The sequence below is a fragment of the Rhea pennata genome, chromosome Z, assembly GCF_028389875.1.
Source record: "Rhea pennata isolate bPtePen1 chromosome Z, bPtePen1.pri, whole genome shotgun sequence".
Lineage (NCBI taxonomy): Eukaryota > Metazoa > Chordata > Aves > Rheiformes > Rheidae > Rhea > Rhea pennata.
In genome coordinates this window covers 9,908,422-10,038,947 of record NC_084702.1, presented here as the reverse complement: position 1 = coordinate 10,038,947, position 130,526 = coordinate 9,908,422, and the positions used below count along the sequence as shown (strand labels likewise).

At 41.3% G+C, this 130,526-nt stretch overlaps 1 protein-coding gene across 5 annotated transcripts; it reads left to right on the top strand.

Moving 5' to 3' along the window:
* The first annotated feature begins 29,525 nt into the window (after positions 1-29,525).
* Positions 29,526-127,242, top strand: PIGG (phosphatidylinositol glycan anchor biosynthesis class G (EMM blood group)). 5 transcript variants are annotated; one of them, XM_062600120.1, is made up of 13 exons: positions 29,526-29,701; positions 32,487-32,692; positions 33,877-34,086; positions 35,453-35,641; positions 37,193-37,334; positions 39,499-39,711; positions 48,304-48,521; positions 51,933-52,214; positions 65,239-65,696; positions 73,589-73,780; positions 80,846-81,155; positions 92,072-92,235; positions 124,955-127,242. In XM_062600120.1, exons 1-13 carry the CDS (start codon positions 29,542-29,544, stop codon positions 125,178-125,180), a joined length of 2,970 nt encoding a protein of 989 aa, XP_062456104.1. In that variant the 5' UTR covers positions 29,526-29,541; the 3' UTR covers positions 125,181-127,242. The 5 variants fall into 5 exon arrangements, 4 of the variants coding, with proteins under 4 accessions (XP_062456104.1, XP_062456106.1, XP_062456107.1 ...); XM_062600122.1 differs by lacking the exons at positions 80,846-81,155; positions 124,955-127,242 and having other exon boundaries at positions 92,072-92,220; XM_062600123.1 differs by lacking the exons at positions 80,846-81,155; positions 92,072-92,235; positions 124,955-127,242 and adding an exon at positions 74,248-74,367.
* The last annotated feature ends 3,284 nt before the right edge of the window (positions 127,243-130,526 follow it).

Here is a 130,526-nt window from a genome sequence, read left to right as displayed (position 1 = left end):
TGTGGTGCACAAGAGGCAAATAAAGTGCCAGATTTATTGTAGGGATGTATCAGCTGCAAGAACTGGACTCCTGCAAGTGTTTTGATGGACTGGATTGGGATGCGTTTTCTAAGCAGTGAATGTTCTGCATAATTTCATTCTGGTGAAATAATTTTTTTGTATGTCATATCACAAAAATCTCATAGCTATACTTATCCTTCCTACCCTCACTGGCTCACTGTCAAACTACGGATCTATGCAAACTACTGGGAAAAGTCGCAGTTTTGCTTTATCACCAGCGTTTTTCATAACTGTCTTTATGGCAAAAGCCACCCTCTCACCTCCCCCTCCGACTGCCTTTCTCCTAGCTTTTCTGCAGCTCCTACCCCATGACACCTATCTGAGTAGGAAAATCCCCACCTGCTGCTGTATCCTCCTAGGGCAGCTGCTTCCCCCCAGGATAAGGGGCATGGACTGTCCTTGGACCTCTGCATCTCTCCTCTTCCTGTTTGAGGGAGGATGGTGAGGGGCACACATCCCACATGCCAGGAGGGTCATCAGGAGCTGTGGGTCCCTGGCACCTTGTTTTGCATTGAGTGGTGATGGTTTGCCATTTCCAGACAGATCATCCTAGGGCCCACTTGGAACCATAGATGGGTTGAGCACTGCCTGAAGGAGGTGCTCAGGAGCAGCTAGGAGAAGGTGGATGCTTGTGTGCTCTGCTTGCTCCATGCCTTGGGAGATATGCCACGTGGAGAACTGCCCGCAGCTCTCCTTGGCCTGCTTGGAGCTGGCCACAGCTGGGCTGCTCCCTCTGCTGTGATGCACCTGCCTGCAAGAGGAATTAATTATCAGGAGTAATCATGTTTCTTGGTTTCGATTGCCATCTGCTGGCAGAAGGGCACTCATAGCCATATCAGGATCCTGCACTTTGTTTTTCACCTGAACCTCTGTGTTGCACCATGCTGTGTTTGGTGAGTGACTGCTGCAGAAATCAGGCTGCTGCTGGATACCCAAATTGACAGACCTGGAGATGCTGGAGGCAAAGCTCACTGCTGTCCATGGGGCTGGAGCAAGGGCAGGTTGCCTAGTGCAGCTCCCAGCAGATGCACGGCCCCGCCACTTGCCTTTGCCACCTCACCCACAGCTTGAAACGGGAGCCACCTACCCTTCTGTTGTCCTACTCACGTTGGAGAAATCTGAGAAAAGTGGAGTCGAGAACTAATGATGCCTCTGGCCCAGGAGAAAAGCGAGGAGCCGTGAGGCTGTGCCGACAAGATGCCATCTTCGTGAAAGCCACAGTATCCATGTGTACACGCGCAGCTGGGAGGGCACAGGGACACAGCTGCCAGCCGTGGGGGAGCAGACTGTGCAGCTCAAGCTTTCTGCTGGTGCAAGCTATTAAATTTCTGGAGTGTTTTTTGGGGGGTCTCTGCTGGGAAGAGCAGGAGCTGGCATAGCTTTCCTGACCATCTGATTTCCCCGTGATCCTGCACAGAGCTGCTGCAGGCAGCTAGAGCCCGCTGGGAGCAGTGGACCGATCCTTCACCCCTGTCCCGTGCCCTACTGTGAGTGCAAGAAAAACACCTCATTGGCATGCTAAATACTTGTGCTTGGTGCCAGGTGAAGCTCTGCCCTGGGAAATGTGTCTTGCCAAAAGAGCAAGGTGCATCAGCAGCTTGAAAGGAGAATTCACTCTGCATTCACCCTTGTGCAAGGAAGTATAAAATTTAACCTAAGTGACAGCAGCTCACAAAGAGTTGATACCAATAAAAAAGCCTTAAAACCCACGCTTGAGTTTTACCCACTGGGAGTGTTGGAAACTGCATTGTTAAAATGATCAAACATGTTGTGTACAGTAAATAAAATTAGATGAGCTTTAACTTCTAATTCTGTTGTTGTCAAATGTAACGTAGCTGCTTGAGCTGATAGATGATGAATGCAGTTCTTTAATTTCAGCACTATGCAAATAGTATTACAAGATTACTCTTGATAGTATGCCACGTTAGCATAGGCTGGAAAATCTGCTGCTGTGATCCATAATGGCATTTAATATTTATTCGCTCCTACATCCAACAAGAAAGGACCAAAATGCAAATGTATTCCCCAAAGGCCCTTTTCTAGCACAATTATTTATTAGCTGTGCAGAAACATACAAAGAAGTACATGACAAAAAAAGCAAGAGAGAGGGAAAGCCAAATCTTATTTGGGAATATGAAAATAAACTCCATGTCTGCAGAAAACTATCCCTTAACTGGACAAAGGCTGCACCAGTTTTAATGATCTCCACAGGGATCACAGGGAAAGGAATGTGTCCACCTGCTGCCCCTGCCCATGTCCATGCCGCAGACTCCTCCCTGCACCTTGTCAAAGGAACTTACTAAAATTTAACATGAGCAAAACCAAGTATTTTTCCATACCCTTCTCTCAGAAGCGGCTGTAGGCTCTTAGATGAATTTTTACTGAAGCCTGGGCAGGAGAGCTTGGGAAAGGTGTGTGTGGCTGAGAAGAAAGGGGAGTGCAGGGAGCAGAGCCCTGGTACAGCACGGTGCTGCTGCCACCCCGCCATGGGCATCGCAGGGATGCCCCAGGCCTGGGATCGTTCCTGCACTCCTGAGCTTCTGCCTGCGTTGTGCCAAAAGGAAGAAAGGAGATAAGAAAGGTTAGGAGCAAGAAGTTTGCCTTAAGAAGTGTGATGCTTTACTTCTAGTGCTGGAGACTTCAGTGGCACCTCGCCCGATTTTTACTTTTTTCCCAGATAACAGGTTACGTGCTCGCAGCGGGTGCTGGTGCTCAGCTTTGGCAGCACCAGCAGAGCTAGAGGACTCACAGTGGTGGCTGGTGAGACTCGGGCCATGTTGTGCCCTTATTCACGCAGTTCAGTCACGAGCTACCGAAGAGCACATGATCCACGAGCAGTATAATTAGTCTTAATAGCATTTTAGCAGTCTCCTCAAGATACAGCAACCACTCAGTCATCTGATTACAGTGCTAGTCACGCTTCATCCAAACCCCCCTATTGCAGACAGGGACCTTTAAACGTACAGCGAGGTGAGCAGCCACAGGCATCTGCCCCGGCCCCTTCCCGCACACTGCTCAGGTGAGCTGGCATGATCCCGTATCCTTCACCATGTCAGTGGTGGAGATTTCTTCCCTCTGGTTCTTAGATAGGTTTGGGATTATTTTATGTTTTAACACTGTTCTTGCTCGTGGGCTACATTCTTGTCTCCTGTCTCCTGCTGGTCCATGGGGTAAGTTACAGCATGATTACTTAAGTTCGCTGTTCCTCTGTATATGTCATGTATTTTTTAGCAAGGGAGAAACATCCAACTGTACAAAGTGAACAAAACTTAAGCTAAAGAAGTTAGGCAATAATACAACAAAAAAGCAGCTCAAAAACATGGACAAACCACAGCTATCTGCCCACCAGATAATTTTGCTGTTACAGCTAGGACAAGTTACGCAACAGGTATCTGATCCTAGGCTGCACCTTAAGTTGCAGGTGCAGCTGACGTGTCCTAAGTAATTTTGCAGATACAACTGCAATCAAGACAAGACAGGTTCAAGGCCAGAAAAAGCCTTGGGCCTGGTGTACTTAATTGCTGTTATAAATCTTGAGGCCTATTACAAGCACATGGCAGCACAAAAGCTGAGCCACAGGGCTACAATATCTAGGTGACAAAAGACAAGCCCAAGGCCTGCTAGCACCCAAAATTTCAGAAATTCCCTAGGTAACCAGTGATAGGTTTGTGGCTGGTGAACACCTGTTTTGCCCTGTAATGAGTTTCCAGGAGTCGAGATGTATGAAGTCCTTCAACTAACACATAATCCACCAGACTTTGCAATGGGTGGGCAATACACCTGATGATTCTGGTAATTTCTTAAGAAAAGACTATCTCAGATCTGGCGTCTGTAGCATGGGGCCCATGATTCTCCTGTGCTCCTCATGCTTGAGAGCATTCTTCTGGGTGAGACAATTTTGTTCTCATGTTGGAAGTCTAGTTGGTGACGCTGAAGTGCTTTGGTTCAGCAATGGTGAACGCGAGCAGGAACGCAGCTGGCTTTCTTCACCCACAAGTGCCTAGGAAGAATCGTGTTTTCAATACACTATTTTTATGGAATTACCTGCCTATCGACCTGTTTGCAGGACCAAGGTTGGAGCCATGTGAAATATTGGTGATTTTTTGCTCTTCTGGGCTATGGTGTTTTTGGACTTGAAGTTAAGCACAACAGCAGAACATAGATTATTTTTAGTCAAAGCTGCCGTTTCAGCAGCACATATTTATGTTTGGTTCTATAAATCTTCAGCTGGATTTAGCTTAATCTGATGCTGCTTTTTTTTTTTTTTTTTTTTTTTTTTTTTTCTCCTTAGACTTCCATGGCTGCTGTTACTGGCTAAATTCTTCCATGCAATTTCAAGCCAGGTAGTGATTTCTACCCTCTCCTTGGCTGCTGGCTTTTCAGTGGGTGGACTAGGTCAGCGGGAAGGCCGTACTTGCTCCTGTAAGTGGAGATCTTTGGTGAGGCTGAGCAAGGGCTATGCAACAGCTGAGGCTGCACAACAGCAGGGCAAACGGCCTGCCAGCAGTTGCTTCCCTGGCTGAAGGCTTCTCGTGGTGGTCTGGAGAGGAGCGAGGGTCTCTGTGGTGGTTAGCAGGAAGATTAGCAGGTCTCTGTGCTCCCAGCAGGAAGGTTTCATCGGAAACGCAGGCTTTGCACTGCTTCTTCTTGCTGCAGGGCTGAATGAATACTGCAGCTGAGCTGCCTGGAAAATCTGCTAATAAACTGCATAATAAAGAAATGAATTTGGTAGGGTAGCAGCTGTTTATCCAGGGTGGTAATTGATCATCAGCAAGCAACACATCAGTTCAGCATCTTTCTTACTTTCCCATATGCCGATATGTCCCTCCAGCCCTGGGGACATGGAGGACAGGGTGGCACAGGTGGTTACCTACCTCGCTATTTGCAACTTTATGGCTTCTGGATGCCCTCAGGGTTGTGTGCAGCAACAGTCGCTGCTGGCCAGCTAAGCCTTGGGACTTCGCATGAGCCTGTCAAGTTGCAGCTACGGAGGCTGACTGTTCTGGAGCACCAGCTGGCAGAAATGCCTTGCTAGCAGGACTGACTCTGTTGCTGCTGCTGCCACAGGCTCAGCACTGAAATACAGTTTGTGGGAGCTAGCTCTAGGGCTTGCTGGAGGGAGTGGGGTGGCCCTGGCATGCTGGATACCAGCTGTGGTCCTGAGCTGCTGGCTTGGGGGCTGACACTGCCAAAATGTGGCGCGCGGCCCCCTGGAAATCCGCTTGCTGCTTCCCCAGGCTCAGCCCTTCATCCACCGGCCTCGCAGTGCTCAGGACCCCGGCACGGCTCCAGGTGCCTGCAGCTCTCATGGGGCAGAAGTGGACCAAACGATTCCCCTACTGTCACAGGTCCCCTCCCCTGGCTCTGCTTGGGCTTCCTGCCCTTCTTCAGAGACTGTGTGGAGGTTCCTCATGGCATCCCAAAGCCCCAGCACCCACTGTTTGGCCCCAGAATGGGCTAAATGTGCATCTTTTGGGGTATTGCTGCATATACCAGGGCAATGCTTGCACCTGTGCATACCTCTGGGCAATGTATCGCCCTGGGGTGTTGCACCTGGTCAGCTAGCAGGGTCTGGTGGTGGAGTGGCATCGCCTCCTCTCCATCAGTAAGACGCAACATGACCACTCTCCCCCACCTTCTTATCCTGCCCATAAATATTTACTGCCATCAAGGGGCCCAGAGACTAATTTGCTAAGAGCAAAGCAGCTGGAATATGCAGAGCACGTCGCCAGACGCATTGCTAGTGCAACCGCTAGGAAGGCTTCAGCCGCTGCGAAATGAGATAAGCTGCACAGTTGGCATCTGTGGACAAAAAAAATCAAAAGTAAAGGGGGTTTTGTTGTTCTGCATAACAAAACAACAACAAAAAGAGATGTATTAAGTCTGATGTTAGACTGTTCATGAAATAATTAGCGTTTCCAAGTGTGTCCTAATTTCAGACAAAAGTGAAAAATACAACAAGATGAGCAGAAAATGATGGGTTATGCTTTTGGAACAAGGCACTTTAATTGAGCCAGATGGGCCCAGATGTTTCCTCCCACTCTTTGACTGAAATGATCACCTATTCAGGGAGAAATGTTGTGGAAGAAATGGTAACAAAGATGCAAGAGGAAATTTTCCTCAAGCAATGATTACATTAAGGGGACTTCAGGCAGCTCTTACTGCTCTTTTGAGGCTAATAAAGTAAGAAAATAGGAGCATTTGAAGGCTGACTTAGAGGTGCTTACACTTCAGTTTGCATTTTGATCTAAGAAAGTCTTTGTAATCAGTCTCCTCTCTCATCAGCTGGCTTTGACTTCAGGTTTGCTTTCGGTCATCTGCTTTTTTCGGTTTGCAGGCAAACCTCTTCTTTTGGTGTTTCAGCTTTCCTGATAAGCTGGATATTTAGCTGTGGATGTTTTTCACCCTAATCCTTTTTTTTGAGCTTCAGTTCAAAATTTCACTTGAGAAGAATGGCTTTTTATCATGGTAGCATTTGATGTGTTTAACCTACACAGAGGTCTTTGAACACTGGTGAAGGGCTCCCTGCTCCCCATGCACGGACCTGCAGCTCCCAGGAGATTTTGCATGCTCAGGGTACATGGACACACATTGCAGATATATTCCCAGAAAAAAAATCATAGCGATTTAAGGCAACAATGTGAGGAGTACATTAGATGTTAGGAAGACACTGTGGCCAGGAGGCCTGGATGGGTCTGGATGAGGGCATGCCTGACCTGTCTGTCGTGGGTGCTCCCTTGCTAGTCAGAAGATACTCCCTACACTCCTCCTCATCCTCCTGGCTGCAGAAATGAGCCGAGAGGAGAAGAAACAAAAAAAAGCTCAGGCAAACGCATGTGATTCAGTTGTCCTGAGTCTGGCTGCTTTTAATCAAAGCTTCCTGATATCCCAGATTCATTGTGGGGGCTTTTCCAGTGACTGCACACTGTGAGGGTTTTTTTCTTTTTGCAGCAAGGTTTCAACTGGTCTAGAGCTGTATTAATGGCAAAATAGTCCTTGAGATTGTAGCCTGGAGACTTTTATTTCCTGTTCATCATGTAAGAAAATCTTGAAGCTGCTTGAAAAGTCCTTAACTCTGCTCTGGGTCCTAGTATGTGGATTAACAGTAAGAAGCTCTAGGGAGTAAAACCCATACTTGCATTTAGTTGTTCCAAGCAGGTGCTACAGCTGTTAAAAAAAATCTTATGAACGCCTTAACTCCTCACCGCCCCCTCACACCTGTTACCTAGTAGCTTGCAAAATATCTCTCCTGCTGATGAGAATAAAAAGGCTTTTTTTATCCCTCAGTTTAAGTATGTTTCTAAGTGGGAATCAGTTGCAGAAAAATAATAATCACAGAAGTTCCTGGCCTGATCATGATGTAGGAAGATAGTACCTTACATGGCACACTTCCATCCCAGGTATATCTGCAACAGAGAGCTCATCAGCAAACTGCTCTGGAAGAACAAAATGTTCCCTGGGCTTCTCTCTCTCAGGATGACTATGCAAAAAAAAAAAAAAAAAAAAAAAAAAGCCCTGAAATACACTGTGGTAGCTAGCTCCCTGCAGCTCTCTCTGCCATCAAATTTCAGAAGCATTAGGTATTTATTTAGAAAACTGATATCAAGGGTAACCAGCCCTCAGGAGAGGAGAAGTGCCCAGCCTATGGTGCCAGGACGCAGGGTACTTCCTGGAGCATGCTTGGGCCACGGGAACCCGGCTCCCTCCGCTTGGGCAACTCTCCCGCAGTGACGCTGATGATCTGGACAATTTCCCAAGGTTATTTCCCCCTTGACACTCCCACTGTCTCTCTTTGCTTTTTTCTTTGAAATGCAGGGAGGTGGAAAGACAGGATAAAGACAAACTACAGAGCTGCGAGATTCAGAAGTTTCTCAGCAGATTCACAGAAACCCCAAGAGTTCAAAAACTACTCTCATGTCTCTAGTTTGTACTGATGTTTGAGTGCTTAGCGTACAAGATATTGAAAGAGCCATTGAACACTAATCAAAGTAACTTTGAAATACAGAAAGAACTGCCTGACAATGAATTTTGACACAATATGTTTATTGCCTGATTGAAGGGCTCAGACGTTTTGGCTCTTGGCATCCGGCGTTTTTCATCTATAGGGACCCTTCTGAGGGACACTGCACGTACTGTGAAGGACTTATGGTCAAAACCGAGTTAGTCACTACGCCAGACGCCTGGGAGCTGGCATTACTCAACCTCAGTTCTACCACTTTGGATGTGACTCCAAGAAAAGAAGCTTCCCTCCTCATTTCTTTGTGGACAGGTTAGCAAGATTTCAAGGGCTGTGGCTAGGACTGGTGCTCATGGAAACCCTGAAAACAAGCTTCTCTTACACTGGAAAAGCTGTGCCACTTTTAGAGGAGTTTAGAAATGGGCATAAGTGTGACCAGGATCTGAACTTTCTTATTTCCTTCACGGAGGAATGTCCTCTCATTGCTGGTAAGAGGTTTGATTATCTCAGTGGGAAGAATGCAGGTTTTATTTCTTTGCAAGAAGAAACTAAAATTACTTAGTAGACTATTTCCAACATAGTTCTGGTTTTTCATAAACTGTGTGATGGTCAAATCTTCCTGTGAAAATAGCTACACTTTTTGTTTCTGTTCTAGCCTGTCCAGAACATGGCTTCTCACATGGGATAGGTGACAGGTAAAGGTAGAAAGAAACTTTATTTTTTGAAGAATAGAAAAGGTCAGGTCACTTTAATAAATGTGATCTGGTTACCAGCTGAGCAAACAAAAATCACCTATAAATAAAAGATGACTAGCTCTTGGCTTATGTAAAGAAATTCCTGACTTACCATTGCAGTTGGGATGGCTCCCCAAAACTGCTAGAGCTCAGTCCTGGGAGGACTGTGGGATTCTCTCAAAATGGAAATGTCTCTAGCCCTCACCTCTGGGAGATGCTGCACTCTGGCTTGGCAGGGTTGTGCTCTGCAGACACCTCCAACTGCAGTTTTTTTGCTTTAGCAGAGTGCTGCTCAACATGCCACCTAAGCAAATAAACATGGCTAAAAACTGGAAAAATATGTTTGTGCTGCCACACCCTATATGAAACTCAGTATGCAGATAGTGTGCAGCTCAGCAGCGTCTGCTTGATTTTCAGCTATATGCTGAAACTCAGTGACTGTTGCACAGAGCTACTGGGCGGATCATGCTGCTATCTTAGCAAAAAGCTCCCAGAATGCTGTCTTCTCCCTGTATTTCTCTCCCCTTTCCTTTTTCTGCTAAAGCTGGCTTCTGTGTTTCTTGCTCACCATCCCATGCGGATGCCATGAGCAGCTAGCTGCTGCTGGCTCACGATACCTGCAGGCCCTCTGGAATCACAGATGACTGAGGTTGGAAAGGACCTCTGAAGATCATCTAGTCCACCCCCCCCATGCAAGCAGGTTCACCTAAAAAGAGCATTGCACAGGATTGCATCCAAGCACATTTTTATTATCTTCAGAGAAGACTCCACAGCCTCTCTGGGCAACCTGTTCCAGTGCTCTGTCACCCTCACAGGAAATAGGTTCTTCCTTATGTTCAGGTGGAACTGATTTGTGTTTCAGTTTGTGCCCCTTGCCTCTTGTCCTGTCACTGGGAACCACTGCTGAGAAGAGTCCAGCCCCATCCCCTTGACACCCTCCCTGAAGGTATTTGTAGACATTGATAAGATCCCCTCTCAGTCTTCTCTTCTCCAGGCCAAACAGGCATAGCTGTCACAGCCTTTCCTCATAAGAGAGATGCTCCAGTCTTCTCATCACCCTCATAACCCTCCGCTGGACTCTCTCCAGTAGCTCCATGTCTCTATAGTACCAGGGAGATCAGAATTTGACACAGTACTGCATATGAGGCCTCCCCAGGACTGATAACCTCCCTTGACCTGCAGGCAACACTCTTCCTAATTAGGCCCCAGGATACCATTGCCCTTTTTTGACACAAGAGCACATTGCTGGCTCAGGGTCAACTTGTTGTCTACCAGTCATCCCCTAGCCTGTAGTGGTACATAGGGTTATTCCTCCCTACATGCAAGACCATGCACTTGACCTTGTTGAACTTCATGAGGTCCATCTCTGCCCAACTCTCCAGCCTGTCCAGATATCTCTGAATGGTAGCACAGCCCTCAGGTGTTTCAGCAGCTACTCCTAGTTTTACCTCATCAGCAAGCTTGCTGATAGTGCACTCTGTCCCTTCATCCAGGGCAGTGATGAAGAAGTGGAACAAGACTGGACCCAGTTCTGACCCTTGGAGGACACCACTAGCTACAGGTATTGAACTAGACTCTGTGCTGCAGATCATAACCTCCTGAGCTCTGCCTTTCAGCCAATTCTCAAGCCACCTCACCGTCCACTCATCTAGCCTACACTTCCTGAGCTTGCCTAGGAGGATGTTATGGGAGACAGCGTTGATAATATTTATGCCTACGAGGATGATCAGGGGGCTGGAGCACCTGCCCTATGAGGAATGGCTGCGGGAGCTGGGCCAGTTTAGCCTGAAGAAGAGAAGACTGAGGGGGGATCTTATCAGTGTGTACAAGTACCTGAAGGGAGGGTGTCAAGGGGACAGGGACAAACTCTTTTCAGTTGCCCCATGTGACAGGACAAGAGGCAACAGGCAGAAATTGAAGCACAGGCAGTTCCGCCTGACCGTGAGGGGGAATTTCTTCACTGTGAGAGCGACAGAGCACTGGAACAGGTTGCCCAGAGAGGCTGTGGAGTCTCCTCCTCTGGAGACAGTCAAAGCCTGCCTGGATGCAACCCTGTCTAACATGCTCTAGGTGACCCTGCTTGAGTAGGGGGGTTGGACTAGATGATCTCCAGAGGTCCCTTCCAACTTTACCGAGTCTATGATTCTATGAAACCTTGCTAGATCACAGGAGACAACACCCACTGCTTTCCTCTCATCCACCCAGTGAGTCATTCCATCATTAATGGCTATTTGATTGGTGAAGTTTGATTTCCCTTTGGTGAAAACATGTTGGCTACTCCCGATCACCTTCTTATCCTTCACATACTTAGGAATGGCATCCAGGATGTGCTGTTCCATCACCTTTCCAGGGTGGAGGTGAGGCTGACTGGCCTGTAGTTGCCTGGGTCTTCCTTCTTCCCTTTTTGAAGACTGGAGTGACATTAGCTTTTTTTCAGTCCTCAGGCACCTCTCCTCTCCATGACCTTTCAAAGCTGAAGAGCAATGGCCCAGCAATAACATTCTGCCGTCTCCTTCAGCACTTGTGAGTGCATCCCATCAGGACCCATGGATTTGCGGGTGTCAGGTTTGCCTAGATGATCTCTAACCAGATCCTCTTTGACCTGGGGAAAGTCTCCCTTTCTACAGTTTCTCGCTCTCTCTCATCTCCAGGTTGTGGGATGCCTGGGGGCTGCCCTTAGCAATGAAGACTGAAGCAAAGGCGGCATTCAGTAACTCTGCCTTCTCTATATCCTTCGTCACCAGGGTCCCCACCCCACTCAGTAGTGGATCCACTACTTTTCCTCCAGTCTTCCTCTTGCTACTGATGTATTTGAAGAAGCCCCTCTTGTTGTCCTTGACATTCGTTGCCAGATTTCATTCCAAATGGGCCTTAGCTTTCCTCATTACATCCCTGCATACTCTGACCTCAATCCTACTTATGCCTTGCTTCTTCCATGGAGGACCCTAAACTCCCCCAACTCATTGTCACTGCAGCCAAGGCTGCCCCCAAACTTCACATCTCCAACCGGTCCTTCTTTGTTCATTAGGACAAGGTCCAGCAGCACACCTTTCCTCATTGGCTCCTCCACCACCTGCATCAAAAAAGCTATCAGTGCTCTGCAGGAGCCTCCTGGACTGTTTGGGCCTACCTGTGTTGTCCTTCCAGCACACATCTTCCTGGTCAGGTGGCCTGTAGTAGACACCCACAACAGTGTCCCCCACATGTTACCCTGCCCTTTAATCCTTACCCATAAGCTCTCGATTGCCTCCTCCTCCCCGCCTAGGCAGAGCTAGATGCGTTCCAGTTGCTCTCTTACATAAAGAGCAACACCACCACCTCACCTTCCTGGCTTGAGCTTGCTATAAAGCCCATAGCCATCCATGACAGCATTCCAGTCACATGAACTATCCCAGCCTAGACCTCTATTTCTTCCTGTTTATTCCCCATGCAGCATGCATTGGTGTTCAGGCATTTCAGAGAGGTAGCTGTGCATGCAGGTTTCCCAGGAGGAGTACAAGGGGACCTCCATAGCCATGTCTCACATGCCCTGCCCCAGCTGCATGCACCCGCTGGAGGCATCCTGACTTGAGCCGTGTTTTGTTGACAACCCTGCCTTTATAGCTCTCCCCTTCCCCAATCCTTCCTTGCTTAAATCCCTCTTTACCAGACTGGTCAACCTGTTGGCAAAGACACGGGTGCCCCACTTAGGGAGGACCCCACTTAAGGTCATCTCTCCCTATCAGTTGCTGATCTTCAAACAGGCTCCTGTGATTACAGAAACCCAAACCTCATTGCCAGCACCAGTAGCGCAGCCACTTGTTGACTTGCAAAATCCCTCTACTTCTTCTCCCATCCTTCCCCCTCACTGGCAGGACTGAGGAGAAGATTGCCTGTGCTCCCGGGCCCTTGAGCACCATCCTCACAGCTCTGAAATCCTGTTTGATTATTTCCAGTTTGCCCTTGGTAGCATTAGTGCCCACGTGAAAGAGCAGAAGAAGGGAGTAGTCTGGTGTGTGGATAAGCCTTGGTAGTCTTTTGATGACATCTCATATACAAGACCCTGACAGGCAGCAAACCTCTCTAGACAAAAGGTCAGGTCAGCAGATATGTGCTTCTGTCCGCTGCAGCACAGAGTCACTGCCAACAATCACTTGCCGCTTCTTCTGAGTGTTCCTGCAAGGCACAGGCTCTGCCAACCCAGTTGCTTCCCTTGAAGCCATGCCCAGCTGCTCGTCATCCTAGAGGGCACTAAACCTGTTCTTCAACTGCAAGTCTTCATCAGGAGCCTTTCTTCTCCCATGAGAAGTGAACAGTTTTAAGCTTTCTCCTAAAGATGTACTGTTTCCCTAGGCATAGAGCCCTCCAGGAAATCCCCTACTGTGAGGACTGGGGCTCCTTGAGCAGTAGGACACCCAAGAAGGCCCTGTCTATCCTCTGCTCATTTTTGCAGGTGCTTCGCAGCCTGATGACTTCCTCATGTAACTCCTTTACCTGATGACACCAACTTGTCAGCACAGCACACTTCTGCAGGAGAGCTGTCAGTCCAGGCCTCCTGGAGAGGCCCCCAGCACTGCCTGCAGCTTGAGACCTGTAGAGCTGCATCTGCTGTCAGAGGGTCTGTCTGGGTTGAAGGCTCTGAAACAGCTGAGGCAGCAACTCCACAGCTGCAGGTGAAGGTGCATGTCATAACCATGTTTGTGGAAGCAGGCACAACTATGACTGGAAACAAAGATGCCTTCTTGCACCTTCTGCACTAACTACTGCACCTGTGCACTGTGCTCTAGGCCTGGCTCTTACATAGGCCTCTTCCTAGCACTGCCTCACAGGGTGCTTGACCCACCCTAAACAAAGGCCACCTGCATTACAGGCCCCAACTCCCTCTAATCAGAGGCAACAACAGAGCTCATTAGTGGGAGCTACACCTAGTTAGAAGTAGGTGCCAGAGCTTCTCCCAGGAGAAGTTAAGGTCTCCTACAGTTGCCCTTGCTTAGCTGCCCTTTTCTGTTAGCAAAATCACCCTCTTTTCAAGCTCCCTGAGAGCCCACTGAATGAGACCCCGCTTCCTCAGCTTGCCTAGCTGCCTCTTTGGGGAGATGCTGCTGTCCCAAGACAGGGTGGACAACACACACTGCTCTGCCTTCCTCCCCTATGCCCGGCACTACATGGCAGCAGGCTCTCCCTTGCGCCTCTGAGCCATGGAGTGCCCCTGCATCTCACTTGGTGTTTACATGGGATCATAAGCAATAGACATGTCAAGCCCTTCCTCAGAGCTACAAACATAAAGCCCACCATTTGCCACCAGATGATCTCAGCTGATCTCCGTTCTCCCCTTACAGAGTGCACCATCCATCATTATGGTGATGATAGTTTGAAAATGGGACCTGCTACAGTACTAGTACATGGGCAGCTCTCCTTGCCAGTACAGGCCTTAGAGGAGTGGGATTGGCTGTAAACCCTACAAAGGGCCTGGGACCAGACATTAGTGCACAATTCTTAGGGACAGTGTGGAGGGGACAGAAGAAAGCTCTCTCTGAGGAAGTGCACATTACTATTCAACAGGACCTTCTTCCCACTACTGTGAAACAACTATCACGTTTTTGGAGCCTTTGGGGCTTTTCACAGATGTTCATACTTCACTTAGGATACTTAATGTGTCCGCTACAACGTTTGTCCACAAAAAGCAGGCAGTGGCAGTGGACTGAAGAAGAGCAGCAAGCCTTTGACCTAAGCAAGGAGGTGGTGGTCCAAAATTCTGGTATATTCACTGTGTATGAGGGAAAACCTTTGGAGCTAGAGGGAATGGCTATGGGAGATTGAGTGTCTTGGGGGTTGTGGCAGCAATGTGCCCATGCACGGTGGGAATCTATAGGTTTCTGATGCTGTTCCCTGCAAGGAGCCACAGCAAATGATGCCCCTCTGGAAAAAAAAAAAAAAAAAAAAAAAAAAAAAAAAAAAAAAACAGCTTTTGGCTGTGGTGTTGGCTTTGCAGGACAGGGAACGAGTTAGGGGATGTGACCTGGTGACTGATAACACCGCCACCACCATTCAGGTATGAGTGATGAATAACAGAGGTAGGGCCCATGTGAGGGTAGCCCAAGCCGCAACTCCAGACATGGAAGCAGTATTTACAAGGCTGGGCTCATACTCCAGATTGTGGGAGACTACTTCCTCAGAGGCTTTCCTAGGACTGTAACCCCTACTGGATTGGACTGGGAGTTTCTGGCTTAGCACAGGGCTGACCTACTAGCACGTGCTTTCTCCTGAGGAGAAATGCTATACAGGCAGCAATCATTTTAAAGGAGCCCTCTAACAAGTCTGCCAGCTTGTGTATTCTTGGATTTGATTTCTGTGAAAGAGGCATCTGAGTTTAGCGATGTCATGCTGGGTGTGTGAGTTGCATTGGGCATGTGGAGTTCAGCCTGTGCACTGGCCATCCCCGACCTTGGCGATCCCAAAGGTGTAGGTCCTGTTGGAGCTGCTTGGCTCTTCTCCGTTTCCATTTGGCGCTCTGGCAGAGCATGCCCATGGCTGCTGCTGGTGCCCTGCAAAAGCCCTACAGCTATCAGTGGTGGAGGGAAGTTGAGCAGGACTGGCAGCACATAGCACAGGGCAGTTTGTGCTGGGCTCAGTGTGGGCAGTGGTCAGGGGCTGCTTCTGCTGGCAAGAGCAGGGCCTTGGTTGCAGAGAGCCTGTCCCTTGCAAATGGCACTCAGAGCAGTAGCATCACTGCTAAGCAAGAGCAGTTCTTGGTCGCTCCTTGCAGCTGTGGGGAGCTGTGTGCAGAAGAAGGCTGCCTTGTGGTGCTGGGAAGGAGAGTTGCGCTCAGACGCCTTCACCTGCCAGGCAAAGCCCAGGTTTGGCAGTCACAGAGCCGGCACAGCCCAATGTCCCATTGCTTCAGAAGCATTTGGCCTGCAGTGCCAGGTCAGGGCCCTTTAGTGCTCTTCCTTGCTGGCAGCTCCTGCTCCACTCACCCTTTGGCATGGCTGGGCAACCCTTGCTGGGGTCAGCTTGACGCCTCCCCTCCTGCTCCAGCCAGCATGGCCACAGGTCAGGGCCCTGCCTGGGCACAACCTCGGAGCTGGTAGTGCAGGAAAGAACACAGTGCCTGAGGCACACGTAGCCTCTGCAGCTTGTGCACCGTGCAGGCAAGGAAGCAGAGCTTCTGTGCACTTGTTCACTGCCTTTATTAAGCTCTTCTGCCCTGCCGGAGGGACCCGAAGGGCACTCCTGCTTCTGCCCCCCCCGGACGCTTCCAGCCACAGCCCATGCTGTCCTCCTGCGAGCGGCCGCCGCTGAGGAAAGCCTGGCTGCGCTGTGCCTCCACTGCGCCTTGCAGGTGTTCACATCCACCACGAAGCGCTCGCTGCTGCTTGTGGCTGCACCGGGGCTGGTCTCGGAGGCTCTCCTGGGACGCTGTGTGCCCCGGGTGCTTCGCAGTGGCACCGAGAGCGGTGGTCAGGAGGAAGAGGGGGGAGGCAGCAGGGCCTGGCGTGCCTCCAGCAGCAGCAGTCCGAGGGCAGCAGCAAGTGCAGAGGGTCTTGGGGGCGGTGAAGCAGCCCCTCGTGTGGCTCCTCTCCGGTTACGGGCAGCCGGTCCTGGGTGCTCTCCACTGCTCTGCCCAGGGCCGCTCGCCACTGGAGCTGCTCTGCCGGCCGAGCGGGGGAAAGCGGATGGCCTGGGAGCAGGGAGACTCCGCTGCGCCTGGGGGCCAAGAAGGCCGGGTCAAGGCGTTGAGCGAGGAGAAAGCCAGGGCAGGTCCGGGCAGCAGCTGGTGGCTGGAGCCGCTTGCCCGGAGCTGCTTGCCCAGAGCTGTAGCCAAAAGAACGAGAGGAGCCGCTGGCCCCAGGGCAGCGGCGAGCAGCACTCACGGGCCGTCCTCCTGAGATGCTCTGCCGCGTCTGCCTGCCATTCCCACCAGCGATGCTGCCGGGCACGGGGAGGAGCGGGTGATGGGCGAGAGGCTGCTCCGCTGCGGCCGCGGGGCGCCGCGTGCCAGGGCTGGGCACGGGACGCCGGCAGCGCCTACCTGCTGGTCCCTGGTGTCCCGGGTCTCCACTAGGAAGATGGGCTGCAGAAAGCCACCGCGGACGCTGCCCTCCAGGCGCCGGATGTGCCGCGGGTGGGGGGTGTTGAGCACCTCCAGGCTCTTCGCGGTTGACCACAGCCCGTGCTCGGGGGCTCTGGGGAAGGCGCTGGGAGGGGGCTCCTGGCTGACGACCCGCGCAAAGGTGTCGGGGCTGCAAGAGAAGAGAGTGTGGCCACGCGGGCCGTGCCATGCCGCACTGCACCGGGGAAGGCCATGACACTGGGGTCCGCCTGGGACCCCGGGGAGGCAGCCGGACGCCCACCCAGCAGCCCCCCGTGCAAGCGGTGCCAGGCGCGGTGGCACTTACGCGTGCTCAGGAGCCGCCTTCCTCCCGTGCCACGGGCCCTGCTCGAGGCCGCAGCTGCAGCGCGGCCGGGCCGGGCGTCCAGGGGGCGGCCCGGGGGGCGGCTGCGGCACGTGCCCGGCACGGCCATGCGGGGCGGTGGGCAGAGCTGGGGCGGCGGCGGGCGCCGTGGCACCTGGGATCCTGGCATGCGCCATGCTGGGTGGGTGCTGGCCAGGAGATGCCGAGCGTTATCTGGACGCGGGCGGGAGCAGGATGAGCAGCCCCAGCCCTTGTGAGGTGTCTGGGGCGGGGGGCTGCCGGGGGCGCAAAGGGGGGGGGTTGGCAGAGCCCATGGGACAGCGGAGGCTGGTGTCCGCGCCCGGCACGGGGCAGCTCTGGGGGTTGGCACAGCACTGTGGCAGCTCTGCTCTGCACAGAGAGGCCCCGGGGGCCGCTGGCTGCGGGTCCCATCCAGGGCCTTTGGGAGCTGCCTGTGGAGATGCGCCAAGCCCAGAAATGTTGCCAATGGATGTCTGGAGAAAACAGTTTCTGCAGAGATCCTCAGTCTTTTGATTTGGGCAATAAAACTGCTTCTGTCATAAGATGCAAGCCCTTCTCCTTGCACAGTAAAAGGGTGTTTTGAGAGGTTAATGCTGTGCATTGAGTTTGTGTAGGACCACTAGACTGCGAGGTCATGTCCCCAGCCATGGTAACCAGTGCAGGATGTGTGTTGTGCCTGTGCGTGTCTTCAACACTTTTGCAGGTAAAGGAGATGGTTTTATGCCATGGCAAACACAGGTGTTGGCTGAGCTCCCTTATTTCCAAAAGTCTTGCTGAGGGATTCAGTATTAAAGAGACTGACGAAATGCTGCTGAGCAGTTGGCACAAACTCTGTGGTCTCCAGCTACACCTTGTCCTCTCTTTCATGCCCAGGCATGCTGAAGTTGAGCTGTGTAGAAGTCTTGCCAGGACCAGCCCCTCTGGCAGCCCATATACCACTCAGCTGCCCTGGGATGTCCCACTGGCAGGAGGAGAACATGCTACCATGAGAACCTCTCCCAGAAGCATGTCTGAGGGTGCTCCCAAGGAGAAAATCTACTGACTTGATTTTGTGTGATACACAAACAACTCTCCTAAAGATGCCATTTGTTTTGAATGTCATACCAAAATAAGTCAAACGCCCCATGAAAAGGTAAGAAACCCTCACCAGCCTGGTTTCCTGCATGTGATCACACTTCACCCCTCCAAAGAGCTCTCGCCTTGGTACTAGCTCAAAAACCAGTAGTTTGTGTGCTGAGGCTGGCAGCATTTTGACAGCTGAAGGCAGTGAAGACTGCACATGGAGAGACTCTAATGTGCTGAAGAAAAGCCCAGTGAAGTAGAGTTAGCAGAGAACTACATGAAGGAAACCATGTCAGAGCCAGGGCAGCATCAGAGCTGGTTTAAAGCTGAGGTTGGATGACTTGTTATGCTTTTCTTCCCTACCTGAGAGGGAAGGAAGTCTGTGCCTACTATTCTGCGTCCAGACACACCAGCTCTGCGGTGAGTTTAAATGCCAGGCATTTCATGAAGCAGTGGAGCATGTGCTGTTAAGTTGATTTCTTGGCCCCCCCGATCTCTAGATGAGAACTGAGTTTCAAGAGTTTGCTTTGGAGAAGCCAAACATTTCAAAGAAAACTAAATTGTAAGTAATGTACTGAAAACATGAACTGTGTAATGCAGGAGGTGAATTGAATTGAGTGCAGTGTAAATATTACACTGAATAAATAATATGTCAGATAAATTCTATAAATAAAATAGAAGGCAATACTTATGCTGAAAGTTTTGTAAGCTTGAAGAGGTTACAATACCATAAATGTAGCCAGAGATTGTACAAGCTTTAGAGGCAGCCTAGTTTTGTTACCTTGCTTTTATGTGAACTGGCCTGACTTTCTAACTTGAGGTCAGTTTCAGCTACCAGAGAATAAAACAAAAAAAAAGCCTTCATTATTTCTACAGTTTCATATCAAAGACCACTTTCTCTGACTCCTCTTTTCTCTTTTATCTAGCTTAGGCTGAAAGCCTTAACTGAACATAAAGCTCATTATCTTTCAAAGAAATCTAAGGCCTTCTAAAAGAGATGCAAAAACTTGTCATTGTTACTTTCCTCTGCCTTTTTGTGTATGTTTCTTTGGGATAAGAGCGGTCTCTCTGAGCTGTGTTTTACAACACTCAGCACCATAGATCTGATCCATCCCTGGTATTTCTGGATTCTTCTGAAAAATTTGCAGACCTTCCCCAGTCAGTGATCAAGCTTGAGCTCTTGCAAGAGCAGCAAGCACTTTTCTCACTGACTGAAGGCACTTCCAGGCATTTTGTTCCAGCTCCATCCGTTGCCTTTTCCCGGTACTCACACAACACGACTGTCCTTCTATGAGATAGCTGCTCCCCTGCACATCAGCTGCACTGACCTGTAAAATAAATGTAAATTCACTACTTGCATAAGTAGCTGCATGGCAGTCTTCACCAAGTCCTGTCTCTATACTGGGTGAGACATGGATGCCTTGTGCAAGAAGTGCCCCCCCCCTTCATTATAGCTTCTCCTGGCAGTGATAAAACAGTGCAGGATTTCCAGTATGATCTAGCTCTCATCACATGTTTGGTTTTTTCCCTTAGCAAGTGCAAATACTTACCAGCTGCTGCCATTTGACTGCAGTCCTTGCGCAGAAACTTGGGGATTAATTTAAAAATATTTGGGATAAATGCAGGAACACTGTGCTGTAGAGGCTTTGTAAAATAAACTCCTGTTCAGCAGTACTAAGTAAAAGTGAAGCTTTGAAAGAGTTTCTGCCTTGGTGCTATTCTCTACTGTCCTCACTCATGTTCCACATAGTCTCCTGTTCCCTACCAATTTCAAATGAAAAATTCTTTGTACTGAAAAGTCGTAAGCTGCTGGTGGCTACGAAGTCTTGCATTTACAGGTGTGTTGGTGCTGCTCTCTGGGAGCACTTCTGTGAATTCAGCAGTCTACACTGATTTGTACCTGCCTTTGACAGTGGCCCAGTGCAAATCAGCTGAAACCTCCCAAAGAATAAACTTCAATTCATTCTGAATGGCAAAAGCTGGGCTGTGGTTAACTTTATTGCCTTTTTGTCATCCTATTCTTATGGCAGCAGTCCCCAGATGGCACTATTAGCCATTTTATTTGGCATATTTTTTATTTGCCTTTTTTTTTTTAGCAATTTTTTAAAGCAAGTTTATAGCAGTGTACAATCTCTGAAGAAATGCTATGTATTTTTCCATATAGAAGGAAGGGCTGCTTCCTAGGAACCAGCCTTGGTGACTTGGTTGCTTCTTTTATTTATTTATTTATTTATTGAGCTTCATGTGCAAGAATGGCTTCTTTCTTTTTGAACATCTGTATTTTGTGATTCTGCTCTCTCAAATCTTTCTCCCATGACGTAGTTTCCTCTCTCTCACCTTGATTATTCTTCCAGTATTGCAAGCAGTAGAAGGTTGATGGCAGGAGTCTGCTGTACCTGGATAGCTAGTATAACCTGAAGAGTCGTACTCACAACCTGGTATCTGTCTTTGAAGCTCTAAATTTCCATGGTTCTGCTGACAAGGGTGTTTGCATTTCTTCCACTTTCTTTACTTCCTTCCTACTGTTCCTATTGTTACTTCACACTTCAGCTACTCAAAAAAAAAAAAAAAAAAAAAAAAAAAAAAAGTCAAGAGGACTTCACTTGTTTTTTCTCAAAATAGACTTGCAAGCTAATAAGAAACTTGTAACCTGTTAATCATAACTGCTCTGTAAGGTTGCTATCACTAGAATTTGATGAAAAGCCAAATAATAACTTTTGTTGCTGCATTTTGTACCCAGGAAGGGGATATGGGAACAAATAAACATAGGGTAGTAGGATGGGAAGAGAAGTCCTCAGGTGGAGCAGGTTCAGGATTGATGGGTGATGTCCTTTGGCTCCTAACTCATTTACATATTTACTAATGATTTTGTCACAAGAAGTAAAATTGGATTATTTTAGGAGATAAGGGCGATGATGTTCCATGAGATTTAGTAACCAAAAGTGGTAAGATTTTGCTCTTGAGAACTAACAATAAGAATTTTTACTATCAACTGGAAGTAGATGATGTAGAAGAGACGATGTCGAAGAAGCAAGATGTGTGAGAGCATACCAACTACAAGATGTTCAGGCTACTGTTGGGGTACAGTCATGAAGAAGCATATCAGCTATATCAGAGCCATTTCAAGCAGACAGCAAAAAGAATCTTTCAGGCATAAATGCCATAATGACATGTCCTTTGAAATCCTGTGTGCAGCACCAGTCACTTGAACTATCAAAATGAGGCCTTGTATGACAACCTGGTGGGTCCTGGTGGTGGGTGCAGCCCAGCAAAATGGGGCTGAGAGGGGCTGTTTGTGTCTTCCAGAAAGATGCCAGCACAGAGAGGCAGAAAACCAGCTGGGAGGGGGATCTAAGATGTATGATGTTTGGTGCTGACACACGAACAAGGGATGGTAGAAATCAGATTTCCAGCAATTGCAGGTCCTCTTTTTGGAAGACACAGTGTGACAGGTTTATGGAAGACATCACATAACACAATCAGTGAGAATGGTTTCAGTGGCTGAAACCCTCCTTACCCACTTTCCTGTGCAATTTGCTTGAAAAAACATGTGACTTCTGATAGACAGTTCTTGGTTGAGATAAGCCTTAGAGTTGTATGAGCATGAATCAGACAGCTACTGGCATCTGAGTTTTTATCAGTGTCACTAGTGAAAAAACAAACAAGAAAAAATCACGTCCCTCCGCCCCAGCTGTAGCTATTACACTGTGCAGTTTCGATGTCCTAGATATGCTGGTAATTAATCTCACAGCTCAGTCTGTAGCAGTTTAAAATGGGGGTGGTAATGGAAGATTTCTGTTTCACCAGAAAAGACTACTCAGATGCCTCTTCTTTTAGCAGAGGTATTCATGGAATGAAATACTGATTTGATTAAGGTCTTTATAAAAATTCATCTTCTGTGACAGGTCTTGATTGTTAGAGTAATTCTTATGCTCACTGAAAGCTTTCAAAAAACTCATTAGAAAAGGACATAAAATAGTCCTCATTTCTGTTCTGACATGAGGCAAAATTGTGACCTTTGAAAATCTTAAAAAAGTTCAGCTCATTTCAGTGCTGCTGTTGTCCAGGCCCAATTCTCTTCCTGCACTTTGAGAAAATATGCACCTTGAATAACTAAAGTCAGAGGGAGATCTTGCTTAAGTTTTGTTTCACTTGATGGATGTGCCAGAAGCTGTTTTGGAAATAAGGAATAGCTCAGACAAGAAAACTATGTGTTTACTAAAGCAGAGTAGCTTAGCAGCCTGCAATCAGATATTAAGGCTCTCTGATTTCCTCTAGAAATAAGACTTACAGAGTCATATTGTCTGTATATATTGCTGTCACTTCTTCCTAATGTTTCAATGCTACTGCCAGATACATAGGAACCTGGAAGAGGAGCAGAGGTGCTACTTGACTTATAGAAACAGATGACTAGGAAAAATGGGAGAACCTCTAAAGCTGGAGGCAGTAAATTTCTGTCTCACTAGATGTTAGAAATCTAAATGACAGACTTCATAAAGGCATCAACAGCAGAGAAAGTGAGAGCTCCAGCCATCTTAGGAAGTAAAGCCATTGAAAACCTAAATGGTTTGAGTTTTCTGCTTGGTGATTTAGTGTTTTTACTGGCCATGCAGCAGTGGGCAGGTGAGAACACAGGGACAAAACGTCAGGTCTTTCCTTCCTTAGGCAAGGTGCTGAGGAATGTGCACACTGACAAATAACCTAACTGCCAGGTCTTGGTTGCAGATTGTCCATATTTACACATCTTTTGATTTGCTCCCATGTTATCTTTGGAAGTGAACCAGATAACTTGGATGGGGTGATGAAGACAGTTGGCTTCCCGGACCAACTTCCATCTGGTGCAGCTGCGCTGGCCTCGTCTCCCAGTGATCACTCAAGCAGGACGAGAAACTTCATGTCCTTTCCTGGCCCCGGCGACAGATGACCCCAACCCCATCCCACAAATACACATCCCTCCTACTACCATCAGTGCGAGTTGGGAAACCACATGGCAAGGGTCTAGTAGCCCATGGCACTGACTGGTGATGCTGCTATCAAGACAAGAAGTTCTAGATATTGGAAGAAATTCATCCTAAAAGTATAAGTGCTCAATATCTCCTCTGAGCATTTACAGATGCCTTTGACAAGGCTCTGTCTCATTAAGTACTTTAGGGAGCTACAGCACAGCTAAGTTACTGTTTTTCCCTCTGTCACAAATACTGTCACAGCTTGCCCCTCCAGGCATGCTCCCCTTTCCAGTGCCTGCCCAGTAACGAGCAGCATTTCCTGACTTAACTGCAGCCATGAATATGGGTTAGTAAGGACCCTTGTAGAGGCTCAGCTTCCCTCTTGGTACTGACTTAATTATTCTACGATAAATTTGATTAACAAAATGGCTAAACAGCCTGCATTCTTAATGTGTACTAGCTTTTCAATTTTTTTTTCTGTTTTAATACAAAAAGCTGAGGAGAGCCTGAGTGTTTAGATGAGCAGGAATCTGATATTGGCTAGGTAAAGCATTGTATTTGCCTACATTGCAAAGCAGCAGATAACAAGACCTCTCTGCTGGAAACAAGTATTTGTGATAAGTGGTGTCAGAGGAGAGAAGCTCTAAAACAAGAAATGCTTACATTACAAATTGGTATTTTTAATGTAAAGAATGTGATGTTTAGCTGTTAATAAATATCTGGACTTAGAGTAAATCAAAGATAGTTACTGCACATCTGGCACTTGCAGGTGAATTTCAGAGCTAATTCATTTTTAAATGAAGAGCTGTGCTTCAGAAGGGGGGGAGGAGTAATGGGAAGAAGGTTATGACAGAAAAAGGCTTGGCTAGGATTTCTTAGAAGTGGGGGTTTTTTGGTTAATTCATATTTCACGGATGAATGTGATTTTATTGCTAACTTCAGCATTGAAAATTTTTATCGCTTTTTTTCACAGAGACCCAGGCAGGGAGGATTTCTGCACTGTAATAGCTTCTCTCAGGAAGACAAGGACTGTATGACTGAGAAAAACCCCCTCACACTAGGCAAACTAGACAAACAAGGAGAGCTGGAGAGGGCTGAAATCAGACCCGGCATGCTGTGGATGAACTCACCAACGCCATAGAAAGGGTCTTGGGACACAGGGAAAGGGACAGCCCCATTCCTTGTGCTTGGAGGTGCAGACATTGAGTGCCCTGGTGCACTGTGATGTCCCTGCTGTGCAGAAGCTGCTACTGTGCTCAGTGAGACACTCGTAATCGCGTCCCATCCTCTTGCTGCACTGTGGTGGCACCTGCTAAGGGATCAGCTTACACCACATCAGGACTCTCTGGAGGGTTCACTGGCAAAGTTCAATGAGAAATACCAAGTTTCTCCTTAAAGCTGGAACAACTTGGTATCATTGGGATATCCACTCCTCTGCCTATCTAGAAATAGGCTAAGGTTGTCAGGAAAAACAGGGAGAGAGGGAAGGATATTTTTTTCTGTTGCTTTTTGTTAGGGAACAGAGGAGGAAAGGGAAGACTATGGGATTAAAGAAGGAGACAGTAAGATACAAAGGCAAATCAGAGGGAGGAGAGATTTCAGTCAGGGAACAGAGGAGGAAAGGGAAGACTATGGGATTAAAGAAGGAGACAGTAAGATACAAAGGCAAATCAGAGGGAGGAGAGATTTCAGTCAATTTTGATATATAAAGCAAAGCTGTTGCCTTTGCTGCTTTCTGAGGTGTCTTCTTCTGCCATTGCCTGCCCTGAGGGTTAGGTGTCTGATATTACCTTGGCTGGTGGGGTCTGATAGTGTTTCAGTCTAGGCCACTTCAGGGAGTTAAACCTGTCAAAACAGTCCATCCGCTTAAGTGACTTTGGAAATTTTCCTTGGGGACCTGTTCTTTTTTCACTTGTGTTTTATCTGAAGCCCATTTAAATTGAATAAAAACCTAACACAGACTCAGAGCATCCTTGGACCACTTCTAGCCAGCAGCACTTGCAGGGATCAGGCAGAATGATCCCAACCTGTGCTTCCAGCCTCCAGAGGGCCTGCCTGGGTGGGAGCATGAATGCCACTGTAAAGCCAAGGCTTTCTTCAGCCAGGATAACTTTATATTGCTGCACAACCCTGTGTAGATAAAGAGGGATAGAGATGTTGCTGCTAGGCAGCATAGCCTTTGAGTGCAAGGCTCCAAGAGCAACTAATGAGCAGCCAGCTTCTTAAACTTGTTCTTTCTCTCCAGCTTTGCTTCTCCTTTGAAAACAAATACATTTTGTTTTGCAGCAAGGAGTATGTCTGCAGCCTGCAGAAAGTAACTGGACTCCAACTTCCTCTAGCTCATCCTTAGGGGGTTACTTTTTTCAGTGATCCCTGGGTCCTCAAGCTGAAATCCCATGAGTTCTGCCAGGCTGGTCTCCAAAATACCCAAAACTGAAGGTAGACTGTGTGAATCTGTAGAAAGACAGACAATCATTTATTAGATGTGGATAAAGCTACTGAATAACTTTTTTTTGCTGTTTAATTCTATTGTATATGCAGAAATTCCCATTTCGTCTCAAGTTTGACTGCTACTGCTATTTCAGTAACAGAGTTTACAACAACAATCCTTTTGTACTGTCTCCTGCCTCAGTCACTACATACCTCTGGAGACTTTCCAGTGTGCCAGTATGAAGCAAAGAGACTCACACTTCAGGGGAAAGTCTTAGATGACTTTTTCTGATGTTCTGCCACAGCTTAAACCAGTAGAGACCTGACATACATTTAAACTGCCAGGTACTGAAGAATGGAAAGATGATAAGAGAAAAAGATTTCCAAGTGTCCTTCTGGATTTCTAACTACATAGTAGTGCTTTCAGAGTGACAGATCACACTGAAAAGTGTATTTTTTTTATAGCTTCAATTAAAACTTATGCTACATGCACCCTGTATGTAAAAAAGGGGGGCTCTTACTTATACGGTCATTTTTGTGACTATCCCCCCTCCTACTCTCCTTATTTATTCCCAAATAAAGTATTCAAAGTACTAGTGATGTATTTAAGAAGTATCACTCTAATTACAGAAAAGGAAACCACCTTCATGAGAAGGTGACATTTCTGCCCTTGTCAAGTTTGGAAGAAATTGTTAGGTTTCACTCTCCCTCCCCACGAAGTCCTGTTAAATCAGGACCAGAGAGGAACTCCTGAGGGAGTGCAAAGAGCAAGGTAGGTAGTAAGGGCAGATCCCTACAAGTTATTAACTTAGGAGAAGGTAAAGAGATCTAAGAGCAAAACTACATGGGAATCATTCAAAACAAGCCTTTGTTAGACTAGGGAAAAGAAGAACAAGACACCGAGAACAAGACAAGACTGGCTGCGTATCAGCTGTATTTGAAACTAGAAGAGAGGGGAAGTCTGGGCATGTTTTATAAATGAAATGTGAAATACAGGAGGGGGGGAAATCAGGGAAGAAAGGGGAGTGAGAAGCAGCCGGGGGGTATCAACAGACACATGCCGTGCTCCAGGGAAGTGCTGGCAAAAGACACAGAGATTGTTGGCAGATGGTGTGCTCCCTCCTGGGAAACAACAACTCTTCATCTTTTTTGCTGTTGTATTGTTGCCGTGGTAAAGGAAAAGCCTTGAGGGGTGCCAGAGAGATATACCAACATCACCTGTCTGCTGTAAGTATTGGCTGTAAGCAGTTTCACAAAAACATGCTTCTACTGGCCTAGCACAACCCATGGCAAGTCTATTGAAGAAAAAACTCAGTGGGCTTCCTGCATACACCTGCCAATTTCTCAGCAGGTTTGAGGTAACTGCTAGTGAGGGCTGGGCACCGAGCCTTAAGTTCCTTCCTCTTCCTCAAAACACAGTCTAAGCTTGACTAGCTTTCCGTGACAGTGGCAGGAGTAATCTCTTGCTCCCTCAAAAAATGCAGATCCATCTCCCAGGTGGACAAGTTGCAGCATGCCCTGAAATGCTTGCTTGCTTGCATGAAACAATGGCCTTCTGAGTGGGTTGAACCGTATTCTACTGAACAACCTTTTCTGACTTTCTGACACAAATGTTTAATCTTCTAATGGTCTTATTGATACATGTAGTAGCAGTGTTTACAACAGGCTTCCAAAGCACAGAAACATTGCCTTTGTATTTTTATGAATGACTGACTAGATACTTCATAGCAGTAAAATGCAGTAATAATGGACTTAAAAGTATGTTGCTGTAAGAACGTGCCAAATAGTGCTGGGGAAAAAAACAAAGATGCTGCCAGGTTAATGCTTAGAAGTAGGTACAAGGAGGCATGAACCACATGTCACCCAGTGTATTCATAGCTGTGGAGAAATCCTTCTGAATGATCATAAAGATGATGAATACTATGCAGGAATTGGAAAGTATCATGAAAAAAGTTGTAGCGTTTGGAGAATTTCCATTTTCCTCCTGAATAGGAAAGTGCTGTAAAATTTGCCCAAGAAATAATAAAAAGCCATGTCTCAGCCTGCTGCATTGTTACTAATAAATGCTGCCTATATTAGGGTTCTTTAGACAGGTTAGTTGAATTAACTTTTCTAATTTTCTGCTTGGAGACCCTCACTCTCTGGCTGAGGTTTTGTAGGTAGGCAGAACCCCCTCATCAAAAGTAACAAATACAAAAGTTTTCTAGAAATTGCTACATAGAAATTACGTAACTTTGAGGTGTGTTACCAAAGAGTTTTAGAAGTTGAATCACACTCAGAATGGTCTGGAGTGATAGCCAGTAGTACCTTTTTGCTCTTTCCTACTGATTTAAAAAGCCTTGCAGGATCTCTTTGAATTTCATTATACTGTCCACACTCAGCTGCACTTAATTACTGAATATTAATCCTCGCTGATTTTGAAATCTGTGTTTCTGGAAAGAAATAGACAACTGTGGAAAAATGCAAATGTACATATACACATTCTAAAATAATGTTTTTTCATTTTCTTATCAGCTAGAAATGTTAGAAGCAGTCTGAATGGAGGCTTAAGGTGGTAAGAAGGTTATGAAAAAGCACTTATTAGGTGGCCAACCAGTTGGCAATCTTCAAGAATGTATCACCTAATTAGCAATGTATACTGTGTATTCCTCTAGGACACTACCTCCTTGATGTCTTCTCCTTCATATTTAGAGGCTTAAGGAAAGACTTGGAGGGATACAAAAGGTGGCACAAAGCTCTATCTTAACCCACTCGTCTCCTTCCCTGCATGCCTGTTCCTGGCATGGTAGCTTTGCCTCATAATCTGTGTTACGAAGCTCAGGATCCACAGCAAGCCAACCACTTTGCAATAAAACCACAAACTGACCTGCCTCAATGCGAAAACACTTGTAAAAGCTGATAAAATATGTTGTCCAACATGCTTTACACAGAGCAGATCTTGCTCTGGGGGAAACCTGGCCCTGCAGGAGACTGAGTCCAGGAGCCCAGTCACGCAGGTACACAGGAGAGTTGCACCGACATGTATAAGCAGTGGCTGTAACCCGGTGAGACACTGTGGAGGGATCAACTCACCACCGCAGTGGGGTAACGGACCACCGCATGCTGAACCCAGAGGGACGAACAACGCTGGTAGTCTGGGGCACTTACTGTCCCAGAGAGACAGGTAAACCTGCCTCTCACGGATAAAGAATCTGTACATACGTGGTAAAAAGGTGCCAAAACTTCTGGCAGAGACATAGCCCACGGTAGCTTCTTGGGTGCCGAGAAAGGCCGTTTTGGTTGAGGGGAAAGAAGCTGAGTTTTGAGGATATCTTCCCACATCAAAGACCCCAGTGAGGCCAACACCAATTTGGCAGGACACTTTTTTTTTTTTTTTTAGAAAACTAATTTTTAAAACCTTTTTTCCAGGATATATCTCTTCCTTCATCAGCCATGTACTGCCTGCGAGTCTCAGCTTCCTCCCCATTAGATACATATAAAAAATTATTATTGAATATCTAAAAATAAAAAAAGAAGCAGGAAAAACAATGGTTTTTGTTTGCTGTCAGTGCCTTCTCTCCCGCGGCGAACATGGCGCCGCAACCAACCACGCGAAAGCCGCGGACTGGCCCCTGCGCCGCTCCGTAGCCCACCGCTTCTGTGCCGCTAGGCCTGCTGGGAACTATAGTTCTTTCCCGTGACGGCTTGTTATTGGCTTAAGCGCGGGACTCTCCTTCCGGCCGGGGATCTTGGCTGCACCGCTCCCTCACTCGCGGAGGGCTGGTTGGCCGCTAGCCAATAGTAGGGCTCCGTTGAGCGGCACCCCAGCCGCTGATTGGTCCGTAGCGGGGATGAGGGCGGGGAGAGGAGGGAGGAGGCGGGGCGGCTCTAGGCCCCGCCCCGCACAGCTGGTGGCGTGGGGCCTGGCCGAGCCGCCGCCGCCGGGGCGCGGGGGGATGCGGCTGCGATCGGGGGTCTTCGCCTCCTCCTGCCTCCTCGTGGAGGTCCTGGGGGTGGCCCTATTCCTCCGCGGCTTCTTCCCGCTGCCCGTCAGGTCCCTGCCCCGCAGTGAGGCCCGCCGGGACCCACCCGCCGAACCGGCGCCGCCCGGCTCAGGTAACCCCAGCAACCCGCCCCTCCCCCTCCCACACCCATCGGTCACCGCGGCCACGCCCCCTTCTGGTTACCGCGGCAACCGCCCCCCCCGTAACCAGGGGCAACCCCCGCCCCTCCCCTCCGCGGGGTGGGGGTTGGGGCGGGGGCGGCTTTCTGCGCTGGTGTTTTGTGTGTACAAAGCACCTGCTTAGAGCAGGAGACTGTAACTGTCGTCCTGAGACTTCGTAGTACGTTATTGCTGCTTCTTCTGAAGTATAGAAAATCATGGAATTTTTGACAAGCTTACCTAAAATGTTAAGAAACAGTGGTGAGAAAGGAAGGTTGAATAATTCAGAGGATAATGTCCTAATATCAGTTAAGCAAGAACACTGAAAGAAAGTCTAATCTGGAAACAGATCTCCACGGAAGCTGCCAAAGGGCGTTCTGTTGTCAAGCTGGAGAATACTGTAACTGCCAGAGATGTTTGGTATGTTGCTCTGTGGAGATCTCTGATGTGTGTGAGTGAAACTTCGCATTCCATCTTTACATGATTATTAACAGGAGACTAACACTGAGGTAGGCTATTTGCAAAAAAAAAAAAAAAAAAATGCAATTGGGCTTTGAAAAGACTGATTGGAATTAAAGAGTATAAATGCATAGGACAGCTCTCTAAAAGCTTTATTTAAATTTAGGTGCATCGGTAATAATCCTAGATATCCTTAGACAAAAATGGAGTGGCACTAAAGAAAAGTTCATCTTGGCTCTAGCTCTTGGGTTAGAATTCATTTATGAGGTGATCTCTCTTCATTTGGAAAATGTGCTATGAAGACAGAGGATTGCTTGTAAAACCAGGACACAGAAGGCTTTAGGCATACTTTTGAGCTATTTAAAACATAATTTTGTTTCAATGAATCTTCATTTCCTAAATATTTCATTTTCTGAGCTCTGACTGGCATTATGTTCAAGCTGGCTTGCCTGTGGGGCAAATAATAAAAGTTGTAGGGTTGCTTGCTTAATAATGAGTTCTTGCAGTACATCATTGCAGTAAGTTTTTGCTGGAACCAATGGTTTTGATTATTGCTTGCGAGAGTTAAGCTTCATTTAAAGTAACTTTTATAAATAATTATATCAGGCATAAATAAGCATATGGAGCATAGCTGCGCATAGTGTTGTTTTAGCTGTCTTGCATGATGGACACAGTGAAAGTCTTTAGGTGGCATGTAATTAGCTGATAATCCTATGTGCTGCTTCTTAATACTTTAACTTACTGATGAACGACACTGTAGGAGGGAGTTGATTCAGTGTAGTTTCAGTTACACTGGCACACAAACAGACTGTATGTATTTGTGAACTGAGCCTTTTCGATACTCAAAATATTTTGTTAGGTGAGTAGATAGGTATACATTTTTAAAAGCACATAACTAACAGTACAGCCTGTCTAGTACTGCCTCCTTACTTTACAGTCAGCCAGAGCATGCCTGCTAAGCTGGTAATTCAAATCTTGGGAAAACAAATTTGTCTATTCAATCAGGGCTGCTGGCAGATCCACTTGTCTGGGGAGCTTTCTCCTCCCTCTATCCTCCTTCAAAATTTCCTTACATTGGCTATTCAAAAACTTGTTCAACGTAAGTCTGAAAAAATCACTAGCACTAGAGATTTTGTGCATACTAATTTATTGATGCTTATCTGCGTACACAAAAATACTGTTTCCGAACTTGTTTTTGAGGTTCTCTTCTTTTACGTAACGTTGTTTTTGACCTTCCCAAACTGTCAACTGCTTATTCAGAAACTTTTTTTTACTCTAAAAGCATGTAAAAAGCTAAGCTTATGTAACATGGGTACTGAAAAGCTGATCACAGTGTTGTCTGAGTAGAGATCTATGGATAGGATCCATTCTACTTTCATTTTTGTCCCTCTGCTTCTTCTCTGATAGAGGTGTGGGACAAGAAATTGGTGCTGTGAAGGCAAAATACCACTGCATGGACAAAGCTTAATGCAGTTGAACAGTTATTCTGACAGCCCTACGCCCACATGAGAGGAGGTGGACTTAAAGGCATGCTACTGACCACTCTCATTAAACCAATGCACAAGTAAATTCTACTGCTCTTGCCAACATAGCTTGTTAAAGGGATTCCACAACTGGATATTGGCCCGGCAGCTGCCATCACTGGATTATCTTGGCAAAGTCTTTGACCTTGAAGGGCATAATGGTGCACGAATATTTTTCTCCTTCTGATTGTAATGAAATTTTGTGTGCTACTTTGTGTTTCTCCCATTCTCTGATGGTGAGATTTGATTGAGAAGCATTGCTCCAGATATATTCTGATAGGAAAAATCAGAAAATAGCACAAGTGAATGCTGCATCTTTTTTTCTGAAAGTTGTTGTCTGTTGGATATATGTAGTACAGTCTTCTACCTTCTCTTTGGTTAATTTATTATCCTTTCTTAGGTTCTTTAACATTCTTGTTCAGGAATAGGCTTTTTCCTTTCACAATTTCATGTAGTGCATTTTGTTTTGTTGTATTTTTTTTGATTTTTTTCCTACATCCTTGATTTTCTTCCTACGTGCTCTATAGGAATTAATTTTGTCATTTCTGTGCTAGATGACCTGGAACTCAACTTCTTTTGATTGCTTCCAGTGTTCACCGTTGTTTGCAATGTCTTCCCTTTTGAATGTAGAGCTAACAAAGCACTTAGAAGTACTCGTTTCTATTATGGAATTGTCCTTCAACTTGTATCTAGCAAATGTTAAAATTTATTGATGATTTCATGTGCTCTTTTTGTTGCTGTTGTTGTTGTTCCTCAGGAATGGTTTCTAACTGGACCAAAATTCCACCACCACTTTTCAAAAAAGTTGTCATTGTGCTGATAGATGCTTTGAGAGATGACTTTGTGTTTGGATCCAAAGGTAAACAATTTATGCCCTATACTACACAAGTTATTGAAAAAGGGACATCCTACAGCTTCATTGCTGAAGCGAAGCCACCCACTGTGACTATGCCTCGAATTAAGGTAAGCCATTTTCAGTTCAGGGTTATTTCATATACTTTAGCTTTCAGAAAATTGGCATGACTTGAATCTTGCATGTACTCAGAGTGGCATAAAGACCAAGTGCGCTGTGTTACTTCAATTCATGACTGAAACTTACTTTACTGTAATAGCGCATACCATGTAGTGCTAATATGGCATGACCGAAATGTGCTGCTTGTAGGAAAGTTCAGGCATCAAAGGAAGGCAGAGGAACTTTGTAAGAGAAAGTGGTGGTAGCTTCCGCTTGAAAAACACTTAGTCTTTCTTATTTTGTTCTTTTCTTTGGTGGCTCCATTCTAGGAAGAGCTATGAAAAACAGTTTAAGGGCAGTTAAGACTGTAGTGCAAATGATCAACATAAATATGATTGATCTAGGCTTTTCATTCAGTGAAAATGGTAATCACGGGAAGACAGTAGCCTCCCAGTAATGAAATTTGCAAATGTCTTCTATTCAAGAGCATTTTTGTTAGTGTTTCTCATTTTGCTCCTATACCTGTTGCTAGGAAATCTGTTTTGGCATACATTTATATTGTCATAGGGATGATTTTGTGTAGTTTAAAAAGAGAATTGTGTCAAGTTCCAAGTAACTAAAAGTTGAACCATGGCTGTGTCATCAGAATACTTGATCATCTGGGCTTTTCCGTACTGTATCTGAGTGATTCATACAATGAGATGTCACTGCTTAGTATTTTGTGCATTAAAGAAGCTGAGAGACAGTGCTGTGGAAGTGGGTGAAAAATCTTGTAACTCTTGATAGGCCAACTTCATTGCATTTTTTTCCTAGGAGTCTTGCATACTATTTAGTCCTAAGGTGTTAGCATTCTGTTGAAACAGTTTACTTGGACTTTTTAAACAGTCTCTTCGTGATTTCCTGAGCCATTATGTGAAATACATTTCAACTGAGATATGAAGGAGTTTTACTGGCTACCAGTTAGGAAAGTGTTATTTTTAACTTTTGTAAAAGAACTAGTACTTGCCAGAAATCATGAGGTAACAGATGGTATGATATGGCATGACAGTTCATATGTTCTTTCACTTCACTGCATTCCTTTATTGAAATCGTATTTTTTTTCCCTTCTTCATTACTTCATCTTATGCTATTACTTTCTTCTGAGTACCATAAACCTCTTCTAGTTTGTGTTCTTCTCTTTTGTTGTTTTATCTAGGCTTTGATGACTGGTAGCATACCTGGTTTCATCGATGTTGTTGTGAACCTCAATTCTCCCGCTCTTTTGGATGACAATCTGATATGGCAGGCAAAAACAGCTGGGAAAAGAATAATATTTTACGGTGATGATACTTGGGTTAAATTGTTTCCAAAGCATTTTGTGGAATATGATGGAACAACATCTTTTTTTGTGTCAGATTTTACAGAGGTGAGAGGTTTTTTTATAATCTCAAGTTGGATAGCAAAGACTCCTATGAAAGAATAAATGAATAAAACTATCCTTTTCCTGAAATATGAATCTGACAATTAAATAGAAATTGGATTTTTGTGTGTGTATCAGCTGGTATATCAGCTGTGGGAAGTGTGTGGGTGATACGCTTAGTAAAGAACGCCGTAAGTTTTCCTAAATAGTCACATGATTTACAAAACTTCTCCTGCTAGGAGATTAGATCACCTGCTTTGTTTAAAAGATCCATATTTGTGTTTCCAGTCTATCACATTTAGATTAGTACTGACCATCTTTTAAAGATCCAGTAATATATAATCTTACTCTCTTAGAGTCATACTTTTTATAGCTATTGTATAGCTTTTGTAGTTGCAAAATGAATATTGTTTTAGTATATTAGCAAAGAGGAAGGATAGAAGGTAGATAAAATAAACTGAAAACTCTTGTTCTGGGAATACTAAAAGGATAAATTGTTTCAGCAATTTTAGTTTGTATTTTGGATCTTAATGACCTGTAAAACCTCAAGCCATTAACCTGCAGCTACTTAAATAAGTATGTTATTACCATGTTTAAAGAAGTAAAATAGGCCTAATGTAGGGAATGGAAATCATTTTTACTTGATTAAAGTAATAAAGAATTGCAGAAGCTTCAGCATAGAGTAGGAGAATGTCAACGTGATCTTTGGTCAGTAGTTTTATAGCTCTCAAGCTCCTTATGCAGTCTTTTTACTTTCTGAAAGATAGTTTATTAAGTGTAAAGCTTTTGTATTGGTTCAAATAGTTATATGCAGAGTCAACAAGTTAGTGTTGCAGTTGAAATGTTCTAAGTAGTTTTAATAACCAGGGAGAAGTGGGTATACAACTAAAAATGGGTTAGTAGGAGAATGTGCCAGGTAGGCCTTTGGTAGCACTGCACCAATCTTTGTTCTTTCTTGGTATGTGGTCCGTGTTCTTTCCCACAATAAATAGTTTTTTTGTGTTTACACATTAGCAAAAATTTGAGTGGAAATATATGGAGCTGTTTTTTCTTGAGCTTCCAAACTCCAAACAGAGGCTGTTCCCTCTATTTACATCAAAGGAAGTGAAAAATCAGGAATGTTAAAGTATAAAAGTGACTGAATATGTCTTGAAACATTCTTCTACATTATCTGTGGAAGCATCACAATCAAATTTTTCTCTGCTTCTATGTATGTTCTCACATTTCATAGCCAGAGGGGAGTGAAATGGGATGAAAAATGTGTTTTGTAAGACAGAATTACTTCTATGGATGGTACATCTAATTTTTGTATGCTTTTTGTAAAAGGGATTTTTTTTTTTTAGCTTTCAATTGTTTCCCTTTCATTTCTGAGGTTGATGATAATGTTACCAGGCACTTGGACAGAGTGTTAAAGAGAGAAGACTGGGATATCCTAATACTACATTACCTAGGACTGGACCATATTGGTCATATGACTGGACCAAACAGCCAGTTAGTGGGACCAAAGCTTCATGAAATGGATAATATCCTCAAGAAGATTCATATCTCTCTTCTTTCAAAGGTAATATATTCTCTTCTTGGATCAAAATCTGGCGTTTGTAGACTAGCATTGTATTTGTATTCCTTGAAACCCCTTTTTTGTGGGTGATAATTACTCCTAGACCAAAGTGAATGTTCATTCTTTCTTTTCCTTCCCGGTCCCTTCTCCAGTTAACAACATAGTTTAGCGTTTTTAAGGATTTACTGCCTGGCCTTAGTAAGGTCTGTTAACAATCTCCTCTGAACTGTTGTGAGAAAAAACTCTCCTTGCTGTATAGGAGGAGGGGGAGAACTAGTGTCAAAATTCTGCTGTCATTCATGAATTAAAATAGTGGTTGGCGTATTTTCTGATACTGAAATTCAGTGGGAGGAACAGGAGGCATGAATAGCTGATGGTTTTCATTTAGACAGTTGTGAAGGTATATCTAATTCTCAGATACTGAAAAGATTTTTATTGAAATGATTATTGCAAAAAACATTTTTCGTAGGCTAAATGGAGCACATAAATTGTCAAATCTGAATCTTTTTCTGGATTTGGAGACTTGGGATGTTACTTCATGAAATAATCTGGATGCTGAAATACCAAGTCCAATTCCATGTGGCCTAAAACTTATTCTCTGAATGACTAGAATTCAGAATAGCTGCTCATAAAATTTTAACATTATTTTTAGATAGACAGATGGTTTCAGACCAAAAGAAAGAATAAAATCCTGCTTGTGAAAATTACAGTTTAATCTGTGTTGTTGCGGTGCTTTTGGCACAGTTTGTTAAGCTTTCTGCAAGTTGTATGCAAGAGTTTATCTTGGTCTTAGAATATAGAAATGATAAAAGCACTTACTTTTATATACAGCAGATACTGGTAATCAACTGATACTACAAGGACAGGCATCACTTAGGCCTCTGTTTCTCTTTCTTCAGAAAAATAAACATCATTTGACATCAGCCATGTCAAATGTTACCCTAAAACACCTGCGAGGCTGGAGAAGAAATTTGAATATAAACATTTTCTAAAACTGCTAGCCTGTGTTTGAATTTAAAGTTCACAGTCTAATATGGAAGTATTTATTTTTTTTAATTTGTTCGATTTGTTTAGCCTGTTTTTTTTTTGACTTTATTTAAATCCCCTCCCTTATAAGATTTATAGGTAGGAATATTTTTTTAATTCATGTCTAAAAAGTCAAAGAAACTGAAGAAACTGTGTGGGGAAGAATTTTGTGGTCAATGCTATTGCTCCTGTACTCCTTATTTTTTGCCACAGCATGAAGACTTGTATTTATTCCTTTGATTAGTGTCTTCTGACTGTGTAAATGAGTTGTTTTTCTTCTTTATTTTTTGTCGTATTTGCTATATAATGATAGGTATGTTTACCTTTTTAAAAAGTAATACTGTTTCTTGAAACTTCACTGAGGATATCTCTGTTCATCTGCCTTAGATGTTGTGAGCCAAATGGAAAAAAAAAAGAGTTTCAGGATATTTCAAGACATTCATATATAAATATGATAAAAAATAATGAAAACTATGCATATGCATTTCGTTTGCTACAGTATTGTAAATTTCCTTCTGTGAATTGCAGGAAGGGGAGGCTTCTCTGCCCAACTTGCTAGTCGTTTGTGGGGATCATGGGATGTCTGAAACAGGTAGTCACGGTGGTTCTTCAGAAGGAGAAGTGCACACACCACTGCTATTTATCAGCTCTGCTTTTGAAAAGAGAAGTGGTAAGGATCCAAAAATACCCTACTTAGAATATAGTCCCATCTTTAATTCATATTAGTTCTAGATCGTTGCTGAAAAACACTTGGAGGGTACCTCCTCCTAGTCTAGCTGGAATTTAATTCATGGTTCATTCTGTAGGTGGTTGTCAAGGCTCGTTCTGTATGACCTGTGTGTTACCTAGTCAGGATTTGCGTCTGTGAGAATGTGCTGAACCTGTGAGACCACGAGACGTGGATAGAATTAGAGTGAAAATCCTGTCTGAAGTGATTGTAAGATTTGTCTGGAGTAGCTAGAATATTTTCTTGCTCTTCATGCTTCCCTCTCAGAGAGCCAGGATAGAGGGATAAAGGCCAATTTCTCCTGCTGAGAGTAACAGCAAAGGGAAAGAATTAGCTTTGTGAAATGGTAAGAGATTGCAGTAGTGAAAACATGACTATTGATTGCTAAGTATCTCAGGTCAGAATACTGAGGATGAATATATTTGCTGTATTGACCAGGCAGTTCATTCTACATCATTAAAATGAGGTTTATCTGTTTCTCACACTCGCTTTCAACTTGTAGAACATTGCCTAAGGTAAGGAGAAAGGAGAGAATGCTCTAGTGATTTGTTAACAGTGTTTAGTCTAACATATATACGTTCTTGCTTAAGTAAGCCTACAGAATGAATCAGTAAAATATAGTTATAACAGGAGTGAATATTTTCTTCAAAATAACACTTCCCTCTGCCTTTCAGTCTGCCTTTTGCCCATTTTAATCTGGTTTCTTTGCTTCTAAAGCCAGCCTGTAGAACCTTTGTTTTTCCTGCTGGAGATTTCTGCAGTATGCCAAAGTATTTTTTTTATCTGTCTGTCATTTGCAAAGCTGGTATCCAGCTGAAACACGAAGCATTGCTTTAGGCATCATTGAGCTCTTTTCAGATATAAAACAAAGTCAATAGCTGGTCAAAGCTCCCAGGCAAGTTTTTACTTTATAAATGTCCTACTGGTACTTGCTAACTGCCAGGTTACTTAAATGTAGATTCCATAAATGTAATCTCTGTTCACTGTGATTAGTCTCTGTGTTGCGTTTAAACTAAATGTGCATTTTTACAATAAATATAATGAAGTATATCTAATTAGCTGTTTCTAGGATCAAGTTTGAGAAGTATGATGATGTCCATGTAAACAGACAGCAGCTTGCTCCTCATGGCTTCAGTAGCACAACTGTAGTGATTGTTCCTTATAATCTTACTGTAAACAAACTGTACTTTGGTCAGTTTGATAGACCTCAAAGTAGTAACCTGTGGACATCTGCATTTAGTATACCATCTGAATATTACTTGTGTAGCCTTCTACAGAGATACTTCACCCAGGATTGGCTAAATGTACTTAGTAGTTTGGCTTTCTTTTTTTTTTAACTAAAACTTAAAGGCAAGTTCAAAACTTACTTTTAAAGGTTTAAACTGAAAGCTGCTGATATAGAGGTACTCATGCAAAAAGGATTTAGGGATTATAGATGGCATTCTAAGTTATGGGAATAATCACAGCTTGATGTGAAATGAGAGAACTTCTAGCACTCTTAAAGGGAGCCAGGAGAGTAATAGATACTGTGTACAGATTTCTTTTTTTCATGTTCTTAAGTCAAAACACTAATTGCTTAGATTTATAAAGAGAACTAAGTAAAAGCATAATTGTAAAAAACACTGCTATGTAACTAGTAAGGTACGCAAAGAAACAGTAACAACTACTTGGCATGGCAATCTTAAATGAACTGTTACTTAAGTGAGTGAAATCATTCATGTGTGTAGGTGTCTGTGGGATTAGGGACTGTCCTACTTACTGCAATAAGCTAATGAGATCCTGCATAGAACCAATTTAAAATAACTTGTTTAACTAAATGGAACTCCAGAAATTGAATTTGAATCCTTTACCTGATATGTAGTTCTGTTTGCCTTTCAGGATGCAAGCTGCAACTTGACACCATGGTGGTCTCCTGGACCATCTCTTTTCGTATTTGTACTTATATAACACTCGTGTTGCACTTACTGTAGTTGCTAGTATTGAACAATGGAATTTGTTAAGAACTGAATAAATTCTAGTTTTGCAACTGCAGAGGACAGCAGATTAAAAAGAATGGTCCTGTAATTGATTTTATTTACTTATTTATTATTTTTTTGGTGGATTCTAGGTCCTCTAATCCAACCCAAAGTTGTACAGCAGATTGATTTAGCTAGCACGCTAGCAGTTGGTCTTGGTCTGCCAATTTCAAGAAACAGTGTTGGGAACCTTATACTGCCAGTTGTGGGAGGCAAGACAATGAGAGAACAACTACGCTTCTTGCACTTAAATGGGTTCCAACTTAGCAGACTACTGCAAGAGAATACACCTGCATATGAAAAAGGTAAATCAGCTAAAAAAATAAACTAAATATACCAGAGGCTATTTACCTGCTAATATGAGATTGTTTTTAAACGGCTTGGGCTTTTAGGTTCAAGAATATAGCATGACACTGCAAATTAGCCACTCAGTTGAAACTAATTCTCAGAGAAATGACATTGATTTTATTCTTTGCTGTTATCTACACTGGAACACTACATCTGAGAAAAGATTTCTAATCTCCAGTACTGCCGATGATAGACAAAAAAAATGGAAGTAATGATAAAACAGCAAGACTGTAAAAGAACTGCCAGTATGGTTATGCTCGGTCCTTTCATGTCTGTTATTTATGGGGCACTGATTCTGAAAACTATTTGGAACCTAAAACAATGGAATGAATTTTCTATTTTAAAAAAGTTTAGATAACACTGTGAAATTATTTAGGATAACCTTATCTTTTTATTTCATTGGTATATATGAAATTACTTAGAGATCCTAGAGACCTGGAAAGATTCATATTAAAATACATATAAGCGTACACCTGTGTGTTCATATGTGTTTAGAGGAAAAGAATAAAATTCATCAAGGAAGATGGTCTGCCCTTTCAAAATGTAGCATTTAAGATGTGTGATATAGACTGTAACATATATTTCCAAACTAATGTGATAATTGTATGTTAAAAAAAAAGGAAGTAGTCAGAGGGTGAAGGTTAATATTTTACCATGGATAGCAGAAGATAATATTTTCTTTAAATGGTTGTGGAGTTTGAAGTCCTTGTCACTTCAGTGATTCATCAGATTAGAAGTCAAGTAATTGGAGGGGAATGCAAAGCTGGGTTACAGTGATGAATAATTACAGTGAATAACAATGTTAACTTTAGCAAGATGATCAGTGTAGGTCAAGAATTAATTATCTTTCAACATCATGGCTGCTAATTGTAATTAAACCCTTTCTGGGAGTCTAACAAAAAAGTGCTGCTTACAGTAGGAAGATGTTAATAGTAGCGTTTATACTCTTGTCTATTCTGTTTTTTTGCTACATAAATTTTCTCACTTGACAAAAATAGGTAATACCTTCTTGTTGGTGCAGTTCAGGATATGGCTGTATTATTGAAAATTCCACTATCAAGCACCTTCTGACATTATTTCTGCAAGTATTGGTCAAACAGACTGAAGCTTGTCCAAGCTTCTATTTTCTATCACAAATATTCTGCTGATTTTTTTTGCAGGAACTACTTAATTTCAACTTCTGGCTTTCATCTGATAAGTGAAATAAAAAGTTCTTAGGGTGGAAGTGCAAAGAAATTTTGTGCTACTTGTTACTGTAAGCTACTGTTAGAGGTCCTACACTTCCAGAAAGGGGTTGGAGGATAAAGCATCTGTGATGAATTTCTCTTCTTTCAGTAATAGAAAGTCTCAATAAGATGGAACCAGATCCAAGTTACTATAGTTTTTCTGGAGAGTTTTGAACTGAATCTTCCTTGTTGCTCTACTAATCCCTGTTGTCCCTTGTTCTTCGAGTGTTCTAGGTGTGTAAAGTTGTACCTGAATATGTACCATAGAAAACTTTGATCAAGATCATTAAGATTAGTATGGAAAAAGATATATCTTGCTGTTTGTTTAATCTCATTGGTATGGATACTTCAAGCGCTAGAAATACTAAAGGAAATGCCACTATATCAATCACTGGTGTTTCATGTAGTTTAAAAGCATGCATGATTGGCCCTTCACTTTGGAGGGATTCCAAGTGAGGATAAATACTCTCCTACCTATCACACTTAAACACATGCACATCTATGGAAATATTTCATGATTCTTGTATGAAAAGGACTACCTTTCAAGAAAGTCATTAGATTCAGTAATTAAGTTAATTCATTTTGAGGAAGGACAAACAGGGAAGGCAAGGAGAGAAAGTTGCCCTTTATATGAGGGAGCAGAAGGTATACATGGAGCTCTACTTAGGAATGAATAGTGGGTCAGCTGAGAGTTTGTGGGTAAGGATTATTGGCAGACCAATATGGCTGATGTTGCTCTGGATGTCTGCTACAGGCTGCCAGATCAGGAAGAAGTATTAGATAAGGCCTTCTTCAGACAAATGTAAGAAGCTTCTCCTCTGCAGGCCCAGAACCTCATGGGGGACTTTAACCACCCTAATATGTGCTAGAGGGAAGACACAGCAGAGCATAAGCTATTGAGGAGAGCTGGCTCTGCAGGACCTGATTCTTACAAAGAAAGAAGAACTAGTTGGGCATGTGAGCCACACAGTGACCATGAGATGATGGAGTTCAGGATCTTGAGAAAGGGAAGCAAGGCAAAAAGCAGGATCACAATTCTAGACTTCAGAAGAGCAGACTTTGTTCTGTTCAGCTTGGGAGAATCTCCTAGGAGTACAGTCCTGGAGAAAAGAGGGTTCCAGGAGAGCTGACTAATTTTTTCTAGGATCACTCTTGCCAAGTTCAGGAACAATTCATCCCCACATCCAGGAAATCAAGCGAAGGTGTTGGGAAGCCTGCATGGATGTACAAGAAGCTCCTAACTGAACTCAGATAGGAAAAGGAAGCATACAAGAAGTATGGAGAAACTAAAAGAAAGTATACATGGAAGTGGAAGCAGGGACAGGTGACCCCTAAGAAATATAGATGTTGTCCAAACATGCAGGGATGGGTTTAAGAAAGCTAGAGGCCCTCTAGAATTGACAGTGGCAAAGGATATAAAGGGAAACAAGAATTGCTTGCACAAGTGTTTTAGCACCAAGAGGAAGACTAGGGAAAATGTGGACCTGCTGCTGAATGAGACAGGAGACTTGATGATAGAGGACATAGAAGAGGCCAAGGTAGGCCTTTCTTTGCCTCAATCTGTACTGGTAAGACCAGCTTTTGGGAATCTAAGGCCCCTGAGACCAGTGGGAAAATCCAAAGCAGTGAAGACTTACCCACAGTGAGGGAGGATCAGGAACCATTTAAACAAACTGAATATGCACAATTCTGTGGGACCTGATGGGATACAGCCGTGAGTGCTGAGGGCAATGTCATTACGAGGCCACATTTGGTAGTATTTGAAAGATTGTGGTGATCAGGGGAGGTTTCTGAGAACTCGAAGAAAGCAAATGTCACTCCTGTCTTCAAGAAAAGCAAGAAAGAGGATCTGAGGAACTACACGCTGGTCAGCCTCATCTCAGTCCCTGGGAAGGTGATGGAACAAATGCACCTGCAAACTATTTTCAAGCATATGAAGGAGAAGAAGGTGATTGGGTGTAGTCAGCAAGGGTTTGTGAGTGGGAGACATGCGTGACCATACTGATAGCCTTCTATGACGAGATAACTGGCTTGGTGGATGAGGGGAGAGCAGTTGATGTGGTTTGTCTTGTCAGAAGCATTGCTAATATTACTGCATTCTGTAGTATCTTCATAGACAAGCTGTATAGTAAAGTATAGAGTAGAGAAATGGACAGTAAGGTAGACCAAAACCTGCCTGAACTACTGGGCTTAAAGGTTGTGATCAGCTGCACAAAGTTCGTCTGGAGACCAGTATTATACTGCAGGGATTAACACTGGGGCCACTACTGTTTAACGTCTTCATTAATTACCTGGATGATTAGAGAGAATGCACCCTCAGCAATCTGTGCAGAACGCAAAACTGAGAGGACTGGTTGATACCCGGGTGGTTGTGCTGCCATTTAGAGGGATGTCGAGAAGCTGAAGAAATAGGCAAACAGGAACTTAATGAAGTTCACCAAAGGGAAGTGCAGAGTCCTGCCATGAGGAGGAGTAACCCCAGACACTAGGACAGGCTTGGGACTGACTGTCTGCAAAGTGTTTTTTCAAAGAAGAACCTGGGAATCCTGATGGCACTGACTTGATCATCAGCTGGAAAAGTACCCTTCTTGCAAAGAAGACCAACAGCATCCTGAGCTGCATTAGGAAGACTCTTTTCAGCAATCAATACTATGCTTCTCTTCAGCGCTGGTGAGGGCACATATGGAGTGCTCAGTGCAGTGCTAGGCTCCCCAGTACAAGAGAAAGATGGACATACTGGAGCAAGTCCAGTGAAGGGTCACAGAGATGAATAAGGGGCTGCAGCATATCTCAATCAAGGAGAAGCTGAGTGAGCTGGGACTCTTCAGCTTGGACAAGAGAAGGCTTGGTGGGAGGATCTTATCAATGTGTATAAGTACCTGAGGGGAACAGGTATAAAAAGTTGGAGCCAGACTCTTCTCAGTGATGCTCAGTGAAAGGACAAGAGGCAGTGGGTACAAACTGAAGTATAGGATGTTTTATTTAAGTCTTTCAAGAAAAAAACTTCTTTTTACTGTGAGAGTGACTGAGCACTGGAGCAGGTTGCCTAGAGAGTTTGTGGAGTCTCCATGGTTGAGGATATTCTAAACCCAGTGAAATACTGTCCCAAACAACCTGCCCTAATTGACTCTGCTCTGATCTCTAAAAGTTCGTTCCAACTCTATCCATTCTCTTTATCCATTCTCTTGCTCTTTATAAAACTGGAAATGTTTTTTCTCCAAAGTCTACTTTTGAAATAGGGTATCTAATTAAGAGCTTTTGTTTACTGGTTTTTCAATTTTATGAGTATTTGAAAATCTATAGATCAACAGTATTTCTGCCAGTGGAAGATACTATTAGGGCTCCAATATTACTTTCTTTTCTTGATATCTGTAGGATGTATTTCTTTAAAAATTTTAAGTGTGAGAAATAGATACTCAGACAGAATTTCTTATGCTTGCTTGAGAAAACTTTTTGCCTGTCAAGTAAGTGATATGTCAGCAATGGACTTACAATCCTTGTATGTTGAATAAGAACCAAAGGCTTCTAATTTATTGATCATCTGGATACTCATTAGACCTGTACTGACAATTCTTGGGCCATACCAATAATGTGAGTTCTACAGACAAGGTGTGCTACTTTTTTTTTCTTTTTGAAGAGAAAAAGAAACAGACAATAGTTCAACAAGATACCTCTCATGTTTGCTAAATGCAAGCTGAAGCTTTCTAATGTTGATTTTTGCCTACTAACAATTCTGACATCGTATAATCTCAACTGAATGCTAAGAAAAATGCATATGACAGGAACTTAATTTTGAAGTGACAGATCCTTACAGGGATAGCCTAAGTTGCTACCTTTTTTTTTTCTTTTTAAACTCTTCAGATCAAAGGAATGTGCTCTTCTGAAGGGGAAACCATGGAATTCCTGAAAAGAGTGTTGTAATTATATTGCACAGATATAGAGCACCAGCTATTAATACCTTGAATATGATGATTGAGTCATGGGGATGAAAGATTCACCCATTGTAAGTTATAGCGTAATTTATACTTCAATTTTTGGTGCAATGTTCTTTTTTTTTTTAATGCAAAAAGGTGGAACTAGAGGTCAACTGAAATGAATCACATCGGATGGGAAGGCAAAATGGCCTTAATACTCTTTGATGAAGAAATTTTGGAGTTACCTGAGTTTGGCCAATCTGGTGTTATGAACAAACTGGAACAGTGCACATGAATTTCTTGGTCTTCAGTTGTATATTAAGTACGTGTATTAGTGAAGAACAGACTGGAGGCAGCTCAGGAACTTTCTTTTCTTCACCTTTGCTCATATAAAAGTTGAGGCGTGCTTTTCAAACTGAAAGATGTTAGGAGACACATTCTTAGGGCATTTCGTAAGGCTGTGTTTTGACTTGTTGAGCAGCAAGGGAATCTTCAAGGTTAAATCTATCTTCATGTAAATTAGAGTTTAAATAAGAAACATGAAGCTGGACTAAAGTCTTATTTATTTCAAGAGAAAGAAACTAATAAATGCTGATATGAGGCCATAGGTTCGCTTTTGTTAGAGAAGAACACGTGCAGCTGAAAAACAGTGGAAATGGAGAATAAAAACAGCTGTCAAAAAGAAGCTGAAGAAGCTGAAGGGAGAAGTGCGTAATCACACAGTTTGGGGTTGTGAATGACCTCTTACCTCAACATAAGGAAGGCAGCTATAGGCAGCTAGTTGTTATTCCTTCTGTTTTGAACATATAAACATTCATCTGAGTGCTGAGTTAGCACTGTTTTTTTTAAAGGCAATTTTACAATGGAACGAAAGGCCACACTTTAGAGCAAGTTGAATGTAGTTATTAAAAAGAATGTCGACTTTTCAGTTTGGAACTAATCTTCATTAGATGCATGTGTTAAATAGAGATATTTTCTTATTTCTGGCACAATTATATACTGAAATTGAAGAAACCACTTTTCACATTGTCCACTATTTCCTCATATTTATCTGTTTTTTAAATGGTGCTGGTTGTGACCGGAACTAAGTGAACAAATGCTAGAAGCGTAGCCATTTGCCTTTTTATAGCATGGGAGGGAGGCTGAAGCAGAAAGTGCTAGTGTAATGCTATGCAAATAAATCATTCTCTTTGCTTGTGAAACCTCCTGTAGCTGGGCAAGCTCACTTTAGATTTGGCCTGGAGTCTAACTTCTTTTATGAGTACGCTGTGTCAGAGCACTGGGCAAATGCACCCTGAAAGGCCTCTTCAACAACCCAGAGTCTCTGACCCTCATTGTTTTACACTGACTGCTTACAAATGTGCCATTGAACAGATAACATTGGAGTTCTCAAAGGAAATTTGGTAACCCCTTTCTCTCAGGCGATCTGTGAGATTTTTAAGTTGTTCACATTTTGTACCTCAAGGAAGTAAACGTGTTTGATTAGTGCAGTCATCTTTCACACCATGGACAAGATGATTTTAGTGGGTGGTGGATGGAAAAAGGCAGGTAAGAACGAAATAAAGATTCTTGTGGGAGTGAAAAGGCAGACTGAGTGAGAGGTGTAAACAGGAGCAGAAGGTGAAGAAGGAATCTACTTTGATTTCAATATATAACTTGAAATAAGTTTCGATGTTCTGTGTCATAAAATAGTCATGCTTTAGATCATGCTTTCTGGATTTCCTCAAAAGTATGAATATTTAACTTGATTTCAGATATGCTAGAAAAGGAACTTTCTAGGGAATTAATTGTCTGAAGAGCTGTAATAGGGAAGTGAAAGCCTCTATGCACACTGTCAGCAGTCATGATATAAGTGATCTCTACCAGCAGAGATCAATATAGTCTCCTATACAGTAGGATTAGTATGTTTTGGAATATGTTACAAACTGTGAAGAGAAAAACTGATGTTCTTATTTAAACATTCCTTTTTACAATTCTTGTAAATTTGGCTGGTAGTAGATCACTAGGAATCTTGTAGGGTAAGAAATTTACAAAGCAGAAAAACATTTCTTTCGTAACTGTACAGGCATTGTGAATGAGGATACTTCATTCACCTGAAGAACTTGCAATAAAATTTAAAATGCCTGGATTGCCTCTCCAGTAAACAGTACAATATGCATTGCAAACAACTTAGAAAACTCTTAGCTCAAGACAGAGGAAAGGTGATTATCCATTTTCCTCATGAAGAGTTGAGGCACAAGTTAAATGACTTGCCAGAGGTTGTTAATTTCTGGACTGTGATTTTTGCTAAAAATCTATGCTGTGTGTCTAGGATGAAGCGTATTTACATGAGATAAGACAATGAATAAGACTCACTGAAAAGCAAACCCTCTAACGTACAAAAGGCCCAAACAGTCCTGTCAGGACTCCAATATAAATGAAGGTGTGGGTATAGTAATCATTGCATTATGAAGATGGCCATAGGGAAGCTAATATAGATTTACAAACTTAAGTGGAACCTAGTGGTTGTCTCTTACTATCAGTGCTCAATAGCAATTCCCTTTCTACATTTATTTAATCAGGAAACTTAATCAAATGTACATTTACACGTGAAAATATTTCCTAGATATAGGCAACAGATATATGATTGATGTGGAGTTTGTTCCTTTCTGAGTGTTTTTCTTTTCTTCCTTTAGGTTAAAATTTTTTCAGATGTGGCTAGACCGCCATGAAATGGGTTGATGGCAGCATCTTTTCTCTCTCTCTCTTTTTTTTTTAAACAAGTTTGTCTGTGGGCCATTTTCATACAATAGTACACTTAAACACTTACTGAGTTTCACTGCAGTTGATTGCCACTGGTTGGATAGTTCAAATGCCTGAAGCCAAACTGCATTTCAGCTGTTAACCATTAATGCTTCTATATCTGGCATCTTCATGTTACCAGCTAACTCTCACTAGCTTTGCAGTAAAAGTAATTAGGGTTCCTAATATGGTGAGTTTATATCCTTTGATGTTTTCTCCAGAGATCAGCTATTTGATGATTTCCCACTTGGCTTGCACAAGACGGTTTGGATAATGAGTGTCTCCAGTGGAAAACATAAATTTTGTTAGAATTTAAAGCATTTGAATAAGTTAATTTTGGAAATCTTTTGTAAAAGTAAACATGCTTTAATATGGTTATTTTCTAAAGGCTTTCACTTTTTATCTGATAAAGATTTAACTGCTTTTATTCTGAGTGACTGGCTCATTATGGTCTTATGACAAGAAGATATTGTACCTTCCTGGGTACAATGAAAACCAACCTGCAAAAGCAAGCTTTTTTTATATTATACAAGCAAATATAGAAGTATAATCAAATCTCTAATTACCCTTCTTTGTTCGTGGATCCTCTTACTTGTTTTGTTTGTTTGTTTATTTTTCTCCTTATTAGATCCTGGATATGAGCATTTTAAGATAGCAGAAAAGTCCCATGGTAACTGGATAAAACTGTACTTAGAAGGAAATAATTCAGAAATACTCTTAAATCTTGGCAAAAAAGTCCTGAAGCAATATTTGGAGGCCTTGAAGACTCTGAGTTCTTCCCTAAGCAAGCAAGTGGCACAATATGACATGTATTCGATGATGGTGGGGACTGTGATTGTTCTGGAGGTATGAAAATACATCTTTCTATGAAAAAGATAAGAGCACAAACATAAAGTTTTCAGATTTTTGAATACTTAGTGTATAATCTTACCAGTCTGCAGGATTGCTGACTATGAACGCTTTCACGGTTGGCTGACTTTCTGCTTGAAAGAGGATAATGTTCTTTTTAATGTGTAACTTAGCTTGTAAAGTAATTCAAGAGAACTTTTGATATAAGCTACTTATGTTTTAGTGGAACTATTTATACTAAATTTGCAGGTATGTTACAATTTAAATTACTCCCGTACCTTAGCCTTGAATTTTTTAAGCAAGCTTAACTGCATTGGGGGAGGGGGGGAAGGGGAAGGCAAGCAAGCAAGTTCCTACCTTTTAATTATTTAAGTTTGTGTTCAGCATAGGTGGTTAAGACAAACAAGACCCTATGTGGTGTATTTTCAGATCTGGAGAATTCTTCATACTGGTAGGCATAAAGCCTCAAAACAATTGTTTCCTGTAGTGTCCTTGGCTTCCACCTTGTTTCTTTTATTGAAATTGATGATAGGCAGTATTGACTGTTCTGGTTCATAAAAATAACCTAACCCATCTCTGGAATTCTAAGGAATTCTCTGCAATTCTCATTTTGGACAATTCTAAAATGTGAAAAGTACCTTGTGTGGCACTGCTTTGAGAACCATGCTGCAAAAGTTCATTTTCTGGACACTGAAGTTGTACATACGGAAGCTTGCAATTCCTTTTTAGAGGACATTGGTGTGAGCTCCTGTGAGAATAAACATTGTTCCCTAGGATAAAAATACTAATTACAAGCCTTCTTTAATTCTTTCCTGCGTGTATTTCACAAGACTGTGTAATAATTTTTGCTTTAGTTCTGTTCAGTGCCTGCAATGGATAATAGTAGACGAGCAGCTATTTAGTGTTTGAGTCTCCTCTGTCATTGTAGGGCTCTGTGGCTTGTCTGGTATGCTTTATTCTCAGTGTACAGATACATTTGAAATGTCTTTCTAGTAAAGTCCTCAGTGGGATTTATCATGAGCACTTCATAGAAATTAGTCCCACAGTGCTTCTGGGAGGTGAAATGGTAGGTTCTGTTCCTATTTTACAGACTGCAAATGAAGATGGACAGTGTCAGGTGTCAAGATGTAGTGCCGGTGTTCCTTTTTTGTTCCTTTGTTTTGGAAACCTAAGCATTCAGGCTCTTGATGGGATTTCTTTTTCTGAAGTGGAGTTACTGAAGCTTATTGTTTCTGCAAAACCTCAGAAATTTTGCTTGATGGCCTTCATAAAAGAAATATAAGCTACTGATTATCCATGAAAAGTTTGGATGACAAGATATTGGAGTCCAGTACTTTCTGACCAGGTTCTCTTTGATATTCCACACATATGGAGAGTGCAGTGTTTAATATGAAAGTTTACTTTGAAGATATTTGATGTTACCTGGGATTTTCGATTTAGCAGAGTGATACAGCAATATACTGAAATTATGATACAAGCATACATTTATACAGTTCAATCACAATACCAATGTGATTTCCACTTCAGGTTTCTATAATATGCTCACTGTCACAATGCTGGGCATCCCAAGTCACCAGGAAAAAATACGGGGGTTGAAGCCAGCTCAAGCCCATTGCTTTCTTTGAAATTCCTTTGTTAGTTGTTCAGGTTTTAGATTCTACGTTGGGCTGAGCCATATATAGCCAAGTATCCTCTTCCCTCATGCTATTCTGGCTAATTCAGGGAGACATTCACATTATTTTGATAAACTAAGGAAGAAAAATTTACATCTTGTCCAATTAGTAGCTCTGGCTTATCTAAAACAAAGGTCACCCTCCAGTCCCTTTGTGTTGAGATAAAGTCAATTTTCTGTGCAACAGCAAGGATTAAGGAGCCACATCCTACACTGTTCCTGGACTTCATGGGGCACCTCGTCTTCTGAGCCTTTTCCTATTCTAAATGTTGTTGGTCAGTCACACGAGAACTTGCTCAACATCTCTCGATGACTCTGTACAGAAGTGCTGGAAATACTTGTTGTTGTTGTTTTCTCCAGTTTAACATTCACACTGCCTTACTTTCCCAAATCTTCTTTTTGCCTTGATACTACATATTTTTTTAGCCTCGTTGGAGGAGTTAGGGAGGGGGTTCTCACAGGTGGCTTCAAACTCCACAGTTCTCTAAATACAACTTGTGCAATATGTTATGAGAAGAATACCTCTGAGGAATCTAATGATCGATAATGGAATATATATCCATAAACCATTTGCCCAAAGAGTCTAAATTTAGATTATATAGATAACTATAATTTGAACATTTTCCTATCATGAGTGCAGTTTTTATTTGTAAATGCTGTATTAAAAAGTAAAACTTGGCTAGCCTGATACCCTAAAACCTCGTATTTTCATAATCAGGTGAATTATGCAATGTGTATTATGGAGAAGAAGGATTACTACTGGAATACATTGGCATTTTTGGGTGTCTATTTTACTGTAGTTTACTGTACTACATGATAGAAGTCTTGACAGGTCAAAGTGCAAGATTTCAGGTTGGTGGTAGTATAATGCAGTTATTTTTAATCTTGATTTTTTGAACTCTTGTTCTGCCAAGCAGATCAAGCTTGGTTTAGCCCTACTTCACTTCGTACACATTGCAAAAAATCTTAGAATATGGCTGATTTTTCTGTTTGTTAAAGTTTGTGCATAGGTAACAGAAATTATTCATATTAGTATTTATTTCTACTGCTACAATTATCTGGGAGGAAAATTGGAATTCTGCCTGATGTGTGGGGGTTAGAACAAAGCATTAGCTCTGTAAAAGTAAAACCGATAAGCAGTTTGAGATGAGGAGGAGGACAAGAAATAACAGGAAGAATTCATAAGCTCTAAAAATGACATGTACATGTGTGGTAGCATGAGAACTTTCCCCTGGCCTGGGAAGCAGTTTAATTCAGTGAGAGCTCTGTGTATGTGCAACTTGTGAGAGGAACAACCATTGGTAGTGCATATGTGTGAATTTTTGCCTGTTGCTAATAATGAGTTAACTTTGTTTGCGTAGGTGCTGTTTTGATACCGAGAGTGAATGTTCTTACCCTTTGCATTCATTCTTTGAATGAAGATTGTGCACATGATTGATTACAGAGGGTCAGGAGGCATGTGGTAATTTATTAAAACGTGGTAACTTGTGTATCTGAGCCCTTAAACTAATAAATGAAAATTCAATCTTTGGTTCTCCCTTTGTATAATAATACTTCACTGAAATCAAAATGTCCAGCATAGTTCTTCACATTTTTTTTCCTCTTTTGTGATACGTGTGTGCTAGCAGCGTGACATGGATGACAACTATTTTTCTTTATGCGGGCAGGTGTGAATTCTTACTATATGCCTTAGCTGATCCCAACTCTTTAAATATTATCTCTCAATTTTTTTCTAGGTTCTGTTTCTGCTTTTGCTCAGCACTTCAAAAGCTCTGAGCAGCCGGGCAGAATTTGAAGTGCCTCTCTTCCCACCACTGTTCTCTCTGCTGTTTTACTTGATGTGTCTGATGCTCTGTGCGGTTCACGTCATTGTATGCACATCAGCAGAAAGTTCATGCTATTTCTGCAGTTTGTCCTGGTTAACGGCAGTTGGGGTGATGGTGCTGATTTCTGCACTGATGTGTGTAATTTTATCTGCCATTGGAAAAATCTTTGAGAGTTCCAGACTTCCAGTGAAGGTGAGAGCATGTATTAAGTATGGTTTAACATGGTTTGCTGTTTATGGCATATTTTCTAGGAAAGTTTTATAAATGTTTTTGGCTTGTGTACTTTGTAATGTAATTTGAATCATTTAACAAGTGTAGTTGAAATGTGGTATGTTCACTATGGTGTAATACTGCTTACTATAATGAAGATCATAGGAGTGCTCATTTTCACGTTATTTTTAAGAAATTTTCTATTTAGTGTAATTTATTTTGTAGTTGATTCTACTAGATCAGAAACAATCATGCTTTATACTAATTTTACTTTTTTATGCAGTGTTATTTCACAATTGCAACTAGTACAAGACGTGTGATATTTTACAACAGCATATATTGGTAGTGCTCTGTCCTTTTCAAAATACCAAAGTCATTAATGCTCTGAGTAAGGAAAGACTTTGCCAGTACTCCTCTGTTGAAATTCTCAAGGTGATTCTAAAACTGTTTTGAACTATAAAAGAGTGCAAAAATAGGCTGTCTCTTCTTACCAGAAGAATGCAATTAAGAATATCAATTTGTTAGAATCTTTGAAATGCTCAGAAATATTTTCAACAGTGTGAATAGTTTCTTTCTTAAAGTGCTTCATGAGATGTATGTTTTATTGAGCAGAATTCACATAGTTCAAATGAAACAAAATTTGTAATGGCCTACTCTTCTTTCAATGTGAAACTTAATATGCCAAGAACTGTCATTCACACTATGTAATCAACTTCTAGCTGTTCTTTCTGATGTTCTTTAGTCCTATCTTTGAAAGGTCTCTGAAATTCAGGAGCTGTAATGTTGTTAGTGCATCCCCTAGGCAGTATTGTCCTTAGCCAGTCTGGCTTAGAGTGAATAGGATTTGAGGCTTTAGTACGTTTTTCTTAGTGTGTAACATTATGTGGCAAGTACCTTGCATTAATGATATGATGACATATTTCTTCAAGCTAAAAAGCAAAATTACAGACTCACAGAACCATTTAATAATAGCTTTCTCTAATTAAATTGAAAAAACTCACTACTCCTGAGTGGAGCTTAATATTTGGATGCTATGCAACTGTATTTTATCATTCCTGAGCTTAACTGTGTAATATAAATCCTTTTAAGTAAGACTACTGATTTTTATTATGGAAGTTACACTGTTGTAATTTCTCATTTTGTTTCTGTAATTTCTGAATTTGTATCATTCCTTCTTGGAAATGCTGAAAGAAACCTTGAACTAAAATTAGTGCCATTTACTCCTGCGGACAGCTTTTTTTCTTTTCTCCTTTTTCTTTTCTTTTCTTTTCTTTTCTTTTCTTTTCTTTTCTTTTCTTTTCTTTTCTTTTCTTTTCTTTTCTTTTCTTTTCTTTTCTTTTCTTTTCTTTTCTTTTCTTTTCTTTTCTTTTCTTTTCTTTTCTTTTCTTTTCTTTTCTTTTCTTTTCTTTTCTTTTCTTTTCTTTTCTTTTCTTTTCTTTTCTTTTCTTTTCTTTTCTTTTCTTTTCTTTTCTTTTCTTTTCTTTTCTCAATTTTCTTCAGTATAATTCACTTCAGTATTAAAATTGATTAAAAAGGGAATTGTAAAATGTGGTCTTTCAATCTTATGCTTATCTTCATTGGCAACATAAGATTTAGGTATGTCTATTTACGTAGACTAAAATAGAACAACAAGGCAAAGTATCCCTTCTGCTTGATGATATTAAGGAAAGAAGTTTTGTCTTAGGTATGAATAAAACCATCTTTGTCAGAGTGAATTACATATTTTGCTTTTGGTACTGAAAACTTTTATTTCAAGCTTAGTAAAACTTTGCTACCAAGCTGATTATATTTGTGGACTTTTTTAAGGTGGATGGGAGGAGAAAGTAAAAATAAGCAATGTAAATAGGTTGCCTGAATGAGATGTTTGGTTGTAGAATCTACTACTCTATTCATACTGGTCATTCCAGTATGTTCTGTATGTTATATTTATACTATATATTATTTTAATAATGTAATTTAGTTAGTTTAACTGTGTGTTTCTGAAAAGCTCAATAAGTTTGTAACTGAAGGAGGCACAGATGGAACCAGGTATCTGTGGATGTCTTAGCTGAGCATTTCTGCCCGTCAACACACGAGATCGTTGAGTTGAGTTGCTGCTGGCCTTTCCTTCTGCTACTGTTAGATTTCCTTCTCCTGCTTTCCATATTTACCTATAGGACCTAAATGAGGCTTTTTAAAAGCTCCAGTTGCAAGGTAATTTATGTTTCTTTTTGAAAAGGGATTTGCTGCATTTGGGGCAGTTAAGTAGAGCTCTGTACCTTTCAGTATCAGAGGTAGCATATCTTCTTTACAAAGACAGATTTTATTTGCCTTTTCTCCTTCTGGAGTTTGGAAGGAGGTAGTATTTACTATGTTCATTTTATTCTGCTTCAGTCTAGTCTTAGGTAGCTCTAAAGCTAAATTAATTTGCTACCTCTAAACTTGTTCAATTTGTATCTCCTTACTCCAAATGTGACAAAGCTCAACTCCAGAAGTTTTGAGTACTGTTTCTGAAGTTATAGTGCCCTGTGCCACTGATAGTCTCATGGAGTCATAAAAGTTTTAAAAATAATCCTCAAACTATTAATTATTCTTTTTTATCTACAGTTCTCAAAGGTGATCTCGTTGCTTTTCCTTCCAGATGCCTTTTTGCTCTTTGGCAGTTTGAAGTTGAATTGCTATATACAGTGTATACTACCTTCAAAATTTAGAGATCTTACCAAATGGATCATGTACTCTGTTTCACCTGCAGAAAAGAATACTAGTGCTTTACCTTTCTGTTTTGCTTAGTTATAAGCAACATTACCATTGATCTTGCTTCTGTGGTAGCATAATATATTTTGATAAGGGTTACTTTTCTAGCATCACTGCCTGCTGATATGTCTGGTGGTGCTTCCACTGGATTTGGATGTTGTGGTTCCTTAACTTATAGCCATATTTTGCTGAATCCCACTTGTTCTTAGCCAAAGTGATTGAGGCAAGAAAGCTGGTGCTTTTCAAGGGTGAGTGGTAAAAACTCAAAGCATTACTATCAGACTACATGTCTTCCCCAAGGATAAAATTGCCTTTTCTCCCTAAAGCTACTCTGAAGATGCTATTATTCTTATTTGAACTGACTCATATTTTTGGTAGAGAATCTGTGCAGGGAGGATATAATAAGATTAAAGAAAATATCGGATACCAAAAGGCCCCTCTGTTGTTTTAAAAGCAAAACAGAACAACGTAGAAGATTCAGCCAACCTCTTAGTTCAGGTGAAAAAATATAAAGACAAACTATGTATGTGCAGTGATTGTCAAAATGGATTAAGAGTTAAGCTGTTTGGGTTTAAATGGTGGTTTTTCTTGTAATTGGCAAGAGTTTACGTTTCCTTGGAAACTTGTGTCTCTCTAGTCACTCTGAGCATGCATCAGCTGGCCATTCCAAATGTATACTTGAAATGGATAGAAATAGCATGATTGTTGCTTATTGAAGAAGGCGGTTTCTTGGCCAGATGGTTTGTATTCTATGTACTGTGTTTTCCTCTCCTACATCTGTCTTCTTTGGGAACTCTCTGAGGATCATAGCATCTCTCTAAAGCTCCACCCTGGAAACCCATCACAAACAGGAAATGAGCAGATATCTCCGTTCAGACATCACACTAGCGATGACTTTTCAGCACTAGAACTGATAGGAGCCTGAGGTGGTCAAAGAAAGAATAAGTTAACACAGTGTAATCTTTCATCCCATTACCTTTTGGTATCTTCATTTATCTAGTAAGCTTTAGTGAGCTCCTTGAGTCCTCCTTTGAGGCATATTTGGCCCAGACTTCTTGAGGTTTCACAGACTGTGGTTGTACTTCCAGGAATTTGGAGCAAAGATTCAAGCTTCTGTGTTTTCCCCCCTCTTCCAGCATTGACTGGCTTTTCTATTAGTGCCTTACCCTGCCTTGCCCTTCTTTGCTTTTTTTTTTTTTTTTAGCTTCTCTTTCTGGGCTCTGTTTTGAGGTAGCTCTCTCCACTCGTGATCTAAGACAAGAGAAAGCATTTATTGTGTGTTCTAGATGCCCAAATAGTTTTCCTGTGCAGGGATTTGTGGTTTTATTTTGCACTATTCATGTCCAAATATAATGCACACTGAGATTTCGTACTTGTGGGTTGTATGAGAGTATGCATTTCTTGTGTTGCAGTTGTCTACTTCTCCCAAATTTCAGTTCAAAATAGTCCACAAAGTCTTAAAATTTGTTGTGGCAGACCTTGCAGGTCTGGTGGTCAGTGGTATCACTTAAGTGGAAATCATACTGGGCTGTTCTGCCATGCAATACCATATGTTTTAGCTTCTTTGACACTTTATATGGCTCGTGTAGAATCATTTCCTACTAGAACACAGACTGGAATCTAGGAAGATCCTATCAGCTATTACTAAATTTAGAACAGGAAGATTCGGAATACTGTTTGACAGATATGAGCTCTGCCTTTTTACTTTGGCCTGACTCTTGGGTTTCATTTCCATCTGTTCTTGGCACATTTTCATCCTTCTTGGTGAGAGACAGCTGCTGGTGTGAATAACCTCCTGCAGGTGGCTTATGTATTTCTAATACAGCTGCCCTGTCGGTGATCACAGCAGCAATGGCAAAATGTCTCCTCGTTTCAAAACCTGAGTTAGTAGAAAACCTTTCCTTATGAAGGAAAGTTATTCCTAGCTCCGTAAAGGAGGTGTATAATTCCCTCAGAGAATACAGAAGAGGTACCAGTCTTATCTGTACTCTTCCACTTATCCCAAGGAGAAAGAAGTCCACAAAAGGGGGCAGGAGACCTGCATGGATGAGCAAGTAGCTCCTGACAAAACTCAGACGGAAGAAGAAAGTACACAGACTGTGGACAGACTACTTGGAAGGATTGTAAGAAAGCTGTCAGAATATATAGAGATGCGGTGAGGAAGGCTAAGGCCCATTTGGAATTAAGTCTGGCAAGAGATATTAAGGACAGCAAGAAGGATTCTTCAAATACATCAGTAGCAAGAGGAGGACTGGAGAAAATGTGGGCCCACTACTGAATGGGGCGGGGGCCCTAGTGATGAAGGCTACAGAGAAGGCAGAATTACTGAATGCCTTCTTTACTTCAGTCTTCACTGCTAAGGGCAGCCCTCAAGAATCCCGGAGCCTGGAGGAAAAAGGAGAGTCTGCAGAAAGGAAGATTTTCCTTTGGTTGAGGAGGATGGGATTAAAGATCTTCTGGGCAAGCTTGATGTTAACAAATCCATGGGCCCTGCTGGGAAGCACCCACAGGTACTGAGGGAGCTGGCAGATCTTGTTGCCAAGCCTCTCTCCATCATCTTTGGAAAGTCCTGGAGAACTGGAGAGGTGGCTGAGGACTGGAAGAAAAACAATGTCACTCCAGTCTTCAGGAAGGGCAAGAAGGAGGACCCAGGCAACTATAGGCCCATCAGCCTCGCCTGCATTCTTGGAAAGGTGATGGAACAGCTCCTTCTGGATGTCATCTCCAGACAGATGGAGGAAAAGAAGGTGATCAGGAGTAGTCAGCATGGATTCAGCAAGGGGAAATCCTGCTTAACCAATCTGAGAGCCTTCTATGATGGAATGACTGGCTGGGGAGATGAGGGGAGAGCAGTGGACATTGGTGCAGCTTGACTTCAGCAAGGCTTTGAACACTGTCTCCCATAACATCCTCCTAGATAAGCTCAGGAAGTGTGGGTTAGAGGAGTGGACAGTGAGGCGGCTTGAGAAGTGACTGAAAGGCAGAGCTCAGAGGGTTGTTGTCAGTGCTGTGGAGTCCAGTTGGAGGCCTGTGGCTAGTGGCATCCCCCAGGGCTCAGTACTGGGTCCCATCCTGTTCAACTTTTTCATCAATGACCTGGATGAGGGGACAGAGTGCCTCCTCAGCAAGTTTGTTGATGCTACCAAGCTGGGAGGAGTGGCTGACACGCCTGAGGGCTGTGCTGCCATTCAGAGAGACCTGGGCAGGCTGGAGAATTGGGCAGAGAGGAACCTCCTGAGGTTCAACAAGGGCAAGTGCAGGGTCCTTCACCTAGGGAAAAATAACCCTAGGCACCAGAACAGGCTGGGGGCTGACCTTCTGGAGAGCAGCTCTGCAGAGAAGGACCTGGGAGTGCTGGTGGATGACAAGTTGACCATGAGCCAGCAATGTGCCCTTGTGGCCAAGAAGGCCAGTGGTGTCCTGGGGTGCATTAGGAAGAGTGTTGCCAGCAGGTGGAGGGAGGTGATCCTGCCCCCGTACTCAGCCCTGGTGAGGCCTCATCTTGAGTACTGTGTCCAGTTCTGGGCTCCCCAGTGCAAGAGAGACATGGAGCTGCTGGAGAGAGTCCAGCATAGGGCTTCAAGGGTGGTGAGAAGACTGGAGCATCTCTCTCAGCAGGAAATCTCCAGAGGTCCTTTCCAACCTTACTGATTCTGTAATTCTATGAATCATTAGGAAGAACATCACAGTGAAAATGTGATTTCTTTAACTAAAGTGTTGGTCATCTCTTATGATTCCAGCTGGTCTACTATTCCCAGGGAACATGGACAACAGTATCAGTGAGAAAACGTTTATCTACCCCTTCTGTTTCAGCTGTCTTCCTCTCTCACCCCTACATTCTCCGTAGATCTGCCTTTACAGACAAATTGAATGAAAATAGACAAACTGATGAGAAGTGATATCCAGGATGTTGTATCGAGCTTCATATCTTTGTCTCCAGCACTCCATGTTGTACTTACGACTACAGCACAGCAGCTTTCTCGCTTATTGATATTAGGACAGTAAACTCTGTACTCTGTTGCTTGAAGAAGAAAGGTTCAACAGCAGTTTGTTTGCCTTTCCACTTTGGTACCAGTTAAAGATCTCCCTGAACCTTATTAATCAGGTAAAAAATCCTTTATTCACAAACAAAATTTCTTATCATTATCGACAAGTCTGTCATCTCTAAAAGGAATTGGTTAGTGCTTCTTGAATGTGAAGATACTTATTTTCACATATTTCATTTTAAAATATTTGCCTTTTGCTGTAGCAGAACAGTTATTAAGTGTTTTCTGTTTGGACTAGAAAGTTGGGAGAGACTCTGGAGTTGGTACATCCTGATCATCTTCTGGAGTTTTACTTAACTGGCAGCTTAGGACATATTAGCAGATATCTTAGCTGCTTCAAGTCAATAATCCATGAATGAGGAGTTTTTCAGCAATGTCTTAAAGATTTTTTTTTTCTCTGAGGCTTGGGCAGATATAAATAAGAAGTACCAGATGCTCTGTTCTAGGGCTGCCTGTGTTCATATTTCTACCTGATGCATTTCTGAAAACGTGGGAAGCTAAAGTATATCTTGTGAAGTGTAGGCAATAATAATTCTGGCTGAGATGCACATGAATTTGTATCCAAGTCTGTAGGAATTCATTTTCATCATCCAAGCTCCATCATATTCCATGGATGATTGGATTGCTGGATGTATATCTCATGACTGAAATAAGCTTTGCTGTCCTTGTTCAGGTTCCAGAGCAAGCTTGAGATATATTTCAGATTTAGTTGCTAAATGCCTTCACTCCTTATATGTGTGAAGGCAGCGACCTGGATTTGATCTACATTCTTACCAGCCCCAAGGCTGTTGCAGAAGTGTATGGAAATGGTGATTACTTTCAGGTAACTGTTTATACAAAGGTAGAGCTTGGAGAATGTGAAAGGGAACAGAGAATAGTTTGGAGATGCCAGCAATGTGGATATAAGAGATTACTTATGGGTAACTAGGAATGCAGGCAGTGTAATTCACACACTCTCAAGTCCCATCTTCCTTCCTCTTTTCCTAGTATCCTTAGGTTTTTTGTAAGAAACAGAATGTTTGTATATGTTCTATTTTCGTACTGAAGGGTCTTCTATGAGATTTATGAGTATTATCCTAAAATGTCCCTGGATCCAAGTGTTAATGATTTGTATATCTCTGTAATGTGAATCTGCATAAATACTCCATATCTAAAGGAGGTCTGAAGCCTTTCACTGCTGATGTCAGAGATAGATCCTGAATCAGGATTTTGTCAGTTAAAAAAGCTAAAAGCCTCTTCTAAACTTATGCTATATAATAAAATGCAGGTATTATTTTAAAATGTTATTAAGATAGCTCTGAAGCTATTAGCAGAACAGTTTTTTTTTTTTTTTTTTTTTTTTTTGTTTCTGTTCACATCTTTAGAGAATTTTCTCTAAAGTGCGTCTCATTTGTATGGCTGCTTTTTCACTGTGACTGAATATAGAAACTGATTACCACGTTCATGAATTTTCTGAAGACCATGATGCTGCAGGCAGTGTTAGCATCTGCTTCCTGACTGTTATTTATAGGTTCTGATTACTATGTTTCTAACAGCACCAGTCCCTTCCTTTGATGACATTTCAGGCTTTAAATAGTTCTGCAGTCCTTTATGAATTCCAGCAGATCTTCAAAAATGTTAACTTCTTTTGCATAGCTTCAAGCTAATTGCTTGATAGTTTTCTTAGCACAGTATTTACTACTAGTAGTTGCAACTTTTCTTCTTACTTCTGATAGAAAAAATCAAAACTAGTTTTTTTTGAAAATGACAACTAAAAATTAAAGCTTGCCAAATACAGCTTGTCAGAAGTTTTACTATGCACAGTTTAATGTTTTTCTTGTTACTTACATAAAATATCCTCTTTTTTGTTTGGCATTATATATTAAAATGTTTTTTTTTTTTCTTCTCTATATGGTATTGTTTATCAAATTCAATGGAAAAACGTATTTATACAACTGTACTTAATATATTTTTTTTCATTTTTTAACTTTAAAAGAAGAGTTCATACATTGACTGCGGTAGCTTTCAAAAATGACCTCAACTACCATGAAAATTTATCAGGAGCAAAAGTATTGTCATATGAAAGTTATTGTTGTTGGAAATCAAGATAAGACTGGAAGCTCAAGTATCAAAATTAGTAAAAATAATGATAGTGGTTTAAATGTTTTGAGATTGTAGACAAAAATATGTTTTTCATTTACAAACTGATCATGTAAAATTCCTCAGGTATTAAATATGAAGGGTTAATTATTGTGAAAAATAGCTTTACTCTCAAACCTATAGAAAACACGTAACTGGAATTGGACCTGGAGAATACAGTACAGAGGACATTCAATTTCAAAGTAAAGAAAATGTTCATAGGCAAGGATGCATATATTCTGTTGTTTATGTACTGACACTCCTGTTTCCAAGCTGGCAAGAGATTTTCAGAGACAGGGCAAAAGGATCAGCTTCTGTGTTCCTTAATTGCTAATGCTGGTGCATCAAATATTAAAGCTACCACGGCTTGGCAAATTACAGGCTTTAGCTGAAAGCCTGACATTTAGAAACTCAGTCCAAGATTCTTTGTTGAATTTATTTGCTGTGTTATTGGTCCCAGTTATACAAGTTATTTAAGGTCTGGAATGTCTACTAGGTTCCTGAGGGCTGGAGGTTTCTTAGTATTTCTTAAATCGGTGAGGCTCATATGATTATAATTTGTAGGGCAGTTTTTTGTTTTGTACAGATTTGCTCAAGTGATTAACTCTGTGAAATGTGGTTTATCAGTAACTGCTATTTGTATAAACCTATTGATGTGAATAGAAGATTAAGGGTTTTTTTCCTCTTTTCACTGAAATTGTGTCAGACAGGTAGGCTTGAAATTTGAACACTAAAGTGTTCAGCACTGAAGTTGTCTTAAATTCCCTGTTACCAATACAGCATTTTTTTCAGCTTACGAACCTGCTGCCAAATGAACTTGTTTTTGTGTTGGTGCTGACAACCATCAAATATGAGAAAATAACCCTTACACAGGTTTTGTGTTATATGTTCTGAAGAAGACAAACAAATTGTACTCAAGACAGTTCATTCTCCTTTGAAGGTCTCAGATTTTGTTGTTTGTGCAAGCAGATGGTGCTTCCATGCTGGCTTATCATTTAGTTAGCCAAGATCTTTAAGGTCAGCATGATGGAGTTACTAGAGTTTAAACTTTCTATAGTTCAGTAACTTATCCTTCATGTCTCAGTCTTTGTGAATTTCACTGGCTTTGGTTTCTGCAGAGACTCCAGCAACTGCTTTTTCAGAATGTGGTTTATGGTATCTGATTTGTAGATTAGACAGTTAAACAAAAAGGAGTGATCTTTAGCACACCAAAGTAATTTCAAATGCTAATAAATTCAGATTATGGGCTTAGGCATTTCTTTCAGATGATGACTGTTCTTATGCTAAAATTTTAGTTGTTTTCATTATTACAGCCTGTAGCCTATTTTTTTTTTTCTAAGTTCTGTGACTCTTATTAATATATATTTCTTTAACAGCACAAGGAATTCAGGTGATGTGAATAGGTGATTAACTTCAACTTCACCTACACTTCTTCCATGAATTAGGCAGTCTTAATTAGGCAAAAGTTGTTTCCCTCAAAGCCAAATTTCAGATATTGTTAACTAGCTTCTTATATCAAGTGGATTTGTTGTCCTCCACATATTACATCATCTTGCTTGTTGAGCAAAAATACATGTGGTGCTGTAAGTAAGTCTTATGCATAAGCGAGACTTCAGGATTGCATCTGGATTTTCAGGGAAGTATGTGTGTGTGTGTGTGTGTGTGTGTGTGTACTCACTTCCCTGTTACCTGCTTTGAAATTAGAGAATTTCTGTATTCTTTCAACATAAAATTCTGTATTCTTTTAATATAAGACGCTGTATTTTTTCAACATAAGTGAAAAACATAAGTGAAAAACAGTTTGGAAATCATGGTACACTGTGTGCGTCTTTGGATATATGTAGGTTCTCCATGAGGTTTGTTTGTATGCATATTCAAGGCTGTTTTCTAAAGCTTTTCCATTAGGTGAAATATAGGAGGGTATAATAAAAGAAATTAACAGAAAATGATTTCAGAGGTCTTTATTCTTAAATAAAAATTTCATGCAGTACTTCAGATTTGTCTTTTAAGTTGTTATTTAGCTGAAATAGTTTAAAGAATAAGAGATAGTCTTTTCTTTGCTGTCGCCTAATAGAGGAGAGGTTAATGAGAGTAGAAAATGGTGAAGGATGATTTTTAACACTCTTTCCCAAAATGCTTCACAAATATATATCTATCTTTGTTAAGGGATGCTAGAAGGCTGCTATGACATTTGGTGGACTCTAGGACCATGTACTCATACACTTGTCTTGCAAACCTTCCCCCTCCTCCTGCAGCATGGATTCCTCAAATATTATATGGGCTCTTGACCTGCGTAATATTCATACCTACCCCCTGTCCTCCTCACCTACCTCTAGCTCAGAATTTAGTTCTTTGCAGATACAGCTTTTCCTCCTACTTGCCAGCTGGTCTAGCTTGAAATTTGTTAATGAATTACATATACGTGCTCAGCACATCAGGTTATATTGACTAGGAGAAAATATACACGCACTGAGGTCCCTCCAATCCCTGTCCCTCAGACTTCTCACACATACACAGTCTCTGCAGTTGTTGAGACATAGACCTGTGGCCCTTTTCCAGTAGCTAGCACCCAGACCTCTCTTGAATCCTGGTCTCTCCAGTTGCCAGCAACTGGACGCATGGCTTGTATGATCCATGGTCCTCACTCCAGCTGCTGGCATGTAGGCCCTCCTGTTGCTAGCACCCCAGGAACTTAGGGCCTTATGACCTGTAGTCCTGCTGCAGTTGCTGGTACTTGAGTTTAGTCTGGTGTCTCTGGTTGCTGGCACCCATGTCTGTAAGCCCTATGGCTCGTAGTCCTGTTCCCGGTTACTGGCACTTGGACCTTGCAGCATTCAGAGATAGATGATATTATCTAGAAAGATAGTTAAGAGAGGTGTTAGTAAGAGGATACCATGCACTGTGGTGATTGGGCACAGGGCATAGTCAGACAAGCGTAGAAACCGGGATACGGTTTCACATGACTGACCACTTTTAACCACCTCCTCTGTATTTTCCCCTCCATGTTCCTCACCACCCCCCTCTTCCACAACTTTGACCCTTCCCCTAAGCATTCCTTAGTAAGTTTTATGTAGTCCCACAGGCCCCCTTAAATATCCATAATACTCATTTGGTTTGTTTTCCCTCTTATCAGTTACAAAGTCCAGCTTGGCCCTCTTCAGAGCTGTAGTTTCTTAATGGGCCATCAGTTAGTGGCTGAAGACTTTTGGGCTCCTTATTGTTTCCCTTGGTGCTTGCTTATCAGGTTTGTGTCTCTGTGTGTGTCCTTTATCGCTTTCCCTTTTACTTACTAATCTAAGTAATTCTAACTCTGATACGTTACTATATTTGAACTGAAGAGGTCCTGATCTGATAACCTTAATTAACCAGATGCTCTCGCATTCCACATGCCCTTACACACTCTTCTTTAGCTGTATCATTGAAGGCACTGATGATGGAACTGTTCGAAGTAGTTGCTATGAGGAAGAAATTGAACTAGTAGAGACATTACACAAAGATTATTGTGATTTTAGATGGACGTAGTTTGTGAAGTAAATAATAGATGGATTAAGATCTTTGGCTAATTTTATGATGATGTACATATAGAAATCTAAGCAATGGTAAGGGGTGGCATCAAACTGTCTGCAATAACTTCTGTTAATTTGAGTAATGAAGGCTCTCTCACTGTACTGAGTTGAGGATAGAACATATTTAAGCTGTTAAAATATTGCCTGTTATTTGTACCTCAAATTTTGAAATTTTTATTTTCTGAAAGACTTCTATTTTTACTTCTATTGATGTGTAACAAGGAGAGAGCTTGTTTCAAACCTTTTGTCACAAGGTGGTAGGGAAACTAAACCTCTAGAATTGTGATGATTTTTCGTAGAGAAGTTTCTTAGCTTGAACACAATGTGTTTTAAACAGTATAATTACATTGTGATGCTAACTAAATAGTTTACACTAAAATGAACCTTTTTTAAAGTAGTGGGAGCTATTGTGAAGATAAAAATAAGTTGTCTCACTGTTTATTTTGTTTTCTTAGAGCAAGTTGCTGTAAGCACACTTTGAATACTTAAACAAATGATTTATTTTACACACTTTCAACACTGATACATTTTTTTCATTTGCAGAATCCAGTTGTGTCTAATTCCAGCTGGTCAGAAGTAGATATACTGATTCTGGCAGGAACAGTTGGTCATGTCTTGAGTTTGGGTGCAAGCAGCTTTATAGAAGAGGAACATCAAACCTGGTATTTTCTCATCAATACCCTTTGTTTGGCACTGTGTCAGGAACTTTGTAGAAATCATTTTCTTCTGAAGGAAGGTGACTCTCAGCATAGCAGCACTATAAAACAGAATTTTGACAATGTCAAGGAAGCCTGTGAGTACAAGAATATTGATATACCAGCAGCAGATGATTCAAAATTGGGAAAGGTCACTTCTTCAGCTGAATTCATAAAAGGATCTGATAAGTGGATAAGCTTAGCAAGTCCGTGGATCATCCTTATTTGTTGTCGTTTACTTCGGTCCCTGAATCAGACAGGGGTCCAGTGGGCTCATCGGCCAGACTTTGGACACTGGTTGACAAGGTAGGTATCTGAATTATTGCATTCATAGTTACTTTCTTACTTAAAAATTTGTGTGTGTTTTGTTCTGTGAAGTCTGTGCTTCTACACAGTACCTACACAGTACAGAGAGTACTATAAACATGTCAAAGAAGTAAACAGTGAAGCAACATAAGGAATTTTTCAGTACTCCTTCATACGGGAGTAATCCTTGTTTACTGTCAGTAGATTGTCATCTTAGCCCAACACCATGACTTATCTAATTCATGCCAATTAATCATGATAGGTTTATCAGAGACAAAAATAAATATTTTTCCTTATGTAAATTAACAGTGGCTGGTTTAGGAAATTAAAAATCATTACTAGAATTAAACCCTTAATTTTAAAGCAGAGGGTTCTGCTCCTAGTTTCAAACTTTATGAGGTTGCAGGAGAAGATGCTGCACTTTGAATTCTTCTTTGTGAGTAGAAAACTGAAGGGAATTTTCAAATGTATTATGCTCAGTTATTACTTTTCTGAGAAAATAATATAATTTCTTACAGCTTGAAGTGCTCTGGAGAAAAGCTTTTACTTTTTCTACTGTATTTCAGTATCATGAAGACTGCATTTAGTGATTAAAAATGCTTAATATTTGAGCTGTCTTCCTCTATTTCAGTTGGTGGACAGAGAAACAACTTGTAACTAGTCAAGGTGTAGCAAATGGGAAAGCTTTGCTATGTAAGATGAAGAAATTTCTTCCTTATATCTCACAACACTTGGAAAAAATGTCATCCATCATTCATTAATAGTGACATGGCAAAATGAACTAGTATGAGACTAGCTATTTATTATCAGCCTCCCAGTTAAAATACTGATTGCTATGACAGGCATTAGTGCTGAAAGATGTGAGATATGAGTAAATTTATGACATTATAGTAGTTGTTTGCCAAAGCTTTTACCATGCTTCCCTCCTCTTGATATGAGATGAGGGATTGAGGAAGGAATGAACTCTTTCATTATAAGCTAAGTCAGTGTATGAACAGTTTGTTACAGACTAAGAATTAGGTGTGATTTTTTGCAACTAGGAAGATTTTTAAAAACTAATAACAAGCATCTTCAAAATTTTTTTGTCCAATGGCTTTCTCTGCCAGATGTCTTCTTCGGCCTGAGAATTTGAGACACCTCTAAAACAGCTTGGCAGTTTTGAGAATGTTGTTTTGCTTTCATTGGATGTATTTTGGCAACTCTTTTCCTTGAAGGATTCTAGTGCTGCAATTCCATGGAACAAGAGCTCCGTATTCTGGCATCTAAGATGTTACTTATGTGTCAGAAATGTACTTTTGCTCCTGTTTTCTCCCTGTGAATGTTTGCTGACACATGGAAATGTTACCAACCTTTGATAAACTGTGTGTGCACGCCTAGACTTAATTTCTAAAGATCCTGTCCCTGCTAAGTGTGCTCCCACCTGCCACCTCATTGTGCTAGGCATGTCTGTAGACCAGCAAATCATGTTCCAGCCCTGGGCTGTGGGGACTCTGGGAGATGGCAGAGGTGGAATCCAGTCTGTGGATACTGCAGGTGCTTCTAGAACTTCCTGGCTTTTCACAACAACATAGAAATTTGGTGTCCCCAACTCTAACACTCTTAGAAGGAGTTTTCAAGTGACACACTCAGGTAAATCTAAATCCACTCAAGTAAATCTAGTTCTTCGTATACTTGTTCTACCTTTTTTTTTTTTTTTTTTTTTTTTTTTTTTTTTTTTCCTGGGAAGGGAGGAGGAAGGGAAGAGACCTGTGTTTGTGGTGGTAGCATTGTGGGCAGACTTGCTGAGGTGCACTCTGCCCCGTCATGCAGGTCATTAATGAATCTGTTGAAAGGTGTTGGCCCCAGGTACCACTAGTGCCAAGTCGCAGCTGGACTTCCTGCTGCTGCTCACAAGCCTTTGAACCTGGCACTTCAGCCAGTTTTCAGTCCACCTCAGTGTCCACTTATTTAGCCTGTACTTTATCTGTTTGTCTCTGGTGATGTTATGGGAGACAATACCAAAAGCCTTAACATTGAGATAAACAGCATTCACTGCTCTCTCCCTGTCCACTGAGCCAGTTATCTCATCATAGAATGCTATCATGTTCATCAAGTAATATTTCCCCTTTATAAATCCATACAACCCTGTTATTAAAGCTGCTGGCCTCCTTCCTCCTGTGAGCTGAAGTACAGATAGCCAGATATCAAACAAGAAGCTTCATGATCTTGCAGGTGTACTGCTCCCTGCACTCTCCACCTCTAATTATGACCTCCTATTGGGTATATTTTCTTGGACCTAGAAGTAAGTAGAAGATAAAAGTTCCTACAGCTGTAGTCTTAGGTTTTATCTGCTTATCTCAGGATAATGATATTTAAAAGAGCTCTTTACTATGCATTGCAAGAAACCTCCTTTCATGCTCTTCTTCTCATTGGCCCTGTATTTTAGCAGTACAGCTGCTACTTTGTCAGTGCAGTGAATTAAATCACTGAACTGATGTAACTGGAAAAATAACCCAATATGGGGTGAGAAACAGTTGTCTTTCAGCTGGATGAGTTCACACTCTGATTTACCATGTAGCCTCACAGGCCAATATGCTGACATAGTGCATGGGCTGGTTTAGTAAGAGAATGCAGGAATGGAAGAGTGTGCAAGTCAGCACTACTGCTGTTGAAATTTGTGTAGAAACAAAACTTGGAAATAACTGCATCTTCTGGAGCACTGCAGACATCAAAACTTCTTGCTGCTGTCAGCCTTGCTGACAAAGCTCCTGTGGGGTTCAGTTCTGGTTGAGGAAGAAGTACTGAGTCTTAAACTTACACATTTTGTGTCTTTGAAAATTCAGAACAGTCTAAAGTCCAGCAGCAGGCTAAGCTGATCTGTAATTCAGGCTATCCCACTTCAGCCTTCTGTCTCCCAGTATTGTTGCTACTTTTGCATTGAGCTGGTACAGGGAGCAGGAAGAAGAGCAAAATCCCAGCAGCCCTGACATAGGTAGATTTGGCTGCTGTGGAACTGCATGCTAGCTTAAATCACAGAAATAGTGTTTTCAGTGAATTTTTCAAGAACACAGTGTATGTCATCCCCATAACCTATATTCTAGTTGCTTTGCAGACTTTAAAGATTGCCCAGATAACAGCATTTAAAGTGCATTTATTTGGGATTTGAGCAGGAGGAGGTATAGGGGTAAATCTGGTCTCTGTTGGGCCTGATGTGGTCCACTGAACAAACTTTGGAGAGCTTAGCTAACCAAACTTTGCACAGCCTTTGGTTTGTAGAAGACTGTCTCTGTTCGTATTTCATTTTCTTTGTTTTGGATTTTTTTTTTTTTTTTTTTTTTTTTTTTTTTTTGCTTTCCCATTTGTTGCGGGCAAAACAATCTTGACTCAGGAATTTTGCTTCATTTAATTTACTGCCAATCAACATAAACTTTTAATTACTGATTTGGGTATTGAGAAACAAAGAAGATATAGAAAATCAAGCAAGCACTTAGGGAAACTCCTTTCCTTATCCATCTTAAGGCCCAGCTTCAGGCCAACACCTTTTCTTCCCCCTTCCACTTCTCTACTTACCTTGCTGTCACCAAACATTATGCTCGGTCACTTCCAATCCCTTCAAGGAGGCAGCGGGCAGCACAGGAGGTTGGGGTCAGTGCCCAACTTTATTTCTGCCACTCTGCTTGTTGCTCTTCCCCCTGCTCCTTGCTTCCTGCTGTCCTCTGCTCCAGCAAAAGTTCTCGACGAGAAGCAACCCCTTCACGGGTGTATCTGCTCTGGCATGGCTTATCAATGAGTCACAGTTCTTTTGGGGGTACCTCTGCTCCAGCTTGGGTCCTTCATAGTCCCTTTAGGGAATACTGTCTCTGAAGGGGGTCCTCTGCGGGCTGCAGTTTCTTCGAGAATGTACCTCTTCAGGCATGGGTCCTCCATGGCCAAAATACCTTGGGAGTGTACCTGCTCTGATGTGGGTTGCCCACAGGCCACAGTCATTTTGGAGATAGCCTGCTTTGGTGTTGGGTCATCCAAAAGCTGTAGTCCCTTCAGAGGTGTAACTCCTCTGGTATGGTGTGCCTCCTTCCAGGAGCACCCTTTCAGCCATATCACCAACATTCGCTTCCACATGTCTCTTCCAGTTCCTGAAAAAATGTGCCTCTTCACATTTCTCCTCCCATGTCCCCTTCTGTGTGTCCTCCTGTGTCTCCTCTTATATCCCCTTTCTGTGTTTCCTCTTCCATCTCCTTTCATTTGTGCACTCATGTTTCAGAGCTGTCTGGAGCCGATTGAGACAGTCACAGGGCAGTTCATGGCCCTCTCTCACACAAGTCACAGCTGTAGCCCCCTGCTACCAAAACATGCCATTTACGTCCAATGCACCATTACAGAGAACAGGATCATGTAGATGGCTGTTACCCTAGTCTTTTGATGGAGTGAAATTTGTTTTCCTTATAGCATAAATTAAAAGGTTATGGTAAGGTCAGTTGTATAAATCACTTATTTGCTTTCTCAGAATGCACTGCTCTTCTTTAAGGTTGATTGTTTTTCTATTTTTAGTGTGCATTCTATTTGCATAGCTTTAATAGCACAATTTACAGCAAAAAGAAATTAGAACCGTACTGAGATTGTACGTACCCTGTTAGTTTGAGTTATAGCTATTTAGGCTTTTCCTAGCTAGCCTTCTGTTTTGACTTTAGGATAAACTGATGAACAATTATCCCTGTTTTTTTCTTATTTTGACCTTTCAAACATCTCTGGTCATGTTCAGACTAATATTTTGCTTGTCTAGACAGGGTTTAAGGTGTTCTGTCTTAAGGTGTTCATTTGTTTGAGACAAAGAGATTGTTTTGCCAGTTTGTGCATGGAAGAATGCCAGAAGCAAAACTTAAAAAATCCATGAATTGAGATGAATTGAACATTGTTGAAATTAGGGAATTGGTCTCCTCATCTGTAGACAGACTCTGTGAAACCTGCTGCAACAATTCCTTCATGGAAAGATAATGAAGACTTCACATGAGGAAAAAGTGGAACAGAAAAGCAGACATTAAATGAAATAAAGGGAAAATATACTCCCTAAATTTGCCTGAAGATAGGATTTTCTTTCTTACATAGCTGCAATTCAGTTACCTTCATTAGGCATTTAAACCAGAGCAGAGACAATACTAGGAAGATGTCAGAGCCTCTACATGGTTCAGTGCAGAAGAGGAAATAATAATGACTGCATCAGCTTGAAGAGAAGTTACTAGAAACAGCAGTGTGAGAAGATGATTACATTTGTTTTCAATACTGTACTTAAAAAACTAAATAAGCAACCTCCAAAAGTAGTGTATCATGGGAATCCTGAGTATTCTGTTTTGCAATGTTGGAAAGAAAATGACTATATGAACAGGCTTTACCCACCTAAAATATAAATTATAGGTGCACATATAATTTCTTTCATTCTATTTGTATTTGTAATGATGGGATGAGGTCAAAGCGGTGGAAAGAAATGCTTTCTATCTTCTTTGTGGCACCAGAAGTGTAGTGGTATAGACAAAGAGCTGTTAGAAGAACATAATGGTGAAGCTCACTTTTCCAGGTTCTTTCTCAGGAAAGAACTTTTCATTGTGTGGTTTCAGCAAACCCACTCAATTTCATGTTCGTGCTTGGATTCCTGAGTATAGCATCAGAGTCATTTAGAATTTTGTAAATGACTGGACTCTATGTTGCGCCTCGAGAATTCCCCTTCAGACTACATGACAATTTAGCATGGACTTAGCTGCCTAATTGTGAGACCTTGGCTGGAAAGTTTTGAAACTGTAGGTGATATATGCTGACCTGACTTTGCTTAATAATATAAATCCTTTTAGTTGTTTCTTCAGCAAACTCAGTGAAACCTGTGAGTAGTTTTTTGAAAAAAAAAAAAAAAAGCTTTAGGTGATTCTAAAAGAAATCCAAAATTGAAATCACAGAAGACTCACCAAAAAGCCTGGACACAAGTTATATATAAACACCTATGTTAGCAGTTGATAAAATGCCTTGGTGATCAATGCATGCATAACTTCAGACATACTCTTGCTGGCCACTTGTTGTCTCTGAGAGCTTCTTTTTCTTCTTCTTCTTCTTCTTCCTTTTTTTTTTTTTTTTTTTTTTTTTAAGATAGAATATGATTTCAGATATTCCATGAAAAAAATTCCTTATGTTGGTTCAGTGTCTTACTTGGCATAACACTAACAATTGCTTCTTTTTAGTAGTACTTCTAAAAACTTTGGTGATGTTATATGTTAGATTTGCTTATGGGTATCTGTTAACAGAAGTGCGTTGCCTTTTAAAGATAAATGTATGAAGATGATGATGATCTACATTTTTTTATCCCTGCTTTGCCTTATCTCCTCCTCATACAATGAATGGCCAACCAGAATGCATCATGATGGCTTTTAAAATTTTCCACAAAAATTCATCTGAAGGATAAAAGGGCTACTGAACTAATTCTTTGTGCATAGATTATGGGAGATAGTGCACATACTATCTTCACAGATACAGATGACGTATTCTTCACAGTACATTTTGTAGCAGTCCACTAACTGCTTCTACTCTATTTTTTGTAGAGAAAGAACTGTAGTGAGAATAAACATCAAGACTGCACAGCTTTATCTCCTTCAATTTTTGCTACTTTCCTTCAGAGAGCAGTGCATCTCCAGGGAGCATTGTTAAGTGTATGAAGAGCTGGCTGGCTCCTGCAGGGGAGACTAGTAGGGCTATTTTTTTGCCCCATATACTTTCCTTTGTGACTCTCTAAGCACAGTAGTTGACATAGCTATTGATCAAACTCCAAATAAAGCATATCTAGGGATAGGAAAATAAGTGCTATAATTTTGAATAAATGAAAGATAAAGCTAGTTAGTTCAGATGCAGGTCAGAGTCACTGTCAATTTGCTGAAGTTAATGATGTTTCATCATGACGTTCTGAAATGCTGAAGAAAGAAGAATATGGAGACCTTGGCCCTCCTGGCATAAAGGATGTTTTAACAGATGGTAAAGCTAGTAAAATTAGTGGTCTTTTGGGAATAGTTGAAGTAGGTAGGCAGGGATTATCAACTCAGATTTCAGTGTACTTTCTGAAATTTCATAGCTGGCTATGGTAGTGGCTAAGTGCAGATCTTTGCCTAATCCTCTTACATTTTACAGTACTAATTGATATCACTGTAGGCTTAAGTAGATGCCAGTTGGCAGTATGTTCAAGGAAATGCTGTTGGTTTTGGAATGCTTACCTACTTGGGATTGGGGGAAAACAAACCAACAGTATCTGTTCTCTTCCTGGCCGTGATGCACACAGGAGAGAAAGACACAGAGTTTGCATTGAGCCAGTACAAGTTGGTGTAGTGGTTGAAGAGAGCCGTATTGTGCCAATGTGTTTATTCGTGTATGTTTCAAACTACGTATTTTTGACTGTTTTGGCTAGATTGTATTTTTTTATGTCTAGAATTAAACAAAACAAATACATTTGCAGTTATTTAAAAAGAGGTAATTACATTAGTGTCATAGTAATAAAATATTTTCTGCCTTATACTAGAAAAAGAAATGCTGTAGCATAAGCAAAATGCAGTAAGTTTCTAAATATAAAAATAAAAAGTTATTTTAAAAGCATTAGAACCTTTTCCACTATGCAATATGCAATTCAGTTTTTATATAATTAAACCAAGCAGAACAGCTAGCATATGGTGGGACATGATAATTACACTTCTAAACATGCATGCTTGAATAGAAAACCTCATTAATAAAAGCTCTTTTCTAAGAATACTATAATATTTTACTGTACCTCTTGGAAAGTTGGTAACAGATGTCAATGCAGTGATTAATTCAGAAATAAAATGCTGTAGTTAAGGTGTTGCAATAATTATAGTAGTTTGAAGGTGTTTTATTTGTTTTTTTTCCCCCCTCAGCTCTGAACATAAATCTGAACTCTCCTTTTTGGCTGCAGTCTCCCTTGTTATGATCTTCATTCTGGTTCAGAGAAAATGTTCTCTAGTTTCAAAAATTGCTATGGCACTTGGGCTCCTGGGAGTCTACAGTTACCGGGCAGCCATTGGAAACATCGTATTTCCATGGCAACATGACAGCAAAGATATTTCAAAGTAAGTTAATCAACAGATATGTAAATCTATTTCTGGAAAGGTGTTAACACTTTGGATATCTTGGGGAGTGGGGTGGGTATTGACTAGACTGGAATCGTATTCTTATGAACAAAAGAATTCTTATTTTAAAGATGGGCAAGAATCAGTTTTTGTGATATGTGCACAGCCCCATGAAGCCCCATGAACCCCATGAAATGTCTTGAGTCTATGTCAAATTAGAAACCAGACAGTTGCTGATTAATCTGGGAAAATTTAATAGTTTTTCTGTCTTTTTTTTTGCTATAAAGAAGACCCAAATGGACCTGTTCCTTTTGTTTTAGATTGACTTGCTGTGTTCAACAGAGAGCATGCCAAGCTCATTTAGCTATCTCATGGTTTTGAAAAACGTTTAGACAATAATTGGAGGGAGGTACTTTTTGTGTCTTTTCTTTTGCAGTTGACTGTTCTGTAATGTTTGTTTTTTCCAGATGTAATAAAATCCTCCTTGAGATATAGACTCAGCTGCATAATACAGACTAAGGCTTTTAATATGGATGGTAAATTTCTTAAAGAAGTATTGTCTCTAAGGAAGCTATTAGTTGTCTTATGAGTAGCTACTTCTACAATATAGCAAAGTATCTTTGATTTTCTTAGAAGCTCTGCTACTTTTCACCATTAGATAGTGGCTGATTCTGCAGGCTCATTTTTTTCTAAGTGTGAGATAGTTGTGAAAAGCTTCCAGAATCTGTTAGGAAATTCAATGAGAAGAAAGAGATCATAGAAGACAGGTTGTAAAACAGTTGTCTTCTGGATAAAATAATTTTTTCCATCACTCACTTTGAATTTGATATGGATAATACTGGTTTCTATTGGGGCTTTTTAATGAAGAAGCCAGAGATTCACAAAAGATGCAGAGAGAGAAGGAGATACCTGCAGGAGAAGATCTTAGGGCTAATAGAAGGTCAGATTTGCTAAGGAGGTATTTTTTTATATGCCTGTATGTATATCCAAATATGTGTACATACATTTCATCTCTTCAAATATCGAAGAGAATGCTAGTTCTTTACTTAGTATTAAATTAATGTTGTGTGCTAGTTCTGCTAGGTGTGCAAGTCTCCAGTGATCTTTACTTAATCTCCAGGATTTGGATACATATTTGATAACTTCTGTGGAAACATATCTGATTTCTGAATGTGACCTCTAGTTTTGTTTTATATTTGACTAAAATCTTTGGGGAATAATGTTGTCCTTGCAGTAAGAAAAAAAAAAATACTTTTGAGTGGTACAGTATGTTAAATACAGAAACTGAGCTGAAAATAAAATGTGGTTAAGGAAATAAGTAGAATACTTAAATACGTAAGATGAACAATGCTTTCACTGAGAACTTACTGTTCATACTGTAGCTGCCATGTTGATTGTAATTATAACAAGAAAGATGCAGAGTTTTCATATTATTTCAGCTTAAAGTAAAAATGAATATGATGATTTACTTAAATTTTTATGTCAAACCTTTATATATATCTGATTGTATAACCATTTAAAAGCTGCACTCAAGATTCATAAACCAAAGCTTTATTGCTAAGTACAGTGGTGGCTGAGCCTTGAACTTAAATTACAACTTGAAATGAAATGACTATTTAACTGTTAGAAACCAACAGATTTTTTTTAATTGGAATATTTTAGTGCTTGTGGAAGTCAGTGCACATATTTTACTAGATTCCAGACACTTGTCAGCTCGTTCACTGTAGGGTAGGCATGTACTGGAATGTATGTTTTCTTTGATTCCCTTGACTGAGTACTAATTTGCTATGAGCTTGTGTATAGTAAAACAGATAGTGAAAAACTTTCTATAAGACCCATGTCTTGGTCAGTGCTTGTTGAATAATTTGGGGTTGCTGAATCTGGTGAGGGTGTTACAGGTCCACGTCCTAAGGTCCAGCCAGCAGCAAGGCCAGTACCAAAGCTGAACATGTAAATCCTGACAGGAGCACAAGAACTCATACACACAGTGCATATGTATATATATACATGGCTGACCAAACAGATTCACACAGATGAAAAGCAGAGTGCTCACACAAACAGCACCAGCAGCCTCATCTTGTTCCTCTCTCTGGCTGATCAGGATGAAAGCATGTTGGTGGAAAATGTATACGTATATATGCAGTATGGATTTGTGCAGTAGGTAGTCTTGTATGATCTGTGCAGCAGCTGCTCCTGGATTGCCAGGCTTTCCAGTTGCTGGTGCCTGGATGTACAAGCCCAAACTTTAGGTTTCCCTGATACCTGACTTCATAGCTTGCCAGCTCATCCAGCTTGATATTTGCTAGAAATTATACACACTGATGTACATATCCACACAATACACACGCACTCTAGTTTCTCCAGCTGCTGGCATCACAGACCCATGGACCTCTTGTCCAGTGTCTGGCACTTAGTCCTCCATCACACATGTACACATAGAACAGACAGCTTCCTCAGCCAGGAGAATAATTACAAATGGGGTTAAGAAGAAGGTGAGGCAGACTGCAGTGATCAGGTGCAGAGCATGGCCATGCAAGTGGACTGACCCGCAACCTTTGTACATGCAATTGGCCTCTTTTATGTATTTTTCCTTTGTCTTCTCACACTTGTTCCTTCCTAAACCACCTTGATCCTTACCTTTTCTTGCCTTTGGTTCTTCTCCTAAACATTCCATAGTAAGTCTTGCACAGTCTTAACACTCTTCACTGGCATCCTGTAAGAAGTCACCATACACCAGTAGGCAGTACTCTCCCTGCTCAGTCTCATGATCTGCAGAGAGCCCTCTCCTGGTAGCTCATCCTGTGGTGTCACACCCAGACCACAGTGCTGATTGTTCTCCAGTGATGGCCATGGGAGCAGCCAGTTCAGAGTGGTTCTCATTTGGATACTGGGGTTCCTTTGCCTCTCCTTGTTCCTCTGCTCATTGTGCTTATAGAAATAAACTTTTAATCATAAACTTAACAGTCAGTAATTCCATTCTGTCCTTCATTGACTGACTTCATGTACCATGCTTTGTGGTCTAAAACTATGTACTGAGGAAGGAGATGGTTTTGCAGGGTTTTAACGTGGACTTGATGATCATAGCATCTGTTTCTCAAACTGTAAAACTGTGTTCACAGCTCTAGTTGGTAGCATTTCTCTTTCACTCAGAGTGAAGAACTAGCAGTAGAGAGCATGCTTGCCAGAGCAGCTACTACTTCTTGCCTGTGTTTAACAGCAGAGTGCTTTTTAAAATCTCAATGGCTGGCACTTCAGCAAGCCAAACCCTGTGTTTCTAACAGTAAAAGAGAAACAGTACCTGTTTGTGAAAAAGTTTGTTTATGCTTTCTCCAGCTTTTCAGAGGAACTCTATGACAGAGTAGCCAATAAAGGTGTCATTCAGCTATTCAGACAAGAAACTTCTAAGGGTTGGTGCTCATTGGCCTTACCTTTTAGCTTAAACATTCAACGAAGCAGTTGTCCGTTTGACCAGAATGTGCTTTGCAATTATGACGTTCCCACTAAAAAAATTTTGTGCTGTATGGAGCAGAACACCTATCAGAGGGAAGAAGTGCATGATCATATATTCTTTGTACTATGCAGATATTCTAGAAGAATGTGTCACCTAGTCTTAATTGAAAAATTAGTCAAGCTTTTCGGTATTCACTGTACAACAGTAGCATTATTTAACATATTTGTATGCAGTATCCTAATTGGTATATACTGTTCTGTTTCAAGCAAACTGAGGACTTACATTAATGTTCCATATGTCTTTCCAGTGAGTTACACCCTTACATCCTCTGTGTAAATTGTTCTGGGAAAAAGGCATTAGCAAAAGCAGGTTCTTACCCCTCCTGTTGGCATGTCAGTAAAGATGATAGACACATGTTAATAGATTGAGCTGTTTCCTGATCTGTCAGCTTAGTGATCTTAATTCATCTTGGTTAGATGGCTGATGTGATGAATGATAGAAGCATGTTTAAAATACCACCATGAACAAAACCAAGACTTGCTTTTAAATGTGTCTGGAGGTACCTGTACTGAGTATGTAATTAATGTATTCATAATTGGGATGGAGCCAGATCCAGCTGCAAGGTTGGAGTGGTTCTATGTAAGATAGCACCTGCATGAGAAAAAGATGTAGATCACCGCAGTGTTCTTCATACATATTGCTTTCTTACATAAGATGGAGAATCCCTGCACTGAAATTACTTTTCACTTTCCCTTTTGCTGAAGACAAATGTTTTATTCAAATGTGACAACTGCTGAGAAGTGAATAAGGGAGAAGAGGTTTTTGAAGTGTGTTCTCTTTTCTGTGGCTTCTGCTAAGATAACCTCTGAATTAAAAATTGGATGGAAGTAATTTGGCCTTCCACTTTCCTCAGAGTTCCTATTTAAAATGATAGTTTATGCAAAGAAAAAATGAGCATGTAGCATAGCAACACAAACAAAATAATGGTGGAATGCTAATTCTTAGCATTTGCTAAGAATTATTTTTTTAGTTTGAATTTCCATCAACTGATTAAACTTAGTTTTCATATAAGCCATTTAATAGTGACAGATACCCGAAGCTGTTTCCTAAAGTTTTACTTGTAAATTATATGAATATATTTGAATACTTTGTTAACAATTGCATCAAAACTAGCACAGATTTTGAAAGGGGGCACTCAATTTCTGTGCTAGCCATGCAGGAAAAGAATTGACCTAATTAGCTTTCTTTTATTTTTCAATCTCTGTGAATGCATGATAAATACGGAAGAATTTTTATTGCTGGAAGTATTGTATCTGCTAGGCAGTCCTGGGAGCTTGTGTTACATTAAAGTTGCATACAAAGTTTGCTTAGCAATTATAAAATAAAATAAATGCATTGTTGAATGGAGAATCCTGCATGGTGTTTTCTGCAACTCAGATAAGAGCTTCCTGGAGAACATTCTTTTCCTTTCTTTCTCTTGTTTTTATTCTTCCCATTTCAAGAGAGCTGTTTTCATGGATGAAACTTGTCATCATCAAGGAGACACAGGAAGTCTTTAAGTCCCCTTTAGAGTTTACAGAGGCTTGTTTCATAAGGGAACACATTTTCCACAGTGTTAGGTGTGAGCTTGAGCCTGGTTATTGTACAAGTGAAGGAAAAATGAGTCTGAGTTCATTAGTCTGAAGTTCTTACTTCAGATGTTCTCCCAGGACATGATACTTGCACATCGTGCCAGGTATTAAGCTACGCTGTGGCAGATACTCTACAAAAACATCAATAAATTCCTTTCCCCTCCTTATTTGTTTATGTTAAGCTGCATTTCAACAAATAGTAATGCTACCATTAAATTGGTTTATTGAGGGTGATCATGCATTTACTGTCTAAATGTGGGAGAGAAAGTCTCCCTGCAAAGGATGAATTTTACTTTTTAAGTCCTTTTCCAAAGAAGCTACCGGAAAAATGTTTTTGAAAAGGTGAAAAAGCTACCAGCTGATTATCTTTTGACCCAAAAAATAACACTGAAGTATGAGCATGAAGCAGTGTTTAATAGCAACTAAGTAATTGCTTTGTAGACAAGAGGAAAGCAATGGTAGGATATGTTCCATCTCTTACATGAAATGGACATAAAATAGAAAATATGCTTTTGAAATGAAGTATGCCAGTATATGAGTAATACTTGTACTTATTTTATTTCCACACTGGCTTATGTAAACAACTACACCCACAACTTGCTTTGAAAGCTAAACCACAGAACTGAGCACAATATTCATATTTAAGAAGGCCATATCTTTATTGTGTGGTGTTTTTGCCTTTTTTCTTGATTCTGCAGGGGCAAGATAGGAAAATGAACCTGTGAATACCAGTACTCATTATTTCCCTATTTGCTTTTCTCTTTTCTCTCTGAGAAGTGAAAAAGGAAGATTGAATTCAAGGTCATTTGTTAGCAATTACTTCAGGAGTAAAATGACTTTTCAGAGACTGAAAAATTACACAAATGTGTAAAGAAAAAATTATTCTGAGAAATTTCAAATAGTGATGTTTTCTGTGGATAGCTTTCTTGGGCAAAACTATACCTATACTACTTCTAATATTGTGGTCTAATCCTCTATATATTAGGTCCAAGTGACTGAAGAATTCTTACTTCTGAGTGATTGTAGTACCCTTTTAGGAGAGCATGTTCATTCACCACTCATTATAGTTTAGCTTACACTGAAGTGATTTTTGACTTTTTTACCCAGTAAATACAAGAATATCAATGAACTCTAATGAATATCCACTTTCAATTTCTTTGTGTCTTGGCCCTTGCTCTTCTAGAAGGGTAGGTCTCAGTTTTTGAGACTTCTGGTACTTGTGTTTGTCAGTTCTCATTGAAAATAGAGAGTCCTATCAATGTATAGCTATAATTATCATAGCAGTTAATTATACTAGCTAATTGCAGTTATTTTTTAAAATACTCACTTTGCTTAGGAATTCAAAAAGTAAAGAGTTAAAATTACACAGAGTAAAAGTGACTGAATGCTGGTTTATAGTATATGTCTACAACAGTATAAAGTGAGAAGATACCTCAGACATCAGGCAGGACTTTGAGATTGAATTAAGGATCTTCAAATACTGTCACTTTCTTTTTTGATTGTCTAAAAAGAAAGATATGTTTGTGTGAATGAGTTCTGAAAAATCGCTCAACAGCTTTAAAGGAACAGTTAATTTTATGTCAGGTTATTTCCTGAAACAAACTTCCCATATCACTTTAGAGCCTATTTTTGGGGCAGTTCATTATGCTATATAAATGGCATATTTATATGAATATAATTATGAAACTAAATCACAAATAGTAATAACAATTTATTTTGGTTACATCAATCGATATTTAATGATGTTGAAATTTATATAGTTTTTAGTACTATTTTCTTTGCTAACATTGATTTGAGGATGCTGTAATTTAAATGTGAACCGTATTTAAAGTTTTGTATCAGAAAAAGCTCCTCCACTGAAAAAGACCTTTTTGACTTGTAAAATAGATACTAATAAATAACTCATCTTATCTTCTCTTATCTTCTCAAATAAATAACTCTCTCTTTTTTTCTCTCACTCTCTTTTTTTAATTTCATTTTCAGGGGGATTACTGAGGCTCGTTTTGTTTATGTCTTTGTCCTTGGCATAGTCTTCACTGGCACTAAAGATTTACTAAAGTCACAGGTTATTTCTGCAGACTCCAGTGTGAAGAGTATAGGATTATGGGAAGTATATAGTGGATTGGTTCTGCTAGCAGCCCTTGTATTTAGACCTCATAATTTGCCAGTCTTAGTGTTTTGTTTGCTGATTCAGACAATGACGACGAAATATATTTGGAGACCTCTGAAATTTGATGCAGCACAGATTACTATCATCCACTACTGGTTTGGTCAAGCTTTCTTCTTTTTTCAGGTAAGCTAAATGCTCTCCCTGCCTGGGCAGGGGTGGGGGAAGGAATAACTACGTGATTAATTTTGTTGTGATTGATGGGGCAATTCACTGTAATATAAAAAGAATAAAAATTACTGGAACAACTCATACAGCATTGCACCTGATTTTTGACTTCTAGTAAGCTGAAACACCTGAAACAGAAAGTGATGAAATCATAGAATCATAGAATCAGTAAGGTTGGAAGGGACCTCTGGAGATTGAATCCAGCCCCCCTGATCAGCAGGGCCACCTACAGCGTGTTAGACAGGGTTGCATCCAGGCAGGCCTTGAATATCTCCAGAGGAGGAGACTCCACCACCTCTCTGGGCAACCTGGTCCAGTGCTCTGTCACTCTCACAGGGAAGAAATTCCCCCTCACGGTCAGGCGGAACTTCCCGTGCTTCAGTTTCTGCCCATTGCCTCTTGTCCTGTCACACAGGACAACTGAAAAGAGTTTGTCCCCGTCCCCTTGACACCCTCCCTTCAGGTACTTTTACACACTGATAAGATCCCCCCTCAGTCTTCTCTTCCCCAGGCTGAAGAGGCCCAGCTCTCGCAGCCGTTCCTCATAGGACAGGTGCTCCAGTCCTCTGTTCATCCTCATAGCCCTACACTGGACTCTCTCCAGTAGCTCCATGTCAAATGGTACTAACGTGCAAATGGTACTAACGTGCTATTCATTGTTTCACACAGGAACATGAAATATGAAAATGAATATGCAACAGACAGTAGAGCAAAACAGTTTCTAGTGGCCAAGGTTTTTTGTGGTGTTTGTGTCAGTGGACAGTTGCAAAGCTCAGAGGTGGAGTAGGAAGAGAAGTTTTTAAATATTTAAAAAATATTTAAAAGAAATGTAGGCTGTGGTAAGCATCCATGGTATGTTTTGGATAAAGAGCTTTTGCATCTGTCTTGAATATTACTATTCAGGCAGTCAGTTCTGATTTTGGCCTCATCAGAGCAGACTTTATTGGGGCTGACTAGGGGCTGGGATGTGAAGGAAGGAGCATATCAGTACTGAGGTACTGAGATAAAGGTGAAGTGTAGCTGTGGCTAGATGACAGAAAAAAATTCTTGTTATTGACAAGAGGCTAATAAAACATGATTTAAATGTTTTCATAAAGCATCAATATTCAGTGGATGATTTTTTTGGTACAGTTGTCTAAGAATTTTGTAGAACTGTTGAATAACAGACTAGTTGAGTCTCTTAGGCACCTAGTCCAGTGCTACTGCCCAAAGGATGGTCAGGCAGAGCAGGTTATTCAAGCCCTTTGTTCAATCAGATTTTGAATATCTCCAAGGATGGAGACTCTACATCGTCTCTGTGCAACCTGTTCCAGTGTTTGGCAGTGATCACAGTAAAAAAAAATTTTTTTTTTCTTATATCAAACAGAACTTCCTGTATGTTTGTGCCCACTGCCTCTTGTCCTTTTACTGGATACTGAATACACTGAGAAGAGCCAGGCTCCTTTTTCTTTGCTTCTCCTCCAGTCAGGAATTTTTACTCATCGGTAAAGTCACCATAGACACTACTCTTCAAAGCTAAATGATCTCTGCTCTCAGATAGGCATGCTTCAGCCTCTTAATCATCCTTGTGCCTTCTTGCTGGACTTGCTCAAGTATGTTCATGTCTCTCTTGTCCTGGGGAGCTCAGCACTGGACACACCTCCCAAGGTGTTGTCTCACTTGTGCTGAGTAACGGAGAAGGATCACCTCCCTTAACCTTCTGGCAGCACTTTTCTCAATGCAGTCCAGGATACTGTTGGCCTTCTTGTCGCAAGGAGATGTTGCTGGGCCATGTTCCACCTGTTGTGTACCAGCACGCAGGCTTTTTCTGCCAAGCTTCTTTCCAACAGGTCAGCCCACAGCCTGTCCTGGTGCCTGGGGTTATCCCTTCCCAGATGCAGGACTTTGCATTTCCCTTTGTTGAAGTTTGTGAGGTTCCTCTTGGCCCATCTCTCCAGCCTGTTGAGATCCCTCTCTGAATGGCAGCACATCTCTCTGGTGCATCAGCCTGTCCTGCTGGTTTTGTATTGTGAGTGGACTTGCTGAGGTGCACTCTGCCCCGTCATGCAGGTCATTAATGAATCTGCTGAACGGTGTTGGTCTCAGAGTCAATCCCTGGCGTCAGGCACTAGTGCCAGGCCTCCAGCTGAACTTCCTACCGCTGCTTACAAGCATTTGAACCTGGCAGTTCAGCCAGTTTTCAGTCTACCTCAGTGTCCAGTTACCTAGTTGGTACGCCATCAGTTTGTCTCTGGTGATGTTACGGAGGAAAGCCTCTTCATGAAGGAGAGTTGTGGATGGCATATTGCGTATATAGTCCCTGTGTCTTCAGGCCAATATGGCAGAATGAGATAGAAAATAAGTATGTTTTGAGCAAATACATTTGTGGTGGGAATGTAGTTGGAACTGGTTAAAAAAATATGTACTACAATCTGAATCCTGCAAAAGATTAGAGAAAAACTTCTGGGGAATAAGTTCCTAGAACTTTGGGAGAACACACTCAGCCACTTTAGAGACAACTGCTAAAGGCATTAAGAGCATCTTTTGTCTTTGCAGTAAGCTAGGCAGGGCAAAATGATTTATTCTATACCAATGTGTGCTATCAATTAAATCTAATAGCATGTCTTTTTTTTTTTATTTTAGTGGTTTTATACTGCTGTTATTGCAATAGATGGAAATGTATTTAGTTTTTTGTACTTATCTTTAATAACTAATTCTTTGTACTTTTAACCAACTTTTCATGAGTAGCTTCCTGTTTTTTTGAAGAATTGAGGAAATGACTTTCATCTTGTTCAGGTGCATGTGGTACTGTTGGATATTGTGTGTTTGTAGAGCTTTTGGCTGGCAGTTTTGGCTCTTCTAAGCAGATTTCAGCAAACTCGAGGTATTTAAAAAATTAATTCTGACAAGGGGAGCTTCTGTGTGCATAGATGGGCTGTTGAATCATAGCTTTGAAAGTTTAGAAAGGAGAAATTCTCCATTGCTTTGTTGAGAGCCTGACTGCCTGACTGTTCTTTGTATTTCCCCTGTTACTCTAAGATTTAGAGAATGAAGGGAGATAGTTGCTTATCAAAGATTCTTGGAAAAGCAGACCAAAGCTCCCCCCTCTTCTTTTCCTCTTCTTTTCTTACCTAGAGTGGTTTATTGTTCAGGTCTGAGATGTGAAACAGAACAGAACTGAGTAAAGAGCCACCTTTTTGTGTCACATTAGAGGTCTGCAAAATCCAACTTTGAAGAGATCCTTCAAAATTTAGCAATTGCTTAGTTTTTCAAAATTTTATTCTCTTTAGCACATGGCTTCTTAAAGTATGTCCGTTTCAGAAGATCTTGCAAACAGCCTCTTACAGGTTTTTGGTGTCTACTCATAAAACCGAGGTGTATAGCTACCTACTAAGCATTGCCAAGAGAGAATGAAATGATGAATAAATTGCAATAGAATAGGCGTGTTTTTAGAAAGAACAGATTTAATTATAGCCTTTTTAATAGAGGAAATGCTTCAGAAATAGAGAAAGCAAATCTTTTAATGGAAAAAAGACCTTTAAAAGATACATTCTCTTCTTCCTATCACTCTTTAGGGGACAAATTTTCAGCCTTTCAAAACTACTGTAATTATGTTTAGATTAGATCCCATTTCTAGGATGGAGATGAAAAGTTTGACCAAAATACCACTTCTCAGGTGTTAGCTCAGTTCATTTATTTTCAGATGATGACGGTGTTTTGGAGCAGTGGAAGGGAATAATTTGAATCATACAAGACTAAGAGGGTTTTTTTTGCACCTTCAAAAATTAAAGCAATTATCTGATGTGGAGAATACTACCTGAGAAAAGCAGAATGGGCATGCTGATAGCTTATACAATTCAGAGGCTACAAATGTCCCCTAAAACCTAGTTATAGTTCTCTCTTTAATTAGAAAGTACATCCCAATTTGTTCTTAGGCTTTCCTTCAGGGACTGTAGATCCAGGAATGGAAAACTTTCTTCAACAGTTACATTTTATTTCATGCTCAAGTGTAGATTTGCACGATATCTGCATTACTGGGGAAAATTAAAGATCAGGCAACCTGCAAAGTCTGCTTCTTCATTAATATTTTTCTTACATATATTTAAACTTCCCCTTCCTTTGGGGTCAGAGTCCAGAGGGCTGTCTGTCCAGTCTGTATAGTTTAAAATCAGGATTGAAGTGTTTTATTGATTTACTAATCACGTGTAGTTAACTGGCAATCACTTATAAATGGCCCTTTATTAGTGATCACTGAACTATCCCTTTCAGGATCTATGCCAGCAATACAGCAGACTCACCAATTTCTTTATATTCTGCTATACCTCATCTTGGAAAGATCTAAGTCCTCCGCTCACCTCTCTTGATGCGTAAAGCTATGTGCACTCCCCCACCTTGTGTGTGTGCTAAAAGCACATGGCATGTCCTGTGGCAATACAGGTTCCCCTGTTCACTCATCCCTCCTGTCAGAGGTGTGAATGCTTGAGCTTTTGGTGTTTAGGTATATGTCAAGATATCTCAAGAGTGCCATAGAAGAGAGGCCTTGAGAGACGATTTTGAGTGGCTTTGTAAACGTCTGAGCTCTTGCTTGAATGATGCAGATGGGACTCTAGAAATGCCCCCACTTTTCATGATGTGGCTTATAGTATAAAAGTAGATTTTAATCTTTAAAAGTACATCCTCTTTTGTCCTTCGGGGAAAAGGAGAGGCTTTGCTTGGGGTTTAACTTCTAGATCCCCTCTTTCCTGCTACACCTTCCAAGGAAGATGTGTTGATCTTGTTGAGTAAATTGCAAGTGTTCCAGATTTAACATCTACCTATTTTGGCTGTGACCATCAACAGCGAGCTCTCAGATTTTGACTGATCTAGAAAAGGGTTGTATTTAAAATGGAAAATGATGTGTCATTTATTCTCCAAAACCAAATAAAGAAGCACCTTAAGGAAGCACAACTAGGCTCTTACTATTGGAGCAGTCCATCAAGTTCTCAACTTCAGTAGCAACCTCTGATGAGCTTGTTCTGGTACCAACTAGTCATTAGTTTGTCTTCTCTGAAGCACATGCTATTTATAAATGTCCATGTTCCATTCCTGGATGCTTGATGTCCACTGCTAGCATGTATTTAAATGTTTTCCCTGACTTTTTTCCTCAAGTTCTTTTGGTTGTATGAACTACCATTACTGAAGTGTCTAGGTTTGGAGTGGTTCTAGGTTTTTAATTTCTAGACAGACATAAAGATCTAATTTAGCATACAAATATACTTCTAAGTTTCTGGCTGAAATAAAGAAACTAAAAAACAAAATTCCCTGTCAGAGTAGATGATCAAACTGGATACTAAATTTATACTGTGCTAGCTATATGAGGCAGGAGAAGAAAAATATAAACTAAATATAAAACCCCTCCATCTGGAAATAGAGCATCGATTTGGAGAACTATTTTTGTACATGTCCTCCTGTGATTATGAAGTAAATGAGAGTTCTTGACCGTGTTGCTGAGTCTTTATTAAATCTTGGTCGGCAAGACAATGCTTAATGACAAGAGCAGGAACTCTGTCTCACTGAGTATGGAATGTAAGTGATGGCCTTTTGAATTTGATAGTGAGTAAAAATAGCTTTATTCAGGATAGCATATTTAATGAATGAGGCAGAGTTCTTTTGAAAAATTTGTAAAGTCCTTAAGGACTTCATGTAGTTAAGTTACTTCATGTAGTCCTAAATATAAGGAAGAAATGTAGTTCATAGGAACAGATATTATTTTTCATCAAATCAATTGATACAAAAATTAATTGATTGATACAGATTGATAATCGAAAAAAGTGAGGAAAAAGACGCAGGTCCTGGATGTGGAAGCTACTATTTTAATCTTGAGAAAAAAATCAAGTATAGGTTGAAAACAAGTGCCTGGAGATAACATTTGTTTTTACATCCTACAGTTTTATCTTTGTCAGGGCCTGATGTGCATACCCCTTCTAGAAGCAGGGATGGCCGAGTAAAGGCATCTAGCTGGCTGAGTCTAAGGCCAACTCCTGCGCTGGTAAGAGCTGCTGTGAAGGAGCTGGAGGCAAGGGCTGACCTCTGTGTCCTCAGGAGCTGCAGTCAGGCTGTGGCTGTACCATTGGCCCTATGAGTGCAGTGTCACAGCTGTTCAGCAGCCACGTCTGTGCCTGGTCCCAGACTTCTGCGATCCTGACCCCAGTGCGGCCTTGTGAGCCAGGCTGCCTGGCTGGACCTCAGACCTGCCTCAGTGCTGCAGGCTGGCTAGGTGCTCATGGGCTGTCTCTGATCCAGCCACCACCTCCAGTCCTTGGCCTGGCCCAGCTGCAGCACTCCGCACATGGCTCCTTCCTGGGGGGTCACCGTTTGTGCTGGCCTTGCTGCCACACTCCGCTCCCAGCTCACTGTCTTTGCAGAGCAGCCCACCATTGCTGTGCCCTGATAATCTGAACCTGGAAGGCAAGTTTTTTAAACAAGTATAACATGCAGGAGGGCTACACCTTAGCTCATTTTTCCAGCCCTTTTCTGTGTCTTGAATTCAAGCAGTTCAACATTAAAGTCATCAGAAGAAATGTTTTCTCTGGACAATCACCTACCAACTGTAACTAGCATATCATGCTTCTATTCTAGGCTAGTAAGTAAAGTACCTGCTTTATAGCAGAGTACAGTTTTCTCCAACTCATCTGCAGCAGGGAGAAAACCAGAGTGAGGTCTCTTAGCTCTGCTTCGGAGAAACCTTCAAGGAGGTCTGTTTTATTTCCTAGCAAGCCTGTTATAAATTTGGAGAATTGTTAATAGCTACCGAGATATTTATGGCCAGAAAGGCAATGGAACAGGTTGACCAGAGATGATGAATGGTCTCCATCCTTGGAGATTTTCAAAACATGACAGGATAAAATCCTGAACAGCGTACTTCCAGCTGTTGTAGCTGGCCTGGCTTTGAGCAAGAGGTTGAAATAGAGGCCCTTTTAAGGTTCCTTCCAACCAAAATCATCCTATGATGCCATGTTCCTGTGTTATTCATGTGAAGTTTGGGAAAGCAGCTTGTTTTTTAGTCTCATTTTGTTAGTTTGCTAGGATCTTTGCTTTATTTACTGCTCTCTGTAGATAGATGAAGAGAAGCAAAGTTAAAAATACCCCATTTACAAACAGGTATGACATTTGTACTTTTAATCAGAGCCTTATTTATTTGTCAGGATATTATTGCAAGTTAAAGAACCTCTTGATGAATTTTTCAAAAACCTTGAATGATCAATTGTTTTCTCCTAAGCCGTGAGCTGCCCATGTCCTACAGCTCATTAGTCATTCCCTGGAGATGTTCTATATTCTTACCATTGTTACTTACCTTTGAATATGCAGTGACAATAGAAGTAAATATCTCGATTCCATTCCTTAACTGTACCAGCTCCTAAAACCCTATGTTGTTGATAAATATTTCTTGAAGATATTTTAGTTACCTTGAATGAAAGCACATAAATGAACAAAATCCCATGTATTTCTTCACTAATCTTGTGTCTTTGTTTTCCCATCCTTAGACTAGTATACCTGCAGTAAAGAAGAGAGAAAATATAATTTTACAATCTTTAATAGTTGCTTATACTTTCTGTTATTTTTTCATCACTGAAGGAGAACAGAATGTCTACCCCTGTCTACCCTATCTAGTTGCTATAAATAATCCTCTGTCCCTAGATAGAGAGATGGACTGGATGACATTGTAAAGTGATTTATAGCTGTGTTTTGCTATAATTTTAAAGGATCATAGAATAATTTAAGTGCAAGGGGACCACTCAATGCAGGATCAGCTACGAGGTCAGACCAGGTTGCTTAGGGCTTTATTCAATTTCGTCTTGAAGCCTGCAAGGGTAGACATTCCACAAACTCTCTGGGCAACGTGTTCCAGTGCCTGACTGTCCTTGTTTTTTCACCTTATATTATTTGGTTAAAGTAATTAAAACTATTTCCCTATTCTATGTTTGTTGATAGGATTCCAGTTAATGGACATGCATAAACTTAGGGAAATGGCACACTGGAAGAGCAGTAATAGTTTGCTTTGTTAACAGTATTTAAACAAGCCAGAAACCTATCAGTCTTGGTTGCATCTTTGTACTTCCCAAGTCCCTAAATATAATCCAGATACTGCAGTTAACATCTCATATATATGAGGAATATGTTTTCAAGGAAATCAAGAGGATTTTGGATTGTTTTCATTACTTTCTGTGGAAGAATTATTTTCTGTTATTGTAACAAATATGTTTGGTAGTTTTGCTAGCTAGTGTTTTTTTTCTTTTGTGCTTTGTTGGTCTAGATCATGATGGATTACCATTGAATGTCTTTACGCAATGCTGAAGTGTGTCCCATTGCTTTCAGTCATTACCAAAATAAGCTATTAGACTGTTTGAAATATTTGAATGATACTTTAAAATAAAAGCAGATGATCGGAATTGTCAAAATTATGTACTTATTGTGTAGAGAATAAGAAGTTGTAAGCTACAGAAATCCAACTTACATACATTAGTGTTCGAGAAAATTATTTAACATGAAGAATGAATACATCTTACCACTACAGCAGGCTCTTCAGGTAGTAGCTGAGGAGCCATCTGTGTGGCTTAGCAGATTTGTGGAGACAGTAAGGTGGCTGGACACTTGAAACTCGTTGTAGTAGGAGCTGGTAATTGTGGGTTTTCTGGCTCTGTTTCTTCCACTGCCCTCCTTTTCTTACAGCATCAGTTTAACTAAAATCAAATATAGCTGGAGTGAGCCCTACGTGAAAAAAAAGCCCACAGGGAGTGGGGGAGATGCATATTGAAAGCACTGTTCTTGCCTCCTGGTTCCTTACTCTGTGCTCACTACCTTTAGGGGAAGAGCACCTTTTCTGTCCTGTTGTGCAATGGGACTGGTGACAGGGCATCCCAGGTGCTGAGTGTCCTCTTGCTTCTTCTCACTTTCACTGGGATGGGGATTTGCCCTGGGGAGGAATCACATATATACATGGGTGAGCAAAATTGTGTGAAGAGAGTCAGGGAACGCTTTTCAACTGTGCATGAGATGGGAAAGGCAAGACACCAGGGAATCATGCCAGGTTCTGCACAGGCTATATAAGGGAAAAGGAGGAGAGAGTAAATGAGTAGCTATGGTGGGAAAAAGATCTGCTACTGTGTAATGTGGACAAAAACAGCTTTGCTCTCTCCTTGTCATCTTTATGTGTTTTGAGAAACAGCACCCTACCCTGCCCTCAAAGTGCTGTACCTGACCTGTCAGCTCTGGTCATGTTCTCAGTCTGTTCCCCTTAGACTAGCTGAAGAGGCTGCCTTGCAGTTTTATATTTTCAGTCTCACATTAGGTTCCAGAACATAGATGTACTTTCTGTTTATCTACTTTAGTTTCTCTTTTTTCCTGTCATTGCTATACTAGATGCCTAACAATAATTTACTGCAGTGGCAAAAGCCAAAATAAGGACAACTGTAATAGTCGTAAGTCAAATTTTTCTACTATGTGGTGTGTTGGTAAAATACATCCCCTAGTGCCCTCTTACAGTTACAGGCTTACATTACATTCTGACAGGATCGTCATGCTAGGATTCATGGGGTCTCTAACTAGCAATAGTGAGGTCTAATGCATTCTGTCAATGTGAATTGCTTTTTTTTTTTGTTCAATTTTAGAGATGCTTCACAAGCAGTTTTTGCTGTCCCTGATGAATGATTGCTTATGTATTTATGAGCCAGCAATGTGCCCTGGCAGCAAGGAAGGTCAGTGGTATCCTGGTCTGCATTAGGGAGAGCATTGTCAGCAGCCAGGTGGAGGGAGGTATTCCCTTCTCTCTGCTCACCACTGATGAGGCCACACCTGCAGTGCTGGGTCCAGATCTAGACTCCCCAGGACAAGAGAGACATAGACATACTAGAGCAAGAACTGAGAGGCCACAGAGATGAAGGGACTGGATCATTTGAGACAGAGGTGAGACAGCTGGAACTATTTAGCCTGGAAAAAAAGACTCAGGGGGGATCTTATCAATGTGTATAAACATCTGACGGGAAGTTGTAAATAAGACAGAGCCAGAGTATTTTCAGTGGTACCTAGTGACACAACAACAGATAATGGACACAAAATGAAACCCAGGAAAGTCCATCTAAATCTAAGGAAAAACCTTTTTACTCTGAAGGTGATGGAGCACTGGAAGAGGTTGCCCAGAGAGGTTGTAGAATCTTCATCCTTGGAGATATTCAAAAGTCATCTTGACAGGCTCCTGGACAACCTGCTGTAGCTGAGCTTGCTTGAGCAGGGCAGTTGAACTTCATGATCTCCAGAGGACCTGTCTAACTTTAACCCTTCTGTTATTCTGTGTGATTTTAATGCAGTTTATTGTGGTGTAAAGACTTGGGAAGTAGACACCTTTCACTAATTTTGCAAGTGGTGATTGAGTAACATGCATTAACTTGTGACTTGGGTGATGGAGAGGGGATATGTTCCTCTCGAGTTCTGAATTAGAGCCCTGCTGTCTCTAAAGACAAGAAGTATTTATTTCCCTGGTGCCTTGTGTCACTTTAGGCCCCAGGCCAATTGTCTTGTTTTGAATTATATGTAGTGAAGAATGCATTTTTTTCCAACAGAAATTAGCAAATGTTGCTGTTTCTTTTAAAGTCTTTTTGTGCTGTAATTTATTGAACAACAAGCATATGTATTTGAAGACAAAATAGGACAAACGACATCATGGTGTATATGCCTTCATTAGTCCGTAAATCTGAAATAGAAGCTCTTGTTTGATGAGATGCTTTATTGAAATCCAGAGGCAAAGAATAGGGCTATACTATAAAGTGACTCAAAGGTTAAGCCTTTTACTAGCATAATAATTAATCTTGTTGTAATGAATGTTTCTTGAATGTTTCTTTTTTTATTATTATTCTTTTCAGGGAAATTCAAATGGCATTGCTACTGTGGATGTTTCAGCAGGTTTTGTGGGACTAGATAGCTATGTGGAGATACCAGCAATCTTCCTGACAGCGTTTGCAACATATGCGGGACCTTTGCTCTGGGCCATTCATCTGCTGTGCTACTTAAGTTCTGAAGTTAGCAGGTAATCAGTTTTGAACTAAATTAATGCTTCCCTATGTATTACTGATAAAAGCTCCTTTTTTTTTTTTTTTTCCTTGAAAGTTAGTTTTCCATTGAGAAAATGCAAATGCTCTTTTAGTATGAGTTTATATTACCTTACTGTTTATGTTTCTTTTATCTGCAAAAGTTTTGTGCTGGGAGATGTGGTATGTTTTACTGCTTTTGTATCTTAATGGCTTCTGAGTTTTCTGTACTAAATCATTTAGAATTTTATTGTGTTGTATTGTAATGAGGAAAAATACTAGGATGATGCCTGAAAACATTCTTCTCAGTGTCTATTAAACAGGAGACCTGAGGATGCTTATTTTTTGTTAATGCAATAGAAATCAAACTTAACTGATGCTCTGTCCCGTGTGTTGTCATTACTTGGCATAGAGGCACACAGCATTCTATTAAAAAGAACATATTTGTCTTACAGTAGATGTTATTCGTTATTCCAGGCATTTGTAGCTGAAATGTATGTACATCTGGGCCTTTGGATGTCAGGGTCAAGGATGTGTTAAAGAATGTAAAATGAAGTACTGCATTTGCAATTTTAGGGAGACATAGTAAGAAAATGTTTATGTAACCTAGAGTGTGTGTGTAAAATTCAGCAAGACTCTCTTATCTAACAAGTTTAATTCATCATCAGTGGCACTCTTGCTGAGAGAATTAGTGTGTTAAAAGGAGCTGTAAATTCAGTATTCTACCATATCAATCCATAGACACAAAACCTTGATATATTTTCAGTGAAATAACATTTGTCAGTGACTAAATTTTTACTATCTCAGAGCTTTCATTAGTCAACTACAAATCTTTTCTCTACTATCTGTGGAACTTACCTTAACCATTTTTTTAATGAGAAGCAAAACATTTCAGCAGGCTTGGCAGGTGGAATCTTAGGCAATATTTAGTTTATCATAGCTCTTTACCTTTTGCATTAGCCTGCCCTGTAAACATATTTGACCTCTGTTTATCTAAAGAGTCCCATTTAGTCCCATCCCTCTTGTGCTTTTTCTTATTTGGCTTCTCCTCTTTTTCCTTGTTTGTCTTGGGCTATAATTATGTGATGAATTTGTGTTGGCATGTATGTGCTCATCAAAGGCACATAGAGGTGAGATGCCCAATAAACGTAGCTGCATAGAGTAATGGAGGTTTTCATGTCAGAAAGAAGCTGTTCTAGCAGGATACATTCCTGCAAAGTCATTGTGCCCAGTGCTCCTTGTTAACAAGCTGTAGAGATGATTTCCTTATTTGCTGATTTCCTTATGTCTGCCAAATTGCTCTTTAGAGACTAGCTCTCCACTTGATTTCAACAGAATTATGTAGTCTTCTGCCATTGTATTATGTCAGTAAAGCACTCAGTATAGGCTGGGACTCATAATGGAACATCACCTCTGGGTCTTAATCCATTTATTTTGAAGTCGTTTTTCATCTTATCTAGATTGACACTGTCTAAATATTGGTCTATATGTATAATACCTCTGAAATCCTGGCTTTCGTCTGTTCATTCTGATTTTTTTTTTTTTTTGCTTTAAGTGGAGTTCGTATGGAATACAAACTATTTTTGTTCGAATTTGTATAACCACAGAAGCCTCTTTCTAGATTTTTCCCTGCCACCTCATGTCTTGACACTAAACTCATTTTTTCTCTATAATTCTGAAGCCTCTTGGTTTAGCTTTAGTTACTGATTTGCTCCACTAATGCCCTAGTCAAATTTCCAAAGTTTTCAAGCTTCCTCATTTCTTTCAACTCTCTCTTAAAAAGTTTCAATTTACATAGAAGAGCTCCTGCTTCTTGTCTTCTGTAAAATGTGATCCAGTACCCTGGTTATTCTTTGCTTTTTATTAATCCTCTGTTTTTCACAGTGATTTCCTTTTTTCCTCTCTTCAGCTCTGCCAAAGCTTGTTTAAGAGTGATTGACAGTTCTGTGGGTCACATCCGTGTTCCTATGTTTTTTTAACAGTCCCACTCTCTGTCATTCATTTTTATACTGTAGATCTTTGGAACTGGAGCTTTTCGCTTTGGCGAAACAGAAGACTGCAAGCACAGTGGTGTAGACAGCCTCAGTACCACTGTGTGGGGAAGGGAAACAATAAAACCTATCTAATGTTTCACAGAGCTGAAGTTTTAATTTTACTTAAACCCCAGACTGCAGATTGTGATCAGATCTAACATACAATTAAAGAGAAAATGACACCATGTAGCATGTTCTTTAAAAGCTGTTCTAACAGAGTAATCAAAAACTTTCTGCAAGCTGTTCTAAGTAATTAAAATCTTTTTGTAATAACATCTTTAAGGATCTGTACTTGTCTAGTATTTTTTCAAATAATGTGTCTCTACAGTAATGTTGGTTATTCCTCTGATGTTTTCTTGGTTGAATTATTGCAGACTAAAAGCTCAGCTAGTAGTTTTGCCAGGTGCAGTGCTGGTTTAAACTGCTCTCAAGTGGATAGCTGTGACCTGAAATAACCACATCACTTGCGCAAGTAGATCCCATTGAGCAGCTTGTGTCCATAGATATTTTAAGGTTTATTTGGGTCAGCCTGGTAAGGTTGTTTCCTCTGAAAACTGTTCTGAATAACTTTGGACTAGAATCTTTCTAACCTCTGGGACTTGTTTAAATTGGTACTTTTTAGTGTTCAGAGCTTTGGTCTGTACACCTTTCCTCCTATTTTTGTGTTTTGTTATCGCTGGCTGAATGGTTGTGTCCTTTCTTTGCTTTTATTCTTTGGACCCAAAGCTGAAACTGCAGAAGGCATAGGTCAGCTGTTCAAGCGATTTCTTAAGTGTATGGGAACTTACGCTTTTTAAAAAACATCTAAATGCTTTAAAGTCTTTATACAAGCTTCTTATTTTTTTTATAAGCAGTATACTTTAGCCAGTTAAGTTCAAACCTTTGCTTGTCTTTTTCTTTTTTTAATGTGGACCTGAATATAAGATGAAGGTTCTTTCCCTCTTTACTCCAGATAGGAAGGTCTAAGAGAATCCATGTATTTGTTTTACATGCAGAGCAGGGCTGTGAGATTGCTGTAGGAAACCATCAAGATTCCTGAGGCATCGTAATACAGTCAGGATATAACTAGAACTGCACAAATGTGCCATTCTTAGCCTAAATTCTGGCATCTGTAGCATGTTTTAGATCATCTTGAGTCTGAGGAAGTTGAATTGGACAGGGGAATGTGCTATTAGCTATATTTGTTGTTTCCAGGCACTGAGCACAGCCCTATGTAGCTTGTAGCTGCATCGCTTGGCTTTCTTCACTGGAGCTTCTTGCTGTGGTTCTTAGAAACAGCTCCACAGAGACAAGTACTTCCTAAGGGCAAGTACACAGACCTACCCTTCTCTCTCTCTGCACTCTACTTTCATAGAATCAGACTAGCTGAGTGTGGCAGGTGCCTCTGAATATCATATAGTCCAACCTCCCTGCCCAAAGGAGGGTCAAGCAGAGCAGGTTGCTCAGGCCCCTGTCCAGTTGGGTTTTGAACATCTCCAAGGATGGAGAATCTTCATCTGTGTGCAGACTGTTTCAGTGTATGACCACCATCACAGTAAAAAGGTGTTTTCTTTTGCTTAAGTGGAATTTCTTATATTTCAGTTTGTGTTTGTTGCCTCTTTTCCTTTCACTGGATATCGTGGAGAAGAGGCTGGCTCATCCTTCTTTACTTCCCTTCCATCAAGAATTTATATGCTTTGGTAAGATCCCTGAAGAGCCTTCTCCTCTCTAGGCTAAACAGTTCCAGCTCTCTGAGCTTCTTATTTGAGAGATGCTCCAGTCCCTTAATCATCCTTGTGATGCCTTACTGGACTCACTGCAATATGTCCTTGTCTTTGCTATCTTGGGCAGGTAGGAACTGGACAAGAGACCACAGATGTGGCTTCACTAGCACTTAATAGAGGGGAAGAATGTGCTTTCTGGCAACACTCTTTTTAATACAGCCCAAGTACTTTTAGCCTTTTTTGATGCAAAGGCACATTGATTGCTGGGCTGTGTTCAACATGTTGTCCACCAGCACTCCCAAGGCTTTTTCTGCCAAGCTTCTTTCCAACAGGTCAGTCCACAGCCTGTCCTGGTGCCTGGGGTTTTCCCTTCCCAGATGCAGGACTTTGCATTTCCCTTTGTTGAAGGCCTAGAGTTGCCCTAAACAAATCACAAGTTGCTTCAAAGCTATCCACAACATAAATGCTGTCCTCTTCCCCTACGGACCAGCTATGGAACTGTGTTCTAGGAGTTGAAGCACTTTCTGTGTAAATGTTGGGGGAAGCTGTGAGCACAGAATTTATAAATATGTACATTTGGGGTGGGTTGGATTATTTTTGCTTTACAAAGATAGAGGCAAGCATCTGAAGAGATCTGAAACTTAGAACACTTGTGACTTAATTTTTGGTATAGTTGGCGTACCAGCATTAGGAGTGTCTAGTGACACTCCTAATCAAGAACTCAGGCTCCAGTGTGTTTGCCACTGCCCAAATGGTTTACAGAGTTGTCCACACAACTTTAAAATGGTCTTGAAGATGCTGTGTAGTGACATTACTACAAGGTTGCTCTTGTTGACAGAACTGCTAGCTTAGAAAGGGACCACTTTAAGTAAGTATGAAGACCTGCTTTTTAGTTAATAAGAGTTCTTTTGCTTTGTGGACAATATTAAATTCAAAGTAAAGTAAACATTTTTGGTTTCTGCCAGTGCTCTATTCCTAGGTTTTTACATTTTGCTGCCTTTTTCCTCTTGCTTTTCTGGTGTCCATCTAACCTTTAGAAGTATGCTCAATAGCATGTGGCTCAGTTGGCCACACAGCCTAGCAACTTTCAGTTAATCTGCAGAGCTACAAGCTGCTGCTTACTCTTTGCGCAGGCATACAACATTATATTGCTGTAAAAAAGCTTCACTATTTGACCTCTGTTCTTGTCTAGAACCTGTGCATCCTCAGACAGTATTTTCTGGCATCCTGTGTGGCAAATCCATGATTTGCCAGATGTTGCTTACAGAAAGTAGTTTTTTAAACATAATATTTGGATAAGCTTATTGGATCTATTAGCAGAACAAATAGCTATGACATTAGGCTAAACTAGCTTAAGGGCCATCAGTTCTTCAGGCAGCAATTTGGGGGTCTCATGATAAGTAAACCAGTGTTTATTCAGATAATACTATTGTTTTAGACAAAATCTGTCAGCAGGACTCTAGAGGAACAGGAAGAGGCTCTGAAAGACTTTTGAACATATTTAAAAAATAATGAAATGAAGGGTGGCTAGATTTTGCTCTGTGTTTTTGTTCTTTAACTTCCAGTAGCCCTTCCTATTGTTACTGGAACTTGGCTGTTTGAACTTCACAGATGAAAGCTAACTTGCTTCTGAATTGCAGAGTAGCAAGTGGTCATTGTGTTTTGTAAGATGCTATTTTCAAAAATCATAGGCATTGAGTGCAATAAAGGAACTTTTGTAAATTCTGATGAAAGTGATTAGGATTGTCTATAATGACCTCTAAGAAGATTTATTTGGTTAGTCTACACAATCCTTGGAGGAGGCACACTCAACCCTGGTACTGCTATAAAGTGAAGTGGTACCATAAGCAATACTCATTTCAAGATCCAGCTGTGCCCTTATGCCAGAGGTTGCCATTGATCTGCCAGTGATAATTCTCTCTCATAGATTTAAATAAAATACTCTCCTTAATTTTGCTTTCAGCAAAAGAAGATGGGTCACTAACATTTTCAAAAGAGTTGTCTCCTCTAATCTGCATGATTGTTTCAGGATTGAAGAATTCAGAAATGTTCATGCAAGATTAATAGGGCTGGTAATTGGTTGGTGGATGGTGGTCTCTTCTGATGAATCCCAGAGCATATACCTATCTTTGGCTTTGGATGAGGGTTAGTTTGCTAAAATGTCTTTGGAGCCCTTGAGGCTACAGTGATGAGCCTTGATAATTCCCAGTTGTGTTGATAATACTGGAATTTGGTTAAGATTAGAATTTCAAATAGCCATTTATTACTGCTTTACCTAAGAAGTTAGCCTTATATAGATAGCAGTAAGTGCTCTTCCTAAACAGCGGTTACTTGTGCCGTAAAGAAGTCTCCCACACATCCTATCTCTCACCCTTTCCCTGTCACACATGCTTTTCCTCTGTCTCCCTCCCCGCCACCCTGTGCTTTCTTTTCTCTCTCAAGGTTTTCATCTTCTGTGTGCTTTCTCTCATGTGCTGTCCCTCCTTCTCTTTCTTATGCTTTCCCACTCTATTTCACTATCTTGTGCTTTCTTGCATTATCTCTTGCATGCTTTATCACTTTGTAATAGGGCTTTCTATCTCTTGAGTGCCCTTTCCATCTCTTGCTTTCTCTCTCAGTCGCCTGTTTCCTCTCTTGCTGTTGTTTGCACTGTCACACTCGCTTGCATCCTGTTTCTCTTGCACACATTTTTCCTCTCTCTCATGCTTTGTCTCTCTTGCATGCTTTCCTTCTCCGTGTCTCTCATTCATGCTTTCACTCTGTCTTGCACATCATCATCCTTTCCTGATACTTGCATTTCCTGTCTTGCAGACTATTCTTTCTCTCACATTTTCCCTAGCTTTCTCTTGTGCTTTCCCTATCCTTCAGTTCCTCATGTGGGATTTCCCCTTCTTTCATATGAACTTCTCTCTCTGTGTTTCTCTCTCTCTCTCTCTCTCTCTTTCTTTCTCTGTCTCTTCCTTTTGTGTGCTTTTCCTCTCGCGTAAGTGAATGGCTTTTGCTGTCCCTCTAACCTGTGCTTTCTTGCGTCCTTTCCCACTGTCTTGTTTATGGTGTTCCTCCCTAATTTATGGTTTCTTTCTGTGTCTTGTGCCCTTTCCCTTCTTTCTCTTACATGTATATGCTTTCTCTCCCTCTTCTGCACACTTTGCCTCTTCTTCTTGCATGCTTTCCTTTTTTCTTCCATGTATTTTCCCTCTCACTTTTTCTTGTTTGCATTTTCCCTCTCTCTCATGCACTTTGTCTCTCGCTTTTTCTCCGCCCTCTGCTCACACTTTCCTGCCCTCCCTTACTTTTCTGTGCCCCCTATCTTGCATGCTTCCCTCTGTAGCTTTCTCAGTTCTGCTTTCTCTCTCTCATGCATGCATGCTCTCTCCTTGGTCTTGTTTTTCCTCTTCCTCTTGCATGCTCACTGTTTCCCTTTCATTCTCTCTCATGCAGCTCCCTCTTTTTCTCTTGTGCATGCTTTTTATCTATCTTTTAGAAGTTTTCCCTCTTGCATGCATGCTTTTGCTCTCTCAAGTGTACTCTCTCATGTTCCTACCCTCTGTCATGCACTGATTCTCTTCCCCTATTTGTTGCCTGTGCTTTCTGTCTTGCATGTGAGTTTTACCTCTCCTGGATTATATTTCTCTCATGCTTTCCCTTTCTTGTGCTCACATTTTCCCTTTCCTTCTGTTACTCATTTGCATTTTCTCTCTCTTTTACACAATGTTTGTTTGTCTGTTCCTCACACTTCCTCTGTCTTGTGTGTTTTTCCTCTTGCAAGCAGTTTCCCTCTTTTGTGCGCTTCCTTTCTCCCTGCCACATGCTTCACTATCATGTGCACTTTCTCTCTTGGACACTTCACCCTCTCCCTCTCTCACTGTCTCTTACTCTCTCTTGTACACTTCCATTTCCTGTCCTTTCATGCTTTTCTTCCCACACAATTGCTCCATTCTTATGTTCCTCACATGCGCTTTCCTTCTCTCTCTTGCTCTCTCCCCCTCTTTCTCTGATTGCTCTCTTGAACTTTCCCTTTCTGATGTGTGCTTTCCATCGGTCTGTTACTAGCTTTCCCTCTCTTGCAAGTTTTCATTCTTGCATGCTTTACCTTGCTGTGAGCTTTCCAGTTTTACATGTTCCTCCTTTCCATGCTTCCCCTCTCTCCCTCACTTTCCCTCTCTTGTGCACTCTTTCCTTCTCTTTGTCTTTTTTAATCTTTTGTCCATGCTGTCTTGCACTTTTCTGCTCATGTTTCTTTTCCTGCACTTTCTTTCTCTGTCCTGCATGAGCTTTCCCTCTTTCTCTGTTCCTTGCGTGCATTTCCCCTTTTCTGCACATGCTTTCTGTCTCTTACTTACTTGTGCACTTTCTCTCTCATTTGCACTTTACCTTTCTCTTGCTGGTATTTTCCGACTTTGCTTACGCTTCCCTCCCTTGTATGTTTTCCCTCTCTTGTGCTTCTTCTCCTTATATGCATACCCTCCATGTCTTGTGCACTTTCCCTGTCTTTTGCATATACTTTTCATTTTGCGTATGTTTTCTGTCTCATGTGCTTTCTCTTTCTCTCACTTTCTTTCCCTTGTGCTTTCCCTCTGAAGTGCTTTCTGGCTTTCCTTCATGCTTTCCTTTCATGCTTTCCTTTTCCCTCTTGTTCACTCCTTTCTCTCTCTTGTTTTTTTTCCTCTCCAAGCTTTCCCTCTCTCTTGTGTGCTCTCCCTCTTTTTCGCAGTTTCTTTTGTCACATGCTTTGCCTCTCATTTTCTCATGCACTTTTCCTCTCTTGTGCACTTCCCCTCTTTTGCATTCTTTCCCTCTTGCTTGTGCTTTCTTTTCCCTTTTTCATGCTATTCCTCTGTCATTCACTCTCTTGCATTCTTGTCTCTATTGCACCTTTCTTCTCTCATGTGGCTTTCCTCTAGCTCTTCTCTGCACATTTTCTTGAACATCTCAGGCTTTCCCTCTCCCATTTGTGCACTCTCTCTCTTGCACACCTGTTCTCTTGCATACCTTCACAAACACTTCCCTTTTTTCATGCCCTTTTTGTTCTGTCATGCTGCTTCTCATCTCTCGTGTTCTTTACCTCTCTCAGGCATTGTCTAACATATACTTTCTTTCTCTCCCATGTGCTTTCGCTCTGATTGCTCATGCTTTCTCTCTGCATGCTTCTCCCTCTTTCACTCTCTCTTTCTCTCTCTTTTGCCAGCACAGTGTCTTGTGCCTGCATACTTTACCTCTGTGTTGCTTTGCAGGCTTTATCTCTCTGGCATGATCTCTCTTTCTCTCTCTCTTTCTCTTCCTCTCATGCAATTTCGCCTTCTCATTTGCTCTTCTCTCTTACTCTCACAGCCTTTTCCTCTCATACGCATGCGCTTCCCTCTGTTGTGCACTTTTCCTCTTAGCTGCTTGAGCTTTCTCTCTTTTACATGTCCCCCTGTCTCTCGCTCCTTCCCTCTCTGTTGCCTACTACCTTTCCTTTTCTTGTTTGTTGTCCTTCCCCTTCTTACTCTTTCCCTGTTTCTTGGGCTTGCTTTCTTGGGCTTCCTATCTCTTGTGTTTTCTGGTTTGGTGTCATGCTGTTTCCCTCTTGCTCTCTCCCTCTCTTGAACTGTCTGGCTCTTGCATACTCCTTCCTGCTATCTCAGGCTTTCTCTCTTGGTCTTTCCATTTTTCCTGATCTCTTGAGCGTCTTTTCTCTTTTTTTGCATGCTCTTTCTCTCCTGTTCCATTTACCTCTAACGCTCCTTCCCACTTACTGTCTCGTGCTTTCCCCCTTCTCCTTTCTTACTGACTTGACTTCCTTCTATTTCTTTCTGTCCTTTTCTCTCCCTTTTGTTCTTTTCCTCATGCTGTATCAAATGCTTTTTCTCTTTTATGTTTCCTTTCTCTCTCTTGCATGTGGGCTTTTCATCTGTCTTCTCTGCCCTTTCTCCCTTTCACTCCTCCTCTCCCCTGGGTACTTCTTCCATCTCTTTCATGCAGTCTTCACAGAATCACAGAAAAGTTGAGGTTGGAAAGGACCTTTGGAGATCATCTAGCACAGCCCCCCTGCTCAAGCAAGTTTTCTCTCTCCTGCATGCTTTCCCTCTGTCTCCCACACAGTTTTCTTTTTCACTTACACTTTGCCTCTGTAACCCTCTTTTACGTGTTTTTTCCTGCAGAGTTTCTTTTCCCTTCTTGCGCTCTTTCTCTCTGTCATGCTCTTTCCATCCCTCCCAGGTACTTTCCCTCTGTCTTGCACTGTTTCTCTCTCCCAGGCATTTTCTCAGTCTAGCATGTTCTTTCTCCCTCTCCTGTGCACTTTGCTTTTCCCATGCTCTTTCTTTCTCCTTCTTTTTCTGTCATTCATTTTTCCTCTTACTTGTTTACATTGTCTCTTGCACACATCTCTCTCACATGCAGTCTTTCCCTCTTCGTTGCAGTGAGTTTTTCCTCTCTTGTTTTCTTCCTCTCATGATCTCTCTTTTCTCCTCTGTCTTTCTTTCTTTCCTCATCTCAAGGAGCTTCCTCTCTCTTTCTTGCATGCACTCTCTTGCCCTTTCCCTCTCTCTTACATTCCTTCCCACTTGCTCTCTTGCTCTTTCCCTTTCCCTCTGATGCTTTCAGAAACTGTCCTGCTGACTTATGTGTCTCTGTTTTTCTCCCTCTGTCTTTTATTCTTTCTCTCTCTCTGACGCACACTTTCCCTCTTTCATGTTTCCCTGGCATATGTCTATCACCTGTGCTCACTTTTTCTCTCCCTCTCTCTCTTCCCATCTTGTGTACTCTCTGCATCTCTCATGCACTTTCCATCCCACTCTCTCATGTGGTTTTCCTCGTCTTTGCTCATACCTTCCTTTTTGTGCCTCTGCCTCTGCATCTCCTTTGAAATGTCCTCCTTTTACATGCTCCATCTATCTATCTTGGACTTTTTCTTCTCGTGTACGCTTTTGTACTGTCATGCGCTTAGTCTCCACTTCTTGTGTGCACTTCTCCTATCCTTCTCACATTTTTTCTTTGCATCATGTTTTCCACTTTTGTGTGGCTGAGAGTTGTCCCATCTCTGTCGTGTGCTTTCTGCCTCATTCCTTCTTGTTCTCTTTCTTCTCTCTTGCTCCTTTTCTCTTTCTTGGATCTCTGGAGCTGTCCCACTATCATTCATGTATTTTTCCTCTCACCTCTCTCTTTATGTCTTACACCCATTTTCTCTTGCGTACTTTTTCAGATGCTTTTCCTTCTCTTGCGTGTGTGCTTTCCCTTTCTTGTGCTCTTTCCTTCCCTCCAATGTGCTTTCTCTCACTCAGGCCTTTTCCTTCACTTACATGTGTTTTCCCTCTCCTGCCCACTTTCTCTTTCTTGCACTCTCACCCTTTTCTCCTCTCTCTCTCATGCCTGCTTTCTCTCTTGCCTGCCTCTCTCTTGCAGGTACTCTTGCCCTCCCTATTGCATGTGGGCTTTCCCTTTGTTGTCCCTCTCTCTTTCTGGGACTTTCCTGATTTCCTTTGACTTCCCCTCTTTTTCTTGCATGCACTTCCTCTCTTCTCCTGTCCCTCTCTCTGGTATGCCCTGTTTCCCTCTCCCTCATGCTCCTTCCCACTTGTATTCTTGTGCTTTCCCTTTCCCTCTGATGCTTGCCATCACTCTCCTGTTGACTTTTTTCTCCCTGTTTCTCTCTCACTCTCTATTTCCCTCTCTTTTGTTCTTTCTTCTCTTTGTCACACTCTCTCTCATGTTTTCTCTCTTGCATATGGGCTTTTTGTCTCTTTTCTGTGTTCTTTTCTGCTCTCTCTCTCTCCATTTTCCCCTTTCTTGCATACTCCTTCCATCTCCCCCATGTACTTTCTGTTCCTCTCACATGTATTGCCTTTCTTTCTCATGACATTTTCCTCTGCTTCTCCCTTGAATTTTCCCCCTCTTGTATACTCCTTCCTTTTCACGCTTTTTCTCTTGGTCTTTCCATCTCTCCTGACCCTTTGGGTCTCTCATCTCTTTCCTGTATGCACTTTTTCACTTGCCCTTTCTGCTCCTCTCGTGGTGCCCTTTTTGCCCCTCTCATAGCGCCCTTTCCCTCTCTTTTAACACTCCTTGCCACTTGCTCTCTCAAACTTTCTCTCTCCTTCTTCTTTCCATCACTCCCCTACTGACTTGTTCTCTTTGTTTCTCTCTTTCCCTCTCTTTTTTCTTGCCCTCTCTGTGTCACACACTTTCCCTTTCTCTCTCATGTTTCTCTCTCTCTTTTGCATATGGCCCTTTTTTCTGTTTAGTCTGTGCTCTTTTCCTCTCACTCTTCCCCTGTCCTGTGTACTCTTTGCATCTCTCTCATGCAGTTTGTTTTCCTTGTGTATTTATCCTCTGTCTCCCATGCAGTTTTCATTTTCCTCACTTCTGCTGTCTGTTGTACGCTCCTCCCTTAATCCCTCCATTTCTTCCCCTCAAACTATCCCCTTCTTGCATGTCCTTCCTTCTGTCTAGGCTTTCTCTATCTCCTGCCTTCTCTCACATGCTTTCCTTCTCTCACACTCTGTCTCTGCAGCCCATGCATGCCTGTCCTATCTTTCTCATGTACGTTTTCGTTATCTTGGGATTGTGTTTTCTGTCTCTGGGTGGTGGGGATTTTTCCCGTCTCATTCTCACATGCTCTCCATCTCCCTCTCTTGCTCATGGCCTCTTGCTCTTCTGCTCCTTTCTTCTTTCTTGAATCTTTCAAGCCCTCCGTTTCTTGTGCACATGTTTTCATGCTGTCACTCTTGTACATCTTCTCTCGCATGCTTTCCCTTCCTTAAGTGGTTTTCCTTCCTCTCACATGCATGCTCTCCTTTTCTTGTGCTTTTTTCCCCCTTCTCTCATGCTCTTTCTTTCTGTCATGCACTTTCCCTGTGATGTGTGTTCTCTTCCCCTCTCCCAGGCATTCTCATATTTTGTATGTTTTCCAACTTTTATGTGCACTTTCTCATGTGTGTCTGTCGTATAATTGCTTTTCTTGCCTCTCACATTCTTTCTCTGTCTCATGTTTTTCCTCATGTCATGCAATTTCTTTCTTGCTCCTTCCCTCTCACTCTCATTTCCTTCAGTCTTTCATTGCTGTCTTTATCTTTCCATCTTTCCTGATCTCTTACCTGCATTTCGCCTCTTGCCCTTTCCTTTTCTTTTGACCCTTGTTTCTCTTGCATGCCTTTTTATCCTCTCTCATAACCCCTTTTTCCTCCCTCTCATGCTATTTCCCACTCAGTTTTTCTCGCTTTCCCTCTCTCTCCTCCTTTCCATCACTCTTACTAACTTGTTTTCAGTCTGTTTCTTTGTGTCTTTTTCTCTCCCTTTTGTTCTTTCCCTCTGTTACACACTCCCCCATCCCCCTACCTTTCTTGCATGTAGGCTTTTTGTCTGTTATTTACCCTTTCTCTCTCTGCCTCTCCTCCACTCCCTTGAGTACTCCTTCCATCCCTCTTGTGCACTTTTTGTCTCTCTCACATGCCTTCCCCCTCTCTCACATGAAATTTTCCTCCTCTTCACTTGTGCTTTCCTCCCTAAACTGTCCTTCTCTTGCCTACTCTTTTCTTCACTCTCAGGCTTTCTGCCACTCATGGTTTGTTTTGCATGCTTTCTTGCCTTCACTTGTGCTGTGTCTGTATCTCTCCACACTTCCCTTGTCTGTCTTGTGTATATTCCTCCTCTGTATCATGCGGATTCCCTCTCTCTGTGGCCAGGCTTTCTCTGTCTCTCTTGCACACTTTCCTTCCTGCTCTCTTGCTTTGCTGTTGTTTCTTCTTTCTTGAATCTCTTCTTGAGCCCTTCCTCCTTGGCACATGCACTTTCCCTCTCTCTCTCACAGACACACATGGACTTTTTATCTTGCACATTGGGTTACAAGTCCTTTCCCTTGCATGCTCTTCCCTTTCTCATGCTGCTGTGTGCTTTCCCCCTCTCACACTGGTTCCCTCTCCCAGACATTTTCCTGTCTAGCAAGTGCTTTCCCTCTCTTGCAAGCACTTTCCATTTCTCATGCTCTCTCTTGCCACCTTCTCTCTCATGTGCTTTCTCTCTCTTGCACACTTCTTTCTCACATGTATGCTTTCCCTCTCTGGTGCATGTGTGCTTTCTGTCTCTCATTTGCTTTCTCTCGTGCATGCTCTTTCCCTCTCTCAGGCTTTCTCTCTTGTTTCTCTTGTGCACTTTCTTCTCTTGCATGAATTTTGCTTGTATCTCACGCACGCTTTTTTCCTCTCTGCACATGCTTTCCTTTTCTCTCTCATGCTTTCTCTGTAAGTCAGTTTCCCTCATGCTCTTTCCTTCTCAATCTCTTACTCATTTCCTCACAGTCTTTTACTTCTCTCTCAGTCTTTCTGATTTTCCTGGTTTCTTGGGCTTCTCCTCTCTTTCTTGCATATGCTTTCTCTCTTGCCTTTTCTCTCTTTTTTTTTGCCCTTTCCATCTCTCTTGCATGCCTTTTCCCTCTCTCTCACAACACTCACATTTTTGTCACCCAGTTTTTCTCTCTCCTACTGACTTCTTTTCCCTCTATTTCTCTGTGTTTTCCTCCTGTTTTGTTCTTTTCCTCTGTCACACACGCTCCCTCTCTTTCTCGTTTCTTTCTCTCTCTTACATGTGGGCTTTTTGTCTGTTTTCTCTCACTCACTCTTTCCTTCTCTCCCCTTCTTTCCTTCCATTGTGCTCACTCTCTCTCGTGTGCTTTCTGTAACTCTTCAGTTCTCTCTCTCTCTCTCATGATTTTTCCCTCTCTTGTGAACTTTTCCCCCTCTGGGATGCTTGCTCTTTCTATCTTGGGCTTTCTTTCTCTTGTGCTTTCTCTGACACTTTCTCTGCATCTCATGCATGCTTCTCCTTTTTTGGTAATGTATGTTTTCCTTCTCTGTGTAATGCAGTTTTCTTCTCTCCCTAGTGGAGGCTTTTCCTATCTCTGTTGCACTTGCTGTGTCTCTAATGCACTTCCCTTATTCTCATGCTTTCTCTCTCTTGTTCTCTCAGTCTTTCGCTTTCATTCCTTGCTCAATCCCCCTCTCTTCTTTCTGGTTCTTTACCTCTTTTTGAATCTCTTGAGCCCTCCTTTCCCTTTGCATGTGTTTTCCCTCTCATGAATGATCTCACATGCATTTTTCCTGCTTGCACGTTTTCCTTCCCCCTCCCATTCTGTTTCCTTTTCTCTCTGCTTCATGCTCTCTCTCTCACTTCTTGTTTCTTGCTCAGTCCCTCCTTTTGATCTCTTGAATTTACCTTTCTGTGTCTCATGTGTGCTCTCCTTCTTTTTTCTCTTGTGTGCTCTTTCCCTCTGGTTCTCCTCTCTCTCACTCATGCTTTCCCTGTTGTGCACACTCTGCCTCTTCATCTTTCTTTCACACATACTTTCTCAGATGTGCTTTCCCTCTGTCTTACACGTTTCCTCCCTGTCAGGCACTCAGTTTTCCATTTGTGACTATACTTTCCCCTTCCTGTTGCCAAGGCTTTCCCTCCCAGATGCACTCTCTCTCTGTGTCTCACATTCTTTTTCCCAGTTTTTCATTTGCTCTCCTTGCCTCATTTGCCCTTTCCATCTCTCCCTTTCCCTTACCCTTTAATCCTTTTACTCAGTTTTCTTTTGCTCTCCCTGTTACTTTCTCTTGCTCTCACTTTTTCCCTCTTCCTTGATCTCTCGCACTTGCACTCACACACATTCTCTCACATGCTGTCTTGCGCACTTCCCCCTTTATGTTGAATTTACTCTTTCTTTCACTCTCATGCTCTTTCTCTCTGTCACATGCTTTTCCTTTCTCTCAAATGTTCCTCTCTCATGTTGTTTCCCTCTGCATGTGGTTTCTCCCTTTTGTGCTGCTTCTCTCTCACTCTTCTCAGTCTCTTCCTTCTGCTGTCTCTTTCTCACACTGTAATTTTCTCTGTCTTTTGCATGCTTTCCCCTCTCGCATGCTTGTACTGTCCTACAGTCATGCTTTCTCTCTCACGTTTGTATTTGCTGTCTTTCTTACACGGGCTTTTTGGCCCTTGCATGCACCTCCCTCTCTATTGCATGTGTTTTCCCTCTCTTGAGCTTTCTGTCAGGTTTTACCTTTCTCTTTCACATGTATTTTCACTCTCTTGCAAGTATGTTTCCCCCCTCCCTGTGCTTTTTCTCTTCTGTGTGCCTCTTCTCTCTCTCATGCACACTTCCCTCTTGCACATGCTTTCTCTCTCTCAAGTGCTTTTGCTTTTACTTGCTTGTGCTTTCTTTTGCATGCTTTTCACCCTCTTGTTCTTTCCCCCCTTATGTGCTTTCCATTTTGTGTGCTTTCTTTCCTACACACTTTTTCTCTCTCTCCTGCTTTCTCTCTTTCCCTTCCCCCTCTAGCACATATTTTCCTGTGCATGCTTTCTCATGCTGTTGCATGCTTTCCCCTTGCTCTCCTGCACTTTCCATCTCTCTCACGTTTCTCTCTCTTGTGGATGGTTTCTCTCTCATTCTCTGTTTCCCTCTCACTTTCCCTCTCTAGCCCTCTCCTCTCTCTCTTGCTCTTTCCTTCTTTCATGATTGCTTGATCTCTCCCTCTTTCTTTCACACATACTTTGTTTGCTTTTCCACACTCTCACTCTCTCATGTGCTTTCCTTCTCACAAACTTTCCCTCTCTCACTCTTTTCCTTTTGCTCTCTTGCTCTTTCCTTCTGCATTCTAGAGTTTGCCCTTGCCTGTGTGCTTTCATACTCTCACATGGACTTTTCCTCTCTCAGGGGCTTTTCCTCTTTCTTGTGACTTTCCTCTCTCCCTTCCTCATGCTAACTCTTTCTCTCTCATTTTTTCTCCCTCTCATATATGCTTTCTCCATCTCTCATTCATGCTTTCCCTCACTGGCTCCTTCCCTCTTGATGTGCTGTTTCCCTTTCTTTTGCAAGCTATTGCTCTCTCTCGTATGTTCTTTCCTTCTTGTCTCACTTGCTCTTTCCCTCTCTCTTGCACTTGTTGGTACTTGCTCTCCCAAGATTTTCCTCTTGCACTTTCCCTCTTTCTGACATGCCTTCTGTTGTTTTTCCCTGTCTTGTGCACTTTCCCTTTCTCTTGCACATTTTCCCTTGCACACTGTTTCCCTCTTTCTCTTACTGTCTCATCATTTCTCTCTCTCTTGCGGATAATTTTCTTCTCTTTTTTTCTGTTAAACTTTCCCTCTCTCACGTGCACTTTCCCTTCCTCTTTGGTTTATTCCCCTTCTCTCTTGCACATGTTGTACCTCTTTTTCTTGCATTTACTTCCCCTTTTGTGTGCGATTTCCTTCTCTCATGTGTGGATATGCTTCCTCACCACTCCCATCTTGCTCTTTCCCTCTTCTTCACTATCTCAAGCATTCTGTCTCTCATTCATGCTTTCCCCCTCTCTTGTGAGCACACCCTCTCTTTCTCTTGCTCTTTTCTCTTTCTCCCTCTCTCTCTCACTTTCCCTCTCTTGCACATTGTCCTTCCCTCTCTCACACACGGGCACTTCTGCTTTCTTGCACTTTCCCTCTCTCTTTAGTGCACTTTCCCATCTCTTCTGTGTATTCCCCCCATCATGCATTTTTTTCTCACATGGCCATCCTCTACCTCAGGCACTTTCTCTGCTTTTCCTCTTACTTGCTTGCTTTTCCCCGCACTCGCTCTTTCCCTCTTGTGCCTGCTCTTGCTCTCTCTCACTCATTCTTTCCCTTTCTCACTCTTTCCTGCTTTCTCACTCTTTCCTGCTTTCTCACTGCTGGCTCTCAGATGCACTTCCCTACTCCTGCTTCCTCTCTCATTCTTTCCCTTTTGTGGTCTCTTGAGCTTCTTTTGCCTGCTTTCCCTCTCCTGTGCACCTTTTCACTCTTACACACTACCTCTCTCTCACACCTGGCTTTCCTTCTCATGCCCTGTCCATCCCTCTTGCACTCTTTCCCTCCTTCTCTCTCCGTTTCTCTCTAGCTCTTTCTCCCTCTCTCACATGTTCTTTTCCTCTTGTGCATGCACACTCTGCTTCTCTCTTGCATGCTCTCCCCCTTCCCTTTGCACGCATATGCCTCCTTTTGCACATTTTCTCTCACTGTCCCTTCTTATCTCCTGTGAGCTTTCCCTTGCTCTCTTGTACATGCTTTCCATCCCCCCACTCATGTGTGTTCCCTCTCCCTTTTGCATGCACTTTTCCTCTCTGTTGCATGCTTTTCTTCTCTCCTGCATGCTTTCCCTCTCTCTGTTTTTCCTCTCACTCTCATGCATGTTTTACCTTTCTTGTGTGCTTCCCTTATGCTCCTTCTTGCACGCACTTTTTCTTTCTCTTGCTTTTTCTTCTTGCATACTTTCCCACTCTCTGTTGCAGGCTTTCCCTCTCTATCATACATGCTTTCTCTCTCTTGCATGCTCTTCCCCCTCTCTCATGTACTCTGTTCTTTGCTCCTGCACTCTTTCCCTCTCTCTTGTGTGCTTTACAGCTCTCATACTTTTCTTCTTTGCATGCTCTTTCTGTTTCTCACTATTTCCCTCTTGGTTTCTTGCTCTGTTCTTCTGACTCTCTCATTTTCCCTCCCTCTTTCTTACATGCAGTTTCTCTCTCATGCACTCTTTCCCCCTTGTTCACACTTTCTCTCTCTTGCATATAATCTTTCTTGTTCTCGCATGCTTTCCTTCTCTTGTGCTTTCTTGTGTGGTTTCTCTCATGTGCTCTTCTCCTTCACATATGCTTTCATCCTCTCTCACATACTTTCTCTGTTGTGAATGGTTTTCCTCTCTCCTCTTTTGTTCTTTCTCTCTTTTCTTGATTTCTCTTTTTCTCACATACTTTATCTCAGGCACATTTTTTACTTTCTGTGTGTATTTTCTTTCTCTTACAGATGGTCTTTCCCTCTCTCTCTCATACGTTTCCCTCACCCTCATACACTTTCCTTCTCTCTGTCGTGCTTTCCATCTCTCTCTCTTTGTCTCTCTTTTCCTCTCCTTCTTACTCTTTCCTTTTCACTTGCCCTCTTTCCTCTCATGCTTCCCTCTTCCCTCTGTCTCTCTCAAATGCACTTTCCCTCTCTCTTCTGCTTCCCCTTTTGCATGTGCTTTCCCTCTTTTGCTTTCCATGCCTCTCTTACTTGCACTTGTTCCGTTTTCCTCTCAGTCTCTTTCTCTGTCACTTCTTCTCTATCCTCTCATGCTCTTTCCCTCTCAGGTCATCTTCACTTTCTGTTTCCCTCTTACTCTCTCTTGTCCTCTCACTGGCTCTTTCCCTCTGTCTTTGCCTGTCACTTTCCCTTTCTCTTTTACTTGCTGTCTTTGCCTCCTACTCTCTACCCTCTCCTTCTCTTTCCTCCTCTTTCCCTCTAAGTCTACTTCACTATTGCTCTATCTTCCTCTTTCCCTCTCAATTCTTTTCTTTCATTCTGTCTTTCTCTCCCTTTTAATGTCTTTTCTTATTTGTTTTTATACTTGCTCTTTCCGTCTGCCTCTTGAGCACTCTTTACTGTCTTTCCCTCTCACTTGCTTTTTCCCTTTACTTTTTCTTGCCCCTCACTCTCCTTCTTTCACACTTGCTTACTCTTTTCTTCTCTTGCTCTCACTGTGAAACTTGCTGTCACTATGAAACTCTCCCTCCCAATCACTCTTTCCCTCTGCCTCTCCCTGCCTCTTGCTCAATCTTTCCCTCTCACTTGCTCTCTTACCTTTACATTTCTTTCCCTCTGCCTCTTGCTTACTTTCTTTCCCTCTCAGTCTTTCCTGCTCATTCTTTCCCTCTCCATTTTCTCTCTCACTTGCTTTCTCTCTCTCTCCATGTCTCTCACTCAATCTACTCTCTACAATCCGCTCCTTTGCTCTTTCCCTTTTCCTTACTCTTTCCCTCTGCCCATCTTTTCCTCTCCTTCACTCTTTCCTTCAGGCTCTTTCCCTCTCACTTGCTCTCTTTCTGTCTTCCCTTTCCCTCACACTCACTCTTTCCTTCTACCTCAGTCTTTCCCCCTTGCTTGCTCTTTCCCTCTTACTCCTGAGTCTTTCCCACTCAGTCTTTCTATTTCACTTGCTCTCCTTTTCCCTGCTTATCTTGTTTTTTGTTATTCTCTTTCCATCTGCCTCTGTTTTCCTCTGCCTTTTACTCTTCCTTACTGTCTTTCCTTCTGTTGGTATTTCCTTCTTGCTCTGTTTCCCTGTACCTCTCTTCCCCTCTTGCTTTCTGTCTTTTCACTTTATTTCCCTTTTACTTTCTTCCTTCCCCCTTTCCTTCCTGCTTACTTTATTTCCTGCTGTCTCTCTGTCCTGTCACACACACTTTCCCTCTCAATAACTCTTTACATCTGCCACTCTTTCCCTCTCACTCTTCCCCTCTTGCTCACTCTCTTTCTCTCTTTTTCTCACTTTTTTCTTTCTGATTATTTGCTTTTCCTCTCACTCTTTCCCTCTTAATCTTCCTCTTTTCATCTGTCTCTGTTTCTCACTTTCTGTCTTTACCTCTCACTCTTGGTCTGTTTCCTACTTCTATTTTCCCCCTGGCTGGCTGTCTCTTTTGCTGCCTGTTCCTCTTACTCTCTTTCTCTCTGTCTCTCCTTCCCTTTGCCTGTCTTTTGCTTACTCTCTTCCTCTAGTTCTTTCTCCTCTCTGCGTCCCTTGAAGTTTCACTGCCTGTCCCTCTGCTTCTCTTTGCCCCTCTTTCCCTTAGTAGCTTTCTTTCCTACTTTCATGCTCTCTTTCCCTTTCACTCAGTTTCCCTGTGCCTTTCCTACTATCAGTTTCACTCACTCTCTTGCTGCCTCTCTGTTTCTTCCTCCCTGTATCTGCTGCACACTCTATCTCACTTTCTTTCTTTCCCTCTGCCTTTCTTTCCCTCTACCTCTGTTACCCTCTTGGGTCTCTTTTTCTCAGCCTGTTTTCCCTTCTTGTTTGCTCTCCTTCCATGTGCCTCTCTTTCCTTCTGAAATGCTCTCCTTTCCTCATAGTTTAATAGGGCAAGAAGGAGGTCCCAGGCACAGGCAAGCCAGCCTTGCCTCAGTCCCTGGGACAGTAATGGAACAACTAGTCCTGGATATCATTTCCAGTCATATGGAAGACAAGAAGTTGATCAGGAGTAGTCAGCATGGATTCATGAAGGCATGGGGTTGTGCTTAATCAATCTAGTAGCCTTCTATGATGGAATGAGTAGCTGTATAGATAAGAGGAGAGCAGTGAATGTTGTCTACTTTGCCTTCAGTAAGGCTCTCAACACTGTCTCCCCTAACATCCTCCTAGGCAAGCTCAGGAAGTGTGGGCTAGATGAGTGGACGGTGAGGTGGACTTAAAGTAGACAAAATGACAGGGCTCAGAGGGTTGTGATCAGTGTCAAAGTCTAGTTGGAGGCCAGTAACAGTCAGTACCTGGGGAGGAGTAACCCCAGATGCAAGCATAGGCTGTGGACTGACCTGCTGGAAAACAGCTCAGTGGAGAAGGCCCTGGGGGTCCTGTTGGACAACAAGTTGACTATGAGCCAGCAATGCACTCTTGTGGCAAGGAAAGCCAACAGCATCTTGGGCTGCATCAGAAAGAGCATTGCCAGGAGCCTGAGGAAGGTGATCCTTCCCTTCTACTCAGTGTGATGAGGCTACAACTGGGATGCAGCATCTGACTCTGGACTTTTCAGCACAAGAGAGATGTGGACATACTACAGCAAGTCCTGTAAATGGCTACAATGGCAATTAAGGAACTGGAGCATCTGTCATGTCAGCAGAAGCTGAGAAAGCTTAGACTGTTCAGCCTGGAGAAGAGGAGGTTCATGGAGTCTTACCAGTGTGTATCAATACCTGAAGGGACAGTGTAAAGAAGATGGAGCCAGACTCTTTTCAGAGGTACTCAGTGAGAGGATAAGAAGTAGTGGGCACAAACGCAAACACAGAAAGATGTGTCTGAACCTAAGGAAAAACTTTTTCACTGTGAAGGTGATGGAGCACTGGAACAAGTTGCACAGAAAGGTTGTAGAGTCTCCATTCTTGGAGATACTGGAGATATAAACCATCTGGCCAGGGTCCTGGGCAACCTGCTGTAGCTGACCTTGCTGGAGCAGAGAGCTGGACTCCATGATCTCCAGGTGTCTCTTCCAACCTCAACCATTCTGCCATTCTGTGATTCTCTATTCCTCTCTTTCTCTCTGACTTGCTCTATCTTGCTCTCCTTCTCTCATTTCTTCCCCTCTTTCACACTTTCTTCAGTTCTGTTAGCTTTCTTTCTCCATCCCCCTTTCCTGTTGCTTGCTGTTCCCTCCTTTCACTCTTTCCTTCTCAGTTGCTGTCTTTCTCTTTGCTTGTCTTTGCTCTTGCTCTCTTCCCACTCAATTGTTCTACTTTTCACTGTCTTCCCTCTCACTCAATCTCTTTCCCTCCTGTTCACTCCTTCCCTCTCATTCCCTCCTTCTGCCTCTCCTACTCTCTCCTCCTCTTTTCTTCTCACTAGCTCCCTTTCTCTCTCTTGCTCACTTCCTTGCTCAAAGAAAGCAAGTTTCCTTCTCCTTCTTTGTCTCTCACTTTGTTTCCATCTCTATCCATCTTGCTTGCTTTCTTTCCCTCTCAAAGTTTTTCTCTCTTACTCACTCTTTCTCTCACTGTTTTTTCCTTTCTCTTTTGCTGTCCTTACCTCTCATTCTTTCCTTCACATTCTTGTTCTCTTTATTACTCTTTCCCTCTATCTGTCTTGCTCTCTGTGCCTCTCATTCTCCTTTTCAATATCATTCTCACTCTTGCTGCTCCTCATGTTCTTTCCTTCTCTTTCACTCTTTCTTTTCTTTGGCTCTTGCGCACACTCTTTCTTTCCTCCACTCACTTTCTCTCTCTGGCCCTGTCTCTCTTTCTGAAGCTCATTAGCTCTCTCTCTTTATCACTCTCTCTATTCTCTTCTATATTTTCCTCTTACTCTCTCCCCAGACGTTCCCACTCCTACATATCTCTCTCTCTCTCCTTGTCTCTTGTTCCCCTCACTTATTGCCCTCTTACTCCCCTCATCGGTATCAGGATACTCTCAGGCCCCTTCCTCCCTCCCCCCAGGTTTTTCTCTCCCTACTCCCCCACCCCCATCTGTCTCCCAATCACCTGTCTCCCTCTCTCCCACACTCTCCTCTCATCTCTGCCTCTTTCTCCCCCCCCCCCGCTTTCTCATTCTTGCTCCCCCCTACTTCTTGCTTCCCCCCTGTGTTTCTTTGTGTTTGTCTATTTTTCTCACTCTTCCTTCATCTCTCTCTCTCTCACCCCTATTTCTCAGGTTCTCTTTCTCCCTATCTCCCACATTCTCGCTCTCATTTTCTTTCCCTCTCCCTCACCTCTCTCCCTCCCCTTCTTTCTCCCTCTCTCTTTCTCTCCCTTTCTTTGTCTCTCATTTTTTTCTCTCCATACCTCTCTCCTTTTCTTTCTCCCTCTCACTTTCTCTTTCCCTCTTCTTGTCTTTTTCTCCCTCTCTCTTTCTGTTTGTGCTGCTCATTCCTTCTCTCTTGCTCACACTCCCTCTCTTTCACTTCTGTTGGCTTTCTCTCACTTTTTCACTCTCTGATTTTCTTGCTCTTTCTTTCTCCCTTTTTGTCACTTACTTTCTCCCTTTTTTCTCTGCTGTTCTCATTTCTTTCTGTCCCCATTTCTCTCTATCCCTTCCCCACTCTCTGTCTGGCAGGTGATAAGCAATACTCTGGTTTTCCTCAGAACTGTCCTTTCATATTCCTTCACTGCAGAACAGACTTAAACCACAGACTAACATCTACAATCTTTCTGGAAGTAGTCCACTGTGAACTTAAGGTTTGTTCTGTGTCAGAACCCCAAACCATCATTACAGCATCACCAAAACAATGGTATGGAAAATCTCTTGGCATTCTCTTCAGCTAGCATCCAGTGAGGAAGGCAGTCTGTGACTAGGTTGATTTTTGAAAAAGATGCTCTGACAAAGTAGTTTTGCACTTATTTCGTCCCTAGGTGAATTCATGTCTGTATGTTGTTCCATAGTATTAGCATTGTCTTGTCCTTTGTATAGACCCCAGGGTATTGGTTTACAGACCCTGCTCTATTTGTGCAGTAATTATTACAAGAGAAAGTGGGGCTCTACAGGCTTTATGCTGAAGATGAGTATAGTTACTCTTAATTATTTAACTTCATGCAAATTAGTCATAACTCCAATAGTTCTGTAAACTTGCTAGAAAAATGTATTGTTCTTGAGCTGAACAAGTCCTTGTGTAGTCCCAGACATGCACCTCATTGCTCCATGAGGAAAAATAAGTCTATGAAGAGGAACCCACTGGACAATGCACCACAGGTAAAAATATGAAGAAGATTGAAAGTGATGTTCTGAAGTACTGCATGTAATTTACACAGTATACTCAAGGAATTATCTCCCCATTGTCTTCAGTACTTTTGATATTCCTTCAATTTAATTCCAAAACAGAAATCTTCCAATTGAAGCATAAAACCAACTTTATTCCTTCCCTACAAGTTGTAAGGAGGTTCTCTTTTGTGTTTATTACTGCTCAAGTTCAAATATGGCCATTCAGGAGGACTCTTTTGAAAATAGAGAACCATAAACATAGATTTTTACTTAGATACCTTTTTCTTACAGAAGTTTCTAGATGTCACATTGAACTGTCTGTTGTTAATAGTCTTATCTTGCTGTGTCCCTGAATCCTTAAGTATATTGTTGGGAATTGCTGATATTTTGAACTACACAGCAAGAATTCAGACCACAGTCTATCCCTATGATCAGGTGGGGATCTTAAAGCTAATCTATTTTGGGTGAAACTGTAGAGCAGAAGGACTTGAGCTTTTACTTCCTTTTCATACCAGATTTTACCGGAACATATGCCTGATAGGTGAATATACTTGGCACTGTTTTCTTCTGGTCCAGTATCTTTGCAGCTGTGATTTTGCTTGTCCAGTGTACGGTATATGAGCAGCCAGAATTCTCTGAGGTGTTGCAGTACTTTTTGAGACTTCATAACTTGAGCTCAGAAGATGTTTTTTGAATAATTCAAGGGCCTTTGAATAAGCCCTTTATAGGGCTTAATTTCTTCAAGCGTGATTTGACAGTGGGTTTTGAGACTACTTCAAAAGACTAAAGTTAATTTTAAAGGTGGTAAGTGGGAGAACTATAATAAAAGCAGTCTGTTTTGATTTTTTTTTTCACCTAAGCTATGCAAAAGACACTTTGCACTTTGTGTGGACAGTGCTTTGCATCTTACTGAATTTCCCTCAGTCTTGTGGAGTTGAGATTTTCCCATAATAGGATCTCAGGGAGTTACTGGATCCACGGATGATGCTGAGGAATTATTTGTCTTCGTAACAGTACAGGTTTGAGACAGTGATTCTCAGGTGTAAAGAATAAATGAAAAAATGTTCTTAAAAGAAGCAAAAAGCAGAATAGGGGAGAACATTTCACAAATACTTCTTAAATAGTTCTTGTTCAGAAAGAAGGTGAAGTCTATGTTCTGTAAGACATTTCAGCACTTACAATGAGATACTAGAATTAACCATGGCAAACCCAAAATAAAACTACAAGTAAAATAATTTTCTCTGTAATCACTGGAGGACAGCAGAATATATTGCTGATTTGTGGGTAGACTTGAAATGAAATATATTGGAAATTCTTATGCTTTTGTCTCCAGTTACTGTTTTCTTATCCAGAATATCTCTAATGAGTTAGTCAGCTATCCTATAAGCAGTACAGGAAACAATATGATAATTGTAAACAGTTTGATTCGGGTCTTAGAAAGTCCTTATGCCTGATGTTACCTGTCTGGCTAGCTGCAGGCAGCTTGACACTCCACACACTGCTTAATTTCTGATTTAGAGGCTTTCAGAAATGTCCGATGAATAGCACACGGTTGGCCTAGGAATGCAGTTGAGACAGGATAGCATTAGAGTTTTGAAATGGAAAACCAATAGGTTAAGTTGGCTGATTACAGCTGCTGGTGGTGAGATGCCTCTGAGGAAGTGGTTGCACCCTCAGCGGTTCACACTATTGCATGTTGTTGAAGATCTCTGTTGTGGTGGTGGTTAATGGTTAGAGATTCAAACTGAGTTTCTTTTCACTGAAAACATAAATTTTTGAATACAATGACAACTTTTAAAGATGTGTTGGTGCATCTGTCTGCCTAGCACCACTCAAGCCCTACTTATCAATGCAGTATTTTGCTGTGGTAGAGCTGGTCAAAGTGACATGTTCTTCTTGCTTGATCTGCAGCATCTAGGTAGCAGGAAACATTCAAGCCATCAAAAAGATGAGAAGTTCTGGCCTGCATTTGAGCAGTATTTTCTGAGGTCTGACTTGCAGATTTTTTTCTTTTTCACCATTAGAGAAATGTTCTTTTCTGGGCTTTGCCCAGCACAGCTGACTTTTTGAGTTTGGTAGCTGTGGATAAGGCTGTATAAGGATACTGTCCCTCTACTGCTATCTAGAATTTTGCAGTCTTATTTTCTCACACCATTTCTTGAAGTGCACAAGTTCTTCTCAAACGTGTTCCTTGTATTGGATGGCAAGAGTAATTTGAGGAGAGAGCTGTTACTTTTGCTAAGTCACAATATTAAAAGTGGTTACTGTAATGGAGAAACACAAGAGGGAAGTGACTATGCCCTCAGTGCAGTAGAGTGAACATTACTTAAATAGTTTGAATCTTCCTGCTGTAAAATGCCTTGTGACACTTTAGCCCTGTAGACTGGTAGATTCTAACTAATCAATTTAAATTAAATTAAATAACCCTATAAAAGTCTATTTTGAATCTCTTCAAAGCCTGCCTGTCCAGAATGATCTTTGGATGTATTTTTTTTTAATGCTTTAGCTAAGATGATGAACAAGAATTGTTTGTTTTCAAAGGGGGTGAGAAAGCTTGTAGTTGCATCTTAATAGGAAATCAACCTGAAAGTTTCCTTGCTATGCCTGCATGTATAACGCTGATGTAAAATGCTTCAAGTTTTCTTCTACTGGAAGTCTTTAGAAATTCTAAGTGGGTTTTTGGAAGGAGACTTGCAGAAAATAACCTAATGCTAGGCTGTGAAATAATTATGATTTACATGTTGTTTGTTAGGACTTCTAGTGATTTGGTTATACTCTATTGCTTTGGATATCAGGACCAGCATCAGCAGGGGTAGACCGGTTTAACTGTTGATTTTCTTGGAGCTGCACAGAATAACACTTGCTAAGGGTTAATATAAAAGCAGCCTTATGGGAAGGCCTAAGGCAATGATAACTCTTAAATATATACATACAATTTTGCATATTGAAGACTAAGAAGTAAAAGACAGGTACAATCACTGCATACTTATCAGTATTGCCGTTGCCAAAATAGCATGTGAGGAAAAGATAACGAGCGAAGTATTCAAGATTTAATGCAAACCCTGTATTTGAACAAGGATGGGACTCATACTTAACCATTGTAGCTTAAATGGAGTAAACTGGTTCTGTAAGCCAAAGGTACCCTCTAAAAAGGAGTGCTAAATGTCAGTGTACTCGTCTGAAATTTCACTTTTTCAGTAAGGATATTGTAATCAAAATAGGCTCTCTGAACTCTTAAAGAATGATTTGCTGCTCCTTGTTGCTTTAGAAAAACTGTTACCTGTACGTGCATCCTGAGATGTTTCTGTGTTTGCTTATCACTTCACTGTGTGAAGGAGAGGTTAAAGAAGCTTCAGTTCATGTTCAGGCTCCTTGATGGTGAAGGAACCTGGAGTTTACATCCTAACTCTGTCTTGAGTGCAACTTAACTATCTCTTAGCCTGAAAACCTGAAATAGACCTAGATGTTTACATTTATACAGTGCTCTCTCTTTACTCTAAGGGAAGGTAATGATGAGTTCACTGGGTCCAAACAGCAGAGTTTCCAGTCTAGTGCAAGTTAATTGGTAGAGGGCTAGTGTTTGGGAAAATCAGCTTGTCCAGAGGAAGAATTGGGTCTACCGGGCATCTTTCACTCAGATTTTATAAGGAATTCATAGCCTTGATTGAAGGTACAATTGGTCCATTGTCCCAACAGTTAAACGATGAAAGTAGCCATTTAGAGCTCTTGCTCAGGCTTTCCTGCCGGGTGACAGCATAATTGCAGTCTATTATAAATCTTATTAAGTGTCACTTTAGGGCATCCTCTGGAACAGCAGTTTGTTTTCTGGGGCCAAGCTTGCATGAAGAAAGGCAAAAGCAATCTGAAACCTAATTGATATATGCCTCATATCTTAGATACTCAGACAGAGCTTTGTTCTGAGCAGTTTGGCTAATTGTGGAGGTCAAGGAGAAAGATCTACCTTTTCTGGATGCCTGATGCTTCGTTCCCTCACAGGAACTTCTCAGAGCAATTGATTATGCCAACAGTGAAAACAGGCAAAACTATTGAAGTTTTTCCACCTCTTGATGCTGAAATTAAGAGAATTGAAGTTTCAGGGCTTAATACCCTTTCAGAGCTAAGACTTCATGAGAATGCGCTGTACTCCAGGACATACTACAATCCACTGTAACTTTCTAACTCAGAAATTTGACCTTTCTCAGATAATTTTAGCTTCTCCACTTTTCTTTCTGACTAAAGGAATGTGGAGGAAAATTAGTGGTGGTCCCCACATTTCGTCTTTTCCATGGTTGTAGAATAGACTGTGTATCCCCTTAAAGCATACTAACAACGACCCTTTTGACAATTACCTAATGGTGAGGATGTGCTGTCGAAATTGTGATCCTATAGAATTAATGCAGAAATAATTGAAAAAGACTTTTCTGACTGATAGTCTGTACCAGAATTGATTATGTAAATTTTGAAAGGACTTTTGGCTCCTTTGGATCTGCTAAAAATACCAAGCCTTTTTTCATCACAGTGAGAGATTGCATGCTATAATCTAAAATAGCACTATAAGAATTATAGTAGAAGAGAGTAAGGCTTGTAGGAAAGACATAGCAAATTCATTCTTGTTACTAAAGTGACTGATTTTGTCTTAGATATGAGAAATTTCTTGTAGATTACAGAGGCTCTAAGATGTCACAGACATTTGGAATGCTAGAGGGTTTATTTCTGACTGCAGCCTTTTATTAATGTATGCCTGGTGGATTAACAAAGTGCCAGCTATTTTTTCAGAGAGGACTAAACAAGGAGATCTTACAAACTGAAATTACAGGAAGACTAGGAATAAACTTACCACTAATATAGTAAAAATTGTCTTCAAATATGCAAATTCAGTATCCCTAAGAAGAGGTAATCTAGGCAGTGATATTCAGCAAAAACAGAGAAACTCGAAGAATAGAAATGACAGAATAATTAACTTTTATTGAAAAGTTTCAGCAGTGTTCATAGTGAAACCCTCCAGACAATACCCCCGCCCCCTCTTCCCTCCACTTCCAGAAGAATGACAACCCTGGGGTAATCCTCACTCATATTTGTGCCTTTTTCTAAAATGTCTGTTTGATTTTATGATCAGGGGTTAGAACAATGTCAAGTAGTGAATTCTTTAAATTCCTTGTGGAAGCATCTCTAAGGCTGTCTATGGAATTTTTTTGACTTGATTTTAAAATAAGAAACCATGCTACCATCTGTCAAATATTCTGTGTAAATAGGAGACATACATACTTTCACAAGAAAAGCGTGGTTTTCCTTTCATGTCTTTTGTGAGCATAATGTTTTCATTTTATGAATCTTGTATTGTGGTATGTAACCCATTTTAATAGCATGTTAGAGAAGAGTATTGAGGTGTGCAAGTTCGTTGACAAAACATTGGCAGTTAAGATTTATGAGATCCAAAGAAGCAGAAAATCTATCAATAGTACAATTTCTTGGCCATCTTTTCTCTGTATTAAACATTCAATTGAAAGCGAAGTTTTTTCCTGAAAGCCTTCTCCTCTAGAAGTCTGTATGCTCTAGACTGCTTAGGCTCTGTGCTCTAAAATCGCCCTAAACAGGGAGTTTTCAGTAATGTGAATCTGTGTTTTCTTTGCTTCAAAAGTCTCTGAAGCCATTCACTTTTTTGCATCTAGCCGTCTTCAGCATTAAAGTGAACTAACATTTGGGTTTGCCTTACAATCTTCAACACATTTTGATTCCCCAGTAGAGTCCACAGAAGTTAACTTGCTAAATGATCTCACCACTAGAAGTTGGCTCCTTTTCACTCCTGCGTTACACTGAGGCCTGAAAACGAACTGATTCTGTTACAGCATGGAAGTAGTGTGTACAGTTTACATCCCTCTATTTCTACTCCTCCTCTTCAAATAGAAAAAGGACTCAGTTGCTGCAGGGCCAGTTTGGTATGGAGTAGTTGCAAGATAAAGCTGTAGACGAGTCCTCCCTTTGTTCTCACTGAAGCAGCACTGCGAGGTTGCCAGGGTAATCATTGCTGGCTCACAAGCAGGAGGATGAGCGCGTGGCCTGCCGCAGGCAGTTTTCTGTGCTCTCTTAGTGGCTTTTTCAGAGTCACTCATGAATCAGCTATGAACCAGGCAAGTCATCTTAATCATGTTAGCTGCAGCAGCCTGAGCCCTGTCCACTCTGTTCCTCGTGGCCTTCTGCAGCCACTGTGTGTGCACAGAAAGATCAAGGTGAACATACAAAGTCATTTTTCCTAGATGTGCAATCATCTTGGTTCCTTCCAGAAGCAAGAAAGGCACTGTGCTGGAAGGACTAAGACGTTGCTGTAGCATCAGAATACAGAGTAGTTCTAATTGCTTTTGCTCAGTCATTCCAGCACTGTTTCTGCAACAAGAAGAGACTGAACTGTTGTACCAGCTCCAAAATATACTGAATTATCCTACTATTGAACCCTACTAACAGTTTAATTTGGATACAGTCTGCTTCTATTGCCTTCTCTAAATTGTTCTACTGCATTATACTGTGAAGCTGCCAAGATTTTCCTCTGCGGGTGGGTGACTTTGTTTTGTTGAAAGACCAAGTGAGTGCTGAGACCTTTTGGAAGTAAAGATATTGTACAAGCAGAAAATAGTTTATTATTACTGTATCAGAATACAGAAAGAATTGTACCACTTACTGGCTTGGGGATTGTTTGCTAGTAGTCATAATGCAAAAAAAGCATAATTTTAGCCTTAAAAATAAAATTACAGTTTTCAGTGTGCTCTAGCTCTAGTATAAAATGTATACCTAATTATATCGACCTAATTTTTGAGCAAAAAAAGTAAACACATAGAATCCATTCCAAATAATTTTCCAACCATTTTCTTCATAATTAAAGAAACAGCCTTTAAAAAATCCTAATCATTGATTTGCAGTTAGAAGAGCTTTCATTCCATAGCGTACCACATGTATTCTTAGATGAGCAGGTATTGAGAAAAGAGATATGAATTTAAAATTAGATTTAGAAAGCAGAGTTCTTGAAAGAGTTGGATGCATAGCTTCATGGTCTCATACATTTCTTTCCATTAAATTTCCCTTGAAAATCACTTTGCGCTTAATAAATGTGATAGATATCCATTCAGTGATAGCCTTTATCTAGCTGATCCCTCAAGTGCATTTCTATTTTAAGAAAAGCCTTAAATTTGTCTGTTTGCTTATCTCGCACAACAGCCATCTCCTTTGTTTTTTCAGTTGTAGCACTTAGCTTCTACAAATACTATTTTTATGCATATCAGCTTGAATACAGCTAAGACTGAGTGAACTGCAGTTTGCTTAATCCTTGTCAACAAAATCACTTATTAAACATAAAGCTGGTTATTTGCACAAGCTCACTGAACACTGTGATAGTCGAGCAGAAGAAGGGAGGAACCTCGTTCACTCTCAAGTCACAGTTTTCTTGGCTAAGCAGCTAGAGAAATAGTTTTCTGTGAACTGAGTGTATTTGTTTTGCAGTCATTCACACCTGCTGTTCCTGGTTCATTTTTCAACTCTGCTTTCATGATCTGTTCTTCCTTTTGCTAAAGTTCTTGGGAATTTTGCTCTTGACTTCATTGGAAAACAGGGCGTGGTCATAACTATTTGTATTTGAAGAATAATAAGTGTATTGATTTAACTAAAATGTTGCATTCTGTAGTTTACCTAGTCATAAGTGACTAATCTACATCTCATAGAGAGGATAGTCTCCTTAGATTTTGTATTATTTAGAACAAGATCCAAATTAAAATTGGGGACGAACAGAACAGACCCTCAGGTCAGGATTTCACTACAACTCATTTCTACTTTCTGCTGATATGTTCTGTGGGTATTGATGAAGGAAAATATTTTGATAGGGAGAAGGAAATATTCTGTGCGTTATTCCAGTGAGATAGCTTTATTTTTGTCTTTTTTCTGAACAGGTAGGGATTTGAATTGGGTGTGACTTACTGCAGATTTGGTATGGGGAAAGGGTACACATGCCAACCTTGCATCATTGCTAAGGAATTAGCACCTCCAAGGAGGGAGAACAAAGCAGTGCAAAAAACTCTTTCATTTCCATTATCATTTGATACCTGTCACTAACTAGAATACTGAATGTGACAGATTTGGACCAAGCAAGTTGCAGGTGGAGAAGACATTCTTGCAACACAGTGGGGCCAGATAATTTAGCTGTTTCCTTCTATTACAGGAATGTGATGAACTGCTCATGTAAACGTAATATGGTGTTCTCTGGGGTATGATTGTGTTAAGCTTGATTTGCAAAGTTTTCTAATAGTACAATTTTTATGTTGTTTTAACCAACATCATTGCTTTCAGGCAGCAGTGTTCTTTGGCAAGTTTTATGCCCTTTATGAGGAGAGCAGGCCCTACTTGGATCATCCTTCATACAGGGCTGTGCAGCTTTGTGAAGGGACAGAGAAATCTTCCCTGCCTGTGATCATCCAGATGCAACGGAAAGTCACTGGAAGGCCAGCAATGGATGAAACTATCTTGAAATGGCTTAATAGAGGCTCTAACAGTTAGAATGAAACACACTGAAACACAGAGCCCTCTAAGTTTGAGGTGAACTACTCACTGCCGTTATTGCAGTAACAATTGCTAGGCAAATATGTGAGGTACTTCCATTTTAGGGTATAGAGGTGGTAAGTGAAAGCTTTGTTAGTTACATCATTGCATCAAAAATTATTTTTTTAAAGTAAGGTGGAGGTCTGTGAAAATTCTTTGTGTTGTAAAATAATGCTAAAAATGTTTATGTTTACCTGAGAATGAACTCCTTTGTTTTTGTTACTAGGAATTCAGCAGCAATGGGTCACGGCTGTTTCTGCTATGCACTGATACGTTCTATTCCAGTTGCCATCTACATCATTTTGGTAACAAGCCTGCGTTACCACCTGTTCATATGGAGTGTCTTCTCGCCAAAACTACTGTATGAGGGGATGCATGTGTTCATCACAGCTGCTATCTGCTTGTTCTTCACAGCCATGGATCAGAACCAGTCTCAGAAAGTGCAAGACTGAAAATAAATGTACTCTACGCAGTCTACGTCATGATGTCCAGTGTGTCACTGGAATGGAAAAAAGAAAATAATGGTTTAAAACTGTTGTGTATAGCTTGAAGAGTGACCTTGTTTATTTTAGGCAATATTACATAGGGTTTGATGGGTTTATATGTGTTAACTGATTTTCATTAATAACTTTTGTTTCATAGTAGTCATTACAGCATTCACTGAATAACTGAGTCACAATATTACGTGACAATGAATTTCATAGTATACCAAATACAAAATTGATTCTATTATATGTTACATAGAGAGATGTCAAGTACTGATTTTTTTTTAATGAATAAAGATTTCTTTGGATTAAGATGAGAAGTCTTGAACTTCAAAGAAAAATACTATTCTAGGAAAAGAGATGAACACTATGCTTCTCACATTCAGCCATTCTTGAATACTGGCTTTTTCATATCTGCTTTTACTGTTTGATTTTTCCTTACTTAGAAAACAAAAAACCAGAAGTTCATTAAATACATTAAATGCAATCCCTCCAAAACAGTTCAGAAACAGAAGGAATGGCTTTTGCAGTATCCTTTTGTAAAGTTTCATCAGTAAAATTAGTTGTATATGTTTCTGAATTTGATTTTTTTTCTTGTAGCATAGAAAAATTAAAAAGAACAAAAGAAATAGCCTGTTGTAATCAGCTTGTTGTGCTGGAAAGTTTTTGTTTGATACATCTATATAAATCAGCAACTTTCATGTTTGTGGGAAGAAGACACTAGTAAAAGCAGTAAGGATGGAGCAAATACAAGTCTAGTGGTAGTTTGATCACAGAAATTTGACAAAAGGTCATACTGCTCAACATTTTCAGTTTAATTAAAATATTTGTAATTATATAAATTCGATTTGAATGTTAAAATGTAGATAATAAATGCAGATTAATAAAAATACATATCATTCCCTCATGGGTACTGAACAGAATCTTTCACATAATAAAACACTTTTCTTCTTTCTTAGCTTACAGAATTCTAAAAACATGTAGACTTGTTGATGATGTCGGTAAGATACTGTATCTTTAGCTTTAGCTTTCAATTTTTTGTTCATAGTGTGCATGTTTAACGTATTATCAAATAATGGAATTCCACTACAAACATCCCATGTAAGAGATTTTTCTGTTTGTTTAATGTAGGCAGCGTAGGCAGCATATTTATTTAAAGGCAGCATTTCCTCTCTAAGATGGGTGCAATCATTAACTGTGATGGATTTCTGTCTGCACTTCAGCACCTCAGGCACTGGATAAGAAACATTGTGGGCTAACAGTGTAATGAATCTTCTGTGGAGTCTGTTCAGCACTAAAATGTGTTTCTTTTTATTAATAAGTATAAATGTTAAATCAGGTTTGTGGCAGCTGCGCTGAGAGGTTGATCATATTTTCCACACTCAGGTAGAAGGTTAAGAGCCATGAGCAGGGAAACAGCTTAATGGGCTGTGTTACCAGCAGAATCAAATGTGTGTTTACATCATCTTCCCCTTAGTCCCTCTTGGAAATGTGGCATAACTAATTTATAGCAGTGCCATTTTCTATGCTACTGTCAAGAAAATATATACTGATGCCTGTTTTTAGTATAAGTATTCTTTACGTGGGTTTTTTGACTGTTATTTTTGTCTGAGTTTGCAGCAGTTAGGATTTAATCTAAATATATTAAAGTTATATCAAAAGAGGAACATATGGGGAACTTTACCTCTTGCCATGAATCTGAAAACAAAAAGCTCTTGAGCCTTCTGTAGCTAATAACGCATTTATTACGATCACTGATAATCTTTTCATCTCATATTTCAGACACAGCTAATCTCAGAAAACAACCCTTTGTTTTTTATCAGTGGCACCTGCATTAATAATAGGCCATATTAATCAGTAATAATGAAAATTTTTGGAATTGCATAACCACAGACTTTTCGGTAATCTGGTCATGTAATGCTGTTCAGCAGGAGAAGAAACTGCTGGATCTTAGATGTTGTTCACTGTGACTTGTTAAAAGTTTAAAAATTAAATATTTTTCTAATAAATTGTTTTTTTCACTGCAAAATACTGAATATTTAAAATGTTTTGTATTTGTGAATGCTATACACATGTACCATTTTTATCATTCTCAGTATTTTTCTAGTTACCTGTTGCCTGGCAACAGTATGTGGATTGTTGCCATCTTCTCTGTTTGCTTACTTGGTTGATTCCTGAGCAGTCCTCCCTCACATTAGTATAGAATAAAAGTGATTAGACTTAAAGAGAGAGAGTGCTAACACAGAGGAGTGGAAAGGTTGGAGGTGCTTCGAGTGTAGAGTACCTTAAAGCAAGGTAGAATTTCTTGATGATGTTCACAAGATCTTGCATTCCTTAGTTTTGTGGTTTTTTTTTTTTTTTTCTTTTTTTAAGTGTCTTGGGCATTTTGTCGAGTAGTAAACTTAACTGGTGGGTATTAAAGTTGAATTTCTTTAGCTTACATAATTAAATCATCATAGTGGTTCTATGTGACCTTAGTGTGAGGTCTAACAGTGAATTGTCATGAATGTTGAACATTTTCCTTCCTTGTCTTTCAAGTGGAAGAAGAAGAAAGCTAAAAAACCTCTGTGTCCTAAAAGTCAGTAACAGTTACCAAAATTATTCGGCCTTCAGTTAATTTTCATTGTAGCCTCTCCCTTTTCCTCTGAAATTTAAGGATGTTCATATCAAATTCAGGAAAAAATAAAAGACCACTGAATATATGACTTGTGAAAACTGTTACCTGGCTTTTCAAATTGGGATAGGACAGAAGAATTTGGACTACATGTCTGAATGGAATTAACACGTCAGTTTGGGTAACAGGACAAGAAAACATGGTGCTTTCTACTTCAGAATTGTGATCTTTATTCTCTTGAGTATAAGCAAATGAAATACTACTTTTGACCTCATCAGCTTTTGGGTTATGACAGTATAAAGCTGAGGCAGTGAAGCTGGTTCTTGTCATAGGCAAACAGACTTGAGCTGGGGAATTGAGACTGTGATTCCGTGAGCAAAGTGAGACTTGTAAACAAATTCAAGTTAAAAAAAAAATCCATATTTCACATGCTATATATCCATATTTCTCCTTTGTAGAGAAGTCCAGCTTATTCTTAGCTGTATGTAAGCCATCGTGTAAACCAATCTTTACGGACATGGATGCAGTAGTTCCTAGCCTTTGAAGCAGGCAATAGACATATACTAATTGACTGTTCCTGTGTGGTGCGGTGGGCCTCATGTAGTAAAGCACCTGCAGATTAAACCTGATTTATCTTGATAACTGCACAGTCATACAATGAGGGGCAACAGGCACAAGCTGGCACAAAGGGCTTCCCCCACTGCTTCAGCATCACAAGGGAGGTGAAGGAAGCTGTGGGCCCACCGCTTGGTGGGGCAAGGGGTAAAGGTGGCCCATGTCTTTGAAGTGTTGCTTTCTCCTTTGTGGAAATCAGTGGTGGTTCCTGAGGCCTGGAAAAAGCCCAGCATTGAATTCATCTTCTAGAAAATTGAGGAAGATCCAGTGAACAACCTACTTCTTGCTCCCTGGGCATGTGATAGAGTAGCTCTTCCAAGAGACCATTTCCCAGCCCAGGAAGGGTCAGTCAGGAGCAATTTGTCAGAGCGACTTGTGCCTGATCCGTTTGGTGCCTGACTGTCTGCTCAGAGGAGACTACACGGACAAAGAGAGAGCAGCACATGTTGGACATCTTGAATTTATCAAGGCCTTTGACATGGTCTGCTTAGAGCTGAAGTGGAGAGCTATGGATCAACACACCAGAAGGCAGGCAGAAAATGGGTTGAACCTCTGGGCTCCAAGTTTTGTCTCCAGTGAATGGTGATGTAGCTCGGGGTAATGCTTGTGCCACAGCTGTTTTAATGTCTTTCTTAACGAACTAGGTGAAGGGATAGAGGGCATTTGATGCAAGTCTGGGGCTGATCCCATACTCGGGGGGGTGGTGGGAGTGCTGGAGGGTTGGGCTGCTCTTTAGAGTGGCCTCAGTAGGATGGAGAGATGGGCTGATAGCGCCTTCTGGAGCACCTTCATGAGCAGACGTGGAGCCCTGCCACAGCCAGGGGCAAGTGACGCAGGCTGGGCTTCGTGGGTTGTGGCGCAACTCATGAGTGATGGCAGGCAGCAAGAGAGACATGTTGGCCAGATACTGGCAACCCAGGGTTGTCCTTGCATTGTTCAACCACATCCAGAGCCGATGCCTAGTTTAAGCTGTCAAGAGCAGCATGGAGCAGACCTTGGCTGAGAGGAGCGAGCCCAGTGGAGAACTCTGAAACAGTGAGACGGCAGGAGCACGGCAGGTTTGAGGAGAGGCAGAGAGTGTCAGAGGCAAGGCTGCCGTGGCACTATTTCCTCAGCAGTAAGGCTGAGTGTGTATCATGCGTGTGTCAGGCACGCGTATGCATGCACACGCATTACACAGCCATGCAGATCAACACAAGAAAACGAAACGTTACCAGCACCCTCAGAAACATGCAGCACTCAAACACATGAGCAGCACTGACTACCCAATCCTGTTCCTGCTGTCCAGCTGATCAGGATTCAAGTCCACTGGTGGAATATATGCACACATGCATACATATGTGTGTGTGTGTATTTACATATGTATACATATGTACACATATTTGCACATATACATGTGCAAGCAGTACAAATTCCTCCAGCATCTGGCCTTAGACACTCAGGCTATCCAGTACTTGGCCCCAAGTATCTGTGATCTCCCCTCTTGTGGCACAGGACATAGGAGCTCCAGAGGTTCCCAGGCTTGCTCCAGTTGCTCCCAGTCCTCATATCTTACTCACTAGCGAGTTCAGCTTGAAGCTCTCTGTCATTCACCGTAGTTAGACACAGGATTTAATGAAAAGAGAGGATACACAACAGCAATCCAGTGCAGGGCTCCATCAGGAAAGAACACTGCATAGCAACCTGTTTACATCCAGCTTTACACTCCTCTTTTCACTCTATTTTACTGTTCTTGTTCCTTCCCAATCCACCCTGATCATTCCTCGCCTTTAGTCCTTCCTATAGGTCTCCCATAAGAAGTCTTACATGTCCCCTCAATACCCTTAAAAAAAATCCTGTGCAAGGTTTGCATAGTCCTTATATGCTCTTTCCACTGCACCTCATGAGTCCTGTAACCCTCTAGACAGTAACTCTTTAGTCTGCAGGACCTCCCAAGAGGGAAAGGTTGACCCATCCTGGTGGTTCTACACCATGGAGAGTGGTCAGAACTGGAGCTCCTCAGTGTGTCATTGTTCACCCAACCCATTCCAGACCTCTGTGTTAACCACAATTAGCCATTAATTCCATAATCTCAAAGTGAAGAG

Coding starts and splice junctions, on each gene's coding strand:
- PIGG (XM_062600120.1), top strand. CDS start 29,542: ATGCGGCTGCGATCGGGGGTCTTCGCCTCCTCCTGCCTCCTCGTGGAG. Junction 65,697..73,588: donor TTTGGACACTGGTTGACAAG/GTAGGTATCTGA, acceptor TTCCCCCCTCAG/CTCTGAACATAAATCTGAAC. Junction 92,236..124,954: donor TTAAGTTCTGAAGTTAGCAG/GTAATCAGTTTT, acceptor TTTTGTTACTAG/GAATTCAGCAGCAATGGGTC.